The 121896-nt window shown below is 40.9% G+C and overlaps 10 protein-coding genes across 14 annotated transcripts; 4 read left to right on the top strand and 6 right to left on the bottom strand.

Moving 5' to 3' along the window:
• Nucleotides 1-15923: 15923 nt before the first annotated feature.
• LOC146381901 (cytohesin-3-like) lies at nt 15924-46278 on the top strand. Its single transcript, XM_084938088.1, has 13 exons — nt 15924-16302; nt 31425-31507; nt 31894-31958; nt 33455-33521; nt 33742-33860; nt 36007-36087; nt 36184-36296; nt 37534-37682; nt 37814-37925; nt 40739-40815; nt 42776-42847; nt 42997-43151; nt 44936-46278. The coding sequence occupies exons 1-13, from the start codon at nt 16284-16286 to the stop codon at nt 45006-45008; spliced, it is 1185 nt and encodes a 394-aa protein (XP_084794214.1). The 5' UTR covers nt 15924-16283; the 3' UTR covers nt 45009-46278.
• A 608-nt stretch (nt 46279-46886) lies between these two features.
• usp42 (ubiquitin specific peptidase 42) lies at nt 46887-56311 on the bottom strand. 2 transcript variants are annotated; one of them, XM_084938082.1, is made up of 18 exons: nt 56204-56311; nt 54717-54966; nt 53929-54135; nt 53716-53826; nt 53382-53481; nt 52333-52400; nt 52163-52233; nt 51989-52071; nt 51764-51875; nt 51507-51647; nt 51172-51272; nt 50823-50988; nt 50041-50724; nt 49854-49933; nt 48628-49692; nt 48073-48380; nt 47927-47980; nt 46887-47841 (listed from the first exon to the last, which is right to left on the bottom strand). In XM_084938082.1, exons 2-17 carry the CDS (start codon nt 54955-54957, stop codon nt 47931-47933), a joined length of 3588 nt encoding a protein of 1195 aa, XP_084794208.1. In that variant the 5' UTR covers nt 54958-54966; nt 56204-56311; the 3' UTR covers nt 46887-47841; nt 47927-47930. The 2 variants fall into 2 exon arrangements, with proteins under 2 accessions (XP_084794208.1, XP_084794209.1); XM_084938083.1 differs by lacking the exon at nt 56204-56311 and adding an exon at nt 55749-55988.
• Nucleotides 56312-56850: 539 nt separating this feature from the next.
• Nucleotides 56851-68204, bottom strand: eif2ak1 (eukaryotic translation initiation factor 2-alpha kinase 1). Of its 2 annotated transcripts, none has more exons than XM_084938086.1 (15): nt 67785-68204; nt 65703-65870; nt 65442-65578; nt 65249-65283; nt 65060-65159; nt 64831-64911; nt 64647-64740; nt 64501-64549; nt 61894-62275; nt 61331-61439; nt 61067-61173; nt 57872-57986; nt 57702-57781; nt 57294-57527; nt 56851-57134 (listed from the first exon to the last, which is right to left on the bottom strand). In XM_084938086.1, exons 1-15 carry the CDS (start codon nt 67951-67953, stop codon nt 57009-57011), a joined length of 1986 nt encoding a protein of 661 aa, XP_084794212.1. In that variant the 5' UTR covers nt 67954-68204; the 3' UTR covers nt 56851-57008. The 2 variants fall into 2 exon arrangements, with proteins under 2 accessions (XP_084794212.1, XP_084794211.1); XM_084938085.1 differs by having other exon boundaries at nt 65060-65162.
• LOC146381904 (ankyrin repeat domain-containing protein 61-like) lies at nt 57986-61073 on the top strand. The gene is made up of 5 exons (XM_084938087.1): nt 57986-58988; nt 59179-59273; nt 59448-59619; nt 59794-59994; nt 60335-61073. The coding sequence occupies exons 1-5, from the start codon at nt 58806-58808 to the stop codon at nt 60938-60940; spliced, it is 1257 nt and encodes a 418-aa protein (XP_084794213.1). The 5' UTR covers nt 57986-58805; the 3' UTR covers nt 60941-61073.
• A 301-nt stretch (nt 68205-68505) lies between the features above and the next one.
• pms2 (PMS1 homolog 2, mismatch repair system component) lies at nt 68506-74148 on the top strand. Its single transcript, XM_084938084.1, has 15 exons — nt 68506-68828; nt 68929-69068; nt 69180-69266; nt 69352-69454; nt 69540-69723; nt 70317-70484; nt 70631-70728; nt 70817-70916; nt 70998-71082; nt 71166-71318; nt 71812-72685; nt 72770-72937; nt 73032-73132; nt 73231-73400; nt 73773-74148. The coding sequence occupies exons 1-15, from the start codon at nt 68815-68817 to the stop codon at nt 73914-73916; spliced, it is 2589 nt and encodes an 862-aa protein (XP_084794210.1). The 5' UTR covers nt 68506-68814; the 3' UTR covers nt 73917-74148.
• A 569-nt stretch (nt 74149-74717) lies between these two features.
• Nucleotides 74718-80448, top strand: rsph10b (radial spoke head 10 homolog B). Its single transcript, XM_084938093.1, has 17 exons — nt 74718-74994; nt 75121-75196; nt 75365-75433; nt 75657-75830; nt 75905-75990; nt 76067-76187; nt 76288-76464; nt 76590-76686; nt 76781-76896; nt 76968-77157; nt 77247-77355; nt 77526-77605; nt 77934-78073; nt 78620-78724; nt 78820-78957; nt 79366-79441; nt 79909-80448. Exons 1-17 carry the CDS (start codon nt 74888-74890, stop codon nt 80151-80153), a joined length of 2106 nt encoding a protein of 701 aa, XP_084794219.1. The 5' UTR covers nt 74718-74887; the 3' UTR covers nt 80154-80448.
• A 14-nt stretch (nt 80449-80462) lies between these two features.
• On the bottom strand, nt 80463-86707 carry dlgap5 (discs, large (Drosophila) homolog-associated protein 5). Of its 3 annotated transcripts, none has more exons than XM_084938090.1 (19): nt 86599-86707; nt 85490-85737; nt 85226-85407; nt 84974-85048; nt 84820-84859; nt 84646-84723; nt 84431-84520; nt 84235-84315; nt 84077-84114; nt 83731-83981; nt 83193-83354; nt 83010-83098; nt 82703-82863; nt 82510-82611; nt 82061-82313; nt 81395-81972; nt 81113-81278; nt 80897-80940; nt 80463-80762 (listed from the first exon to the last, which is right to left on the bottom strand). In XM_084938090.1, the coding sequence occupies exons 2-19, from the start codon at nt 85725-85727 to the stop codon at nt 80652-80654; spliced, it is 2739 nt and encodes a 912-aa protein (XP_084794216.1). In that variant the 5' UTR covers nt 85728-85737; nt 86599-86707; the 3' UTR covers nt 80463-80651. The 3 variants fall into 3 exon arrangements, with proteins under 3 accessions (XP_084794216.1, XP_084794218.1, XP_084794217.1); XM_084938092.1 differs by lacking the exon at nt 86599-86707 and adding an exon at nt 86330-86441; XM_084938091.1 differs by lacking the exon at nt 80897-80940.
• Nucleotides 86708-88537: 1830 nt separating this feature from the next.
• ccz1 (CCZ1 vacuolar protein trafficking and biogenesis associated) lies at nt 88538-101925 on the bottom strand. The gene is made up of 17 exons (XM_084938094.1): nt 101603-101925; nt 100049-100124; nt 99415-99511; nt 99214-99311; nt 98852-98945; nt 98629-98709; nt 98493-98540; nt 96552-96635; nt 95747-95922; nt 95080-95161; nt 94512-94573; nt 92901-93012; nt 92535-92568; nt 92251-92368; nt 89837-89995; nt 89184-89311; nt 88538-89045 (listed from the first exon to the last, which is right to left on the bottom strand). The coding sequence occupies exons 2-17, from the start codon at nt 100060-100062 to the stop codon at nt 88990-88992; spliced, it is 1443 nt and encodes a 480-aa protein (XP_084794220.1). The 5' UTR covers nt 100063-100124; nt 101603-101925; the 3' UTR covers nt 88538-88989.
• Nucleotides 101926-103614: 1689 nt separating this feature from the next.
• On the bottom strand, nt 103615-106923 carry pvalb9 (parvalbumin 9). Its single transcript, XM_084938095.1, has 5 exons — nt 106660-106923; nt 105740-105807; nt 105105-105237; nt 104534-104643; nt 103615-103946 (listed from the first exon to the last, which is right to left on the bottom strand). Exons 2-5 carry the CDS (start codon nt 105798-105800, stop codon nt 103921-103923), a joined length of 330 nt encoding a protein of 109 aa, XP_084794221.1. The 5' UTR covers nt 105801-105807; nt 106660-106923; the 3' UTR covers nt 103615-103920.
• Nucleotides 106924-109065: 2142 nt separating this feature from the next.
• pvalb3 (parvalbumin 3) lies at nt 109066-111219 on the bottom strand. The gene is made up of 5 exons (XM_084938096.1): nt 111170-111219; nt 110619-110686; nt 110126-110258; nt 109585-109694; nt 109066-109493 (listed from the first exon to the last, which is right to left on the bottom strand). The coding sequence occupies exons 2-5, from the start codon at nt 110677-110679 to the stop codon at nt 109468-109470; spliced, it is 330 nt and encodes a 109-aa protein (XP_084794222.1). The 5' UTR covers nt 110680-110686; nt 111170-111219; the 3' UTR covers nt 109066-109467.
• Between the last annotated feature and the right edge of the window lie 10677 nt (nt 111220-121896).

Genomic DNA, 121896 nt, shown 5'->3' on the forward strand with positions numbered 1-121896 from the left:
CATTTTTTTAAAAACCTGTAAAGTTGCATTAAAGGTGAAAAGCTATTTTCTTGCATATCTACTGTATTCTTACTGCAAACATGTATTCCATTGTGCTGTGCAGCTTTACACTCTAATATCGTAATGGATTTGTCCCCTCATTATACCATTATTCTATTATGTTCCTGTTACAATCTCCTTACTTATGTCACACAGTTCCTGTACTTTTTGGACAATGAACATTGGCTCATTACAGGTGTCCTATTGCTAGCTAAACATTAACACAGTCACATAAACACTGGAAACAGCATCATGCATCCCTGACAATACAACATTTTAATAAACTTACCTGAAATAACCATCGTGAGACTTTAAAGTCATGATCATTTATAGCACCCAAGTGTATTCATAAAGAAAGGTACATTAAAATGCACACATTTCCTTTTTTCTCTCTCTCTTTTTTTACAGCAATGTTACTGTTGCAACTGGCATGACAGTTGAAGTAATTTTCTTATCTAGCTGAAAAGAAATGTAGCATTTCCCTGAAAGTTAAACTCTGTCTATATTTTATCATCTCATTTAGATTTTGCGGTTTTGCAACGAAAAGCCGATGTGGTTGACTTGTGCAATGAAGCAGATCACATAAAACCTAAGATTAAGACTGTAATCTGATCTCCGGTGCATTCACTGACAGCGGTAGGGATGTGTCATTACTTACACTATAGAATACAGTATCTGTTTTCTTCATGGTCAACTTTGGGTGATTTTTTTTTTTATACCTTTAACATCCGACCTTTAATAAAGATGTGAGGGTTTTATCATTGGGACTGTTTTGGCCTTGTCTTGCTGTAACACCTGAGTTTAGGGAGGTTTTAAAAACTATTCATGAACTTAGCCTCCAAGTCTTTTTTTATGCCATCAGTCCATATGCATCTTCCTTCAAACCGCTGCTCAGAGAGACATATCATCAGATCATTATGCTGTCTAATAAGCACCGAGATTTAATGACCCTTGTCATGGTGTTGCCATTTGCATAGGAATCATATTGACAGTCTGCAAGCAGTCATCACTCAAGTGCCTGAGTATAGCTTGCAATGGTGCATGTGGGGAATCACACAATGTGGGAAAATTCAGCATTTTAAATGAAGTAAAAGCTACATTCTCTGGATTTCCTCATTCCAGCTGAATTGAGCACATAAAGCAGACGGCTGATCCCAGCTGAGGATTTGCCATTTGTGCTGCTGCTGCTGCTGCTATCTCTCCTTCCCACATGATCAATGTAAGCCTATGCCACAGCGACAGGAGATAACCTACATAAATGATTCAGTAGCTCATGATGGACTTTCCAAAAATTTAGCTGCGACTGCAACTCTGATTAAGTCACTGCAAATGTTCATTTGGAGCTCATAGTTCGGTTTCATAACTTTACTTTTTTACAGCACAAGTCTATGAAGCAAATCCCCCCATGACAATGTGTTAGAAACAGAAATAAACTCTGCTTTATTCTTTGAAACCTTCCTCTAGGTGCTTCCCGAAGGCTTCCTCTAGCATATTCTCCACCTGGATGTTGAGCTTTAACAGAAGGATGCATGTTTTCCTTCAGTTTGGCTTCAGGCAGTGCTGTGCACCTTGTTTATTAGCCAGTGGCAGCAGATGGAAAGCTCCCTAAAAATAAGCAGCGCTTTTGAAGTAGTCCTCTTTCTGCACCATCAATGACAAGCAACATGTGCATGGTTTAGTCGTGAGATGAAAGGGGACTTCCATGCAAACTTCCATGCAAATGTCCAGTCCCATTTCTTTAAAAAAAAAAAAAACCCATCTTTTAACTATGCAATTACATTTTAACAATCAAATACAAGTCGGAGTTTTTTACAATCAAATGTCCTGGTGAGTCACATGTTGCAGGGGTGGATGTGATGGGAAGCTTGTGTCTGCTCAAAGAACAGAAAAACTGCAGAGCTTTGCTCCCAGCTGGAAAGACGTCCCACGTGTTTCCCTTTGTCCCCTCTCTCTCATTCGGTGTGTGCGCATTTCTCTTTCTCCGGTTTCTTTTCCGGCCTTCACCAGCTTTGCCTGCTTCAGTCTCTCCACCATTGTGAGACAGGAAGTGTGTCACATTACTTGTGTGTTGGGATTTGCAGGAATGTGTGGGGGAAGTTCATGATGGTTTTCACAGGATTGAGGAATTCTTAAGAAACTCAGCAGGTTCAAAGCCAAATGATACAAATGAAACAAAATATGTGTTTGAAGAAAATAAATTCTGTATCTGATGACAGACATTGATAAGCAGGGTCATTGCAGTGGTAGACCGAAACACAGGAGGTGATAAATCAAATGCAGTGCACTCATTAATTGCCTAATTACATTTAACATTTCATCACTTTCATTTGTAAATCTCACTTTCAGGGATCTAAAATCCCACTACTTACCTAACAGAGCTCAGTAATCAGCATTTTTCTATCTTAAAAATAGAAAAAGCGTGGAGCAACATTGCTCAACCTATGCCTCATTATATCAGTATGGGTCAGGAAGCAGCTTACAGCGTTGCTGACTTGTAATTTTCTTCTTCAGAGCAACAAAAAGTTCAGGGCATAAAAGTTTGTAAGCTAAAAGAAAAAAGTCAACAACTTCCTGGAGAAAAACTTTTGAGGGTGAATGTGGATTAGTCATGGGATTTTGTGTGTGTGTGTTTTATTGCCAGAGGTGCAGTTGTGGTCAGAAGTTTACATACACTCATTATGGACATGAATGTCATCGTTACTTGATTTCTTTGAACTGCTCTTTTTCCAGGGTGAAATGATTGTAAAGCATACATCTACTATAACTTTAAAAAACAAGAACTTGGTGGTTCTGAAGGTTCCACGATGTCTTTAACTTGACAAGGATGAGGCCTATTAACCTATTAACTAGTGATCATTATTGATTACAATTGATAGATTTATATATTAAGTACATTCCAGGGTCCTTAATCATCAGAAACGATCAAGCTATCAAGCTAGGCGGCTAATGTGTACATTTACACATGTAAATGTGGTAGTAATGTTAATAAAGTGTGAAATGGACACTGTGGACTGATGTGTTTATTACACCTTTTGCCGTGATATTGGGTTGAATGCTCAGAACAATGGGAAAATCCAAGGGACTCTAAGAGGAGTGAGGCCACAGACTTAGGATCATGACACTAGACGACTGTAAGTTGGACACAGTTGGATGTTCCAACAGGACAATGATCCCGAATACATATTAAAATGGTTTTGGAACGGATTAAGCAGACTAACATTAAGATTCTGGAATGGCCTTCCCAAAGGTTGGTGGTTTGTGGAATACACTGGAAATTTGTGGAATACACTGAAAAGATGAGTCTGTGCTGGGAAACCGGCCAGTTTAAATGAACTTTACAAATTCTGCTAAGATGAGTGATCAAACATCCAGTCAGAATTATGACAGAAGCTTGTTGATGACTGCCAAAACCTTGGACCAAATATTAGTAGGGGTGCATGTATATAGTTGAACCTTTATGTATAATGTTGATCATGTAGCTATATCTATTATTCATATACAGTCTATGGTTTAGTGGTACGTAGCATACTTCAGCATGGTGATCTGGTTAAATGAGCACATCTGAGAATGCCATCATACCCACCTTAGACTTGATCTCCTAGCATGCGTGCATGACCATCACACAAAGTTATAATATTAGCAACCAAACTACAAACCCCTGACAACATTACCAACAGTAAGAACATCCCCAAATGATTTCTCTATATTTCTTTTTTTTTGTGAAACAGTAACACATTTACAAAGTTATAATAAACTGATGTTTGAAGAGTTTAAATTGACGCGTCCACAAACATCACAAAAAGGACAACTCTTGCGTGCGTTCACCCAATGATGACCCTGCACATGATGTTTTAATGCAGATGACACAAGTTGCCTTACAGGATGTGTGTCCATGCAAAGCTTTTTTTTTTTCTTCTGGCTTCTAAAGAAATAAAAACAAAATGCATAACTACATTTTAATGAAGTCAAGTGTGATGACCGACAGGGGCCAACTTTATCAGTCAACAAAAATGAGAATGCTAGGCCAAGGAAAGACTGACTCTTACTTTTTCCGTCTCTTTCTATTTTAAATTCACTAGAAATTTGAGATGACTCACAAAGTATTTTTAGGCACACCTCTGGAAGACAAATGTTCCATTTCCAAGTATTCCAAATTATTCAAAACAAAGTGTACACCATAAACAGCAGATGTATGAAGTCTGTCAGGGTTCCTGGGTCGGTGACCCAGTGTTTTCAGTTTTGTTCATGTTCAGTTTATTTTGCCACTTCCATGTTCTCACTTCCTGCCTTTCCTGTGTCAGCTCGTCTCGTGTCATTAGCCAGATTATGTTCAGCTGTGTACTCACCGGTCTCTCATTATCATCCTCATCAGTCTATGTATTTAAGCCCTCTCTTCCCTTCAGCCCTTGTCGTGTCATTGATGTTGTCCTTTCCGTGTATTCCCTCGGTTCAGTCAGCCATTCAGTTGTCCAGCCAGTCAGTGTCCGTTCACCCTCTGTTCATCCACTCCTTGTAATAAACCTTCACCTACCTGCGAGTCCTGCGTTTGGGTTCCTTTTTCCTCGCCTCCACACAACCGTTGGTCGTGTCCAAATTCATGGGCTGCATCCTCCTGAGGCCGCATTTGTAGACCGATTACGTCACAGCGACGCGCCGAAGGCTGTCCAAATTCGTAGACTCCTCCGAATGCAGCCGACAAATGCGTCTTCCTTTTCCCCGAATTTGAAGGATGGGTCGGGTGTGTCCTTCGTGGCCTACCATATCCCAGAATTCATAGCGCGGCCCAGCCAAACTCCAGTTTCCAACAATGGCGGCCGCTACTAAGTTTTAAAATTACTCATACTAATCTTTCTGGGTCACAAAATAAACTTAACATATTTTCAGGCAAGAAAGTAATTGTGTAAACATCAAATATCTGCTTGGTTTATCAAGATATCGCATATTTGCAAAAGTTCTTCGACGTTTTCGGAGGCGTCTGCTACCCACCAGCTCGATAGCTAGCCGGGAGCTCGAGGGTTACTGATGCGGCCGAGAACGGCACAACTCCCGGCACATCATTTTCAGATCACCGCGGACTTTCGCTGCTCGGGTTAAACGTAATATATAAGTCACTTAGACAACCTAAAAATGTTATTGTTGGGCTTTTTTTAGTGTTTTGTTTGTTCGTGAGTAAATCGGTTTGGCTGAGATTAAAGTTATTAGATTAGATTAGATAAAATAAAACTTTATTAATCCCCTGGGTGGGTTCCTCCTTGGTTTTTACACAGCTGACTAAACGTCAAACAGAAAACTGATTAAACAGAAGTATGAGACAGTCGAGAATTTACGCCAGTGTCCCGTTATATTTTAGATAGCAAGGAGCAGACGGCTGAGTTTATTAAACTCCACCGAGACAGCAGTGACGCTAATCAGAAGGCTAGACCGTCCAATTTCACGGCCGTTTACTTCCGGCCTACCCGACCTTCTGAGGACCCGGCCCACGTAGACCGCGAAGGCCGGGTCCTCAGGAGGATGCAGCCCATGAATTTGGACACGACCAACGCCTGACAGAATGACACGAACCGTGCCACGAAGACACGATTGGAACCCAGCAAACTCGGACCTCTACGAGCGGCAGCAGGCAGCGCTTTCAAGTTGGGCGGAGGAGCTCAGGGGAAAACAGCGGCTCTTCGCAGAGAGAGAGCACGTCTTCGAGGGGACTCGCCTGGCTCTGGGCGGGCCTCGGAGACGCCGCGTTCCCCCACCTGCTGCCTCACCTGCACCGGAGCATTTGCCGCGGAGAGTGGACGTTTCACGCCGCGCTTCGGCCGCTCCCTCTCTCGCCGCTCCGCTCCTCGCTCACACACCCGCCGCCTCATTCGCCGGACCTCCACTATCGCCACGGCACAGCGGCTACGCCTCCCACCTCGGCTCAACGGAGGCTACCGCGCCAGGGGCTCTGCTGTTTACCCCGGCCGCTTCCTCTTCCCGGAGAAAGCGGCGCACACGCCGCCATAATATGGACCATTTTCAACAACTCCCGGTGGTGAGTTCCAGTGACTGTTTTTCGCACTCCTCGACTGATTCCTCACTCAAAACAAATAACGGACTCATCTCTGATTCGTGGGGAGTTTCCCTCCTAGAGGACGACGTAGACTGGGACGAATTTTTCTGCTCTGCTCCCCCAAAAACTGTTCAGTCAAAGACTGTAAATAGCAGTGGCAGGAGGACCAGAATAATCCCAGAGAAACCTGCTAGTATCACACACCCAGTCGTTATCTCCACTCCCGTCAGTCAGGCTACACCCACACCAGTGCCAGCTCCCAGGAGGAGGACAGCTGCGACCCAGTCTACCGCCACACCTGCTTCTGTTTCTCGGGTGGGGGTGACTGGTGTCCAGCCACCTCCCGTGCCTGTCCCAGCGCCCAGGCTGAGGGCAGCCAGAACCCAGCCTGACCTCCCTAGAGGCTTGGAAGAGCTAACCGGTCCACCTGCTACTTCACCCCTTCATCCACCTCCTGATCCAGCTTTTCACGCACTAGCTTTATCCCTGGTTAGGCTAGCTGAAGTGTCCCCTGCTCAGGCACCAGCTTTACTAGCCCAGGCTGTAGCCTTATCTCCCTGTCTAGCTCAGTCTGTAGCTCAGCCATCAGCCACACCAACCTCAGCTCCGTCGTCAGCCTCGCCTACCTCTATTCCTCCCTTAGCATCTCCACTCCAGCCAGTTCCCTCAACTGCTGTTCAACTTTCACTCCAGCCAGTTTCCTCACCTGCTGTTCAGCCTTCACTCCAGTCAGTTCACTCACCTGCTGTTCAGCCTGCCCTCCAGTCCCCTGTAGTCCAGTCTCCTGCCCTCCGGTCCCCTGTAGTCCAGTCTCCTCCTGCCCTCCGGTCCCCTGTAGTCCAGTCTCCTCCTGCCCTCCGGTCCCCTCCAGTTCAGTCTTCTGTCCTCCAGGCCCCTGTCCAGTCAGTCCAGTCAGCTCCTGTCCAGTCGGCAGTCCAGTCTGCTCCTGTCCAGTCTGCAGTCCAGTCGCCTCCTGTCTCCCAGTCACCCGTCCACCATCCTGTTCAGTTCCCGGACCTGCAGCCACAGCACCCAGAGCCAGCTGTGAGCTCTCCTGCTCCTCAGCCAGGGGTTTCCGCGCCCGCTGGCCCGGCCGCCCCTCAGCCAGGGGTTTCCGCGCCCGCTGGCCCGGCCGCTCTTCAGCCAGGGGTTTCCGCGCCCGCTGGCCCTGCCTGTCTCCAGCCAGAGGCGTCCGCGCCCGCTGGCCCTACAGCTGTGGCTCCGTCACCCTCGGCAGCCGCTGCCTCGCCTGGTCCAGCCTCAGACTCAGCCGCTGCCTCGCCTGGTCCAGCCTCAGACTAAGCCTCTGCTTCGCCTGGTCCAGCCTCAGACTCAGCCTCTGCTTCGCCTGGTCCAGCCTCAGCCTCTGCTTCGCCTGGTCCAGCCTCCGCCTCAGCTTCAGCTTCGCCTGGTCCAGCCTCAGCTTCAGCTTCTGTGTTGCCTGGTCCTGCGGCTGCCGTCGCCCCAGCCACGTTCTGGACGTCATCGCCGGCGTGGCCGCCGCCGGCTTCCTTGCGGCCGCCCACCGGACCGGCTCAGTGGTCGCCGCCGCCTTCCCCGCGGCCGCCCACCAGAACTGTCTCGTCTCGGCCATGGGCCGCGTGGACGCCCACCTGAACTGTCTCGTCTCGGCCACGGGCCGCGTGGCCGCCCACCTGAACTGTCTCGTCTCGGCCACGGGCCGCGTGGACGCCCACCTGAACTGTTTCGGTGTGGACTCCGTCCCTCCAGAACAGAACAGTCTCATCTCGACCGCCGCCGTCGTCCTCGCGGCCGCCCACCGGACCGGCTCAGTGGTCGCCGCCGCCTTCCTCGCCGCCGCCCACCGGACCTGCTCCGTGGCCGCCGCCGGCTTCCCCGCGGCCGCCCACCAGAACTGTCTCGTCTCGGCCACGGGCCGCGTGGACGCCCACCTGAACTGTCTCGTCTCGGCCACGGGCCGCGTGGACGCCCACCTGAACTGTTTCGGTGTGGACTCCGTCCCTCCAGAACAGAACAGTCTCATCTCGACCGCCGCCGTCGTCCTCGCGGCCGCCCACCGGACCGGCTCAGTGGTCGCCGCCGCCTTCCTCGCCGCCGCCCACCGGACCTGCTCCGTGGCCGCCGCCGGCTTCCCCGCGGCCGCCCACCAGAACTGTCTCGTCTCGGCCACGGGCCGCGTGGACGCCCACCTGAACTGTCTCGTCTCGGCCACGGGCCGCGTGGACGCCCACCTGAACTGTCTCGTCTCGGCCACGGGCCGCGTGGACGCCCACCTGAACTGTCTCGGTGTGGACTCTAAGCCCTCTCTTCCCTTCAGCTCTTGTCGTGTCATTGATGTTGTCCTTTCCGTGTATTCCCTCGGTTCAGTCAGCCATTCAGTTGTCCAGCCAGTCAGTGTCCGTTCACCCTCTGTTCATCCACTCCTTGTAATAAACCTTCACCTACCTGCGAGTCCTGCGTTTGGGTTCCTTCTTCCTCGCCTCCACACAACGCCTGACAAAGTCTAGCTTCAGTGATTTGAAGGAAGCTCTTGCTTGAGTCCACCCATTTGGTTTCAATGAAACTGGAAATGGAGCCTCTTCCTGTTCCAGTCCGGACATCTGCATGCAAGACAGGATGATTCCCAAACCTATGGCTGTCACCTCCCTGCATTCCTGCTTATTGTCACAGCCAGGAATGCTAGTTAAAGAGAAATATGACGAAACTGTCACATATCCAATTATTCAGTCCTCAAGTTTCTTCAAGAAGGTTTGTATGAAAACTCTAACATCTGACTACAAGCATGCCTCTGAGGGGGAGTGAGGAGGAATTCATGGGAAACATGCTACAAATTAATTACAGCTACCCACGCTGTGGACTCAGTATCTGTTTATTCCATGAGCTTTGCAGTGGGAAAACAAGGAAGGCCATTAAATTACTATTTTTAGGAAGATAAGTGTAGTTTGCTCAACAAGTAGGGTCTGTCTTTAATTTGAAGTGAGGAATGAGGAAATGAAGTAACTGTTCATTTTTTATTTTCTGGAAAGAGCATGATTAGTAACATACGATCAGATCATAAGATGGAAACCCATTCTTCAAATTGAAATAATGAGTATTTCAAGATACTTAACTCTGGGAATAAATGAATGTGTGCATATATGTTAAATGTTTGTATTTCTAGTAGATTAAACTTTGTGTCAAGAGTGTTGATATTATTCAGGTCAGATATCAAATATGTAGAGAGTGATTTAGCTTTAAGTTTGTATTAGAATGAAATGTTACCCCAGTCAGATTCATAGGTCCATTATATCATAAATAAATCTGCTGTGATTGGAAGTATGTGTACGTGTTTGTTCTACTTGGTAACAATGACGTCATTGCTGAGGCATGAAAAAATGAATGCAGGCATGATTTATGTCAGCCGTTTAGCCAGCAGAGGGATTTTCAAATCAGGAGAAGTTTACTGTAATTATGCCACAGAAGGGAAACTAAGCACGGGAGTTTTACTCGGCTTTCCAGTAACAGTTCTATTATAGCTCAAGGTTTGACTGAACAAAAGACTTGCATTTATCAGACTCCTGGTATACTAAAGGTGTGGCATTCTACAAGTTCATTTTTCTTCTTGCAGTACAAAAAAGCATCTGAACAAAAGACTGAAAATAAATCATGTTCCTTACATCACTCTTGTGATGTTCCAAACTGCAAACTTTTCAAGTGAATGAAACCTTTGTAGCATTATGGTGCTTTTACTTCAGGCCTGGATGTTTCCTCCACACGTCTTCATGAAACAAACCCACAAAGCAAGCAGGAATTACTGAAGTAAAGTAGAACTACTGAAAATATAAGCTGAAAGTAGCTTATCAGGTTTTAATGTTTACTATAATTTAACTTTTATTACTTGCCTAAGTCTTGAGCTGCCCCTCATTTCATTATATTTTGGTAGGAAAGTGGAGAAAAGGTCCAGCGATTTATTAAAATGTGCAAAACATATGGAAATGCTGCATACAAGGCAAAAACAGCCCCAATGAGCCTGAAAGTCAATATTTGGTGTGGCCACCTTTATTCTTAAGCATAGCCTGAACTCTCTTTGGCAATTGCCTTATAGTTTCTTTAAGTTGCCTTTGGGAATACAATTAAAAAAAAAAAAAAAAAAAAAAAAAAAAAGCGTATTTGTGCATGTGCTTGCATACTAACGCAGAAACCGTTAGTGGTAAAAAAAAAAAGCCACTGCCTCCAAATAAGCTCCCATGTTATAGTCATAAACTGTATATATTGTGCCACCACTATGTTTATTTCCAAATTAAACACATGTCTTCACTCTCCCACTCTGCATGCTTTGTAGTTAATGAGAGTTTAAATCTTGCATGCTGCAAGCTTGTGCTCACATTCATGGATTATTATCCCAAATATTTCAGCCACCGTGGATATGGTTGCTGTTTGTGATTGAACCTTCACTTTGAAAGAGGTCAGATTTCATAATGCTGCGAGGGTGGAGGAGGACAGGCCCATCACATCACTTCCTGCTCTGTAGCTTTTTTCCATTGTGCCCCTGTAGTTCTGCACAATGTGTCCTCAGCAACAACTCCCTTCCTGAGCACTTTCATATGCTTTTTATGTTCTTTGCAGTTGGACTGCTGGCGTGGCTTTGCTGGAAAATCCTCAGTGAGTCAGACTCCTTTGGCGGTGAGCCCTCAAAGGTGTCGTCATGCGTGCATCACCAACATTGAGGCAGGTATATAGGTCGAGTGCAAAAAGCACCTTTAAAACAGATATTTAGACTTTGCTCACAAGTTAACCACTGATCTTGTAATTGATGCAAATAAATACATCGGGAAAACATCTGGCCAAATCAATAATGCTAAATAAAATGATATGATATGATGTAATCACCTTATTATGAACTATAATGTGAACTAACTAGTTTTAAGGGATAAAACAACAATCCATGATCCATAATCCAACACCTCTGACATGTTTCTTATTGGTTTATCTTCACATCATTGATTAATGAGGTTAATCTCCAACTGAGCTTTTTTTGTGGTCATAAATAGTCTCAATAGTCTCCACATAGTGTATAATTCATATGCTGCATCCTCGCTTGGATAATGTCTTCATTTTGAATGACACAAACAGTTTTTCTGGGTAGTCATGTGAATCTAACACTGCTCAAGTCATCACTGCATCAACAACACTGGAGTTACATGACTGTTCAGAGAAACTGTTAATAAATGATCCATTTAACTGTACATCAAACTGATAACAAAGATGTACATGTTTAATAAAATCAGGCATTTACATTAGGAAGGGCAACAATTAGTATTTCCATTAAGTTCTTTAGCTAATATGGTAAAACGGGGGACTTATTTATAATCAGCAGCCAGTTATGTGCGTTAAATCCATGTGGAATTAAATGAACTGTAAGTCATTATTTTTTAATTTGTAAAGCAACTCATAGTGAAACGCATAATAAAAAATACAAGATTAAATAAATCCAAATATCCACTATATATATATATATATATATATATATATATATATATATGTGATAGGGGTGCAACGACACACAAAATTCACGGTTCGGTTCGATACTTTGGTGTCACGGTTCGATATTTTTTTGATACAAAAAAATGTTCATGCCTTTTTAATTTGTCATTTATTAAAATTATAAATATATATTTTAACTCAAAAGTACAGTTTTTAAATTTAATGTTGCTGAAACAACAAAATAATAACAAAAAAAATCTATCTGATCGAGAAATCACTCATCTTTGGAAAAGAGAATTTATTACAGAGAAATGGCTCTTTCCAAAATAAAAGCTATACTATACGCTTCTTCTGAGGTATACTCTCAGCAGCATATTAAACATATCAGGTCCCCGTAAGGAGAATCATGTGCTAACGGCTGTCTAAATGACTCGGGTAAAGTTTGTAGCATGCGTGCTTGTTGTTTTTGTCTGCTTCCACTTGTCTTTGCACTAGGATGATGTCGGTGTAAATGTGCAGTCATATTCGTTGTGTTCCCACTGGTGCTGTCAGCGTTAATCTGGTTAAAATGACATTAACGCCATAACGCGGCAAATCTCCGTTAACGAGTTACCGCGGATCGCCCGTGCGTGGGGCTGGACGGCATCAACATGTTAACAAGCTAACTGCGCTAACACACTAGTTTCCACCAATTAAGCATTGCGTGGCACATCCAACATACTGTTTTACTTTTGCCCATGACGCGCTTACCATCAGGGTCATGCTTCACATGAAAACCAAGATAGTTGCCAGATCTGAATGAGGGTGGGGGAGGTTCAATTTCGGGTAGCGTTGAGGCAGTTGCCATGTTGCAACGAGCTTAGCTTCTGTCTTGCTAGCTTGCGCTGCTCAAGCGCTCAACACAGACAGCATCGTCAGAAGAAAAGTTGATAAAATAAATAAAAGAAATTGTATTGTTCGATACATATGCGTATGGATCCGAAAGCACTGTATCGAATGGTTCAATGTCGATATATATATCATCTGAAATGTCAAGATTTCGTGTTTCATCTTCAAAATATTTTTTTTTTTGCTTCACATTTTTTTCATTTGCTTTAGTGAGTGTGAGATTTGCAGTGTGAATTTGTCAAGGTTTTACTTTAACAGGTCTCTGCAAAGGAAGTTTTTCCTTCCCACTGTCTCCAAAAGGCTTGTTCATAGGGGGTCATATGATTATGGGTTCTTTGTTTTTATTATTGTAGGATCTTTACCTTACAATGTAAAGCACGTTGAGGCAGCTGTTGTTGTACGGAGCACCGCAGGGGACATGGGAGAAAAAAAAATTAAGACGGACTTTTGCGAGATCTCGCAAAACAAACTCGGGATCTCGCAAAACTTTTGCGAGCTCTCGCAAAACAAACTCGGGATCTCGCAAAACTTTTGCGAGCTCTCGCAAAACAAACTCGGGATCTCGCGAAACTTTTGCGAGATCTCGCAAAAGTCCGTCTTAATTTTTTTTTCTCCCATGTCCCCTCCGGGGCTCCGTACCCCGCAGGTGACATGGGAGAAAAAAAAAATTAAGACGGACTTTTGCGAGATCTCGCAAAACTAACTCGGGATCTCGCAAAACAAACTCAGGATCTCGCAAAACTTTTGCGAGCTCTCGCAAAACAAACTCAGGATCTCGCAAAACTACTTACTTACGACGATTTTATTGCACTATATAATTTTCCAATCAGTGTTCAGGAATTCTCAATGGTGCTTGGTGCCATACCCTCAGGGACTTTAATGTTATATAAAAACACTGACAGCTCAATCTCTACCTCAGTCACTCTCCCTGATCCAGCTGAGTCACCAATAGGAAAAATCTGCTTTTCACAGGAACTTGGTAACAGCAATAAGAGAATACGTAGTTTATTCCAAGAAGATATCGTCTCTTTCCCATATATAATATCTTATTGGAACCGATTTGTTCCAGATATCAAGTGGAAGACAGTCTGGATGGTCCCCCATAAATATTTGATTGTAAATAAGGTGAAAGAAGTCTCATTTAAAATTCTACATAAATGTTATCCAGCCAGTCACTACATGGTAAAATTTAAAAGGGACATAAATACTAATTGTACTTTCTGTGGGGATCATCCAGAAACTGTGACACATCTCTTTTGGTACTGTTCTTTTACACAGAGATTCTGGAAGGAATTTAGCAGGTTTGTTATTGTCCATATTTTAAGGGAGTTTTCTTTACGATGGGAAAATGTTTTGTTCTGTTTCTTTAAGTTCCCCAAGAAGTATGATAAATGTTTTTTATGATAAATTTGTTAATACTTTTAGCTAAATTTTTTATCCATAAGTGTAAGTTTACTAACAAAACACCATATTTCTGTCATTATTTTAAGGATGTGGAAATGTACATACAATCAATATCAGACTCCACCAACAAAAAGGCTCTCAAAACAATATATGTATGTGAATTTTTGCGTGTATTCTTATAATTGTTACCTTTTTCTTTTACCCTTGGCTTTTTGTGTTCATGTTCTGTTGTTTTGTATACTTCATCTGTTCGTATGTTGTATACTCATTGTTTGTTAAATAAAGTTTAAAAAAAAAAAAAAAAACTTTTGCGAGATCTCGCAAAACTAACTCGGGAGCTCGCAAAAGTTTTGCGAGATCCCGAGTTAGTTTTGCGAGATCTCGCAAAAGTTTTTTTTTTTTTTTTTTAAACTTTATTTAACAGATGAAGTATACAAAACAACAGAACATGAACACAAAAAGCCAAGGGTAAAAGAAAAAGGTAACAATTATAAGAATACACGCAAAAATTCACATACATATATTGTTTTGAGAGCCTTTTTGTTGGTGGAGTCTGATATTGATTGTATGTACATTTCCACATCCTTAAAGGGATGTAGTTGTCCCTCTTTACTAACCAGCTGAGCCACCAATAGGATCCCATTTTGGATCCAAGTTTCCAGGAAAAGTGATTTATTTTTATATAAAATATCTCTGTTGTTCCAGATAAGGTATTTGTGAGGTGAGAAGTTGTGTTTATAAATGAGGGTCCACGCTAAGAGGACCTGCTTATGGAAGGATGAAAGCTTTACAGGGAGTTTCTCAACATTGTAATTACAATTTAAAATAAAATTAAAGCCACCAAAACAAGAGAAAATATGATATGGTATAAAGTTCCAGATAGAGGTAGGGTTTTTAAGAAAATGTTTAGCCCAATTAATTTTGAAAGTGTTATTTAAAGTAGAAAAGTCTAAGACGTTAAGCCCACCTGATTCGTACTTATTCATCACAACAGTTTTTCTAATATAATGCGTACGGTTTTTCCGTATAAAATTAAAGAGCATACGGTCAATATCTTTACTAATTTTCTTATCCAGATGTAAGGAGAGAGCAGCATATGTTAATCGGGATATCCCTTCAGCTTTAGTAATTAACACTCTACCTTTCAAAGACAAGTCCCTTTGCAGCCACTGGTTGAACTTTTTTAGGGTTTTCTGTATAATTGGAGTGAAGTTTGAAGAGCATCTTGATTTTTGGTCTTTGGATATTAACAGTCCCAAGTATGTGACTTCTTGTTTAACAGAGATATTACAGATAGTATTTGCAGGGCAGTCTTTAATTGCTAGTAACTCACACTTTTTAAGATTTAGGCATAAACCAGAGGCCTCAGAGAAATCACTAATCACAGTAAGGGCTGGTGGGATTTGGTTTGCATTCTTCAAGAAGAGTGTGGTGTCATCGGCTAACTGGCTGATGACGAGCTCCTTATCAGCTATGGTGATTCCTTGTACAACACTGTTTGAAATATTAGTTGCAAGAATTTGTGTACAACGTAAAAATAAATATGGTGAAATAGGACATCCTTGGCGAATACCACGTTTCAGGTCAAATCTCGGGGTGGAGCCGTTAATCATTTTAATAGAACTATTGCCATTTGTGTATAAGGTTTTGACAGCTTTACAGAAAAACTTGCCAAAGCCAAATTTTTCCAAACAGTGGAAAATAAATTGATGTTCAATTGTATCAAAAGCCTTATAAAAATCCAGGAAGAGAATGAAGCTATTGTCAGGTACCAGGAGATCTCGCAAAAGTCCGTCTTAATTTTTTTTTCTCCTATGTCCCCTCCGGGGCTCCGTATTACGGATGAAAGAAATTGCAAGAATAATAGTAATCTACATTAAAAAAAATCACATGTGCAGGGATTTTGTTTTTTCTTTCTTATTTGAGTGAGTAATTTCACTTTAAATATCACAATGCTTTACAATTATTTTGTATGATTTAAATACCCCACATCACTCATTTTACTTTGTTTGGTTAATCAGTAAGCGCCGGTTACATTGTGTGTGTGTAGTGTAATGTATCGTTGGTGTGGGGGGTGTTATTTTTGGGGGGCGGGCCTTGATGACGTCGCTCTTGCAGTGTCGCTGGTGTGAACGCAGACGGAGCAGCTGAGGATGGAGCAGAGGGACAAGAAAGCGGCTGCCTCACATCTCATCGTCTCACCTCACTCGTGCAATTAAGGAGCTTCTTTTAATATACACCGAGGCTTCTTCCTCACCTCCCTCCCTTCTTCTCCCTTTTTTTCTTTTTTGTTTTCTGTTAATTTCGCCGCTGACATCTGCTCACCGGTCCACTCCTCCATCTGTCAACACACCGCCGGCGTCGCCTATGTGTCAGTGGACGGAAAGAAAATCCCGGTAAAGACAGATAAACAGAATTTCCCGCGAGGTTTCACACCTTCTGCTGGAAGTGCCAGGTCGCTGGTATGGACGAAGACAATCACGGTGAGGCTGTTTTCCTTTCTCCCACACTGGTTTTCTCTCCCTCTCAGTCTGCGCGCAGGGGAGGGGGACACGGAGAGGACGGTATGGATGGATGTGTGCGAAGACGCAAGGATGCGCGAAGACATGAGGTTGTCTTGTTTAGACATTCCCAGTCTTCCACGGTCGGCCGCCGTGTACCCTGATAATGCATACCTGCTGATAAAAGAGCGTTTTTCAGATATAGGGCAGCCCTGTAATGATTTGCATGCCCTCATTCATCGCAGGTGAGATCCTGATCTTGGCAGAAATCAGGAAAGGAGGGTGGAAAAAAGCTACACAAAGCAAAATTTTCCCTGCATGCTCCTTTTCCATCTGTTTGATGTCTCTCTGCTTTGCTTTGAAGTATCTCTCACTATCTCTTGGCGCCATGTGAAGCCTGTAAACTGGTGGAAATTGATAAGATATCTGACAGGCACCCTTCCATATGGAGGATAGTGCATTTTCTTGTTAAATGTTCTTCTTTCATGAGCAGTTCTGTGTTTAAAAATTAGGTTTTTTTTTTAGGATAGTGACATCCATTGCACATTTGATTAAAGTCTATCTGAAGTTGTACTGCTAGATCTTGTAGAAAAATGAAATACTGTAATACTCATTATTGAATTAGATGCAAGATTTACATTTTTGATCTTGATGTAGGTGGAAATTAAGCATGAGGAGCTCACTAGTGATGTCCAGTGTGCGCTGACTGTCCAGAGACTGTCCTGACTTGGGTATTAAAGCTAGTATAATGCAGTCCTGATGGTGGGTTTTGGTTTTAAAGCTGAATGAATTCAACCAGTTCAGGCGAGTGCAACATAACCCAGATTACCACACATGGTGGCTGCAGCTCTGAGTTGGTGGCGAGCGACACACATACGGGATGCTTCCGAGCAGATAATCCTAACCGTCTTCTGGCCTGAAGTCCTTGAATACAATGTAGTGTAAACAAATGGATATAGTCTGATAACAGTTTGGCGGTTAAACTGCGAGATTAGTAGAGGCAGGAGAGGCGTTCCTCTGAACTTCCACTTTTTCTTTTTTACCCTCATCGGTGTCATGCTTGAATTACCTGAATATGAGGAAAGCTTCATGCTCTGCCCTGAATTTGAATGAAAGTGATATAGATGACACCGATATTTCCAAATGTTCCAGTCAGTATGCCCTTTAGCTGATGTCCGTGTTCAATTTGATTTGAATTCCACTCGGGTAGCTTTGCATGATTCACGCTTAAAAATCATCTCCATTCTCTGTCTGAAACAGGCATTCTTTAGCGCATCTCCATTTAGGCTAGCTTCCTTCTTATTGGCTGCCCCTCTCAAACAATCAGAGCTGTTTGCCTGAGATCAACGTGTTAAGAGTTGAAAAGAAACACATGAACTGAACATTTACAGCAGTCTGAAAGCTGAGCTCTTGCTTTACAAGGACTACTTATACATACTCTGACTCCATTATTTGAAACTGTTTAATATGAGCATCCATCAGTGTAGGAATATTTATATAATAGACAAATAAGGGACTTTATTTTGGAGGATTTGTGTGAATATTAATGTTTGTATATTTGCTGCCAAAATCAGGCGTATTGATTTCTCACTCCACGCTCTCACTCTAGGGCTAGTTATCAACAAGAAGATCTAATGTGCCACAAAGGTAACTGTGCTGATTCATGATCCAAAGGGCAAGAAATATTCATATTTTAGCTTTACCAGAGGGAAAAACAGCCAGCTGTGAAAAGATCTCTCTTTTCACGTGTGTTTTAGGAGAAGAGTTTTAAATGTGTTATTTCAGAGGCTTGCAGACATGAATATTATTTTACAGTCATCCTATTTGGACTCTAACCCATGAGGAGTTAGTGTGGTTGTTCCATTTTCCCTTAAAATCATGCGCACTACAAGCCAGCTCCTCATATGAGGTCAATCATAGCGATACCGATTTCCCCCTCCCGAAAAAAAATCATGTGACAAGAAGAGAGAGCTCAAGAGCACAGAGGCACGCCGTGTGTGATTAAATCTGAAATATAGGACACCAGCTTGTTGAGATTACATGCAGCAGTGTGCGTAGCGGATTTTTCAAATAACTTTCCATACATGTTAAACTAATTGAGAGCTCTGGAGCACTTACTCACACTCTGGCTGCCTCCCATCGCTTAAAATTGTTCACATGCGCACCTTGATACGCTGATGCTAAGCGAAAGGCATTTGGCGCCTGAATCTGTCTGCCAGTCACTTAACGGGCAGCTGCACAAAGGCAGTAATGTCAAAGACTCAGAGGTGTGTTCTGCTACATTTTTATGTCAGATCACTGAAAAAACTTTGTGATGTCAGTGCCGTGGTGATTTTGCAGACCATTAGCTCAATGCATGATGATCTGCCTTGTTGCAAACTGTGCTTTGTAGCTCTCTTATCTTGCATTCTAACATATGTGCACATTATGGGACCGTGTTCCCACGCCTGCGCGTCCAGCCTGCACGCAAACTGCACAACATATGTTCAAAGTTAAGGGCATCATTTGTTCTGCACCGTTGAGCCAATCTGAGAACAACAGAGGCCCAACAGATGACATCATATTTTATAGGATTAAGCAACAGTACACAAAGAGCTAATGCTCCCTCAACCCTCCTCCTCTGTAACTCTAAACAGTGTATGGGAACATGCAGCTGGGCCCAAAATGACAAGGCGATACTGAGGTTTCTGATATGAGAGGCCTTTTTTTTTTGGTAGATTACAGGTGTGCACCAAAATCGGTATAATCAATGCTTTCTGCTGACACTGATTATCAGGTGATCAGGCGATGATGTATACTGTTAGCCGGCTTTGCTTGTAATCATGAACCAATCAGGGAAAAAATTACCATCCGCCTCTGCAGCTCTCTTTAGCTAAATGACCCATTAAGAATATGCTTTGGGCGTGACTAACTGATCGCACCTGTTGACAGTCTGCAAATAAAATCAGCGTATGATGTGAAAAGACTTTACTTTTTTGCGTTTAAATCCAGTTGCTGCCCACGACTCGTTGAAAGGTTTTTACTATGCTTGGTGTTGTTCACTCTCTAGTCGCAACTTGCGGCCGTCTAGCTAAACAAAAGCCGCTAAAATGACTGCGTGCTGCGGTAAGCGACCACATAAACACTAAACCACTAAACACAGTGGAGCATTTAGTTATTTATTTCAGGAGCAGGTGGAGACCAAAACAGAGGGAAAAGGAGAGCAAACTTTGGATTTACCATTCATCTCTTAAACACATGCCGATTGTCACATTTAAGGAATCTTATACATTCAGTACAAAAATAAAAACAAACAGATGTAGGCTGTCCAATGACCTCACAGTTATTTCACATTGTTAAGCTTTCCTTCCATGCTGCGGCCTCCGTGGTGCTATCAGTATAACAGCTGGAGGACACATCATACATAAAAGAGTCCATAATGGGCACATTCATTTATGGAATCCCAAACATTTCCTTTGGCAGGTGTGAATGAGTTTTGTTTTGTGTTACTTCACAGTGGTGCCAGTGTGATTTGCTCCTCATTTCATGCTGCATTTCTGTTGGATGGTTAAGAGACTTAGATCGTAGCTCCAGTCCTGCAACCCTCCATTTTTTCCACTGTCAAGCATGTTACAGTGGCTAGATTTCAATCCATGTCAACAACCATGCAGTAAGCAACTCATTGCAAGGGGAAAAGTCATGCTTGTGTTTGCAACTTGTTGCTCTGCCTCAAAGTGTGTGATCTGCAGGGGCGGGGTTATTGAAATTCGCAGACAGAATCAAGAACTTGTAGAGCACCTACTACTGTGCAGTGTGTGGAGTTGTCCCATCCTGCAAGTAGAACCTATATTTCTTAACTACAGTTATCCCCACGCTGAACGAAACTATAAACGGTGCCACTGTGCATTGTTTGTGGTACTCAGCTGCAGCATGGGATTCATTAGTGCATGTTTACTGCACTCACTAATCAGAGTTGGCGCTTCTCTGCTCAGCTTGCATGCCACAGAGCAGACAGGGCCTGGCTTCAGATTGGATGAAATCAGCAACAGGCTTCAAAATGTTTTTATTACTCATGTGTCTATTTTTAGAATCATTGTATAGCTGAATGGAGAAGTGGAAAGAACACAGACGCAGGAGCTGGCTAGGAAGCAGTTCGCTGAATGACTGGATTGAGGCCATGGATTTTTACTCTTGGATTTTAAAAAACTATTTTTTTTAGTATTTCCTTTCCTTCGTAGGAGCTCTGTGATGCTTCAGTCAAGGATTATTGCGAGCTGAGCTTTTTGTGCAAACTTGGGAGTATTAAAATGATGAAGTGAATAGAAATTTCCAACACCTTTAAAGCCTGAATGAAGCTCTTTGTGGCAAAATCGGTGCAGACGCCCAAAATGTGCAAAACTGTTTGTTTTTGTTGAGCCCCGTCAGGCTTTTCTGTCCATGTTTCCTGTTTAACTGTCACGATAACCCGAGTGAGTCAATCAGCACTCTTCTCTCTATCTGACCGTGGGAAAAGTTAAATGGGAAAGGCCTTTCCTTCCATTCTCCTGCTGTCTTTGGACTGTGAGTGTGTTCTGAAATAACATCTCATATCTGAATGTAAAGACCTGTTAATGGTACACACCACAATGGCAGTTACTGTGTCTCCTAAAAGCACATCCAGGCTTTCTGATCAGTCTTCTCTTGCAGTGAAAAAGCTTTATTAAAAAAAAAAAAAAAATGCCTTTCTTCTTTGCGTTTCTGTGCAATCAACTCTCAATGGACATCAGACTGGATGCAATTATTTCATATCATATTCACCCCGGCAGGCGTGAAACTCAAGATAAGATGGCTTTTGAGTCTACACAGAGCTTAAGCTCTGAGGGAGATTAGTTGGTAAGAAGGGGAAGTTGGTGTGATTGGGGTATGGTCTTTGTTGTGGCTGTAGGGCGAGTGAGTGGGAGGACATCAAACGGATACTTGAGGCGAGCTGTGGCTGCTCTGTAAGTATCCATCACCCTGGGAGGCTGAAAGTAAATGGTGCTGGTGCTGAATGGGTGGATACATGTTTACTAGTGGCGACAGCATGAATAGTGTTGTTTTTGCTTTGTGAGTCTGTCTGTCTCTCTCTCTGTGGCATTATGGTTGAAAATGTGGTCTGGGAGACACCTACTCTAGACGGACCTACCCCAAAGATGGTTTAGAGTACTTTAACCTGGGTTTATGTGTCGGTCTGTGCAAAGATTTTGCCACAAGCTCTGCAAGATGCAGTCAATACTTAGCATGTCACATTAGACATAACATTGCTGTCTGATGATAGCTGTGGTCTGAACTGCTGTAAAAGCACAATATTACAGAGTGAATGATTTTATACTACTGCACTCAATCTATGTCTAACGCAGCATGCAGAATAGGGCAACAGGGCTACCAGCTTTAATACTTGTGCTGGTGTACCTGCATTGCTTTGCATGTTTGCTGCCAAAATACTCATTGGTGGTGGAGTTTCTCTCTTCAAGTTGGTGTGTTCTCTTCCAGTCGACTCAAAACAAGAGGAAAAGCCGAAGTAGCTGAAAACGCAATCAGTCATTGCAGTCGATGCAACGTGTAGATAAATCCCCAAAAGTTGATTCTGTTCATCTGGACGTAGCGTTTTCAGTGGGAGAAACATTTCATCACTCATCCAAGTGACTTCTTCAGACTCAGCTGACTGCAGGTTTCTTATAAACAGTACATTTGCATAATGACTGAAACCAGCACCACTGAAGAAACAATGGGCTGTGAGGTCAGTTTCTTGATCATTAACATGCAAATTCTCATGACCATTGATCAACAACCACTGATCAGAGCTCATTGATCAAAGATCCCTGATCAATGGCCATGAGTACCATTCACTGGGGAATGGCATGCAATCACAGCATGTACCCTTAGGCCCCCTCCACGATTCAAAGATGCTTTCCCTTTCCATGTAAATGGCCTCCTTGACTCCACGCTCAAACCCTGCTCCTCCCCATCCAGTGTGTGTACATCCTCATCCTTGAAAGAGTGTCCACTGGCCTGTAGGTGTAAATAGACTGAGGAGTCCTGGCCTGATGAGGTGGGTCTTCTGAGACTGAAGAAGTCACTTGGATTGGTAACGGAACGTTTCTCCCACTGAAAACGCTGCGTCCAGATGAACAGAATCAACTTTTGGGGATTTACTTACTTGGATGATTGAGCATGCGTGTAGGTACATTTCCATAAGTTAAGGCAGAGGGTTTGACAAGTGTTCATGATTACAGAGTCCTTGCAGTTAAACATAAATCATACTTAAGAGCAGACAGTGTTTTGTTTTGTTTTTTAACATGAAGAAATCTCCTCGACGACCCCGGTGAAAGCCTTAGTGTAGCTGCCATTGTGGCCCTAACCAGTGGTTGAAAACACCAAACATGATGTCACATCCACTGGTGCAAGCCACGCTTTGATTGTTTCAGCTGGTCATATGCCTGTTGTTTTGTTTTTTTTCTGGGGGGGGCTTTCTGTCTTTTGTAACATCACATGGGCGATACAGCCAGATCATGTTGGTTTCATCAGAGCAGAAGCTCAGAGGGAGATGTCACGACTGCTTGAAAAGATGAGACTTCCTGGAAAGATGGGCTCTTGAGGGGAAAGAGAAGACAAAAAAAAGAGGAGCACAGAGAGACCACAAAGAACAAACGGGACAAAATAGAAACAACAAGAACAAGAAGTTCCCAAAGTTGATGACTTGCAGTTGTGTTGTCAGGTGCTAAGTATAGTCCAACTAAGCCGAAACCATTTGTTTCAGCTTTGCATATTTTTCTGTGATAAAAAACAAAATAACTTCTGTTTTGGACTGAATGAAGATACAGCAACATCCAGTAATATATTTTGATGATAATTAGATTTCCCGTATCCAACATGTAGTTGAGCAATACTGTATATAATAAGTGTAAAATCTGCAGATTATTGTGTTACATAAAAAAACAAATGCCAGTCATCTGAATAGATGGGGATTTTGAAAAGCACTCATTCGCTTTCTTACCAAGTGTTATGTGAGAAGACTAATATTAATGCTGCTGAAGCCAGAAGAGGGTGAGTTTAAATTAGCTTAACATTTATCCAAATATAATTAAAAAATAAAGAAAAATCCATAGAGCATAGAGCTCCATATAATTCACCCTTCCAAACGCCATACAGCACCCGAGTAGTCTGAAATGACTGTCTGCAGTGGTTTAGGCAAATGCGTCTATTTTGTGTCTTCACAAGCAATTGCCAAAAAAAAAAGTGCTAAAATGAACTCTTAAAATCTCGCTGGTTGACCCAGTAGGCAGGCTGTGTTATTTAAAGGCTTAGGGGGAGATTTGGAAAGAACATAAATTCATTTTGACTGCCAAGATTATGGGTTTTGTGGTGCAACATTAGAAGATTAAACATACAGTTGCATTACACCACATGTAAGTAGACAAACACACAAAGACAGTGCTGGCGCGTGATGCGCAAGGATTGAGTCGGGGCTCGTAACAAACTGCATTATTTAAGTGTTGGGAGAGATGACTACATATGGACCTGATTAGAAGAGAGACTGTGGAGGCTTTGCAACATGTTCCCATCTCCATGGTAGTAGGTGTGTGTTTTCGTGTGTGTGTGTGTGTGTGTGTGTGTGTGAGAGAGAGAGAAACAAGACATTGCAACTGTTTGTCAGTGAGGCAATGTTTCTGCTGTTGTAAATAGGGGGATGCTTTGCCTGGAATTATTGCTCCGAGCTTTGAAAGGAGGAATCTCTTTAAGTGCGAGACGGAGAGCAGATGGGAGACAAAAGGCTCGGCAAATTAAATGAGCGTGTTTCACTGTGGGGACCAACACAGAGAGACAGCAGCAGAGATCTGGGCCTACAGTGTCTGAGTAATTTCAGCTGAAGGGGAACGCTGCGTCCAGTTTAGGAGAATGAAGAAAACTGGGTCCAGCCGATCATACAGGCCTGAAAGGAGGGAGGGAGTAGTGGGGGTGGCTGTGAGACTTGCATGTTTTTCTTGGCTTCTGGCTGGATAGAAATGGAGGACGCCAAACCCTTTCTCACCTCAGCACAAATACGTGGGTTACTTTTCAACCACTACTACATATCTTAGGTCAGTCTCACTGTCGGCACTTATGTCAGGCCATATATTAAAGGAACATTTCATCCCAAGAATGAACTGCATGTGTTTTTCCTCTGTTATGTACTACAACTGAACAGTAGGCTTATTATTAACTACTTGGCTGACATGTATTGTTATAGTGCTTACTAAAAATACAGCACAGCTGAGGGGAAAGGTCATAAATGTTTACTTTGTGCATAAGAATTCTCTAAAACCAGCAAACAATCCATTCTTGGTTTTTCTTTCAGAGGGGATGAATTACAAAAAAACCCTGAAGAAAATCTTTTTTACCACAGGGCTGATCACTCGATTGTGAGTGGATTAAAAACTGTCTATTATTATGATACATTAGCAGTTAGTACATTATCTGAATGATCTGTGAGTGTTAGTTTTCTTGCAGACTCCAAAGCTGTGTTCTCTAATCACCCATTAACAGCATGGCTGTCACGTAATGGGAAGATGCAATTGCGATATGATATCGCGGAGGTTTATATCGTGGTTTTGTATCAGTTACAAAATTGTTACGCCCCTAATCTTTGAACATCTTGATACAAACCCTAGCCTTTGCATGAGTCTGTCTGCACAGCGATATCACTGCTGCTTCAGTTCAATTTTATTTATATGCTGCCAAATCGCAACAGCAGTTGCCTTAAGATGCTTTGTACAAAAGTGGTTGCACTTTTATACAAAGAAAAACATTGTGCATTAAAATACCCACTGTAAGGTTTGTTTACTGAGCTTTTTATGTATGTGTTTAAGAGAAGGCAAACATTTCTACAGTTTGTTCATTTATTCTACGATCAAGATGCATAAATGACTGCACAGGCCAGAGGGAAAATATAGAAATGTCATTTTTCTTGGGGTGAAATGTCCCTTTAAATACATACTGCTGGTTAGGTTTTCAGGGTAGAGGTTCATAGAGGTGTACCTCTATGATTTGCACTTCTGCCATTGAACCTATTATTGGCTGATATTAGCTATTTCCTGATATATCAGTATCTGCATTTATAACATCCAACAGATGAAAAGTTCAAAAAGTAAAAACGAGACCGGAGAAACACCCTTCAACCATGTCGAGCTCGATGTTGCACAGCTTGTCCAAAAGAGGGCGCTCTGCAAAGTCGACAAATACAACCACCAGCTGATCCGAGCAGCGTCGGTGGAGAGCATAAATGAGGAAGGGTATCTGTTAATGTTTTGTATGTCTGAAAATCAGCCAATATGTAGGAATATCAGATTTTTAAATAACCTGCGTAATGTCAGTATTGGCATCGATATCTGTATCGACTTTTAAAATCCTATATTAGTGAGGCTCAACATCAGACTCTCCTAAATCCATGGAAATGAATCATTCCCTCTTTGGAGAAAACTTTTGAAGTTTAATAAAATATCCGGGCACTTTCTCCTTTCATTTCCTGCACCGTTTTCTCGATCAAGTATATATTTTCACGTCTGTGTTCAACTAGACTTGGATAAGAACTGAAATTTTGTTTTTGTTTTAAATGGAAAGTATTTGATCTGCCAGGTGGCCATCTGGATATTTGGATATTTTGAGGTGATCTGTGTATAATAACTATAGTGAACTTGGGAGTCAATACCAAGAGAGAGCAATTACCTTGACGTTGTGGGTGGCTTCTAAAGTGTTGTTCTGGTCTCATTGTGAACATGATCAGGGTGGTCCACCAGACTCGGTGTTTTTGCAGGCAGCGACACAACCATCACAGGAACATCCCAGATCTCAGAGCGGGCTGAAGGCCAGCGCAGAGCTCCTGTTTAACAGAAGTCTTTGCCCATCATCCAGCTCCGGTTCTCTGCCGCTGCCTGCGTGTAGTCTGCATCACTCGAGATATCAGAAGTTTGCTCTTGTTCAGTGATGCGTGCAAAATAATAGGCACCAAATTTGGATTTCAAAATTGCTCCCTGGCTAGATATCTATCACAATATTGGAGGCGAGCATGCACATATCAGATAAAGCGTTGTATTCTGCTGCTTGTCTGTCAGCTGACACCCACAGGAAGCAAAGGAAATGATCAGCCACATACATGTCGCTTTTCAAAATGTGTTGTCATATCAGTGTTGTCCATCTTTGCCTGCTGAAACTGGAACCGCATCCAAATGAGGTTTGACCATGTAGGGCTCGAATTTTACACGTATAAAAGCGACGATGCTGGTGGAGACGAAGGATTTTGTTGGTACTGTTCTGTGTAGCGCTTATTCTGTTTTGTGTAACATTTGATAACAGTTGTGCTGGTTGTTAAGTTTGGTAAGAATTTACAGGCTGTTCAGCCATTTATCAAACATAATCCTCAAAGTGTCAACACCAATTTCTACAGTCATCGGTGCACACCAACTTCTTCTACTCCAAGGCTAGCGCTGATACGCCTATCGCTCAGAGAAGAATACTGCAGCAAGTACCTGTACCCACGGCGCAGATGCAAATGTTGATTGGATTGGATTTTAATGCATCAATAGAAATATTATTTTTCATTCGCTGTGAGCACAGCATATATGCTAAGATCCTTTTTATCATGCAGCAAAGACAGTGACTGTGCAGGGTCAGACGGGTACAACTTTCCACATCAAACTTTGGCACTATCATGAGTACTGGGTACTTGTAGTGTACTGGGTGTAGCCATACTTCTCAGTGAGAACTTGACTTTATGAGCTCGGAAAAACATTAATCTGTCTATAACCTGGAGCATCCAGGACTGGAGAGTTCCAGTGTGTGAAACTGATGCTGTTTGAACTGCACTCATCCTCTCAGCTCCAACAAAAATGCCTTCTCTGGCCAATCAAATCATCCGATCATAGTTACTTTAGCCACTGGCATAAGGCTGTGGAAGCATCACATCGAATATTGACATAGTGCTGATGCCGAACAGATGTGCAATATAACCAGGACATCATGTGCAGACCACCTCCTATGCAACCACACACTCAAACAAATGCACTCACAGCAGGAGGTCCCCAGCCCCCAAACTGCAGATTAACAGAGCAATCAGTGTAAAGGCTCTTCAGCCGCTCGAGCCCCAGATTTTGATGGTGACCCCCAGAGGTAGTTAAAACTGGAGGCCATGTTAGCCACCCAGGAACGTCTCTTCATTGTGTACCACTTTGCTTCAATACGGCATACGTTTGTGACCTTTGACCTTCTGTATCAAACCCTTGTTCACCTCACAGCATCACTTGTACCGACGTGGTTCTGCAGATAGCTACACCTGGTGATCTGCTGCAGCGCAAACTATCACGTTACTTTATCCAGCATCACTGAGCCAGGCAGCGGCTAGCAGCTGGGAACATCTGTGTATATGCTGCCATATATCACACTGTATGAGTGTACAGGGCTTGTAAAGAGTGTGTGTAGGATTAGTGCCAGCTGGCTTTGGTGTGCATGTAATCATATGTATTTTCATCTACATATCCGATGGTATGTATGATCTGGGCTATAATATAATATAAAGCATGCCTTTGTCCACTGTTTGAGGGATTGAGGACAGCAGAGCACGGATTAGGGTCTGGATCCAAAGGAAGTTTCCTTCCTGGTCTTTCCTCCTTCCTCTCATGTGACACATAGAGCTTCAGAGCCAACTGGGATAAAAAGGATGCCTTTTTTTCTCAAAGCTCATCCACTTTAAAATACATTATAGCGTTTAAAGTCAGTTTAAAGGCAGTGAATCTAGACAAATCCCCTCTCAGTCACACGAGTCAGTGACAACTGGGACCACAGCCAGTTTCAAGTGAGCTCCATGTGCTGCAAGTACCTCGCTGCTTTTCCTGCACGAATGGTCTGAACACAGGATTCAGAGACTCATTTCTCAAAGCCTGGGAATTCTTTTCCCCTTTCTTCTGTCGACTCCCAAAAAATAACTTGAATATAATAAATATATATATATATATATATATATACACACACACACACACATCGATGGTTTGCAGACGATTTCCTGCATGGTTTTAGTGGGTGTTTGGGGGACTTTTGTTGCTTTTGGGTGTGAAGAGCAGCAGGGGATTTACGCTTAAAAGTAGATTTTGGGGAGATTTAGTTTTTTAAGGCAGGAAATTGCTAGAACCCTTTAGTTTTGCCGCACACATGTTGGAGTGTTAACCTTTGGAATCACTCACTCGATGCCGTGTATTTCTAATGTCGCCTATTGGGGATTTCTTCTAGAGGTCACGAAGTTAAAGTGTGTCTAGCTTTTTTTTGTTTTCTTAGACACAAATTGAAGCCAGCGTGCCATTAACTTTTGTATGATTTGACCCTCTCAAGATCTGCTGTTTACTTAGAGGCAGTGACTCACACCGTAATTGATTTTAGTAGATTATCATTCAAGTATGGCTGCGTTTGGCTTGGTGGCGACCAGTTTGCTAAAGACACTAAAGTCATTTCCTGAGTAAGTCATAGAAGGTCACGGGGCGGGTGTGTTAATAATCTAATTGGTGGACCACCTCTGAAGAAAGGTCATACACTGCTAAGCAAGAGCGTCCAGTAGACCAGAAGCACTAATAGCAGGGACTTTATGGCTTTCTCTGTTATCATGTGGTTTGAAAAGCTTGTAGATCCAGCAAGACTAGCCTCGATTGAAGGATCGTGATAACGCTATGCCACTAATGGTGCTTGGCTTTCATTAAAGGGAGCATCCTCTTCTCATTCAATTTGTAACGAATCAAGATTGTAATCATGCACGTTGTTGTTGCAGCCGTGGGATATCTCTATTAGCTAATGCACAGCCATAGGCTAATGGAAAACATGGAGCTGTGTGCCTCCTGCATAAAATCGTCCTCTGGGACAATTATTCAAAAGGCATAAAATAAGCCCAATGATTGGGAAAACCTTTTTATTTTTTTTTATTTTTTTGCTTTATAGATTATTTCCTGTTTTAATAATTAGTCATCTGGTACAAACCGTGTCAGATGCCGGAATACGATTTGATTGTTTAGCCTGAGAAAGCTGGTGCCAGGAAATGTTTTATCCACCTGTTTAGCTGTTAGCATTCACCATGATTACCATTTAGTTTTCTAAGAAAAACACATTCGACTGATGCTTTAGCCTATGTCTTAACATATTTGATATATATTGGCATTAACACTTACAATACAATATCCAGTATTTGCTAATAATACTTCGTTTTTAAAAAAACTTAATGATAGAAAGTGTTTAGGTTTCCATCACATCCCACAGTCCTCTTTTGGATTGAGATCTGGTGACTGTGGAGGCCATTTGAGTACCGTGAACTCATCGTCATGTTCAAGAAACCAGTTTAAGATGATTTGACCTTTGTGACAGGGCGCATGGTGGCCCACTGTGGCCATAAAGGAATGGACACCATCAACAGCGTTGACGATGTGGCATTTAAACAATACTCATTTTGGTTCGAGGAGGCAGTAAATGATCCCCCACACCATCACACCACCGCCAGCAAGCCTAAACTTCTTCAGATCAGATTCCAGTTTTCTGTTGTTCAATTTTGTGAATTGAAGCTTCATTTTTCCCATTTTTAGCTGACAGGAGGGCCACCCAGGTTGTATTCTGTTGATGTCTGTTTTTTCTGGTTTTGGCACTGGTATCACCCCCAATAAACGTGGAAAATTTTTATACCATATTCATATCTGTCCATTAAATACAAAGCTATAGTTTAGCATAAGATAACGCTTAGAAACAACTCGACTGTGCTGATATAGGCATAGATTGAGATTTCATAAAGCGGAGGACACAGGGAGCACATCCTTCCAACTAATTAGATGCCTCCAACCCTTCTTGAACTTTTAACCAGTAAAATTCACAAACAGACTTTGATGTATGCAGGCGAAATCTTTCAAAAACACTTAAATAAAACATTAAAAAGTCATGTGAAAGAGCCTTGAAACTGGGAAACTTGGGAGTTTCCCAAGTAATTGTCTTCAAAGCCACATTCATTCATGGTCACAATAGAATTGCAAGTAGTGTAAGTGATGTCAGGTAGCCGAAGGTGAGCAACGCTAATTAATTAACAACTTTATTTTCGTTGTGCTTTCATGTTCCCATCTGCTGTCTATTAAAATCATGGCCCTGGGGAGAAAATCCCCCACCCCATCTTTACCTGACCCTCATCACGCTGCTTCAGAATTACATAACCGGGTTAGAAAGTACCTTTTGTGTCACTGCTAAATGCGAATACCATCGACAACAATACTTGGCCGCCCTGAATGCAATTCTTCTGCAAGCTGTCAAATTAAAGGGGGCTTGAGTACTTCCTCTTGAGCCCAGTGACCCTGTTTTATTTTTAATTGGCGCAGAATCCCGACTGTGAGGGGGAAATAACAAGTGGTGGGTTTTTCTTGGTTTTTTGGGGGGGTGGGTTGTTTTTTTCCCTTTAGCAACATGTGAAGCTGCACATGATTTTTAGATGTGCCACTTTCCTGTTGAGAGATTTACGCTTTCTGCTTTTTGGTTGGCTTAATGAAGCAGGATTTCACAGACTCACTGTGCTCGGGAAGATGTAGAAAATTGAGAAGTAAAGCGTGCGCTGGATGGAAGAGGGATAAAGTTAGAGGGAAAAACAAGAGTGAAGCACTGGAAAAGAAAGCAAATCATCTTTTTCTCTTGCATGTTTTGGGTTTTTTTTCTTACTCAGAGTGGTAAAACACACACAGCTGGAGGGGGTTGGGGTCATGGGCTGTGTTAAATTACCAAATTCACATGAAAGAAACATAATCTGGATTGGTTTTATTAATAGAATTTTCCCCCCGAGCCAAATGGAGAAGGAAGGAGGGAAGGGGCTAAACACTTTCAAGTGGAATAATTAAGACCCTTTGCCTTCTCTTTTTGTCTTTATAAATTAACATGCAGGCTCTTGATATCTGCTGTTCCAGCTGTCCAAGGTCCCACTTTACTGTGTTAGGAGAATAAGCCTTAAAACTGCTTTTACATCTTTGCAGTGAACTGCTAGATTTGATTTAGCAGTCCTGTTTTGCTCCTTTTAGTTGACTTGTTTTCTCTTAAGGTAATGTCTTCTGTGTTTTCTCCATCGTGCTTTTCAGTCCCTGAGGATCTGTCCGTGGAGGAGAGGGATGAGCTGTCGAACATCAGGCGGAGGAAGAGAGAGCTGCTCGATGACATAGAGGTGTGTGCTTGAATATATACAGTATATTAACTGGATAGACTTAGCTTCATCTCATTAGCTAAGTTGATTAACTACAACCGTTGTATATTGATTGAAAATCATTTTATTGCCAAATTAAGGACAGTGCTGAATGTATTTGTTGTAATTGCTTAACTGTATTCCCAATCGTTTTCCGTTGTCTATACGCTGCTGCGGCACTGTGGGCATTTGCATGCTGTATGTAATGCAAATGGGCCTATCTTTGCACACGCAGTTTCCTCATAAGAAAAAAGTTAGTTTTCCACTGCGTACACTTCTTTCTTAGTCCCGTCTCATCCCTTTGCTTTGTCCTGCTTAAGCATAAAGAAAACCAACTGGGGTTTGTATTTTGTCTGTGTTTCTCACAGAGGTTGAAGTTTGAGATAGCAGAGGTGATGACGGAGATCGAGCAACTGACATGCGTCGGAGAAAGGTAAGTCAAAAAAGTGGAGATGCTTTGTTAAACAGAGATATTGCTATAGTCTTTTTTTACCTTATTATCTTGTTTCATGTGGACAGGCATGTCTAAGTGTGGAAACAGGTTAATTGTTTTTAGTGTGGATTTAATGGCAGCAGTGTGTCTCAAAGTTACTCCCTATTTGTTGTGAGGCTTTCATCGAGCCCTTCTCACTATGGCAGCGATCTATGGGGATAAATACCAAACCTTTTTCTGGGTTACATTTTTAAAAAAAGAACAAATCTTGTATAGAGTTGACAGAAACACCCTTAAAATAACACAAACATATACAATATTGATTTTAGAGTGTTCCATGACAGGTGATGGTCTACAGCAATAAATAGCAGCAACATTTGATTAGATTTTGCCTCATAAAAGCTATCTCTGTGACTGTGGCTCATTGCCTCTGTCTGAGTTGCGTTTAGGATTTGCATGCAAGTTTTGATGACAGACCAGCATTATGTGACATAACTACACCTGGCTGTATGAATTATCATACCTATTGTATATTAGAATGGGGATTAAAAAGCTTTTATTGTCATGAAATGTATGATGAAACAAGCGTACAGCCATTTACACAGTAGACATAAGAAAAGTACTTCACATTAAAACTAATAAATAAATAAGATGTGTTTAAAATATGGTGAGGAAGTCAATGTGCTAACAACAAGCGGTCATCCTATGGAGTAACATGAACATGCAAATATTTAAGAACTGCACAATGATTTAAGCAATAATAGACAATATTCTAATATCATTGCACTTAGCTGTGATATTGTAAAGGAAGGAAATTATCGCAGAATGAGGAAGAGGAGGAGGTGGTGGTGGCTAGGTGATTATGGCACTTATGAAGATGCTCTTTCCGAGTCTGTGTGCCCTGTAGCACCTGCAGAGGGGCAACGGTGTTGAACAGGTGAGAGCCAGGGTGTGAGGGGGTCCTTTAAAAGCTGGAGGTGAGTAAGCCCTGCAGGGAGGGCGGAGAGCAGCCTTCTGAGCTGTGTCGAAGCTGTCTCCTCTGTGCGTCGGTGCAGCTCCTGGACCATACCGTGATACAGAGTGTCAGCACGCTCTCTGTGGAGGAGTGTTAAAAGGTCACCAGCAGCTTTTGGTTGTTGTTCCTGAGCACTCTCAAGATGTGACGCTGCCCCTTTACTATGTTTTTAAAAAAGGAATGTTAGCAGCACAGAAGTCACTGCGCTGTTTCCACATGAAGTGAGTGAAAAGTCCACGTTAGGAGGCAGCTCATTTATTGTCTGGGGCCAGCTTTGCCATCACTCAGTGTTTGGTTTAGGAAACAAAGCCACTGCCTCAGGGTGGATCAAGGAGACCATGTGTAGCCCTACACGTGTAAGAAAACTTACCAGAGTGTTGATACAGTGAGTTTATTGTCATGCTAGATGGTGAAAATCATTCATGTTTGGAGTTCTTTTTAGTAAATAAATAAAGTCTCTATATTTATTTTTGTGTTCCAGTAAAACTTCCCAGAGAAACAAACAGATCGCTATGGGCAGGAAGAAATTCAACATGGATCCTAAAAAGGTACTCCGCTGTGTTATTTCTGCGGTTTACAGTTTTGTCAAAGCTCTGAAGCTCTTAGCAAAACCCACCACAGCCTTTAAAGTGTCAGTAGCCTTGAAGCGAGTGTGCCGGACTGAAACGCAATCTCTTCACAGCGGTGAAATCTTGTCATGATCTATCATCCCACCATGATTTGAGATGAACAGTCATCCTGCTTTCTCCTCCTCCTCTTCCTCTCCAGGGAATACAGTTCCTGCTGGAGAACGACCTTCTCCAGCACACTCCAGAAGACATCGCTCAGTTCCTCTACAAAGGCGAGGGCCTCAACAAGACCGTCATCGGGGACTACTTAGGCGAGCGGTAAGACAAAGCGTCTATCAGGCCTAGAGAGAAAGTCCTCCTTACAGGAGATTTACACCCCCTCTGTGATTAAAGAAGGAAATTATGGACTGGATTTACTGATTAAAGAGGGGGAACATGATTGACCCCTTTCTAACATAAATCTTTGAGGCAGCGTAGGCGTGTTGGTCTATAAGTCCGCCCAGTGGGACTTATAGCTGGTAATAAAACCATCATCCAGCTTTTTATATCTCAGGTCAGACTGCAGGATAATAAAGAAAGAGACAAGTTGTGACAATGCTGTAACGCAGTAGCTGAAAGACTAGTGAGATGGATGGTGCTATTTTAACCGTATAGAAACACAGGAAGTCCACACCAAGACATGGAAGCTGCTAGAAAACGAACAACAAAGATTCAAAACTGTCCACTAATGAACCCTGTTATTTATTACTGAGCCAGAGATGGGGGGGGGTTTACCTCCATTTTTTTATATACAGTCTGTAGAAAAAAGGCATTAAAGAGTTTTATTCTGTCATTGATATAAAATCTAAAATGCAAATATCGCAAGAAAAATCTGAATCTCAAACATTTCTATGCTCAGCAATGCTCAGCTGCCTGCAACCAAGACCTAACAACAAGCATATGCCCCCAAGGAGCCAATATAAAATACAGGAAATCACATAGCACCGAGCGCAGACTCTGTCAGGTGATGGTGTATCTGCAGGTGGTGAATAAATCCTCAGCTATTTTGACTGGCTGCATTCCTCTGATGCTGTCCCAGCTGGATTTGGTGCTTTGTTTAAACTGCCATTTGAACAAGCTTAATTAAAAGTAGGCTCTTTTATTGCCAGTGTTCAAGCTTATAAATGGATTCTTTTTATTTTCTGTGAGCGCAGAATGTTTAATTGGCGACAGAGCATTTTAAAATAGCTTCAAATAGACTATCTGCTCCACCGCCTGACCCTTTGCCCTTTAGTCCATGCAGGAAATTGCATCAACAACGCGCTGCATTGGCTTACACGAGTAAAGGTGCTGCTTGTGCATCAGCAGACAGATGTAGTCTGACAATAGTGAATCAATGAAACACACGCTGAAAGACAGGGGGGCTGGGGGGGGGGCTCTGAAGACTCCTTCTATTACTAACAGGCTTTATTCATGGAGGATCATCAAAGAGCCTATCTACCCACTGGAAATCACACTAAGCACAGGATGGGGGTTTGCACTCAGTAATTATCACTAATTAAGCTTATGCAAGGACCAGGAACCTATCATTACATGCTGAGCAGAGGGGGGGAGGAAGAGAAGGAAAATAGAGACAGAGATGGTGGAAAAGGAAAACAACTAGGAGACGAATTAGTACTATTATTATTATTGCACACTGAGGCACGAATAAATGTAACCTTGCATGTAACTCTCACGGGACAGGAGTCCATTTATTTGGCTGTAGATGACAGCCGAGCGTGCACTGTAATCACAAACGAGACCGAAAACTACAAATAAGCAAGAAGAAGTCATTCTGAGAGTAATTCAAAGAGTGTTTGTTGTAGGTTTCTTATAAGCCAGCGCTTTCAACCCTTCTACAATTTCTTTCCACAAAAAACAAAAAGCTAAGTCTTTAAAATTCCTGGTTTGGTTTCAACAATATACACAATACAGAGACTACACAGGGGTCAGGTTCATGGAGCCCGGTGTACAACAAATATGATCAGAGAAGCCGTGACCGCAGTCTGAGAGCAGCTGCCGACTTTTTCCTCTGAAAACCCTCCAATGGCCAAACAAAACTCTGACAAAGAGGAGCCTGTATGGGTTTGGTCCTTTTTAGCTGTTTTTCATCAGTCAAACGCACCGTTTACCCCCGTCCTCCCCTCTGCGGTGGAGAGAAACGCACTATTATCCAGCTGTTTCAATTGCTTCCAGACCCTCACAGCGTCTGATATGAGCTGGGGCACAAATATGAAGGGAATGCAACAAAAAAAGGAGTTTGGATTGTGAAACGCCTTCATGGATTAATATGATTTCCCCAACCTGTCTAGGTTTACATAGTTTTCAGGGTTTTTATCGCCATTAAACGTTTTGTATTTTCAAAGAAAATGATTAGCTGTTGAATGATACTGTAAACCTGACTTTTACCTTCTTTGTTTTTTGGGGGTTTTATTGCTTTCTCCAGGGACGACTTCAACATCAAGGTGCTTCAGGCTTTTGTGGAGCTGCACGAATTTGCAGACCTAAACCTCGTCCAAGCACTACGGTCAGGGGAGCGATTAACTCAAATATCGAGCAGGAGGGGGGATAATAATTTCAACAGTTAACTGCATTGTGCGAACCCTACGCCTCATTATTGCAGGCAGTTCCTGTGGAGTTTCCGCCTGCCCGGCGAGGCGCAGAAGATCGACCGTATGATGGAGGCCTTTGCTTCGCGGTACTGTCAGTGCAACCCTGGAGTTTTCCAGTCGACAGGTCAGAGGCACAACATGTTGCTGTGGTGTAAACCAGTGATTCCCATGTATTCAAGACTTTTCAAATCAAATCTTTCAGATTAATAAACTGTTCTTTTGGCATCATTTTTTTTTTTTTTTTTACCCCAGTGGTAAATGAAAGGAAAATGTGAAATCCAACACACAGAAATCATCTAATCTAATGTGCCTGCAGATATACTGCCTGAGTGATGGCCTGTTTTTATTAATGCATTTCAACCATTAAGCCATAAGAGTTGCTGTAACTAAAGCTCAACAAGGATTAACCAGATTAAAGCAAGTTACATTGGAGCTTATGAGTATACAACCAATGCATTATTCAGGGAGGCTCAACCTGTCTTGAGTGATACATAGTGTTGTGGTAAACAAAGCCAGCAGCTACATCTGTCAATAAATAATGTAAAAGATTTCACAGGAACCTTTTGTGTGCTATACCATGGCTATACCATGTGGTCCCATTTTAGCATTTGAGCCAATCCAAATGCTGAAAAGTAAAAGTGCTTGGTGATTAAGCTACATGCTTAAAAGCCTCTTTTTTGATACATGAAGTTTTTGTATCATTTACATACTGGACATTCCTGTGGTAGACATTTCCCCAGCCTGTAACAGAATCTGATGACAGGCAGGCGGGCATTTTTATTATGTGTGTGTGTGTGTGTGTGACAGTCGGTACGTGTGTGGGTGCACCGGCTCCTGTTCATTGCCGTAAACTGCGTATCAAGACTGGGAAAAACACAACACGACCTCAGGTTTTTAAAAATTCCCACGAGCAAGCGAAACCTGGGTTTCGTCCAGCTCGACAACATGGCATTCGCCTCGCTTCAGCACCTTTTTCCCTGTGGTGAGTTTGGTACAGAGGTCCTCGTTTGCAAAGTAGCAGGCAGACAATAGACGGCGCGGGACAGCCAGAGCCAAAGTGTGTCAGTGAGAGGAGACAGACAGACGGGAATGAATGATTCATTTACAGGCAGCCACTGGCCTGTGTGAGTCTGCGAGACCGTAAACGCTTCGTTCCTCTGCAGACACACACGCGCCTCTCTCCCTCTTGTGCACACACTTTTTAATAAATTGTAATATTCTTTTTTTATGTAACCAAAATTGATTAAAATCATTAACAGTGATAATTGTATATTAACAGCAGGGATAAATGTGCTCACTGTGCCTGGACATGGGCTTTTTCTAATCCATCGCATCGCGCCCTTTCCATTTCTCTGTCTCAGACACCTGCTATGTGCTGTCGTTCGCCATCATCATGCTGAACACCAGCCTGCATAACCCTAACGTCAGAGACAAGCCCCCCGTGGAGCGCTTTATCTCCATGAACAGGGGGATCAATGAAGGGGGAGATCTGCCAGAGGAGCTTCTCAGGGTGAGGATTTGTCTGTACCAAGTGTGTGGCGCGATGATTTAAATGTGCGGTTGCCCTGCTGCACGCACTCCATACAAATGAGACATTTAATTTACTAGCTTCCCCTGAACCACCACTCTCTCTCTATGCAGAATCTTTACGACAGCATCAAAAACGAGCCCTTCAAAATCCCAGAGGACGACGGGAACGATCTGACGCACACCTTCTTCAACCCCGACAGGGAAGGCTGGCTCTTAAAGCTCGGTATGTATGGGGCGCCTCGGAGGTGCAAAATGAACCTTCACCATGGTGGTTCATGTTGGTCATGTTGGTTGCAATTGTGTGCTGTATTTTTGTTAATAGATTAACATAAATTTGTGACAGACATCACATAGTGAGGTGCCACAAAAAACTACAAAAATGGTGCCTATGACCAACGAATGACGTTTGCCTGTTACCGCTGTCGCATGCGAGCATGCAAGAATAAATGTTAAGCACCTAGGGTAGACTGACTCGATTAAATATTTCACCAGATTCACTCCAGAATAATTAAAACCTTGGAGAAGCAAAATAATAGCAAATGTAGAGGGCTGGGGTTGATCGTGCTGAAGGTGGAAGCATGGCTGAGAGGATCGATGAGAGGTGGGTAAGCAAGGAGTGGAGAGTCGAGCAGGGAGAGCTGCTGTGGCTGATGGTGCGAGACAGATTTGCGGGCAGCATGAGCTTCAAACACAGGGGAGGTTGTCAGGCAAGTGAGATCACAAGGAAACAAAGAGCTAGGCAAAACTAAGTTGGCCTTGGCAAAAGGTTTCAAAGGAAATTTGTGGTGCACCTGCAGCATGTCTGTTTTTGTCTTTATCCATCAGCTTGTGACCTCTCCTCTTTGTTGTGTCTACTATTCTCTTCTCCTTTTATAGTAATCTCTGCATTTTCTCTCTTCATCTTCCTGCCATGGTGTTTTTTATCTCTTTTTTTCCTCCCATGTTTTGGTTCCTCCCTCCCTCTCTCTGACCTCTGTTTCACTCTTCGTTCTGCTATTCCATTTTGCTCTGTGATTTTTACTCAGTTTTTCTAAGATTTTTTGCCTTTTTCCATACCAAAAAAAGCTGTATAAGCTGGCCCAATATCAGCTGTAGCATTAGCTTCAAAACCTGCACACAACCATTAGAATCCTTTCTGCAACTTCACTGAAAGGAAACATAAAATTATATAACAGCCATGAAAATATCAGCAAGTCACCCAAAAGGTTAGGCCAAATTACTCGTCAATAGAACGTCAATTCTTTGTAGATGCCAGGAATCATCGTGATTCATACCGATTAGCTGAACGGGTCATCTCATGCTCTCTACCACTTCCCTGCACGTCACACATCTCCTGCTCCTCCTGCCAGAACACGCAGTCGTGCTCGGGCTTTAGTGAATGTGGCTGCTTGTGTCTGCACTGTGGGAATGTATACCTACGGTTGCGTGGCTGGTCATGCAGCGAAACATCAGAGAGCCTTTCCCTTTCTTCATTGTCCTCCATTTGTTCCTGCCCTGCAGGCTTTATTACCTCCCGCTCATTCAGGGATTTCTCTGTCCTCTAGCAAATGAGCTGCACTCACTAGACTGTTTTAAATCTTTTGAATTCTTACAGCAGTATATTGGACTCTAATCTAATCACAGCTACATCGACCTCAAATGTTTAAGGAGTTTTAAGGAGCAACGAAGCTCCTTAAAACTCTTGATTTATGTTGTGCTGGTAGTCCCAGGCACAAATAAGGTGAATTAAACAGGGAGGTGTAAATTTAACTGATTGACTTGCCTGAGAGCAGCACAGAGGGTGGTGGTTAGAACTGTTACCTCACAGCTAGAAGGTCTAGGCCATCTGGCCGAGGCCTTTCTGTGTGGAGTTTGTATGTTCTCCCTGTGTGTGTGTGTGTGTGTGTGTGTGTGTGTGTGTGTATGTCTTTGGACATGCAAGTGGGTTAGGTTAATACTAAATTTCCTATTGTTGTCAATGTGTGCAAACAGTTGTCTGTCTCTCTGTGTTAGCTCTGCGACAGGCTGGCGATCTGACCAGGTTGTACCTGCCTCGTGCCCTATGGCAGCTGGGATTGGCTCCAGCCCATCCATTCATCCACCAACTCAAACTCTTATAGTTTAATCATAGCAACAAAATTTCATAAAAACTACATTTATTTGAGCTTTCTGTAAACAAAACAAACTGATGATGGCTCTATATATTAAGTGTACATGTGGTTCCCTGGACTGCAGCAGAGTAAAACTTCTATTTCGTTAACTAGTCCAATAAATCATACTGGGTGTTAGGATGATAATCTGAGTCACATAAGCATTACGTTATTGATTACATCAGTGACAGCTGCTTTGTGCACGTTTCATCCAGTCAGCAAACAAGTTATTATGAAGATTATATGTTGACATAAGTCCCATTAAGTTTTTATTTTTTATTTTTTGATTACATAGATAAATTGTTTATCATGTTGTTGATGGGGTAATTATCAGGAAATCCAATAATCCCAATAATCCATTTTTTTATTCAATGACAGAGCTAGATGGACAGATTGTGGGGAATTCCTTATATTTTGCATTAATGCATTAAAATGTCGCCCTATGACAGCTGGGATAGGCTCCAGCGCTCCCCCGCGACCCTGAAAAGGACAAGCGGGAGCAGATGGATGGATGGATGGATGCATGCATTAAAATGTTTCCAAGAGTGTCACTGCAACAATCACAGGCCATTATTTATTTTTTTCTGTTGCTTTCTATTTAAAAAGTGTCAGGCTTTTCTCAAATCGGGTCAGGGCGCTGCTTCTCTTAGCTGTCGCATGTATGCGTTTGTATGTGTCTGTGATTCCTCCTGGAGGAGAAACACCTTCATTCCCCTTCAGACCATTGCCCTTGCAGGCATCGGTCTCAAGGGATTGAGGGATAAGGGTCTGATTCGGTCTTATAATGCTGGGAAATGTTGATTAGAACCAGATGTGGAACGTGGAACAAAGCAGGTTAGCTTCCACATACACAAACAGATTCACCTCTTCAGTTTACCCTCATACACTGTTTGTTTCTCCCTCGCAGGCGGCCGAGTGAAGACGTGGAAGAGGAGGTGGTTTATTCTGACTGACAACTGCCTCTATTACTTTGAATACACAACAGTAAGTAGGCAATTTGGTGTGTGCACGTGTGTGTGTGTCAGGACAGAATTTGACCATTTCATGGTGCACAATGGTGAAGGTGTGCTTTGCCAGTTCTTAAAACTTAAAACCTCTAGTGACCGTGAAAACGTGTGCACAAGTGGCAAATTTATGCAATTTACATGTAAAAACGACATATGTTCACACACCGACCTTGATCACACAGTTTCTATATTTAAATCCACAGAAAATGAAACAGTACTTTTTATTTGAAATATTATAATTAGTCATCATGTAGATGTTACGAGCCTTGGTACCTTAGGTAGTTTATCGGTTAAGTTTAATCAATATTAAACCAGTTGTCCAGGTGGAGTTTGGGAACAAACATGCAGACATACATATAATCAATCATCATGATGCTGGTGTTAAAATAATCTATGCTAAGATAATCAGCTAATTGCACTGCAGACATGACTTGGTTTTCAATATCGGGTTATATTATATTTAGAGTAAATATAATCTCTAAAATGTCAGACTGTTCCTTTAAGAATGCATCTGTAATAAATTTTCACATTATTTTAAAATATTTAACCCAGGACTGTTTAGTACAGTTTTGTGAATAGATATAGTAGAGACGGATTAAACAAAGGGGCATCAGATTAGTCTATCACACACACATGCGCGCACACATATTGGCACTGGTCTGTGCCTTCCAGCTTTGCTATTTAACAGATGCAGCCCCCTTGACCTAAATGAACCTCACTCCAGCAATTAACATGAGACATCATAGGAAACATCTGCAAAGTCTGCAACACACATCTGGCCCTGCTAAGCTATAAGCCAAGTGTCTCCCTCAAGCCCACGACCATGAATCCCTCAGCACATACAAACGCCTTCTTTGGTGGGGGGCATACGCAGAGCCAGCTGCGAGCAGCTCTCCCAGGGCATTTCCTCCCCCCACGCTTTGCCACCTTATTAGAAGGAAGATGACAAGCAGGACATGGGGCTGTTCCTCAAGAGCTCTCCCAACACACACACACACACACACACACATACACATCTGGCCCCGCAGACACAATGGGGGGATGGAGAGAGTCGGGTTACATCTCCTTTGGGTGACCAGGATGAATAAAAACCTTCAAAGTGCTTTAATCGAACCTTGATTTTTACTTAGATGCATTCAGACTTAACATAAAGGTAAAAATGGCACCTAAATAGCAAATGTGTTGCATCAAAAACTCTGGGAAATTTTTGTGACACACATATTTTTGAGGTCTTGTTATTTGAAACTGCCTTTAGTAAAACTCCACGCTAGAAAACAAAAAGTACTAAATGTCTTCAATATTACCAGTGATGATAAAAGTGTGAAGGTTGTTTGCAATGACATTTTTACAAATTCTTGTTTTTTTTTTAGAATGAATCATGTTCTGTTCCACCAACAAACAAGACATCCAGCATAGCCTGTATATGAAAGATGGATAATTAAAAAAAAATAAAAATCACATTTTGGTTTTTGTCATTTTTGGGAGGATCTGGCTCAGAAACACTCGTCCAGAAGCATCTTGCCCTGCTTTATCATCTATTTTACCATAATGGTTCCATAATTTATAGAATAACATCATATTATATCAATCATACCTGAAACATGCAACTGAGACCATAAACTCACCGGAACGGTGTTTATTGAATTCATAAATCAGGTTAGCAAATAGTTAGTTTCTGTCCAGACTACTTTTTAAAAATTGGAGGCTACATCCATCTTTTATATACAGTCTGTGACTGGGTCATGGCAGCCATGCTAGCTGCTACAGCATAAGGCTAAAGGTGTCACAGGTGATGTGACAATGATCCAGGCGGATCTTTTGTCACTGTGACTTCATTTGCGCATAGATATGATTATTGTCTTCATTTTATGTGGTGGTAAAATGATGTGCATGCAAATGAATAAGTGATACTGAGGACTGTTTTTCTGTCTCTTCAGGATAAAGAGCCTCGTGGGATTATACCTCTGGAAAATCTTAGTATCAGAGAAGTGGATGAGCCGAGAAAACCTGTAAGAAACACCTCCTGTCCCTGCGAATAAATCCTCCTCTCATTTAACTTTAAATACCTTTGCACTGCCAAAAAAAAGCAAAACACACAAACAATGTGTTCTCGGATTCTTTCATCATGTAAATCAACAGTTTCATGATTTTTCTTTAGAACTGCTTTGAGCTCTACAACCCCAACCATAAAGGTCAGGTAATCAAGGCCTGCAAAACGGAGGCGGATGGACGCGTCGTCGAGGGAAACCACGTAGTGTACAGGATATCTGCCCCCACCCCGGAGGAGAAAGAAGAGTGGATCAAATCCATCAAGTAAGAGACGCTGCGTTAGTGTGGATCCATTTACACTGAGAGGGCACTTAGCCAACGCCTGCCTGCTCCCATGTGGGACTTTCTCATGTCTGACCTTGACTGTGAGAAGCCCACACACACACGCGCGCACACACATACACGGAGCTGCGAGCTTAATCATAACTATGCTTGAGGCTTGAGTACACACACACACACATGCAGGCTGGTGACTAACTGTGACTCATTTTCTCACACTTCCATGCAGATAACACTCGGAGGTGATGTCTGCTCTGCTGGATAAGCACACTTGCCTTTGATTAGCACGCAACAAGAAAAGGGGGGGACACACACACACACCTGCTCAGACTCGGTGCACTGCTGTACACTTAAAAACATAATGACAGTTTTAATGCATTCCCATCCAAACACTTCCTTGTTAACCACAGAGGGGAGTGGAGGTGCTGCTGCAAATTGGACCCACTGGGTAACTTTCGAGCATGCTGGTTATGATCGGCTCTGCTTCAGTGTGATCAATATCAGGCGAAAAACTGTACTGCTGAATCTTCCCCCGTGCCCTGATGAGATTTAAAAACCCTTGGTGTGGAGAGATGTTTGATGAAAGTGGGGAAGGTTTAAGGGTGAGTTACTGGAATCTTATTTTGGTGAGCATTGCCTGGGGTATGGTTAAAGAGACTGAAAACTTTTTCTTGGTTTGGAAAATTTCACATCGAGGGGGGGGGACTGCTGGCTTGTCGTGGCTGCACATCATGAAGTCTCCTCCTGTCACTTTGGCAGTGGAATGATTACACATTAGACTCAGCGGTGCAGAGCTGTGCTGCCGCAACCACACTCCGGGGCGGCAGACTGTCCTGTGGTCAGCAGATTTCACACAAACACACACACACACACACACACTGTCCACCCTGATTCAACCTGCAAGGCTGGAAACTACTGTTGTAGAAACTGTTCTGCACTTGCACACGTCAGCCGTCATGGTGGTGGGAAAGCGGCTAATTACTCAGCGTTATTCCCATCAGCAATCTGTGACTCCGCTATAGAAGTTCAAGTTAAATACGCCGTGGTTGACGAGCAGCTGCGTTAATGAAAAACTTGAAGTTGTAATTTTTACAATTTTATGGCAGCTCCGTATCACATGTGCGAGGTGAAAGATGCTCATTGTGACAAACCCACACATGATTCGCACTTAATCCACAGTTCCTCTTTGCTTCGTGAAGTGTTGGAGCTTTTTTTTTAGCTCGCGTTGACTTTACAGCCCGCAGCTCATTTTGGTTCAGTCTCTCACCTTCACAGCACAGCAGTGCTTAATGCACGCAAAGTTAGCAACTACCTCACTGAAATATTGGACAAGAAAAAATGCACATCAACTTAAAAACTCATGAGCTTGCAGCATGTCTGCTCCATCCTAAAATTCTGTTACTCAATATTTGACTTCCACTGAACTAAGATACACAATTATCAGTCGCACAGATTTCTAGCTCAGCGAGTGTGTGAAGAACAGCATTCAGAGGTGTAAGTGCCAGATTTTGGTGCTGATGAACTTGTAGATGGGTGATTTATTTCAACTATACAGACAAAACAGGATGGATAGGATAGAGATATCCAGTTCAAGGTGACGGGAGGGGCTGTAGCCTGCCACAGCTGTCATGGGGTGAGAAGCAGGGTACATCCCGGAAAAACCATCAGCCTGTCGAGGGCTGACACAGACAGACTAGATAGAAGCAGTTTTGCTGATATTAAAAATAGGTGTTGTCGTTGTTAAATCTGTTCCTTCCTGTCCTCCACAGAGCAAGCATCAGCAGGGATCCTTTCTACGACATGCTGGCCACCAGGAAGAGGAGGATAGCCAACAAGAAATGATGATGACTCACCCTCACTTACGTCAAGTGTCAGCAGCATTTCTGTCATCAGAGGAATCCTTGTGTGTATGTGTGTGTGTTTAAGTCTCAAAGGCGTCCGATTCATATGTTCTCCGTCAGCCCTGCGGGACATGCAGTAAAACATATGGGACTAAAGTGGATCATCCCTACTTCTGCCTGAAGATTTGTCTGCACCTCAGTTCTTGGCTGTTGGGAATTAAAGATTCAAATTCAGTCTGCTACAGGCAAAAAATATAATAAAAAAAGAAGGTAAATTCTCACCACACTAGACGACGATGGAGAACAGCATGAGGACTTCATGTAACTGGAGATAGCCATAGCTGTAATCATTAGTCTTTTCATCATGCCCTAATGTGAGACTACCCCCTGCTGGACACATAAGGTGCTGCAACACATTGGGAGGATTTGAAAGCTGAATGTTCAGCTCCCAGCCACTCAGACCAACTTGTCTGGTCTCAGCGTTTTATTACCTTCACCTCCTTCGACAACTGCCAACAATATTTTGTAGATAATTCGCAACTACAGAAAGCCTCAAGCTCATCAGTCAGCTGGTCTGATTGATGTAGCCTTTAAGTGACTGTACCTGTATATGCAAACATACTCAACATGGGCTTGTACACGTCCATTTACGATATTTCCTTTTTAAAGGCAAACCAAGTCGTGTAACGAAGCCTGCCAGCAGTAACGCATCATATTAACTCACATAGTGAAGATCCACCTCTGCGATCGTTTCTTTTGTATTTATTTTCTCATCTTTTCACAAAAAAAGCAGCCCTCCCCCCCGACTCACATTATGCATGTATAGTATATAATTTACATACTGTTTTGTTTTTTCTGTATTGTGTTCACGTAGTGTGGAAATCATAATGGCTGTAGCCTTTACCCGTTCATTTTTTTTTTTCATTTTTAGTTTGACAGCTAACAAGTTTACAATAGTGGAAGAGGGTCATTGTGCAGCTTCCCCTCACACTGTTATTACTGAGGTTCAGATAGTATATGTAATATGAAAGAGAATTAGGACAAACCCTTTCAAAATAAGATACTGGAATTTGCTGGAATACGTGTGAATGCTCTAACTGGAATCTTGAGGACCGTTTTCCCCAGACAGATCAAACCGCCCCACAAAGCCAAAACTTTCCTCACGGGTGCAGCTTTCAGCTCTAAGCACGGTTTGGCGTTTGTGCGGGAAAACGGCTCTCGAATACTTTGATGTACACTTTGAATAAAAAATACATGCTGATAAGAAAACAGCTTTTTGCGTGCATGTGAATTCAGCGAGCAGTGCTCGACTCACCAAACTTACCAGGTCTTTGGTTATTTCAAACATGGATACAGTGCTGTGAGAAAATTAGGAGTGAGCTGAGCCCAAACAGCTAGAAAAGTGTATGTAACAAAAACCTGAATACATAGGAGTGTCGTTAGTGGATCTACATTATAATTTAACCGTAGTGGAAGGTTTGTTCAACAAGAGTCTCATACAGTCTAGTCTATATCATACAAAAGCACACAGGGGCTTTAAAAAGCAAAATCCCTGCAACTCATCTCAATCAGCATTTTTTCCCATTCATTTCAATGCAGCTTGTAAACAAAGTCCAAGACCAAGAACAAATTACAATTTCTGACATTAACAAATGTATTTTAAGGCGTTTACCTTATACAATGTATAAATTCGTACATGCTAAACTTAAAGGTATAACAGCAGTTTTTCTTCCAACTTTTGTCTAGAGTTGAAAAGGAAAAAAAACAAGAACAAAAAAACAACCCAAATCATATTCATCACTGAATTTGTCCAGACAATATGCTCAAAATTAGTTCTTCTAAAAACACAAAACAGAAATCTGAGAATCCTGATACAGGATTTGTTTTTTTTTTTTGTTTTTTACATATAAAAGTAACTGATATTACAGTTCAAAATTAAATTCACAGTATTTTTTGACGCTAGACGACAAACCGTATCTTTAAAAAAAAAAAAAAAAAAAAAAAAAAAAAAGGAAAAAGTGGTCCACCACCATGACAGCAATAGCGTGGTGCTTCTTTTTGTTTTTCAAATGTTTTTTTAAAAAAAAGGGAGAGAGCGGCATGACAAAACTAATTTCAAAAAACAAAAAAAAACCCTCTGCATCTGGTGAAGAAAGTTAAAATTACAGAGTGAATCTTAGGCTTCACAAATGGGAACGAAGATGAAAATGAAAGCTGGGAAATGTTCTCAAGTCTTTCCAGGGTTAACATGGAGGTATCAGTCAGCAAAGCTCTGTTCCCACCACTGCACTCATCACCCCCCACCCCACCCTCCCTCCCTCCCCTTGCACAAATAACTCCATTAGTTTCACGGCTCCCAGTGGGATCAAAGAAAGAAATAAAGTAAAACATTGCAGCTGTGTAGATATGGTGACATCTTAAACTTCCGATGCCTTTCAGTCCTCTCGGGCATCACGTCATTCCCTTTGTTTCGTTCCTCTTCGAAGCAGGTGGATATCTGTGATTGATGTTAACACGTTTTTTTTCAAGTCCTGAGTTCCACTGAGCAGCAGTTGAGATGTTTAAGCTCCAGGCTTTGTGTTCATACAAGTATATATTAATATTCTTCATCATAAATGTTCAACAGGTTTCTTTTTAACCTATAGCTAGGAGAAATTACGGCAAATAAATAAGCCCATTTGAGAAAACAAAAGAAAAAAAAAAAAAAAGAAAGGGGGATAGTTTAAATTTTAAAACACTTAAGGTAAAAATACAATATTATTCCTAATGAAGAAGCACCACGTCAAAAAAGTTGATGTCATTCCTCTGCTGTTGTTAAAATTCGGTTGATGGATCTGAAATGACAAAGATGAGGTCTTAGTGAAGAGAAAGTATTAGTAGCTACATCAACGCTGACCATTTAAAAAGACATCCACTCACAGAGTCAGTGTTTCAGGTCACTGGGAAATCCACTGCCGCTGATTTGGCTGTAACCTACAAAACAGGGTTTGATGCTTTAAAATTGGACTAGCTCGTCAGCACCATTTAATTCAGCATTCCTGTGATTTTGGAGACTAAATGAATACCTGGTTGTCCATTGAGATGGCCGTAACTTGAACCGTTTGCCGGTGTGGTATGATTGGAAGGTAGTAGATGGCCACCGCTGCCGTCAGCGTAGTCTGTGCAGCGACGTTTTTCCGGTGGAAAGCCATTGTCATGTTCAAAGTCTCTGTCAGAGTGGTGTCGCTTGCGGCTCTCCCTTTCCTCGCTGCTTCTGTTTCTGTGGCTCCGAGCTGCGTCTGGGCTGTGCAGTTCGGGATCGCTGTCCCGATGTCTCTTCTTTTTCTTTTTCTTCTTCATTTCCGCAGCTCTGTCTGAATCTCCGTCAGAACTTCTACGGGATGACAGAACCAATCACATTGTTTAACAAAACCAAGAGCTCAAGCTTTACGGCCAGCCTAAGACAGAAAAAGTGACCCATTATCAATAAAATGATGAAAATTCTTTCAGTTTTTAAGAAAATAATAATACTGATAGTGAGCTTTAACCCCATATTATTTTCAAAAAAAAATCTAGCTTAAAAACAAACACATTTCCTTCTGTTTTCATTAAAGGATCGAGAGAAAGATGGCAATACTCACCCACTCTCACGGTGTCTGTCTTTATCCTTTGATTTCTTCTTTTTCTTACTCTTTTTGTGTTTTTTAGTGTGGCGGGCCTCAGAGCTGTCGTCCCTGTCTTTGCGATTTTGATCCTCTTTGTCTGGAGAGGAAAGGCGAGCCCGTGGCGGGGAGCCCTTGAACTTGTTTGTTTCTGGTGCTGTAGAAGGTGAGAAATTTCCTTCCTTTGAGGAGTAATTTTCTCTCTCTTTGCCATTACTCTTATCCTTCATTGCCCAGGAGTCTTTACTATCCTGCAGCCACCTCCGACTGCCACGAGACTCCTCTCGGTGGGAGTAACCATATCCCCTTCGCTCATGGTCAATGTCCTCTCTTGACCGGTAGCGGTAGTAATGGTAATGGTTAGAGCACCTGTCGCGATCACGCTCCCGAGGGTGCTGGAAGGTTCGCTCCCGGTGACGATCGGCCTCCCATTCCCTGTAGTAACGTCCAGAAAGGGGGAAACGATCCCTGTACTGGCGGTGGTGACCGTCTTTGTAGTCCCGTCTGTACCGGTGACGATCGTCGTCGCTTTCTCGTTCGTGACTCCTATCCCTGTAGTGTCTTTCTCTATCTCTGCCAGAGCTAGAGTACAGTCTTTCCCTGTCTCGGGAAGATCGTCTTTCATTGCAACTAGAACTAGGCTTGGACTGATACTGCTCCTTAGTATCCTTACGTCCTTCAGTCCCTGTTGTTGCACATTTATCTTGTGGTAGATCCTTGGCTTCATCCTTGCTTACGCTAACTTTCTGTGGAGCTGCAGAAGCCCCACTGGTGCTTTGAGAGCAGCCCGGCTGAGGGGGTAAGGCTGCAGGGTTGCCATCTTGCCCAGAAGAAGAAAGAGCGGAAGCAGATTCTTTAGCTGCAACAGAAGGGGTAGTTGTAGCAGTAGCTGAGGGTGAAGCGCTAACGGCGGAGGATTCTGTACAGTGAGGCAGGGGTTCAGATGGAGTTTTAGCCCTTGTGACAGGAGTGGAGAAATCCTGGCTTTCATTAGCAGCAGGATGAATGCTCTGAGAAGAACTGGCCTGGGATGAGGCATCTTTGCTGGAAAAATAAAATACAAAAGCAATATGAGCAATGCTTTGTCACACTGGCAAAGAGGAAAGTCTGCACAGTTTTAAGATCACTCCTCTAAACTTAAAAATTTAAATGCATAAAATGGACAGCAGAGCAATAAGTTTTTTTTAGTTCAGTGTTAGGCTTACTTTGGTTGGCTATGGTCACTGCCTATTCCATTAGCAACAGGAGCCGTAGACGTCAAACTGCCATGATTACTGCCAGAGATCTGATGTGCCCAAAATAAATTAAAGAAATATTAATAATATGTCCCTTTAAGAAAAACAAACAAAAACCCAAACAGACAAGCATTATAAAAATAAAGACAAGATTTACCTTGTCAGGGCCGCTGTGTCCATTCACTTTGTGATGACCATTGTGGTGCCCATTTTGGCTGGATTTGAAGTCTCCATACGTTTGTCCATTTAATCCATTGCCGTGATGGTGCACTCCTGACTCCCCATTGGCGGTTTTGGGAGAATTATCAAAGACATTTCCTGTGTCTTTATTTTCATTAGGATGAGACTTGGATGAACTGCCGTTATCCAGAGTGCCACAGTTCTCTTGGTCTGATTCCTCTGAAGACTCTTGGCTGTACGGCACCAGGAAGGACGCCCCGTTTCCTACAGGGTTGTGATCCCCATTACTGAAAGGCATGCCGCTGACTTGGTTTAGTGGACGCGGAATAAAACGAACGTCTGGTTGGACGTCTGAGGTAGACTGTGAGGAGGACAAAGAGCTGGAGGAGGAGGAGCTGCTGGCGGAGGACGGCTGGCAGTAAGAGGAGGAAGAAGCAGATGGGCGGTTCGGTTTGCTTAGCCCAATTGAAAATGAAAGCTTCTGTCGTTTGTCGCTGTCTGGAATCATTGTGGGCCGGCTTACTGAGTGGGAGATGGAAGCAGAGGAAGCAGAAGAAGCCAGTCCATGGTTTGGTTTCCCCACCGCACTGCCGCTGGTGCTGGGCTTGGAGCTTGTGGGATAGTCCCTCAGAGATCCATTCCCATTAACATGAAGAGAACTCTGAAGGAACAAGAAGTCACAACAACAGGTTTTTAGAAGAGAAACACTGGGTTTAACAAAAACAACAACATTATCAGTACCCTCAGGTGAGGAAGTACCTTGTTCATGTGTGGTGGCAGCTGGGGACCTATGAAGCCAACACTGTTGTGATGCATGGTGGCGATGGTGCGTGGGATCACCACCGGCCGGGGAGATGACTGACCAGATATGCCAGCGTTATGGTTCAAGTGGCTGTAGTCCCCAGTTTTTTTCACATCTGTACACCTGATGACATGGAAAAAAGAATATTAACCATGACAAAGCATCAACATTATAACATTAGGTTATAATAATACGTTTTCTACAAGAAAAGTGGGAATAAACATGTCTACATTATTAAATAATGATGGGAAAAGTTCTACTGAAGGAATAAGCCTAGAATGTTTAAAAATACCGATGTTTACTCACTTGATGTAGAAGAGGACATAGGCCTGCTGGTTGAGGACGGCTCTAATGTCACTGACTGACACGGACGAGTCATTCATCTGAAACCACTGCCCATTGCTGGCCTGTGAGACAGAATGAGAGAGATGTGACACAGCAGATTCAGTTTCTGAATTGAATTTGAGCTAAAAAGAAGAATCTTATGGTTATATAGGGGTCTTTTTTTTTTCTCTTTCAATGCATACAAAGTATTTTTCTCTGTTTGCATTCAGTTTTCTGCTGAAATGTGTTGTTTATGGTGTGTGTTTGTTTGTACTAAGAAACAGCAGCATTCAAACAGATTCGGGCACAGCCAGTACCTTAATATAGCAGAAATAGTGTCCAGCATGACAACTGAATCCAGAGTGAACCAGCACAGCATACAGCCTGTAGAGCTGGGGCTCCCCGTGGGACTGAGACATGAAGGGCCGCAGATCCAGATGCTCCAAATACTTCACATCCTGATGACCACCAAACAAAAAATTTCAAACATTACATGCAAATATCCTGTTTTATAATAAAACAAAGCATATGTCAGGTATCTTTATGACTTAAGCAGACACTATTGGCCATTTACCTTTGTGATTTTGCCTCCACTGAAGTTTGCAAAGCGTTTGAGTGAGATAGTGAGCACATTGGCGCTGCGATGGATTGTGAATCTTTTTGAGGCCGTTACCATTTTTTTGCACCTGAAGGAAACAAACATTCAGCTTGTTGACCAAAAAAAAAAAAAAAAAAAAAAAAAAAAATCATCACACCTAAACACTAAAACTCATCATGGTCTGGCATCTCTTTGACTTACTTGGTGCATTTGTAAGCATTTTCGCCATCCAGCTGTTCTGGCTTGACAAACTGCTCCAGAGCTTTGGAGACATTTGGAGCAGTCTATATGAACAGAGAGAGAGAGGAAAAACCTCACACTCCATAATGCAGAGAATACATAATAGCAACGTCACTTTGAATGTTGTCCAATTACCTTAATTTCCAGAGTGATATCCAGAAAAGGGTCAAATGTATCTGAGACAGCGTTGCAGTTTAAACATTTAACTGAAACAGAAATCAGTGCTATGAGTATCACACAAGCTGTAAGACATAAAAAGACAAATAAAAGAAAAATAAATCAAACCTTAAAAAACAGTGACTTACCTCTGGATCTTAGGTACCCGCCAAACACTTGATGGATGAAAGAGGTTGCCTGCGTTTGCCTGTCCAATCTATAATAAAAAGATAAAGCACAAAAGTTAACTAATAAGGACAGTGCAACAATTAACTGACTGACCATTTATTTTTTTAGCATTTTGGAACCAGACGATCACTTTACAGTATTCAAGTAGCAGAAAAGACAATAGGAGGAATTGGAGCACGATTAATTACTTAAGAGGCCATCTGCTGCTACACGGGAAGAATTGATTTGATGAGAATTGACACTTTAGGTTCTTAAAAAAATAAATGAATTAATAAATTATTTTTAGGAGTCTAACAAGAAGCACAACACTCAGCCCAGTGCATCTGTTAAACGTGTAGTTTTGGTTAAATGTGCACATAGACTTTGAAGCTCTATAGTAACACATAGAAAAACCTGGATTTTCTGAATTTTGCTGCTGCAATAATAGCACTAATGCCATTAGGGTGAATAAGAGATGACCTGAGGGGTTGAGTGCTCCTGCTCACACTGCTTACCCTGTTGCCTCAGAAGAAATCTATACTAGACACTAAGTCTGGCAGCTCTCCCCCATAATCCCAGACACCTGTTTTACTACACGTTTAAGCCGCTTCTGATCTTTTCAAGCCCTGTTACCAAAACAAGCTACCATACCCAGTGTAAGAATACTTTCTGTGTTGGAGCAGTCAAGTTCATTAAAAAACTTGATATAATAATGAGGTATTATATCAAGTGGCTTGCCTAGTATGTAAACTGAGGTGTCAGTCAGGCAAGAGACTGAGGAATCTGCATTTCTGAAAAATACTCTCAGCAATTGAAGCATTAATAGTTAAAAGGAACTAGTATAAACTGCACTTCCTGAAAAACAGGATAAAGGATTTATTTCATATTCTCCTACTGTCACGGTGTTACCTCTACGTAGCTAATTATGGATCTTACTACATAATAAAGTGCAAACACTGTCAAGCCCAAGTAAAAATATTTTTGTGTGTTTAATTTATTTAGAATGCATGCAATGTAAAATGACACTCACTTGGTTCCAGGTAAGCAGGACTTTTGCATAGCATCCACTGTGCACCGCAGGAATTCATGAGCATCTTCCTGGCTTCCATAGCGGAAGTGCTTTGCAATCCCTGTGTGAGGGGAACGAGGAAAAACAGAACCAAAAAACAAAGCAGGAGGTGAATTATTGTAAAGGATACCACAGTTAAATGTAAGTTTACACTTATTTAAAAACAGAATTCAAAATCCCTCCAGATTATTTCCCTCCAAAATTACAAAAGGTAAACAGTCACACAGCGCCTCCTATCATTAAAATATAGGTAAACACTTTGCACAGAGCACAGCATCAACAGTCATCCACTTACTCTTAAGCTCATTGAGTACACCAATGGGCTTAATGACATTCCCAGAGTTGGCAAAAACCTGAATGATGTGGTTTTGCATGGTACACATCATACAGAACCCTGGCTCATGACCTGCAGCAGAGACAGAGACAAAATACTGAGTGAGTAAGGAGTGATACAATGTGAGAATCAGCGCAGGACTGCGTAACACCACTGTTGGTGAAATAAACTTACATGTTTTGGAGTGCTCCCGCGTCAGCATGTAGTTTGCTAAAGGAGGGGTGTAGCTGAGACACTGCAGGGCTGAGTTGAGGAAGCAGGTGTTCCCCATGTTCTGGAGGCCTGCACCAATGCGGTGAACCTGGGCCCACTTTAGGCTGAGCCGATCTGGTGAGAACAGCACCTTCTGGGGCAAGTCAATTCCATCGCTACTGCTCATCACTGACACACAGAGCCACAATTATTACTAAAAATCTGTTTCAATACATTTTAAAAAGGACAATTTAATGCTACCTTACTTATACAACCACACACTGGCACATGGCAAAGTCATGTCAGGACATCACAGTAATAGCTACAACTATTAACAGTTATATAATGTGATTCTGGCCACTGTGAACAACTCCTAAACAGGCTCAGGAAGAGAGACAGGACAGTTTGCCTTCTCCTTTGTTTCTGCTAAACAAGTTGGGCTGCCGGTCTTTATATAAAAACAGCAATTGCATCACGAGCTGAAGTGACTGATCATGCAAAGCTGGATGCATTACATAACTGGATGAATGAACGGAGAAGGGAAGCAGCAACACAACACCCACAAAAGCAGTTGTCAAACTTGTGTGAAAGCAGAAGCAAAAGATTAGCTGTATGTTACTAAAACCAATTCTGACAAATATGGGTAAATAATGGCTAAAAAGTGTGGTTCCATATTTGCTAAAACAGGTTGGAAAACTATTCTGTCTGTCAATAAAAATCTTCAAACAGCTTAAAAAGACATTTTGAAAAAAACCAGGCTTTGCTCTGACCTTGGTCCTTGGGCCGGTCCACAGAGGAGGGTGTACTGTTGTACACAGCAGCTCCAGGAGTGGGGGCCAGGCAGCCTACTGGAGCCTTGAGCCTTGGAGAGTCAGTGGGTACAGTGGGGCCCACTGCCCAGCTGCTGGAACAACTGCCGTCCATTCCCACGTCTCCACTGGTGAAGGAGGATCGGTTACATCCGGCTGACTCGTGGTCAGACTTTTCTGAAGATCCGTCAACTATGGTCATTGTTCATAGCTGCATTAGGAACAAAGACACATACCTTTATGAACTGAAAACAAAACAAAAAAAAAAAAAAAGTCGTTGCTAGGTTTGAATTTTCTCATTGTTATTTTGGAAAAAGGGAAAGGGAAAGAAAACTTAAATACTACATCAATCCTACACTGGTTAGGTAGCAGTACAGTGAGTTTGGACAACAACTAAATACAAAAGCCACATTAACAGATTATACCCAATTTCGCTGTGCAAGAAACTGCACAATGACAATAAAAAGCTCTAAGTCTCTTATAGCTTATAGTTAAATAACGCTATATTAAACACTGCCCTCATACCATCGCCTAAACTTTCAGTAAACAAGTATCAGAAATTGTGTTAGATTGGATGATTTGTTTACATTCAAAAACAGACTAGCATAAGTGAGGGCCAAATATTTGTTTTTGACCCTTTGCTTTTATTTGAATCATCTTGTCAGATTCCTTTTAAATAAACACCAGGAGACAAGAGTAACTTTCGACATCTAATTTAACTCTGTCCAACTAACAAACTTAAAATATCGACAAAAATTAGTGTTTAGAAAACTTAAGAGGGGAAATGCCAGATAACCCACACGACCGAGGAAATTTCCAAGTCGGAAGCACGTTTACAACAGAAGCAGCTGTTCCCTCCCACCTGCTCTTACAGAGTGGCTCACATTGGCTAAATGACGGCTGCTAGGCCTTTAACACGCAGCGTCGCAAAACCTCAAGAAAACACACAAAAAACCCTGATCATATCAGACGGAGAGCAAGTTGAGAGCTTACCAGTCTTGTCGAATTCCGAGATGGAATGACGCGCACTTAAAGAAGATGCAAAAACCATAGAAACGCCGAATGCAACGTAGCTATCGAACTGTGCTAGCATTTTGTGCGGCTAGCTAGCTTGCCTACTTGCTAGCTAGCACAAGACTATGGACGCTGGCTGACATGGCGCAGAGAAGCGTAGTTACGGACCAGCAAGCTGACGGGTAGTTTCCTGGCTGTGCGGGGACATTTATTTTATTTAAAAATGTGTGCCTGGGCAACGGGGCGTCTAGCTAGAGGAGAAAGGAGGGGCTCGACGCCGGCGCTTGTGTATGATCACTGCGCTGCTCTCTCCGACACGACATAGAGAACCGGTGTAAGCTTACTACAACAAATCTCAGCGGCTCACGCCTACCAAAATATTACGGGCGCACAGTTAAAGTGGCACTTGATCGTAAAGGCAATACAACACTCACCTGTAACCTGTTATGATCGCGTTAGTAGAGGTTGTAAATCCATTCCTTATTTCTAGCGGGTGTCCGGCGGTGAACAATGACGTAGCTAATTGCCCCACGGGTACATCCGGGTACCTGGGATGAAGCAAGGCCTCTGATAGGTTCCTAAAATCGTCAAACGTTCCTAGTGAATATCCGGCGCATGTACATACCTCTAAACTTTGTGTACATGGTGTACCACCCCACAGTATGAGCTCTATAGCTATATCGTGATTATAGAAGTGATCCAGATTTAATTATTTTACTAAAACAAAACAAATGTAGAAATGCTATTTTCCCTATATTATTGGGTGCTCCCAGCATTTTAACGTTTGAAAGCTATTGAAACATAACAGAGCGCACCCCCTGTATCTCATTTTAAACAAATCTCAAACATATATGCAGGAAATATAGAAACCCCTCATCATGTAAATACAATAAGTGCCTATGTTTTCAGAAAAAAGAAAGAATGACAGGACTTATTGTGTCAAACAGTAAAGACTGCACCTTGAACTCTCAGGATAAACTATTCTGCTGCTCAGTTCTGCTTAAACATCGACTTGTCAAACTCATAATATAAATCATAGATTTTAAAGAAATACCTCAAATGATTTTAAGTGACACGGTGCTTTGCAGAAACTCTGCCGAATATATTAGAAATAATTTTTATTAAACTGCTGAATGAAGAAAAGTATTTGCAATCCACATGCATGAGACACACTTAAATATTCAAACATACAAACACACTAATTTGCACTAAGCTAGCAACTTTTTTTTTTTCAAAGGCTCAGGTGTTTTCCAGCTCGGAGAAATTAACTGTGAGTTGTGAAGTCTGGAGCTGAGTGATCCGTCTCCTCAGCTGCATGATCTCTTCTTCCTGCTCTTCAACCCTCCTCTGCAAACCGTGGATCACCTGAGGGTGAGGAATATTCTTAAAACTGGATTGGAATTATTATGAAAACAAAAACCTCAACTTCAAACAGTAAAACATAATCCACTCTTTACATGAGTAACTTTTATTTACTTTGTTTCCTTAAGTAAAGAAAGAAATAGTCTTTTAATTACACCATACCTTGTCTTTACTGCAGAAGAGTTCACTCTGTAGAAGCTGGCTGGCTGTGGGACGAACACTGGGTTCTTTATCTGTGAGATTCATGATGTATTTTGTCAGAACTGGCCATCTGTGGCAGAACGAGTCAGGGATTTTCCCTTCCCTCAGGTCCCCAAGCGTCCGGACCCGCTCCATTTCGGTACCAAAAGGCTGGAATAGCTCGAGAGCCAGCACTCCGATGCTGTACATGTCAGACTGAGTGAGCAGCAAACGAAGATTCATGTTCAGCACAGTTGTTAAAAGACAACAGAAAAAAATAATTAATTCTAATAAAATGTTACCATTTCTAATCATAAACTGCTAACACTTCAGAATGATTTTTACATGAAAAGAAAACATGAATTATTAATAAGTAAGGCGGTCCATTACCTTTGAATTATAATTGGAGCCCTTCAGTTGTTCTGGTGCAGCATACACAAATGTGCCAACACCTGAAGTATGGCTGCAATCTTGAAAACACCAGCAATGTCATTAAATATCAAACGCTGCCATCTACTGGTGGTTCTGAAACATGCCATGTTATGTGGGTAAACTCTTACCGCTGTAAGGAGAAGTGTTGCTTTTGAGTCCATCCGCTATGATGTCCCTGCAGGCCAAACCAAAGTCCCCAATCCGAACATGACAATCATGGCCGTGAAGAAAAATGTTCCTTGGCTGTGGGGAGAAAAAAAAGGTTATAATTAAGTTCCATATGTCACTAAGGACACAGATTCTTTTATGTGAAATCTGCAATACAATAAAGACAAAAACTAAACATTCTTATGATTTGAGAGAATCTAACTTTACATAAAATGTGCAATATTTTTTCTTAAATTTTTTTCCACATAAAGGCTCTGATGGGAAAATACATTGAATAATAAATCCAGTCTGTCCCAGGGAACAAAAAGAATATATAAATAAGCAATTAAATGCAATAGAAAGCATATTTTTAATAATGGGACTATTTATACTGTATTTTGTTTTTTCCATTACTTTTCAATTGTATTCATTTTTTATTTACGTTATTTGTAGTGACTTCACCTACATTTTCTCCCCATTTATTTCCCTGAACTTACTGATTTATGAGATTGCTAGACAACTGGGGCACTTGCTCAGTCTAGCTAAAGATAACTTAAAATGGAAAAATAAAATGAGAAAGTAAAAATATGAAAATAAAATTGAAGGTAACCAAACATGGTCAATTGTTGTTCAATTTCATCCCCCCACAGTCATCAAGATTTAACTTTAAGTACAGGTAAATAAAAGGTAACTATGTGATGCAAACACAGTTAGTTGCAGGAACGGATGCAGCAAGCCCCCAAAATTGGCCCCGAGTGCAGCAACAAGTTATCAGTTCAGACAGGAAGGCTGCACATCAAAGTTAGAAAAACACCAACCACAGAAAACAGAAGTAGCTTTCGACTTCCCTTCCGCAAAGTATTGCTTCCTGATGTCTTTCTATGAAAAACATCAGTGAATTTGCAGCACCTGACCATGCTGGAGGAGCACAAGGAGTGTTTGGATAAGAGAGGTAGCATTAGCAAAATTCACAGCAATGAATATTACACAGCAGTCATGGAAGAGGACTTGCAACGCATTGAAGACTTGATTGAGAAACATGGGAGCAATTTCCTCATTGAGCCACAAGGCAAAGTATATAAAGAAGCCTTCTGCAAGGTAAATGCAACAATGCTACCATCTTATAAAATACTGCAAGGATCTTTATATGCTTGCAAGAAAGTCTCACTTCACAGAAACAAAGAAAGAAAACAACTTTGATAGCAAATAAATGTCAACTGTTTATAGGCAAACAAGAAACTTAAATTTATGATTATTCCATTTCTTCTTCACTCGTTTTTCCCGGTAGGGCTTTGCTATTCTTCCCCTTCACCTGGCTGCCTCTTACAGAAAAATCCAAAGCATGCAGAGTCTTCTGTCTGCAGGAGCAGACACTGAATTGAGGTATGGATGTAAGCACTAAAACCTGACATCTAACTCAGGTAGAATCACCTAATACTTCCTGAAGCATTTGATCATCATACAATTATTTTATAGGGGGTTGAGAACAAGAAAAATAATGTACTTTCTGTTAAAAGTCTTCTGTTCTCCATGTCTTCACCTTTACCTCTGTCACAGAGATATGCTTGGTCGAACCCCGCTGCACTTGGTGATAATTGGTTGGCCAAGCATCCTGAATACGTCCCAAAAACCAGATTCCAAGTTCCAGACTAAAGTGATTGGTGTGTGTACAAAGGCAGAGGCCTGTTTAAGGCTCCTCTGTGACCATGGTGTAAACATCAATGCTAAGGTGAGTTTTCCATGTAGGCAAATAGATGTCTAGCTGCTTCTTACAATCTCCTAACTTTGATGTTCAACATGCAAAAGGGCTACCAACAACGTCAAAGTCAGCATACTGTAATAAGTCTGTGGAAGTAAATTCTGCTTTAAGATAAATACTGGTTAAATTGTGGTTCATCTGTAGGTGGAGAGAAAAGGCCACCAGACAGCTCTTCACATATCAGTACGCTACAGAGCACTATCTGCTGTCCAAATGCTGGCGTGCTATGGTGCTGATGTTAATGCTGTGGATGGCAGTGGGATGGCACCTCTGCATATGGCTGCTGGGATACTGCATAAGAATATTATTGCCAGTCTGCTCAGGCATGGCGCAAATGTTAACATGGTTTGTATTGTTTGAGAATTTGATATTCAGTATTATGTTTGTTTGTTTGTTTGTTTTTAATCAACTGTGCTTTATGGATAATAAGACATAGGAAAAGTGAATTATAACTGTCAACACCAACTTATCATTAATTAAATATTTACTTACAATCTTAATTACATACTCACTCAATTATATATGCTGTGGTTATAAAAAGCCCCTTCCCATCCAAAAGCATGGATCAAGTTTGTAAAGATGCACAATGGCAGCATGTGATTCAGTTTTCCTTTAACCTTTCTGCTCTCAACACTGTTAAAATATCTTGTGTCCTTCAACAAGTCTGTATTATTCTTTTTAATAGGGAGTGCAGCACACTGGGAACACCCCTCTACACCTCGCTGCTGTGGCAATGGCTACAAAGACCACTAAAACCCCAGAAGACGCCATTAGCAGCATCACTGAGCTGCTTGAACAAGGCGCGGAGCCCAATGCAGTGAACAACGCTGGCATGACACCTTTACACGAGGCATGTAGCATGGGAAATGAGGAGCTCGTAGACCTGCTGCTGAGCTACGGAGCTAGCATCTATAAGCTAAGCGAAGCAGGGGAGAACTGTCTGTACCTTTTCCTGAACAACATGCCTAATGTGAGAAATGTTTCTCTGCTAGTGAAGCTCCTCAGCCTGACCTCACCGCTTACTGTCTACAACCAAAAAGGCCACCTGCCCTTAACCTTGACAAAACCATGTTTCTTTAAACAGAGAGACTACCTTATGAACCTAACTCGACAGCCAAGGAGACTTCAGGATATTTGTAAGAGTGACATTTATCTAACACACGTCAGAGGCAAGAGAGAAGAAATGAGGAAAATCCTTCCTGACAAGCTGTACGAATTTATCTTCAACCATTGGGAGAATGTACACAACATCTCCTTTGTGACAGACAGTGAACAGGAATATGTAAAATAATAATTTCATATTACTCCAACCTGACACCAGTTCAAACTCCACCTGACTTTAAACGTTTGCATCAAACCGCTGACTAACCTTAAAATAACAGAGGAGTGGATGAAAGAAAGAAAAGAGAAATCATACCTTCAGGTCCCTGTGCATGATTCCATTGGAGTGAATGTACTCCACACCTTCAAGTATGTGTCTTAGCAGTCTGAGCGTGTGTTCAGTATCAACACAGGCATAAGGACCTGAAAACAGAAAATACATCTATTTATTCCCCTCCCCCAAAAAGATTTTCTATCTCAGAATACCCCTAAAAATATTATCTGCATATATTATAAGCAACATGAAGCTCTGGGCTGTAAGTAATCTGAAATAAACATGGATGTATAACTGAGCAATTACATCTTGAGATTTGTTCCTCTTTGGGCTTGGCGTTCCTCTCAGAGATCCAGTCTTTTAGGGAGCGCTCACATAGTTGCATCTGGATATAAAGCATCAGGTGGAAGTGCACCTGCAGATATGCCATAACAGAAAAGTTACATCCTCTGCTTTTCTTTTTTTTGCAATAAAGAAAAAGAAAAAACTCCTATTGCTCATTTCCACCTTCATGTCTATTATTTATTATAATTTATGGGCTTTACTAGCGTTGCTTTGCAAGCCTATATAAAATTATCTTAAACTAGGTATACCCTTTCAGTTTATTCTCTGATTGGAATGCACTGTTCGAGAGCAGTGTGCTGGAGATGATCATATTACTGATATTCAATCTCACTGACATCCGTGTGAAAACTGTGAAAAATTATAAAAATAAAATAATTATAAATATTATAATTTAGATCAGTCTGAAGCCTGAACTTATGACTCCTACATACACTTACCTCAGTATCTGAAATTAGTTTAATTAGCTTTTTTAAATCCAAGAAAGTTTGGTTTTTTTTTTTTTTTTTTTTTTTTAAATCACCTACCTCTTTAGAAGGCCTCGTTGGACGCTTCTCAGTCCACTGATGACACTCCTTGTCAATGCAGGAGTTGTTGTTTAGTTCCATGCTACTCCTACTGGACTCCTCATCCAAAACTGCTGAAGCGTCCCAACCCATGGCAGTACACTTGGAGGCCTTAATGGGACCTTGCTGTCCCAGAAAAACGCAAGGGACATAGTTCTCTGGGATGCGACGCATCGTCTTGGGACACACCACCTGTCCCTCCTGGGTGGGAACTAAGGCTTTTATAGGCTGCGTGTCTCTCTGAGGTACTTTGGCACTTGAAGCAGTCTCTGCGGGTGTTTGACTGTGGCTCTGAAAAACTATAGAGGAACTGCTGCTGTTCTTCTCCCCACTTTCATCAAGGCTGTAAATGAAAGAGTCGAGACAGACTTGGTGCAAGTTCACAAACTAATTACTAGTGCTGCCTGTACATGCCTCGAGATATCTAGTCATTCACTAGTCACACAGACTTTATGCCAAGACCTGCAATAAATAGCCCACCTTTAATGGTATTTCTACACATAATCAAGAATAATGTTACTTGTGCTCTGAATTGAAGTCAGCAATTCATCCAAAGTGTTCCACTTCAAGGTAATTTTACAAAATCAGGAGAAAATTATTAGTTTTGTCAAAATTTTCCCAAATGCTTTTAAACACAACAAGTCAGAAACCTAGTACATAAAGAAATCAACATAGGGTTTCTAGGATAAACATACATAATGTATGTGTTCCCAAGAAAACCATTTACAAAAATCCAGATTTCTTTCAGAAAAAAAAGAAAAAGAAAACAACATTATCAGACTCCTGAAAAACTGACCTTTTTATTGAGCAATAGCACAAACCATTGCTGTGCAATGATGTAACTCTGTAATACTCAAAGCTTGTAAAATCAAGTTAAATCTAAGGGTTATCTTCTAATTTACACAGTTAAAACTTCAGCAAGAGTTTTAGCTGTCACATGAGAAAGCATTATGCCAAAGACAAATAAAATCAGTTTAGACTTGAGAAAAGAATTGTTGATGCTTACCAATAAGGAGATGGATATACAAAATTATCACAGCATTTTCAAGCGTCAAGAACTGGAGTGAAAAGCATCACCAAGAAATATAAGGAGAGTCACACAGTAAAGAACGAGCCTGGTAGAGGTAGAAAGTGAAAGATCTCAAAGACTGTGGAAAGAAAACTAGAGGGAGACGTGTCTAAAGACCCCAAAACAACTGCCAAGACACCAATGAATGACTTAGCCACGTCGGGAATGGTAGACTTGAAGAAGTAATCCAATAGAGCCATACACAGGAATGGACTGTGAGGTTGCAGCCCAAGAAAAACTCAACTTCTGCATTAGAGACACCTTCAAGTCAGACTGAAGTATGCTAAGGACAACCTCAGAGATGCTGATTATGTTTCAAGAAAGAAGGGAGAGGCACACATTATAAAGAACACAATCCCCACAGAGAGAGACACCATGGTGGGACAATTTCTCTGTTTAACAACACTTGTGAAATAATGAAAAAAATGACATTTTCCCAGGGAGTTTAATAATGCCGTTCATAATTTGTATAGCCTATACTTGTAAAACATTTACATAGGCCACAAATGGAGTTATTTACTCGCACACAAAACAATGCTACTGAACTGCTTCAAATATCTGGTTTGTAATCCAGTCTTTTCTTCTGTTACCTATGCTACTATGTAACACATTGGCAAGATGCCTACTTGGTAGCTACTTTAAGCACCTGAGTCAACGTTCCAACAACAGGAGGAAAGTGTGACAGTAATATGGTTAACATTATGTTTGCTTCTCTCCCATATGCCTTTGTTCACACTAACTAAATTTTAGTCAAGCAATATTCCCAATAAATCTGTTCTCATTTATACAGGTAGATTTTTCTGTTTCTGTTCAGACAACATAACAAAAATGAAACAGTCAAACAAACTCGGCTCACTGAGACAAATTTAAACCAGAAGCCATGTTCCAAATCATGTGCCAATTTGCTGCTCATAACTAAAACCCTTAATATAACAGTAATGTGGTCTGAAAAAAGAACTATTAATATAATCAGCTAAAGATTACATAAGTGCTGTTTTTTTGTTTTGTTAGGTTTTTAAAAAACTGTATAAAAGAGGACATTAGAAGCAAGAGGAAACCTTTCTGCTTATTTTAAATTGTTGTCTTTTTAGTAAACACTGACAAAAAGTTACTTTTGGCTAGTCCCTAAAGGGTTACAATGGGTAGCTCAGCATCTAATTTAGCACACCCGCCCATGGCATTTGTGTCTCCTCCCAGGATAAAACCAGGAATCCTTTGTTGTTAGGAAAACTTTAAACCGTTATACTGTGGAAATATCGTGCCAACTGACCAGTCGGAACACATTAGGGATTCAGGAAGGGAGCAAACAAACAGCATTGCACACATAAGGTGAGAAGTAATGCTGTATCTGTGTACCATCTGAAGATTAACGCCTGCAAATCTATTCTAGCACACCCTCAAAACAAAAATTTGAGCCCATAAATGAGAATAATAGTAACACTGTAATTATCAACAACCTAATAAATCACAAAAAAACAGATAATAATCACACTGCCTACCTGTCCTGTTGTCCAGCAGATTCTAGTGCAGGCAAGTTTGACTCAGGATCTGCAACAAAGACAGTTTACACACAAAGTCTCCATCAGCGGTCCCATCATGCATTTCTTCCAAGCAAACATGTGCAGGACAGAGTTGAAATACTCACATGCTGCAGGCTGGACATGTTCCATCCACGCGGTGTGATAGCCCACAACATTTACATGCTGCAAGCTGGACAACATTTTGACCTCCCTAAGGACCTACAGCAAGCAAAACAAGTTAAAGCAGGTACTTCATATCTCTATTTAAGTTACATAAGTGTTCTAATGAGCACAACTCAGAAGGCTTACCTTCATACAGTCTTCCTTTGAAACTTTTTTGATGAGAATTTTCTTCATTGCATAATACTGTCCATCCAATTTGTTCATAACCTATCGACGATAACACAATGATTTAACTCAAATCCAGTTTTAGAATAGAATAGACCTTTCTTGTCATTGTACATGTACAATGAAATTGTGAGGAAAAATGAAAAGTTTAGAAGAGTTTCTTAAAGAATGTCGCAAAAATTATATATACCTTAAATACGTTTCCGTATGATCCTTTCCCAAGTCTACAGATTTCTTCAAACTCACTGAGATACCGTGATGTCTGCGCTTGAAACAGTCCCTCCTTAGGTCTGCTTAAGGCACAAACAGGCTTCCTTAAAAATGCACTGAAATATGCTTTTGAACACATGCATCAGAAAAAAATCCAAATACAATTTACCTTAGAGAAGGATTGTGTGCGTTTGTTCCGAGGCCCTGCAAACCAAGGCGAGGATAATCACAATGATCACTCTTTGAAACAGCAGGCGGCAAAGAAGGTTTATCAAAGTACAGAATTTGCTCAAAAATGTTGATTAAAACTAACATACTGACTCCAAGCACGCAGTGTAGGTGCTGGCAACAGATCCACTTACCTGAGGGTAGAGTGAGGAGCTGGCAGCATTAAGCAGCTCAGTGAAGGCCCGGTTATGCTGGAGTCTGACGGTGCTGAATTCATCACTTATTGCCAGAGGTGAAAGGAGATTCATGGCAGCTAAACGCTGACCTATGACTGTGAGAGGAGCAATAAAATACTTAAACCTATGCGACACGTGAACCAAATGCTAAACATGAACTGTATTTGGATTTCTCTTCTAACTAAATGTCAGTTCTTAATATAGGATCTCGATGGCTACCTTTAAACAGCATGCGTGAGCGAGCTGGATTGCTCTCGTAAACAAAGCACAGGTGCTCGAGCAAAGACCCGAGGAGAAGGTGGTTGGGGATGGCTGAGGCAAACTCTTGGATTGACGGGTAATGCCTACCAGCCATCAACACTTCACGGTTATCGTCTGTGTCTGAAGCTAAACATAGGACAAAAGAAAGAAAGAAAAACACTGAAAATGAGATCAAATAAGCACTTGTGAAAGCAGCTGACTGTTCTGTAAAGTTCACAGTAGATTTCTGACACTTACCTTCTTCAATAACTTTTGCTATCATTTCTACAATGTTTCTTTCTCCTATATCCATTCTTCTGTGTGAAAATCCTTTTGGTGCAATATTAAGGCCTCAGAGCTACACTAATGATCCAACTTCAAGAAAAAATTTGCTCATCTTGTTTATGCATAAGGGGGTGTGCACAACAGTAACGCTTATCTGCCATATCCAGTGGACACAGGCCCTCCTCCACCTATTGCACAAAATGACTGAGCTTAGGAGAAGATGTGCATGTAGGGGTCTTTGCATGGTCTCCGTCGTCACTCTCATTTTATAATATTGCAGAATTCGTAAACAGGGAGGGCCTGACATGTGAAGCAAACATTAACCAGGTGTATTTTACATCCTGTAAAGGAAGGAGGTCAGGCTAGACCTGCCTCTTTGTGACTCACTTTATTTGAAGGCTCTATGGAGTAAATTCACATGTAAAGACTATTATTTCTCTCTGTGACACTAAGAACTAAAGGGATAGGCCATGCATAAATAGGTATGGTTGCTTTAATTCAGTCATGCATTTCAGCCGCACATACCTCAAAACCCAAAACATAAATGAGACCTCAAATACACAAATATATACGAGTGTATTTCAAAGGGTTTGGAGCCTTTCTGGTGGGGGGACAAGCACCCCTAATTTTCATCACCAAATTCTCTAAATAGCATCACAGACCTTAGCTGATGTAGGCTAGAGCGCTAAAGATTATTAGCTTTCCATAAGTCTACTGCCATATCGCTTTATGCCAGCCAAGGAGCCGGTGTAGTTTATTTTATTCCCATTCTGCTCGAATTGGGCTTCATTATTTGTTTACAGTACAACAGCACTCCAGAGCAAGCCACAAGGATGTTAGCTATCAACGGGCAGTGGAAGCCTATATTCAATTAGAATACTATCATAAAATTATGTAAATCCTGCTTTTATTGTTGTTGTTGTTGTACATTCTGTTTCACTGTCACATTTACATTTTGGTGACAGCACAAAGCCTGAGAGAGGAGGATAGAGAGGGTGAGAAGGAGAGAGTGCAGGATGAAGACAGCAAAAGTAGAGAAAGCTTACATGCAGTCAAAATCAGCAAAAGTTATAAAGCTAAGGTAGCTTCTTCTTTTGGCCACATTCACTGAAGTTTATTTCAAATCCTAAATCTAATACAATCACTGAGGTAAATGGTAGCATTTAACAGAATTCATTTCACTCTATGGCAGGACAGCTGCCACTATACTTAAGTATAAGTGGATCTGGGTACCAGCTATCCACAATAAAGGGAGCGTTTGTATTATTTTTTTAATGTCTGTACTAATTCATGCTACTTTGATTGCTTCAAGTAAAAGGAAACTCAAACAATGGATACTACAATACGTCATCCAACTAATGAGATTGCTTTTTAAGTTAACATTTTAATGCATACCCAGCTCAAATGGGTTTTGCAAAGGTGAAAAGATTGAATATGCTTGCAAGCACCATATTCAATTAATACTTATTGGAGGGTACTGTGCACGATATCATGACTGGAGGCTGAGGCTGAAGACTAAAGCTGATCCTTAAAATTGTTCATGCAGTTAAAATAAACGGTCTCTCAGAGGATGGCTTGTCACACGGACTCTAACTTCTTAGCTACGCCCCTGCTATATTACATAAGTAAAAATGCAGGTGTGGACTTTCGACAACTCCAAAACTCACATTTCACTCAATCAATGTGGACAACCGTCACGGACGTTTGGTTGACACCGGTGTAAACAAAACCTTTGAGTTTAGCAGTTGTAAAACACAGCAACGAAAATCTGCTTACTGTCAAACTGGACTTCGTCGTCCTCTTCAGTCGCCAAGTTTAGCAGGCTAACGATACTGTCTGCCTCCTGCCTCCGGCTGGGTTTACGGTTATGCCGAAGCAAAAGGCCGCTGCTGCCAGAACATTCCTCCGACTGCACGAGTCCGTTGTCGGACGGTGAGCTGTACATTTTAGTACGGGAAATAACGATGACATGACAAAATAAAACGCTTAATTCACCACGCTGCCCGATAAAAAATAAAAATAAAAAAGCTGTCCCATGTCTGCAATGAGATGAGTCAAACTCTACGTTAAATCCCAGTTTGTGAAAATGTACAACGGCAGAAAAGTCCGAAAAGCTGTATGAAAAATGCCATAAGGTTCACCATGTTAATGGACAGCCATGTTTTGCGTTCCCCAGCCTTACAGGGACCGTCTGACAATATGCGTATAAAGCCAAAAGGTTAACTTATTTATTCTATTTAATCTATGTTTTTCTAAAAAATAAATACATAAAATAAAATAAAAAAAACTTAAAGTAAAATTAACATAAGCGCATTTGAAAAATATGAAACTAAAAAGTCAAGACAATGAGGTTGTCCCTGTATTTAAAAATTCGTCTTTTCGTTTTTAAAAACTGGATAATTGCACATTCGCCCTGACACGTCACGGAGTCGGTTTGGTGATGAAATAATACTAAGCTTTAGGCAACAGCTTTGAATATACTTGCTCTAACAGTGCCATTTATTTTACTTTTTCGCTACTATTGTATTTATTTTGAGGCTGTGTTCTTACACACTCATTATATTACTGTTTTGCTGCTTTTAAAAAGAAGCTGCGCTGTTCTGCGCACACGTGACGCTCGCGAGCAATCTGCGCAGTTCGCGCGGGACTTGCTTTAGGTTTGTGTTTACAGCATGGTGTCGGGTAGTGGATGTACTGGCAAGCAGTGCCAATGATACTATTTGACAGAAGGGACGGCAGGGACTAACTATTCGGTGTTTTACAGAAAAAACAAATTTAAACTCTCAAGTCACTCCACTCTTCGAAGATGTCTGATGCATGGTAAGCTAGCGAGAGCATTTGTTCATATGGATATGTTTGTGTTTTTTAAACTTTTGTTACTTTGTACACTGGAATTCAACATTGCTTTTCTTTGCTGCAGCTCTGAACCTGCCGGGGCCATCAGAGCTATTGATAAGCACTCGGTGCATCAGATTTGCTCAGGACAGGTGGTGCTGACTTTGGCCACTGCTGTCAAAGAGTTGGTGGAGAATAGCATTGATGCAGGAGCCACCAACATTGGTAATTAAATATTTACCCAAAGTATTTTTCGATAGAGTCCCCTGTTTGCCTAATAATGCTGTTGTGCATTGTTAGATATAGTTTAATGTATCACATGTTTGCATGCTGCAGATGTCAAGCTGAAGGAGAGTGGAGCTGAACAAGTGGAGGTGGCAGACAATGGCAGAGGTGTTGAGGAGGCCAACTTTGAAGGACTGAGTAAGTGTCACCCTTGTATCTGTGTAATTAGACAATATCTGCCTGTGCTTGTTTGTTAAGAAGAAATCATCTGTGTGTTCCACAGCACTGAAGCATCACACATCAAAGCTGAGGGATTTCTCTGACCTCATCCACGTGGAAACATTTGGCTTCAGAGGTGAAGCCCTGAGCTCTTTATGTGCTCTGAGGTAAAGTATTTCAAGTTCTGCGGTAATTTTAGATATAAAACTAAATTATTTGCCAGCTAAAATTTGCTCTTGCTCCTTATCGTAGTGACTTAAGTGTCATTACCTGCCACGAGTCCAGCCAGGTGGGCACAAAGTTGGTTTTTGACCACAAAGGCCACCTAGTGCAGAAGACCCCTCATCCTCGGCAACAGGGCACCACGGTCAGCCTGCAGCAGCTCTTTTCCACCCTGCCTGTTCGACACAAGGAGTTTCAACGCAATATTAAGAAGGTCAGGCATTCAGTCATCTCTTTCATTGTCTTTCTTCACATACTGAGTTTTCCAAAAGTGGGCTTCAGGTGCCCCCTCTGTGAATCGCCACCTTATCGCGGTGGAGGGGTTTGTGCGTTCCGGTGATCCCAGGAGTTATGTTGTCAGGGGCAGTTTGTCCCTGGTAGGGTCTCCCAAGGCAAATTGGTCCTGGGTGAGGAGCCAGACAAAGAGCGATTCTAACAACCCCTATGAAGTCCAAAAAAAATCAAGGGTTAAAAACTCAGGGTTACCAGGGTTCCACCCGTGAGCCAGTCCCAGTGCGGTGAGCGGTGATCAGGGACAAGATCCTGGTGTGTTGATCCGTGGCTTTCAAAACTAGCTTGTGGTATGTGGTAGGTCACATCTCTCAGAGATGGGCTGGTTCGCCTCAACATACAACTCGGGCTCCAGAGCCAGTTTCCTGGGCTTTGTTCTACTCTGGAGTTGTCCTAGATGAGAGGCGGCGGCAGGAGTGGGTATTTTCTATGCCAAGTTTAACTTTAAAGTAACAAATTAGATCAACAATGTCAACAGACCTTAATAACGGCTATTATCTTGTTCTGTGTTTTTAGGAGTATGCCAAAATGATACATGTGCTGCAGTCCTACTGTATCATTTCTACAGGAGTGCGCATTACTTGCTCCAACCAAAATGGGCAGGGAAAGCGCAGCACAGTCCTCAGCACTACTGGCAGCCAAAGTATGAGAGACAACATTGGAGCCATATTTGGACCAAAGCAGGTTAATATGCTGTTGCTAATAACAACAAAGCCACTGGCCTGATACTTCATAAAAGAGGCTTGTCAAAAAGCGGTTCATGTGCTTGCTAAATGTTTTATTTCATATTTATTTTTTCTGTGATTATGTGCTGGCTGTACATCTTGCAGCTGCAGAGTCTTCTACCTTTCCAGCAAGTTTCTCCCACTGAAAATGTTATTGAAGAATATGGACTCAAGGGTGCAGATCTACCCAAACAGCTTTTCTCGTGAGTGTTTTATAGGAAGACCTTTTTGCACAATTCTTGTTATTATTTTCTTTTTTGTAATTATTATTATTTTGTTTGCTTTTGACAGGATCACAGGTTTTGTGTCTCAAGGTGACCACGGTGTTGGGAGAAGCACCACAGACAGGCAGTTCTTTTTCATTAACAATCGGCCTTGTGACCCCCTGAAGGTAATTCCTGCTGAGTGGCTTTATGAGGAGGTGTCAGAATTCATCATTCCTGCCTGACCTCTGGTTATTCCCACCCTGCAGGTGACCAAACTTGTAAACGAAGTGTATCACATGTACAACAGACATCAGTATCCATTTGTTGCCTTGAACGTAGCTGTCGCTTCAGGTGAGAAAATGGGGATTAATCAAGCTGATGTAATTTATGGAACCCGCTTGATTTCCCTGAGTGCATGTGCGTTGTGTTTTCAGAGTGTGTGGATGTGAATGTAACCCCGGACAAGCGACAGATTTTCCTTCAGGAGGAGAAACTCCTGTTGGCTATTCTGAAGACCTCTCTCATCGCCATGTATGAGGGTGGAGTCAATAAGATCAGCCTGAACTATACACCTGCACCCAGCACCAGTAAGAATACACCTTTACATGTAGACCCTCATATCTTTACATTAATAATACGGTAAAATAGCAACACTGAGAGGTTTTTAGGAATATTTGTCCTTGCGCTCACTGGTTAGTAATGTAAGGGAAGGAGGAAATAGCACCATGGTTATGAGTTAATTAAGTGTGGGAGCATGAGAGCTACATAGTATTTATCTTCTAATAATGCATGGCCACGTGTAGAATCTTTTTACAAAATCTGTTTACTTTATGGGAGAAGTCCATAAAGTATTACAAAGTATTATCAAATGAAGCATGGATTCATATATTATTTTCAGAAATGTCCTACCAAGACAATAATGTACAGTTACTTCATGGGATATCATAGGCATATGGACCCTGCCAGGTTTAATCAAATCAGCACATTTTGTGTTCAGTATTTAATTATCCCTTTTCCAATGAATGGTATTTTTATTAGCTGTTCTTAAAAGTTTCATTTTGTTTCTGTGCTTCTTCATAGATGCAACATCAACATCTGAACCTTGCCGAACTGTCTTGTCTAACGAGAACAAGGCAGAACGTGAGGAGGACACCGAATCTGTTATTCTGAGCCCAAAGTCATCCCTGAATCTGGCCGGCCTAAAAGCTGCTTTTTCAAGTCATTACAGTTCCAATTCTGGGAAGTCGAGTAAGGAAAAAGCTTCCAGCAGTGGCACAACACAGAAAACACTGCAGTCTTTTTTTAAGGATCCTGTAAAAACTTCTTCCTGCAACTCAAGTTTAAAATCTCCATTAAAATACACAAGACAGCTGGATAAATGCTCGTCGGCAGGGAAGTCGGTGCTAGATGGGTTTAGGTACCGAGTGATGTCCTGCGAGGACACTGATTCTCAAAAAGACAGTGCTGGGTCCAGTTGTAACACAGCTGAAGCAAAACCCGATATTCAGTGTTCTGACCTCGAGTCCAGTCCTCCAAAAGTGGACAGAACGAGTGTTAATAATGAAACTTTTAAAGAGACATCAGGCAACATTCACACTGTTCCCAAAGATCCAGAGTTGGAGACTGAAGCATGCACTCCTTATGAGGACTCTGCTGTCAGCCCAGAGGCCAAGAGGGCCAGGAAAGACGATCCACATTTTCCTTCAGAAGAAGAATCCAGCACTTTGTCAAACGCTGGTGAGAAACCTCCCTTGACAGTGGATGCTCCAGTCTGCCTGCAGAGGAGGACTGTGCATCTTCAGTTCTCTTTAGCAGAGCTTGCAAAGAAGATGAGGAGGTTACAGGACCAGCAGAAACAAAGGGCCGGGGAAGAGCTGCTGTACAGACGCTTCAGAGCCAAGATCAATCCAGGAGAAAACCAGAGTGCAGAAGAAGAGCTCAAGAAGGAGATCAGGTAGATTTTAGAGGTATGGACTTAACTGTCGGTGTGTAATTTTCAAACAAATAATTAAAAGAAAAATGTTTTTAATCCCTTCAGTAAAGAAATGTTTAAAGAAATGGAGATCATCGGTCAGTTTAACCTGGGCTTCATTATCACAAAACTCAAGTCGGACCTTTTCATGATTGACCAGCATGCCACAGATGAGAAGTACAACTTTGAGATGCTACAGCAGCACACCGTACTCCAAGGGCAGAAGCTCATTGTGTAAGAGTGTAAATCACTGGGTGAAACCATGTTCGGAATGTTTCCAATGGCAATCAGAGTATGTTTTTATTTATTTATTTTTTTCCGTTTGCAGCCCACAAAAACTTCACCTCACTGCAGTCAGTGAGAACGTACTCATAGAGAACATCGAGATTTTCAGGAACAATGGCTTTGAATTTCTGATTGATGAGGACGGTAATACAATTTGCACCAGGGATTAAAAGTGATCTGATTGTTTTGACAGTTACAAATATGAAGCTTATATTTGTTGTTTATTTTTTGGGGGACTGCAGCTCAGGTGATGGAGAGAGTGAAGTTGGTCTCACTGCCCACCAGTAAAAACTGGACATTCGGTCCATCAGACATCGAAGAACTGATCTTCATGCTGAGCGACAGTCCAGGGGTTACGTGTCGACCATCCAGAGTCAGGCAGATGTTCGCCTCCAGAGCTTGTCGGAAATCTGTGAGTTTATATCACTGTGATGTTGTTTTTAAGTGCTCGCTCAAGTTTTGACTGGATAGTCATAGACTGCAGCATTGACTGTATATAAAGGATGGATGTGGCCACTTATTGGTTTCTAAAGTCCACTTTTGAAGCCTCGATTTCTAGATTGTTTTGCCCATCGTGATATTACGTTTTTTTGGACTCAGAAATGATATTCATCTTTGAGGAAGCTTGATTTGGAAAGCTACATACATAAACTATATGGTATGATACACCCTGTTAGTAATGCTGGTAATTTGTAGTTATCTAAGATCTTTTAAAAATGTCATTATAGGGAAATTGCATAACATTATTTTAAAAATGCTTTCTGATACATTTTCTGCTCATCAGGTGATGATCGGCACTGCTCTGAGTGTTAATGAGATGAAGAAGCTCGTGGTTCACATGGGGGAGATCGAGCATCCATGGAACTGTCCTCACGGCAGGCCAACCATGAGGCACCTCGCTAACCTGGACATCATCTCACAATACTGAGTCTGCAAAGGAAGGAACTGTTGGAGTAACTGATTTAAGATAACTCAAATGTGTCCTTACTCCAGATTACTTCTGTCAAACCACTCTTACGGTATATTGTAGAGTTAAATGGTTTGTTATTGATTTAATGTCATGTTTAGTTGTGTTTAGATTTTTAAAATGTATATTACATATTATATTTTTTTATTTTAACATACACTACACAGAACAATAAAAAAAGATACTGGAAAAATATATGTATTCTGTCTCTGTTACTTTAAATCATTTATTTACAGCTTTGCATTGTGTTGTGTTGACTGAATGGGTCTGCTACTGGAGTGAGGTCAACCTAGATTCACACCTGAGTGGTAAAATTACTGAGACCTTATTCTGGGTTTCAAGGTAAATGCGGAAAAGCAAACGATCTGTAAATATCGTCACTTTAGGACCACAAGATTTGGGATCGTTTTATCAGCCACTGGATTTGTAAACGTTATACACATCACACTATCTGAATTTCCAGTAGCAAATGCCGATTTAAGATTAGCAGAAGTAATTTAACAATGGAAATAATGTATTTTCCTTTACCTTGAAATTCATAATGAGTGTTTAATGACACTTGAAAGTGTCCGACTGCTGTATCTGGAAAATATGTTTCATTATTTACTTATTTGCGCTCACAAAATGCCTTTTATTAATGTTATCGTAAATACTAGATCAGTTGCGCATTCAAAGCCCACCAGGTCATGGTGTGACCAAGGATTAGCCATGCAAACGCAAATGAAGGCTTTCTTTCAGGCTTCCGTAGTTGTAAGCGTTCGTTGCCATGGTTAAGTTCCTATTCCCAGCTTGTGCAGTACTTGAGACAAGATGAGAAATAGAAAAGAGGCTAAGGAAAATGTTTGATTGGGGAAAATAATAATAAAAAGGGAAAACGATAACAGTTGGGTATGACATCAAAAACGGAGGAGGGTAGACGATCTTAAAAGTCGATGACGATGAGCCAAATCAAGCTCCAGAATCATCCTGACAGTGACGAGCAGCCCGAAGACGATGGCAACTATGAACTTCCCCCACTTGTTATCTTAACTGAACAGAGGTAAATTGTTACTCACGACATTAGTTATGTGAATAATTGTTTTTAGAGAACGTATAAGTTACTCAGGGTCATGAGTAACCTGTGTACAATCAGAGCTGGATGTGAGGTTTGGTGTCTCTCTGACAGATATGAAGGGGAAACCTGTGAAGGGCAGTTTCATGGACAAGGTGTAGCTTATTTTGAAGGAGGCCATGTGTACAAGGTACAGCTTTACAAATGAATTTCAAATACAAATAATGACCTAATTTCATAAATCAATTAAATCAATTGAGGATTATATTATATTTTGAAATGTGTTTATATCCTTCCAAAAAAAAATGCATCAAACAAATAAAAAAAAAATGTATGTTTGAATTGTATTTTTGTGAAGGGCATGTTTTCCAAAGGACTTATGGATGGATTCGGCATATTCACACGGGCAGCTGGACTAAAATATGAGGTAGCATACAGAAATTATGCATTAAATTAACTAACTGTACAGTATCCTTTCTTAAGCAGGGTTTTTGAAAAGTCAATGTATATGTAACATTTCTAAAAACAGTCATCCTTTATATACACACTCATAAAAATACAGGTCAGTAAGGTGTAATGAAATATAATGTGGAGGCAAAGTCTTTGATAAAGGAATGCAGGAAAAATACTGAACTGAATTTATCTAATAGGGAGAGTTTGTACGCAATATTCCCATGGGCCAGGGCACTTATACATGGCCAGATGGCAGCACCTATAAGGGGGAGGTTTACAACGGTATACCACATGGGACAGGAACCTACAAATGTACCCAAAACAGCTTGTTTTACAGCGGGCAGTGGCATCAGGGCAAGAGACATGGAAAGGTATGATTTACCATTGATTTTGTCATTTTTTAGGAATTTGGTTGTCTCTTTTTAATTGGTCTCGTTTGTGCTAGGCTACGGCGTATTATAACGAGGAAAAAAACTCTTGGTACAAAGGAGATTGGGTGAGGAACAACAGAGAAGGATGTGGACTGAGATGGTATGCATCAAGTGAATATATCTCCTCATCTGGTGTTGTATTTGAATTACCCTGCAATAACATCTGTTCCTGATAGCTACCCTTCTGGGAACATTTACTCTGGTGAGTGGAAGACCAACCAGAGGCATGGAAAGGGCACGATGCGGTGGCTGAATCTGGGACAGAAGTATGTTGGGGCATGGCAGGATGGAGTGCAGGTATGAAAGAAACCCTAGTTTAATTATATATGAAATTATAAAGCTTAAAAAAATTTAACTGTCTTGAATCAGATTTATGTTTTGGTTGCTCCTGCGGCAGCATGGCCAAGGCACACATGTCTGGAATTTAACACGAAAAGATGGATCCCAGTATTCCCAGAGCAATCGATACACAGGGGAGTTTGCTCAGGGTCAGAGGCATGGATGGGGAACCTTTTACTACGCTGGTGGTGCGATCTATGAAGGAGAATGGAAGAACAATAAAAAGCACGGGCAGGTGTGTTTCACTGTCAGCTGGAAAAAGTTTAGAGAAATCCACAGTATGCTTTCTTATTGATGTATTAAAAGTGCAGAATGAATCAACTCTGATTGTAAAATTCAGAAAAATGTCACCTTTGTCAGGGAAAATTCACACTGAGTGACGGGCATGCATTCGAGGGACACTTTGTGGATGACCAAATTATCACACCCAACCTGAGAGCACATAGTGCTCCTCTCGGTAAGGAGCAACAGTATTCAAGAGTATGTTCAAAATAGTAAAGGAGGAAATAAGCAATCCTGCAGTCTTGAAATCCTTCTGAAATTTGTCATAGGTGCGTTCCCGCTGTCACATAGTAACTCATCTTTACTGGGACCAGACATGGCTCTGAACATTAACTGTCTCCTGGACATGATCCCGGAAAGAAAACGTGACACAGAGCGCAAACAGGTCAGTCCTCAGCCCAGCGTCCTCATTTACAGCCGTGTTCCCACCCTGAAACTGTGCATCATGTGTAACAGGTGGAGTTTGTGGTGCTGAGGCAAGAAAGAGAGCTGAGGTCAATTTGTAGTTTCTACAGCAGGCTTGGTTATGCCCGCTCCCCGGAGAACACCCTCCTGCTGTCCCGTCTTCAGTTCTGGCGCCTGCTCAAAGACTGTAACATTCATCATCACGGCATAACTCTGACACAGATAGACCGTCTTATCAGAGGTGAAAGGGACTGCTCCACAGCAGACACTGAATGATCCTCTGAGAGTATTTATAGGTTATTTTAACCGCTTTCACTCTGTGTGTTTCAGAGGATGTTGATCCAGCAGAGATACACTCGCCTTTCACGCCTGTGCTGCTTCGCAAGCTCATCAGCTATCTTGTCATTGTGGCCCACCACATCCACAGTAAAGACATGGTGTAAGGGAACTTGTTCCTACCTTTATCAGAAGATATCACAATGAAACTGCCTGGGGTGTCCCTTAATAAACTTAATAAAATCAGTTTGTTTATACTCAAGAAAACTTTGTTTAATCGGGATTAATCGTGATCAATTATCTGTAATAATTCATTTTTTTCTCTATTTACAGGTCACCAAAGTACCTTCTGGCTGCCTGTTTTTCCAAACTGATGACAGATGACATTCTTCCAAATGCTAAGAATGTAAAAGGTGCTTACACATGCTACAGACCCAATTGTATGTGATTCATTTAAATTGTATTTCACTAGCTGGTGAACTTCAGAGACAATCCATTCATCAGCGGTACTGCTAGGTAACAGCAAACGACACTGTAATCAGAACTGAAAGAGGAAATCGGTGAAAGAAAAGTTCAGTTACTACTAATGTTTTGGTTTAGTAGTTTGTTGGTTCCTCACTTGGGTTTCTTCACAGGTTTTGATACTCCTGTAGAAACCTGATGTTGTAGTGTTTAACACTCTTGCTTAACTCTATAGTATGTAGTACTAACTGTTCATTAACAATAGCTGCGTCTGTCCAGGCTTTCTGTTTAGGCAGCCAGACGTTGGAGTGGTGGCTACGAACTATATGAAGAGGTGCTGGGAAGTCTTTCAGCTTTTCTGCACAGCCACCAGGGATGAACAGACCATGACCTGCCATCACCTGCTGTGGATGTTCAAGGTGCAACAAACTGTAACACTTTTCTTTGCTGGTATAAATAGTACATTACATTTTTGCTGCCTGTTTCATCAGTGCAACCAAAAAGCTTCTCAGTATTAAATGATTACTGCTGCTCTATTCCCTCTTTCCCTTCACTCCCAGCTAGTCACGGCAGGTGGCTCTTCCTCCTGGTTCTGCTGGAGGTTTCTTCCTTCCTGTTAAATGGGAATTTTCCCTTCCCACTTTAACCAAGTGCTTGTTGTTAGGCGTTATCTGATTGTTTGGGTTAACCCTGTATTATTGCAACGTCTTTCCCTTATATTATAAAGCACACAGAAACAACTGTTGTTGTAATTTGGCACTATATAAATAAAACTGAATTAAAGTTTTATGTCCCAGATTTGACATTAATACAATACTTTACATTTTTTTTAAGTGGATTTATGGTCAAACAAATCTGATTTAAATGTCTTTATCAACAACAACAGCAGATAGGATGAATGACATGCCTATTTATCATGAAAACAATTAATTAAAGTTAAAACCTCCTGTTGTAACCACTTGCAGGATCTCCATTTGTTGGACCATAAGCTGACCACAAGGAGGTTATTGGAGATCATCAATACAGAAAGCCACAACCCCGACAACCTTTCCGCCAGTGTTGATCTGGAGGTCTGTTTACATCAGTAAACTCATTCAGCTGTTTTTTGGTGCAATATTCCTCTTTTTGAATCATGAGAGCTGTTGTTCTGTTCTTTCCATTGCAGATTACGTTCCTCGAGTTTTTTGAGGTGCTTCTGGGCTGCGCAGAAGTTACATGTGAGCAGGTTTCTGAAACACTGAAGGAGGACCATTGGGTTTCTGGGTCCAACACTGAAACCAGGAAGGATTCGCCTGAGGTGGAGGTCAGTGAAGAGATGACACAGACAAAAAACAGCCCCTTCCAGTTGGTCAGATCCTGTCTCAACGCTTTCATAATCTCTGTATCTGCTAACCTTATAATGTCTTGTCACATGTAAAATATTTAGTTGTTCAAACATATTAAGGACCAAACATATTTTTGGAAGCTGTGACATAATTAGATATTTCAAAATTAATGAGCTCCTGTATTTTTTCCCCTATTCATTTACTTTCAGTGTTACTCATTTTTCCTTCTGGCAGTTTTACTAGCCGATACAGGCCGGTATTGGTTGACAAAACAACCAACACTATATGCACAAAAAGATGACTGGGGCTGCATCTGGAATATGCCACAAAACTGGCAGTAACTTTGCTAAAATCTTTAATAAGATGAAATCCCATCTTTATTGCAGACTGGGATTTCCAGAGCTCAGGATGGAAGTCAGTGGGATGTCAAGACGGAAGCCAACGAGATACCCGAGCCTGCAGGTTTGGTTTATCGTTTCAGTGTATGCATGCCTGTGTGTGTGTGCATAGATAGGACTTCAGTCCTTCTAGAAGCAGGTCTTATCTTGCCTGGGCAGGTTTTTTTTTTTTGGAAGAACTTAAACCAATAACCTTTCATTTCAGTGGTGACTGGGATGTAAACCGAGTCCATGACTTTGCCTTGAAAATGCTTAAATGGTTTGCAGACTGACTACCTAAAAAGGCTTAAATTCTTTTCCCTTGATGTTATCCTTCTGTCATCATTACAGATTCAAAGTTTCCTAGACCCAAAGTTTTACATAAGAATGGTTCAGAAAATGAAGGGACATTTATTGTATTCAATGTAAGCTAGACATGCCCAGTAAATACACACTTCACAAATCACATGATATTTAGAACTGGTTTGTACTTTCAAATTCTCAGAATGATTGTGTCAGAACAAAAATGCCTAACATGTTTATTTCCTTTAGAGTACACAGACGATCCTGGAGGTGAAATCATGTGCAGACCAGCAGAAAACACTAAAGGCCGCAAATTGGAACTTAAGATGAAGACTGTCGATGAATTCTTCAACCACTTTTTCTTCCCAGCATCTGACTATTACCAGCTAGTCACAAGAAACATAATGGAAGAAAAGAACCACCCAGAATCTCAGATTGCTCTAGATAAGATGAGACAAAAGCCAAATAATGCTGTCAGAACAACATGCAGCTAACATGTCCTTAGTTTTGTTGGTTCAGTTTAGAGCATTATGAAGTGAAAATATTAATACAATGACCTCACACACATTGTACTCCATTATTAAGGAGACATGCAAGTAAAGGGCTGGTTTCATGAAAAATCTTCAAATTTTCCAAGTTGCCACTTTGCAACAAAGATTTTGTGACTGCATCTCTTCGCAGATGAAATGCCCCCCCCCCCAAAAAATTGATGAATACAAGATAAAACAAACTGTTCTGTTTGTGTATCCTGTTTTAACAAATAAAAGCAGTCAGTAATAACAGCGTTGAGCATTTTGTTCATTTGTGATTGGATACAGATACAGAGTTCTTTATTGGTTGTAACCAAAACTTTAATTAGAACTTTGTGTGAGAAAACTTTTCTACTCATCTAAGAACGTCAAAAATCTTTTTTTTTTAATATAAAAAACAGTGTAAAAAGTTGCTAAAACAAGTCAAAAATAAACACTTCTTTACTTTCTTCAGTCTCTTTACTAAATGTTAGGAGGGGTGAAGACCATGAGGTCACTCGGACAGACTGACTGGCGTATCTTGTCCTTCAGGTCTGGGGTGAAGAGAAGCAAGGCAGACTCTGCTGTCTGTACCTAAAGAATAAAGGAAAAAAAAAAATCAAAAAGAAAAATCACAACGACAATTTTGGACAAAACATTAGGCAATATATATACTTAACCACTCCATAAAACCCTAGTGTTCAGAAGAAAAGTGGAAAAACTTTGACCTGTCGTGAGTGAGGAGTTAACACCGAAGACACCGCTGGCAGTGCTGTCGTGACAGAAGTGAGCAAAATAATGAATAAAACGGTGAAAATGTGTAGTTTTTAAAATGTGGTGACAAAAAACCAAAACAAAACAAAAAACAAAACGCTTCAACATAAAAATCTCTCTCATCATCTCTCATTAGTTAGTGTTGCCAAGTTATAAAACATTAGTCTTACCAGACTCTTTCTCAGTAAGAAAGTTCGTAGGTTGTCTTCTAGGACTCTCCATCGCTACATCCACTGCCATGGGTGACAGCGTCTCTGTCGCAACTGTGCCCCTTGGTGACAGGCTGCATCTGTCTGAGGGCTGGAGGTATCTCTCAAAATCCAGTCCAGAAATTTCCTAAAATTACAAGAGAATAATATATTCATTACATGGCTAGAAAACAACCCCCCCCCCCCAAAAAAAAAAAAATAGTTCTGAGGCACAACACAGAATTGGGGGGAAATTTATTTTACCTCAACGACTGTGCTGTCTGGTGTGTGATACAGAGTCTCCACGAGGCCCTGCACAGCAGATGAAGAGACGGAAGGTTGGCCAGGAGTTGCACAGGGCGACAGTGTAAAGCTCGGGGCTGATGAGGGCTCAGGAGCTGGGGGCATGGCAGGTTGTTTGCACGGAGAGCCTGGAACTGCTGGACTGACAGGGTTATCAACAGTTACATCCTCGGCTGGCTCGAGGATTGCTGGAAGGAGTTGTGGAACAGAGGGAATGTCTGTGGAGACTTTTTCTGACACTTGTGCAGGGCATCCGTCAGGTTGGGTGTCATCTGAAATCACTTCCTTGACAGGTGAGAAATCCATAGAGATGTTCACAATGTCCATTCTGCTCTGGGTCGCCTGAGGAGTGCCGCACTGAGACTTTGGTTCTGGGGTTTGTCTGAGAGTGAGGCGGAGGTGTGCGGGTGCGTGAACATGTTGCACAGGTGTCTGAGCCAACGCAAGGGAGCGCCGGGTGACCCTTCTAGGTGAGAGATATGTGGAGCAGGGAGAGACCCCAGGCAGCACAGCAGCATTTAAATGGCTGGATCTCCTAACTGAACAAAGAAAAAAACCCAACATGTGCAATATGATTAGACCAAATCCAGAGTCATCCAAAGTCCAAACTTTTGGCATGCAAGTCACCTGATTGTTTAGCTGGGCTCTCCACCTGGAAGAAGCCTCCATCAAAGACCACTGTGTCCTGCTTTTGAGCCCCTGCCTGTGGGTGTGGATTCTGAGAGCTCAAGACGAGACAGTCTTCAGTGTTAGCAGCACCGGCTGCCTTCTCTGCCTCAGCTGCCTGCTTTTTGGCTTTCATGGCTGCTTTTGCGGCAGCCAGACGAGCCTTAGCTGCTGCATTAGTTCCTGCAGGCTTGGCAGATGCTGCTGGCTGTTTCTGTTAAAAAGACGGGACAAGCAGTTTTCTTAAACACAGAGGCCTTCATATGCAAATGACTACAGAAACAACAACCATAAAACTCAATGATTAGTTGGGTGATGTGTTAATATAGTCAGTTTTATGATGGCACAGCTGTGTGTTGACAAAAGTAAAGCAGTGTTATTGAACCAAAGCTTAAATTAGGAATCTTTACCTTCACTACTTTCTTCTGTCGTGGTGGAGGCTTGTGCTCCTCCACCCAGCCTCGCTCCTCTGCTTCTTTCAGAGCGTCAAACTTCTTGTTGACATCCTCGACCTGGAATGGGGAAAGAGTGCAAAACAGATGTTAGGCCACTTCTCCTTGTTTGCGTGTTAATGTGTGTGTTGCACTTCTCTTGAGGCATCACCTGGTAATAAACCATGTCCCAGAACCCCTGCAGGTCAGTGCAGGTGGTGATCTTCTCCCCTCGGCGTAGCTCACAGTCGTCCACCAGACCGCTGAATTGGTTGAAGCGTTCTTTCATCAACAGCCGTGCTTGGCCAACAGCTGTGCGCATGCGATCTCTCACTGAACACGATGAGGAAGAAGATAACAAAATTACTATTAGTCAGAGAAATCCACCATTTTCCTCATATGAAAACAACCACTATCTACAGAACCAAAATTAAATATTCAAGATTTTAATAATCAATTGGTGTAGAAGATAAACTCACTTTCTTCTGGGATGGACTCATCCTCCACTTTAGACTCCCAGTGGAGAGACAAGCTCGTCAGTCTCTCTGTCTCATTGGCCATTTCTGATCTGAAGAATTTAAAAGAAAATGTTAAAAAAAAAAAAAAAAAAACAAAACAAAACAGGTGTTCTTTTTTGAAAGACTAAACAATATGAAAAGTACCTGAAATATGGTACGTCGTGCTTGGTTTCCACTGATCCACCTGGACTTGGAGGGGCAACTGTGGGAGAGGTATGAGGAGGAGAGCGCAGAGGAGATTTAGGTGGACACGATTCGCTCTGCTTATCACTGAATACGGGGGCTGGTGGAAGGTTGAAGCTGGAGCTGGATGGAAAGAACAGCACTGCTTTTAGATTGACTGAAATTTTAAAGCCTACATATTTTCTTTAAAAAGGGCCCAAAAAAGAAAAATCTGCAACATCATAACAAACAGAAATATCAGTGCTAAAATATAACATTGCTTCCTCCTGTGATATAGATCAATACTCTGGTATAGTATTCCTATTATTAAACTTGCAGACACCCTAAACAGAATACTATAATATACTACTGCCTGACTCGTCACAGTAATGCTGAGTAACAACAGCAGTAAACACATCTATTAATTGGTGTTTTGCAATACTGTGGCCAGCATCAGTGTTTCAGTACATATTTAGCAAAAGGAAAACTTGAGCAGATGAAACAGAAAAAAGAAGCAGACCTTGGTGTAAGGAAGGAGTCTGCTGAACGAGGTGTGAGAGGCTCAAACTTGAAGGATGACAAGCCAGTCGGAGCCTGGAAGAAAAAACCTTCTGGAGCAAATGAGGATGTAGATGGGACGAGATCAGCAGAAACAGGCTTGGCTGGAGATTGATCCACCACCATGTCTTCTTCCTCAGCACATGGTGTCGGGCTGGGAGGACTAGGTCTTTTCTCAATGTCCTGCATCTCAGGCTCTGTCAGCTCAGGTTCCTGCACACGACAGGAGCAGCAAAGCAATTAAACTCCAAGTTACTTAAACGTTTATCACAAGTTTAGTTTGTCGTGTGTTTCACTGAACTGCTCACCTCTGAGACAGCATGATGGATAGTGTCATTGACTGCTTCTGTGTTTCATAAAGAAGGACAACATAAATGGTGAGAGAAATTCCAACAACTGTTCACAATGCAAAGTGAGGCAGACACATTTGGAACAAATTTTGTTTTGGTTTTTTGGTTCATGATACCTTTACAGTTCCTTTGTGCACCAGACAGGGGAGCCACAGGATTAAGATTTGCTCGGCTCCTTGTGGTTCTTGCATCGGACACTGGTGAGAGACATTAAACACAAACAAATATCCATTTATGTTTTAAACCTCAACGCCATTTCTTAACTTCCCTTCCCAGTTTCGATATGAAATGAGCTTCCAAACCAGACAATACCTGCAGTCTTGTCCTTAGGTTTGCCGTTTACCACAGCAACTGGAGGTCTGTTGGCAGATCTGGTTGACAAAGCTCGTACGGCAGGTGCTTCTATGGTAGAATGGGATAATACAGACACAAATTAAGAGCTAAACACAGGAATGCAGTACTGCAAAACAAAAAAGCACAATGGCTGGTTTCAAGGGCAGTTTTTTTTTTTTTTTAATTATTTGTACCTTTGGTCTTGGTTGTAGTTGATGGAGGCTTGGCAGAAGCTACCCGGGTCCTTGTTGATCTTTCCACAGCAGGTTGTCCTACAGAAAGAGAAGAAGGTCATTACTAAAACTGCTTCTAATCTAATGCTGCATTTAAAAATAAAAAGTCAGTTAAGGGGCATTCAGTTAATTTACCCTTCTTCACTCCAGTATTTGGATCTTGTATCTTCAGAGACTGCAGAAATTGAGGCAATAGAAAAACAAATGAACAAAGTATTAGTTTTTTGTTTTAAATAGTTAAATACAAAACTTGTGAAAACAATGGCGCATGTGTGGAAGAAAACAGTACCTTCTCCACTTGCTGCTGCTGTTTCATTGAACGAGTGACTCTAATACTTTGGGATGGAGCCGTGTTCGCCTTTTTCTGAAAACATAACCAAAAATAAATAAATTCCACTGAGACCAAAAAAAAAATATCCTCTGATATCACGTGGTCATCACAGTTATGAAAGAACCAACAAAAAGATAGGGAAGTAGTGTGATTCACAGACATGTTTTATAATAAATTATCTCAAGTGTTTTTTGATAAGTCCCTTCTTACCTCTTGGATTTTTGTTGAGGCATCTGGGACAGCAGGTAGTGAGGTAATGGTTCCCGTTGGATGATACAGACCAATCTTAAACACCCCTTTACGTTCCCTTTCCCTCTTCTCTTTCTCCTTCTCAAGAGCCTTCCGCTCCTTCCAGCGCTCGAGCTGTTTCAGCCTATCTTCCACTGCTTTTGCTGTGGAGGAACAAGCATGGGAAAGGGCACAAATCAGCTAGAGCTAGAGCAGTGCATTTTTTTTTAAAAACTGAAGCCATACCTTTAGCAGGTTTTTCATTGTTTTTCGTCTTCTCTTGTATGGTTGACATATTGGCCACTGCAATAGAGGCATCCAGGGAGGACATTTCCAGCTCTGGGAGTTTATCCAGCTGCCTCCGGGTGTTCACGGTACGTTCTCGATTCTCCTTCTGGGAATGAGATCTTCTCCGAGACATTTTTACCCTAAGCATCGACACACTGGTGTCCCGCTGCCGCAGGTGAGCAAATCGTGACTCCATAATCAGGTATCTGGATTTTTCAAGAAGAGAAAGATAATGTTTTGAAAGGTACTGGATATTACAGACATTAGGATACATTTGTCATATTAGATAAAAATGAGAGGGATCAAAAACTGAATGGCAAACATTTTCGTTTTTTGTGTTGTAATCAGCTATAAGAATAGAAATTAGACAAAGTTTTTAAACGTATTAGTGTCATTATTCATGTGGTTGCAATTTTAAAACCACACACAAAATAATTAAAATAAATAAAGCAAGAGCTGTCAGGAAAAAAAGAAAAGAAAAAACACTTCTTAGTATGTGGTATAGGCTAGGCACTATAAATGGTAACACGGCAAAAACTGCTTCATTTTGGCCTGTTTAGCTACAAGCTTGTAGACGTAACCACCAACAGATCAAAAATATTGACGCTGTTTTTCCCCTCCCGCTTTTCTTATTCTCTGGAAATTCTTACAAACAATTGCGTTAAAGCAACGACAGGAATGGCGTCTCGATGGCTTAATTTTTTCCTTGGTTGTTTCTCTGCAACCAAACGTCAACGTCAGTGTTACCGGATTGAAGTATGATTTGAAGGAGACGTGAAACTTACACCAACTACATACCTGAGTAAAAGCAAAGTATAATACGGCAAAAGGCGGAGAAAATAAACGTGAGCCAGCACAGTGTTTTGTTCTACTGCTACTAAAAAGTGTAGTGAGTAGAAATAGATACTTTCAAAGGCGAACCAGGAACACGAGCTAATTATTCAACCAATGCTAGTTTTGTAACCCACTCCACCGCGACTGTTGACCGAAGGACTCGCGCAGAGTTCAACGTTCCGTTAACAAATATATCTAAGTGAACAACTTTTATGATTAAAAACCAAAATTACCTTTTTTCTTTTTCCAAAGAGGTACAATTTTTTTCTTTTCTTTTTTGTCTACTTACTAAAACCTGACAGCGCAACGTACACGCTCAGTGCAGAAACATAACAATCATGGCGGGTGAGTTTTTAAAATTTGTCCAAGTTTACGCTGATTGGCTGCAAGTCGTACGTGAGCCCTGATTGGTTAGTTTCTTTTCTTCTTCTTCTGATTATTTTGTTGCTGTTGTAACAACTTTCCATTGTGTGCTGAAATTAGTCCAGAAAAGTGGAGAAAAAATTGTATAAAAACGTTTGATTGGAATAATTTTTTATTTTTATTTTTTTAAAAATGGTCAAACCCTGTATAATTACACAATATGCATGTGTCTGATAAAATCAGGCATTTACAGTAGGAAGGGTAATAATTAGTATTAATATTAAGTTGTTTAGCTGATATAGTTAAACACGGGAATTATTTATAATCAGCAATCAGCTATGTGGGTTAAATCCATGTGGAATGAAATGAACTGTAAGTCATTATTTGTTACTTTGCAAAGCAACTTAAAATAAAAATACACATGCATCCACAGAAAACTAATGAAATGATTGTACAATGTGATGCAAATAAAAGTGTTCATCATAAAGAAGTTTAATACATTTCTCAATTAGACAGAAGATTTAAAAAGTGATATTTTGAAGCCAAATAAATTATAATATCTCTCTGTTTTTTTTCTCCTCTTCCCCCTGCAGGTGGTTTTTATCCTTCAAGCTTGGGCCCTGGGAGCTTCAGGGTCCTGCGCAGTAGCTGTTTCTAGGACTGCACTCTTCTGGACAGAGATCTTGATGTTGTTCCTAGGATCTGCTGGAGTCAGTCGCCTAGCTTGGGGGCAGGGGGCCACTGCACCAAGTGCTATACACACTCCATTTACTCCTTTGTGTACCTTATGCAGACTTCAGTGTCCACATCACTCTTGTGTAACTTGCCTGAATTGACCAGAATTGACTCTGAGACCAGCGACAAAGTCATAACTCAAACAAGGAGAGCATAAACAGGTGAGAAAATTTCCAACAGCATATATAAATGTACACACTTTTTTTTTGTCTCCACGTGAAACTCTGTGTAGTGTAGTTCAACAACCAAATGAAGTAACATCAACACAAATACATTTTTGAGTCATGATCATTTTTGTTTTATGGTGGATTTAAGTCCTAAAATAGTAACAACACTTGTGTTTTAAAGGTCATTAAAAAACCTAACTAAATATTACATTTCTAACCTCTCTGTCAACAAAACTCGCAACTGTGTTTTTAAGAGATAATATGTCATCGCATTTTCTGTCCTTTTCCCCCGCAGGACAAAGGATGGAGTACAAGTTAGGATGTAGTTCAGACAAAACCAAAAGAAAAAGCTGTTCAAGCCTAATTCATGAGATTCTTTGTAAGATTTTGCTAACTACATTTCCTGTAAAACAACCAAAAAAACATATAACAAGCTTAATATGTCATAGGTGCCAAGAATTCAGTGCTCTCTCAGTTATTTACCAAGAACCATGGAACAGTAGATTTCTATGATCTCTGGCATGTTTCAAGTGCTCCAGGAGTTCATCACAAGTTAATATTTGTGTTATTCTAGCCCATCCTCATCCTTTTTATTTTTAAAGTAACTGGAATTAATTATTTTGAACAGATGTCTTTGTTATAAAATGTAAAAAAACAAAACAACAAAGCAAAACAAAGAAAACAGGCCACAAAAACCTAAGTAATGCTACCATCTACTCACTTACCTTCAATTAATTTGCACTGAACAGTTATCAAAGAGGTGACCCACACCTTATTATTCTTTACATTTTAATGAGTTTTCCTGACTTCAGTGACTCATGATCAGAATGATGTTGTGGAGTTTCCAAAACCTTTACTCGCTTTTGTGTCTAAAGCCAAAGAGACTTAAAATATTCAGTACACTGCAGAAAATTGGTTCTTAATTTATTTGAAGTTAGGGCAGTTGTTTACAAACCACAAATCTTTTGACATGGCATCGGAAAACAATCACGGAATCATCAAATAAAGCCGGAGTATGAGCATGTCAGTTTTTAAATATATTTGAAAAAGTGTCATATGTTCATTATAAAAGTGTATGAACACATTTTAATGTGAAAGAAAATTGTTTAAAATCGCTCAAGTATGTACAAAGAAAATGAAAGAAAGCAAATTACACATACAGTCAAAACCTGGATTTTTTGCCTTTTTTTTTTTTACACTTAATTACAGAAGAAAAATTACAATTTTTCAAGGTTAAATAAAAAAAAAACAAAACGGTGTGAGGAATCTTTTCATTGTTATTGTTAATTTCACGATGCAATTATTGCATTACGCTGATGCTGTCAAGATACCCTGCAACAGTTTTTAGTGTCTTCACCATTAATCCAAGAAAAATATGTTGTTGAACTGTGTCGCACAAAGCCGCTTAACTTCCTCTGTAGTAAAAAAAGAAAAAGAAAAAGGAAAAAAAAGACACGGGTCAACTTAAGGAGAAGAGGAGATTACTGAGACGGATCGTGTACTTTTGGTAAGAATGACATACATTTACTTTATGCCAAATAGGGGAGACATACCGTTTACTTCGATCAGATTGGCGTTCTTCTGATTCAGGATCACGTACAGTTCTCTCTGGTCTGACTTTTTGCCGACTACCCAGTAGTCTGTCATAGCTTTTACGATGATTTCCTCATCTTCGTCAACCCTGAAAGACAGAAAGAACTATATGTTTCAAACGAAGGTGTTCACCACATTCACAGTAGGCTCTTTGTTGCTTGAGAGATCGTGTAATGTACCAGAGAACATTTTAACCTACTCAAAACCCCCCAACTTATTACACTGCAGGATTGCAGTGTAATAAGTTGCTTCAAAGACGGAAACAATGTGGATATGCAAAGATCCCAGGAGTGTCGTAATAAAACTGAAAATTACACGGCTGTGCTGAAACGCTGGGAAAATGAGTTTGTACTTGTACACATCTTCTTTGTTTGATTCTAAAATACACAACTAAAGATGGTCTAATGCTGCTGTGATCTCTCTTCTTCTTCTTCTTCTTCATTTTTATATAAACCAAAACTAATCAATTCTTTATCCTCTCCGGTCACCATTAGGAACACCAGCAGTACCACCTATCTTATCTGTGAACTGTCATTAGAGAACTCTCGAAGAAATGCCTGATGGCACTTAGTAAATATAGCTTAGGTTTCACTAAAGTGTCCTCTGATTTTACCTGGCAAAGTCACAATTGATATCTCCCAGGATCTTCATGAGGTCAGGATGGACAGAGGTGAGGCAAACACTGGCGGTCTTCCTCATGTGGATAGTGCTCTTCTCTGCCAGGTTCATGTGGTTGAAGTAAATGAACTTAAACTGGGGCTCCTTTTCTGGCCTGAAAGTAACAGAAGTAAGCAAAAGTTAAGCAACTTATAAAAAGTGCCGATAAAATGTTAGTATTACAAATTATCCTTTATACCCGATAGTTTAGAGAACCTGGGATTTATGACTTTAAGGTGCCAGCACAGCTTTTCAAAATCTGCATGAAATGTGTGTTACCTTGATATCCAGTAAGATCGGTTAGAGTAAGAGACAAACAAAGTTAAAGAGGCTGGGCCAGTCTCTAAAACCATACTGTTACCAAATGAAGCATTAAACCAAGGTATCATTTTACTTAGCCCTGCTTCATTTGTTACCCACGCTGTGCCAAGTTAATGAGCTGGAGTTTACTTAACAAAAGTGCCTAAACTGCATCTATGGACATGTGTGTGAATGTATTCAAATAGGTGATTTTTATACATGATGTGTGTAATTATTTACCATTGGACGAGGCCAAACCAGGACACAGACCTGAAAGCTAGCTGATAAATTTGCAGTGGCATTATTTATTGAGTGGATTCTTCACTAGGGTGATTAAAAAGGAGCCCATCAAACTGCCTCGGTCAGGTTTGGATTACCTGCCAGGCCGTGTCTGAAGCTAACTGCTGGGATTAAAGGAGCGTTGACCAGGATGCCAGTCCTTAAAGCTGTACTGCTTGAGTTACCCCTAAGTAGTGACACGATGCTACCCAGTGATATTAAGAGTCTCATCTATCACTGCCAGCCAGGCAGAGCTAATGCTACAGGCCAATGACAAGCAAAGTGGGAAGTGTAATCACCAAGCACACAAATCAATCAACTTTTTAGTTATAGCAGACTGACTGACAGAAACATGAATGTCATTGATACTTACAAATATGACGCACAAATGACATTAAGGTACGTTATTCTGAAAAGAGACCTGAGACTGCTCTTTTCTAGCCTCATTTTCTAATTTTGGAGTTCAGATTGCCTTTAAATATCCTCCCAGTCTTCCTGATATTGTACAAAGGCACGAGTAGAAAAAAACCTATTTAATTTGATTTATTTTGAATACAGTAATGTGCAAAAGTCTTGGGCCACCCTTCAAGTGCTTCAGTTTGCTTGGAAATAGGAAACAGGTGGAGCGACTTGTTGAAACAAGTGCAAATATACTGGAAATACAGTAATATGAGCTCTAATGAGCTTAATGATCCATACTTGGTATGACCACCTCTATTCCTTAACATAGCCTGAACCCTCAGAGGTAAATTTCTAATAATTTCTTTACGTAATCTTCAGGAATAGTTCTCCAGGCTGCTGATAGTGACTGACAGTATTCGTCTCGTGTTTTTCTACCCAGGTATGCTTTGGCCTTGGGTCTGGGATCACTATCATGCTGAAAAATGACACTGGAGCCAATCAAATACTTTCTAGATGGTATTTTTTTGGTGGACCAAACCTGCTGATACTTTTCTGTATTCCATCAATTTTGGCAAGATCCCCACTGGCTGCAATGAAGCCCAAACCATGATAAAGCCTCCACCAAGCAGACACTTAGGGTTATACTGTTCACCTGACTCCTCAGTACATACTGATGAAAAGTTGAACCAAACATTTCAAATGTGGATTCATCACTCTAGTTAGTCGCCACTGATTTTCACTCCAGTTCTTTAAAAATGACTTCTTGACATCCACTTGTAAAGTTTCTCCACATTTCTTCATAACACTGCACAAAATCAAACTACTTGGTGCAAAAATACAATTTCATGCATGTCAAACTGTGTTCTCTTTGCCATTTTTGAAGATTTAACTAAGGAATTGGGAAAACGTTGATGTGTTTTTGTGGCAGGCTGCTAGTAACAAAGTATCTAAAGATGCAGTTTTATATGTTATAATATTACAAGAAAGTCTGGCTGCTTGGAAGCAAAATATAATAAATAAATAAGGGGTGGCTCAAGATTTTTGCACAATACTGTAAGCACACAAATAGTCCTTCAATGTTGTAAACATATAATATTAAACTCTTGAGCTACAAACAATAAGATATATGTCTAGTTTCTAAACCCTGGGTTTGTGTTGCAATCTTTATACATAATTTTAAAATAAAATGAATAAATATCTGCTGCAGGTATGGCATCTTGTCCGTATCACTTTTTATATCAACAATATTTGTAATTTGCCCAGAGGTGCATCATTATGCCCTGTATTCTCTGTAAAATGAAGCTGAGGTAAGCGTAGCAGCACCACATAGAGATTAGATCAGGAACACGCCAAGCTAAAAGCTAGGAAAGAGGAGAAATTTCAACAAACCCTGATATCCTGCGGTTGATTGTGAACTGTTCACAAATATCAGAAGCCAGCAAAGTAAGCTGAGGGCCCACCAAGCTGTCCAACTGCTCACAGAACTCCCTCGTCAGCTCCACAGAGGCTATTAGGAAACAGAGGAGTGAACTGTCAGCTGTTACTGGACATAAGGTGAGGAAAATGTAATAATTACATTTTATAAGAGCAGCAAAAACATCAAAATGCCGAACTGAAAAAAGCAAAATGAAAGTGAACTTTCATCATTAAACCGGGAGGGCACACACACTTACCACTGATCATAAAACAAGCTGCTGCGCTCATTGCCTGGAAAAAAGCAGATCACTGCAGGTTAAAATCAAGGTCACACAGGCCAGGATATACTTCATCATTTTAAAATTCAGCGCACTAATCCCTGAAGTCCACATTGTTTGATAGAGCAGTGGAATATATTTTATCCCAAATCTACTGTTCATAAACAGAAAAAAAAGGTTAAATCCCCCCCAGTCACAGATTACAAGAATCCTCCTAAAAAATGAATAACAACTGCCCACTCATTTTTAATGCATTAGAAAAAAAAAAAAAGAATCAAAACTGAATAAATCAAGAGAAATCAAACAAGCCTGTCATGCCAGAGTGTTGCATTTAACCTACTGTACCTTGTAAACAATCAGATGCAGCTCCTCGTAGCCGTCCTCTGCAGAGACGAATATTTTTGGAAATCGGAATTTGGCCTCCGGATCTTTCAGATTTGTAGGTCCTGTCAAAAACCTGAAAAAGACAGACGCAGTGTGCCTGGGTTCATATTCACAGACCAGGTATCAAAATCAAAACAGATGATCTAATTACTCAAAACCAAATGACTGAAAATCAGAAAGCTCAATTGGTGCCCAAAACACACCAAAAAACAAAAGCACACGATGCTATTGACTCTTTACCCCTTGAAACCAGGAGTAACCCTGAGCTGAACGGTTTCTATCATATTTCAGGCCTGTTTATAGAACAACATGACTGGATGTGAGAGGGTGGTCTCTGCCAATGCAGCTTCCCTTCCCTTGCAGCTTCCAGCAAAAACCTGGAAACTATTTTAATGGTTATCAAACCACATCTTTATTAAAATATACTGATATAAACTGGTCATTAAGGGTACAGGGGAGGTCATCAAATGTCATCTTTATGGGGGAAAGAGTTAAGAAATGAACCTGAAGAATGATGGGAATGAAAATATTAAGATATGCGTGATGCTGGGAGCACATGAGGTTTCCAAAACAGGAAAAGCTCATCCTTTGGGAAGCAGTTAAGGTATTATTTCTAATCACATTAGATTTCTATGAATCTATCTACTATCTCAACATCTGTTGGATGGATGGCCCTGAAATTGCGTAGATGTATTTGTAATCTCCGGAAGACGAAGTATTTATTTGTTTTGACTGATGTGTTATGAATCATCACAGTTCAAGTTTCTCCGTAATAATCACCAGTTGTAGTAAAGTAGCATATTAGCCTAAAGCCAATAATGGATGGCACCAAATCTAATCAGGAATTTACCACACAAATATGAGCTTAATGTCCTCAGGAGCAAAAACCGTTTATGCCTCTTTTGTTCACAACAGAACAATGAATTCACTGTTATATAGTTACACAGGAATTTAGAGAAACCACTTAAAATTATGTGTAACAATTTAATGTTTCCAATTAAATGCACGTCTATCATGTAGTGTTGTCCAACAGACTCTGCAATCCTATGCAACTTCCATTATTGCAACACCTTGTCTTGATTTAAAAAAATTTTCTCAGCATTTTTCAAGAAATGCTGTGTCGTCTGTCCCGTGTAATTTCAGCAAGAGTCACACTCGGACCACTGTAGCAACTTTACATCATCGTGAGACACAAGTTATTTAAGCAGCATGCAGACATAAGCTTTGGCAGGGAGGCAACACCTGAGCAAACTTTCTCCTGTTACACATGGACACGGAAACAAAATAGAAAGTTGAAACCTCTCGAGGCTGGAGTGATACTCCACCCCTTGGCTAACACTATGGTGTGTTAGCCAAGGGAGTTACCTCGTTATCTAATTTGCTTGTCAGTGGGTCGAAATCACACATGGTGTCACACACACATGCATCTGTATCTTATCATTCATATGTGCATCCAGAACATGCCTTTTGACGCATCTCGGATGCCTTGGCCCACGAATGACATTACTCTAGTAACCGCACCACTGCAGGGGGTTGGATTAAAAGAGATGGGCGCAGGGATCATAGACTTACCTCCCATAGTGCAACAAATTTCCAGCAACTTCTGGTCTCATCGGGGAGTCCCTGCCAGCCAACTGAAACAAGCAAATACAAGAGAGTAAAATTATGGATTGTTTAGCCAATTATTTAAGTAGATCTATTATGCTTTCCTTATTTTAGGTCATATTTTCTGTCAGAAAATAATCATTATATTACTAAAGTGTCAGATATTTATATTAAACAAAGCCAAAGTTTCAGATAATGGGGTCAACGTTTGTGCAAATGATCCCAGTGAGCCAAACTGCTCTAAATGCTACAGTAGCTTTGTATGTTTTAATGACGGTGGATCCTTCTATGGAAACTAACAAAACCATGGACACAGACCTGTTTTACAAATTATATAAAAAGCTTAGCATTAGCTGTACAGATTTATCAAGACAAGTTAGCCATGTTGTCATATGATATACACTATGCAATATCGTGAAGCAGTGACCCTCTTCTGTACAGTCATGACACTTCCTTTGACCATTCCTCGATTTGCCCTTAAAATAATCTAGTGGGCTGGAGTTCTGCAGAAGTCCACTTTTTTCACTCCACCTACCTCTGGTTCTGAGTGTCTGGGGAAAAGCGAGGTGGTCAGATATTTGTACAGGATCCTCATGTCATCTTGTTCCAGCCCGCTCCTGTAAACACGACCACGATGCCAAAAATGACACCTTGCAAACTTCACATTGCACTAATGGAAAAAAAACAAAACTAAAGGCATGGATTAATTTTTATCAGGTGTGCTGTCAAATGTGTTATGGATCACTGGATAGATAATAAGACAAAATGCCTTACTATTTGCTGTTCAGCAGTGGCTATAAATGGGATTCAATGAGTGCTGTGCAGCAGATGCAGCTGCTTAATTTGCACAGTAATTAAATATTTCTTCCTGTTTGTCCATCTTCAGTTCACAGTGAACGATTATGCTGCTCTCAAGTAATTTCATTAGCGATCATGTAATTCCCCCTGTGCTTACACACCGAGTCGGTGGCCGACAGCACAATTAAAAACAAGTGACATGTCAGGGAGCGCATAAACCACAAAGAGGATTAACTGCTGTGTTTAGAACCACCACTGTTTACCCAGCATGCCATTATTCGTGTGCTGATGCCAGCACTGGGATTTTACCTTAATACACCGGATGGCTCAGTCAAATTTGACAGACGGTGGGTTTGATGGACAAACATACAGTTTAAAGCACAGCATCAACAAGTGTTGTATACCAGATAAGTTGGTCATTATACAGGAAGGCTGTGTATTTGATCAGACTGAGGCTCTCCTCCACTCTGTTGACAAAAGACTGGATCTTCAGGTAGGTCATCTTGTCCAATGGGAAGAAGCTGATGCCTCCGAATACATCGAGCAGGTCGCAGGACTGCAAGTGGAGAGTCTGCAGATACTGGAAACCCCAGCGTGATAACACACGGACACACACAGACACAGGAGACGCAAAAAAGAAAGGGTTTAGTTTACCTGCCCACAAGTGCTTGCTTACAGTTCAATACAGAAAAGAGGATATAAGAAACTCTTTGACTTGTACCGCATTGACATTCAACCTCTGACAAGCACACCACAGCCTCTCTCTTTCTCCCCGTCTTTAGATTTCATGGTGGACAGGGAAGCCCGTGTTAATGGATGAAGGGTATTCCCTAATTAGAAATTAATTTTTAAAGCAGCTCCTTAAACGCAATGTTCCGGCTAGTTGACAGAAGTGTGACGTGAAGACAAATAATGGGGGCAAGACAACGATTATGACGTCAACCATGACTGCAAACACCTTACAGCTTTCCAAGAGTAACGGGAGTATTCACAAATAAACAGTGTCCCTATGACAACTGTCATCAGTGAGGGAAACCCTTGTGATAACAAGGACAGTCAGGCTCGAATGAGTTCTGTTAAAAACACACATGCCGGCATTCTAAGGGAATCATCCTGTCAAAGCAAGGTCAATATACATGCATGCATGATCTGAACTCAAAACATATCCGCCTAGCAACAAAAATGTTATGGCTTGTGAGTATTTATTACCCTGTAGAAGAATTTCTCAAGTTTCTGCATGAGCAGCTCCACTCCGCCAGCTTGCATTGCTCTGGAAAAGGTGCCATTGAAGAGCTACAGCATGAGGAAAATGAGCATTGTTAAAACATGACTTATTTTGGCATCATACAGGCATAAATTGGTAATGCGTGACACTCAAGAGCAATGATTCAACATTCCCCCCAGCAATGTAATCCTTTCATTACGTATTTCAAGCAAGATTCCCTCAACATAATGCACAGACCTGACTTCATGAGAAGTGTTACAACCGGAAAAGACCAGCACTAAATTTAAATGAAACAACAGTATTTTACTGACTCCATGTTGCCTTCTTTTTAATTTCTTCCTGTGTTTTCAGCTGATTACAACTTTTACATTTTGTCTGTCATTTTTCTCTTATAGATTAACCTTAAAATAGTAATAATAGGAACTTAAAATACTATTTATTTCAGGAATAATTTCGGGAATTAAGAACACATCTAATAAATGAACAAAAAAAAATCCCCTGCAACACTTCAGAGTACCTCTGGGGGTGCAGAGTTAAGGAACACTACTCTAGGGTGTCATTACATGGCTTTGAGCGAATAAGGTCTTTTTATTAGAATAAGCCTCCAATGCAGTAAAATACTATTTTAACACAAATGTGATAAAAGCAATGACATTTATTTTAATTACTTTACTAAACTTTAAGTCAAAGATTTCTTCATCCAGCAGATAAATGTATCACTACACATAGCAGCAGGAACCCTTTGACATTTTCTATATTTCTTAACAAGTCAAACAAATATATATTGTACTATTTCATGTCATTTCAAGAGCCGTGAAATGTGTATTTGTGAGGGGGAAATGTTTGTGAACCTCTAGCATTAGTAATTTAATATTAATTACATATTTATTTAAATTATTTTAAGATTTAATAGAGTAGTCATTTGACTACAGATAGATACTGAACCCCAAGTCGTGCTCCACAATGCGTTGCTCAGAGTATGAATGTGTGTGAATGAGGCACGTTGTATAAAGCGCTTTGAGAAAGATAAGAATAGATAAGTGATATATAACAACTATTTTACTATTTACGAATCACCATTCTGAAGATGGTAAGTTAGCACACACTCTAGGACGCTTTCAAATTTGCTAAGTAGCTCATCGGCAGAAGAACAATGAATGATGTTTATGTCAAAACATCACCACAGCTCATCTGCACTCTGTTCAAAGTCATGCTGACAAGCGAGAATGTTTAATGACTAAATAATTTCAAAAAGGACGTTTTGATGTGAATGATAAACATTTTGTTCTGAAGAAGAGAAAAAGAAGAGACTTAAGATGGAATGCATTAAAAAAAAGTGCATTCCAGTATAAAAACCTTTTCCTCATCTGTAAAACATGATGGTGGCTGTGTCATGGTTTGGGTCTGTGTTGCTAAATAACAACTTATCACACTGGTGGTTTAAGCAAAGAATAGTGGAAGAGAAAAAAAGGGTTTTAGTAAAATCAAACTGATTCTAAAGAAATTAACTTAAACGTGTTCTGGGCATCGCAATGAAGCAAAGCGCCTTATTATTAATGAAAATATTTTATTTAATTTGTTAAATTGGGCTCCAATTTTCTTCTTTTTCGATTTGTTTTGAAATCTGATGGTCTCCATCTATGCAATAATGTTTTTCACAGATTTCTTCAGCTGCATCTGCTTTTAGTTATAATCACATTCCTTGTGAAATCTTGAGTATAAACAAACGTCTTATGTAATATACTTATTTTGCATAAAACAAGATGGCAAGATTTTTGTACCGAACACAAAATGAAAGCCTGGAGTAACTCTATGATGTGGTGGAAAACTAGAATACTTGATTGATTCTTAGCTCAGTATTAAGTGATTTTTGTGTTGTAAATGTTAAAAAGTATGGCAAATTCTAAAACCGCACTCAAACTCACCTTATACATGCTGTAGCACTGCCTTACCACTGCACCATAAACTGTATCCTACAAAAGGCAAGAGGGAAGCTAAGTACAACTGGCAATACTCAGAGATAAACAATGAAGACATACACGAATACTTTTCAGTACTCACAAGCATTTCCTCTTCCTGATATTCTACTGTAGGAGGTTTGCCATCTTTGTTTGGTTTCTCAATCATTGGATTTCGAACCACCTGAGGATGGATTTTTTTTAATAAAACAGCACAAAGGAGCATTAAAGAGTTAAGAGCAGAATGATATTTAAAATGAAGGAGACAAACTCTGGACAAAGACTAAATACTGGGAAGGTGATGTACACATAAGCTTGCAAGATACCATGACCATCCAGAAATTTTCCTCGGGCTCAAAGAAAAACTGCCGGTTCTTCTGTGTGTGCAGGGATTTAGCTGGTTTTGTTGGACAGAACGTCCTGGAACAAAGGGGATGTGACAGTGAAGAAGGGCGACACACCCAAACAACACGCACGGCTCTTAAATTTCTGTCTGTATTTGCACTAGATATTTATCAGTGTGCATCTGACCACTTATTGCAACATTTCCCTTTTCTATTGTGCTTCAGGCTTCCTTTTGCTTCATCACAGCTACAAACGCTTAAATTTATGCTCAAAGTACAAATAAATAGACTGCAAATACAGCCATGATACTGCTGCAGTAATATTCACACCATAATACTGATACCTGGTGAATTGCACAATGGCCTCACAAAGGCCGACATTTCGGATCTTCTCGTTCTTCTCAACATCACTGGGGTGGTAAAACAGAATCTTTTTCTCTTCCTAAAACAAAAATATTTGCATTAGGTATGCTTTTTTGATCTAAAAGCTAAAAAAGGAATTCAGCGGTTTGCATAAGAACTCTTTATCAGGGAGTCTCACTCACCTCTCCTTCTCGAGGTCCAAACGTGGGGTTGTAAATGAAAAAACTGAGTAAAGATGGTGTGTACTGTTTCTCTTGCATTCCTGAGGCCATTTTGGGGCTGTGGCACACAAAGAGAAAGGTGACATACCTCTAGACTCCATCCAAGTTGCTCTTATGTAATACTTGGACTTAGACCTTTTATTGTCATTGTGCAGTTTTTTGCACAGCGAAATTGGGTAGCAAGACCACAAAGGTGCAAAAGTAAAGAAAATAAAAAAGAAAATAATATACAAAGAAGAAAAAGCAGTATATTTCATATATATATATATATACACACACACACACACACGTGTGTGTATGTGTGTGTATGCAACTTCTTATCTGGTGCGCGTCTTTTATTTTGACAACGAATGTGCACCTGCGGACCACTTATGTGCACCCCTGACTATACATGGTGTATGTAGAAACATTGAAACAGAAGCAGTGTGGGGGTGTATACAAGGGCAGTAATATAATATAATAAATAAATAAGGGTGGAGGGGCTATGATCATTTAGGATGGGAATGGTAATTTCACAGAGACCAAAACATTGCATAGGGGCCAAAATACTGCATGGAAAAAGGGAAGACCAAAATATTACGTCACCTAAACTTACCTGATCATCAGCATTAGTGTAACTTGTGTCTGCCTTTCCTTTGCTCCAGTGGCCGTTTGGTTAGCATGCCGTGTTCCTACAAAACAAAGACAACAACATCCAGTTATATAGTGACAAAAATCCATTGGTAATAATACACTACTGGTAAGGTACACATTTTAAAAGGCGCTGGAAACATTCCTAAGAAATTCTGGCCAATACTAACATGACAGCATCACACAGTTGCTGCAGATTTGTTGGCTACAAATACATAGTGGGAATCTCTCACTCCATTAGTTCTCTATTTCACTGAGATCTTAAGATTGCGCTTACTGTACTTAAATGGCCTCCACAGAGTATTTTCTGTTACCCTGCTGGAAGAAGCCATTAGAAGATGGCTACACTGTTGTCATAAAGTAATGAACATGGTCAGCAAGAATGCTACAGTGGACTGTAGTGTTTAAGCAATGGTCAAGGGACAAAGAGCGTGCCAAGACAATATTCCCCACACCATTACACCATCAATAGCAACCTGAACTGTTGATACAAAGCATGTTGTTTACACCAAAATCTAAGCCTACCGTCTGAATGATGCACGAGAAATCAAAATTTAGGCGAGCATGTGTGAACTGCAGCTTCAATTTCCTGTTCTTAGTTGACAGTAGTGGTACCCGGTGTGGTCTTCTGCTGCTGTAGCCCCCAATTCAAGCTTTGGTGTGTCATGCCTTCAAAAATGCTCTTCTGCATACCTTGGTTGTAAACTAGTGGTTATTTGTATAAGTTTGCCTTTCTATCACCTAGAAACAGTCCCCTCTGCCATCAACAAGTCATTTTAATTCCAAAATTGGATGCTCACTGGATATTTTCGCTTTCCCTGGAAACCCTAGATGGTGGAGCAGCAGTTTCTGAAATGCTCAGACCAGCTTGTCTGGCATCAACAACGATGCTGCGTTCAAAGCCACTTAAAATCATCTTTCTTTTCTATTCTAATTTTCAGTTTGAACTTCAGCAGGTCGTCTTGATCATGTCTACGTGTCTAAATGCACTGAACTGCTGCCATGTGATTGCTTATTAGATATTTGCATTTAAAAGTTAGCAGCCATGTTGCTGTGTATAATAATAAAACGGTGTACCAGTTTTTGACCATTTTGGTTAAGGCACTAGGTCACGCAAGGTAAAATTTTAGCAGTCCACTTCATTTACTGGAGATAAAGGTGATATAGTTCAGACGCTTACACCTCTACATTTAACGGGTGTGTTTGTTTTCTACTCGTTTTACATTTTGTCATTATTGTCTTGTACACATACGGTACTGCAAATGAAATGCTACTACTGTACTTTAGCCGGCAGAGAGAAATACTTGGATATTTTTATACAATATGTGTTATAATAAACTACAAAACAAAACAAACACATAAGGAAATTTATATGATTGTGTACTACTATTGACAAACATCCAGTCAGCGACCAGCCGGAGTCACTCAGAGCAGCTAGCTTGTTAGCTTGGCTCTGCTAGCTGTAGGCTTGTGTTGGCTGTCGGAGGAACCGTCAGTGAACCGTGACAGTAACACTCACCTTACAGAAGATAAACACAACACGTCCATGTACTCGCTGATACAGACAGTGAAAATTAAAAGAACAAATGCGTAAATGGTGTTAATGGGAAGCGAAGCCGCTTGCATTCTACTTCACATCCTTAACTTCCTGCTTTTAGTTACGAGGTGCCACAAGCTCAGTCGCTCGGGTCAAACCGCTTTCAAACAAAGTTTCCTACTCTCCAAATGGGGGGTTCAAATGATCTGTTGGGTGCTCCAGTTTAACTGACCACAACACGTTTTGCTGAGTAAGCATACTGCTGTGCAATTGACTATGTGCACGAGACAATGCTAACTTCCTGGTTTGAGACCGGATGTGGGGTTGTGCATTTCCGGTAGCTTTACTTTGCGGTCAATCGCTACTGCGAAGATATCCTCCAAAATCATGTCCAAAACTCGAAAACGGAAAGATTGCGTTAAGTTACAAAGAGCAGAAGGTGGGAACACTCACCGCTGTTGTGTCATAAAAAAATCTAATGATCAATTTTGACGTTTAAAGCGTTTCGATCGATCAGTTGTTTACATCACTCAACACAAGCAGAACTGCATTACTGCATGCAGAAGACACATCGTCCACATTCAGAAGCACATCTCTGTATAATGACTGGTCTTATGATTTAAACAGGCAAATGTTCAGCATTCAAACTACAGGTGAAGAATAGTCAAACCAGATGTTTCCCCTGTTATGTCGATATCAGCTAGTCAAGTACACACCTACACAGCATGTTAACAAACCGTGAAAAAAGCCACACAAAAAATGAATGATTGCTGGTAACGGTTTCTATACATTTACGAAGGGTATGTTGTGACTTACCTTCAAAATTACAGTGGTCCCTCGCTATAACGCGGTTCACCTTTCACCTCGCTGTTTCGCGGATTTTTTAGTGCAAGTTTGCATGCTTTTTTTTTACGTCACATTGTGTCCTGCGTCCTGATCGCTGCAGACGATCTCCTCCGTGACGTCTCTCCTATACAGTACAGAATCGCTGCATCGATTGCTAGCAGTGTGACTCTGAAGTGCAGTACTGTATGTCCACGAAACGTTTTGCACCGTCAAAAAATTAAATTGGCTACTTGATTTCACCTATCGCTGGTTATTTTTAGAACATAACACCAGCGATAAACGAGGGACAGCTGAGAAATATAACATTTGAATCCCTTTTCTCTTTTGCTGAGGCGCGGGGGAAAATATCGACAAGTCGATGAACATCATATATTGGGTAAATGCCCAAGACATCTATAGAAATGTAAATCGCCGCTTGATTCATTCATTTGCTTAACTTGTTTTGGACCGTAAACCAGGCGCGAATAGGACACCGGAAACAAAGCTCCCCACAGGAGTTTCCGCACCGGAAGTAGCATATGCTAACGTGCACATAGTCAATAATATTACAGAATTAAAATTTTTAAATACACAATAGCAAGATACAAAGTTTGTCTTTTTCGCTTTAAAGTGTTTTTTTTCTTAATTTGCACCCTTTATTTCTTATCTTTATATAAATTAAAATCTTTAAAACATACATTTCTTAATTACGGACATTTCAGGTTATAAATGATGAATAGTACAGTTGATACTAAGGAATTAGTGCCACCAAAACATGCCTGCACCCAGACTGTTTTTCTTTTGATTCTCCAGTAAAGCTGTAATCTTGTGTGTATTTGTTTTTGATTTAGTCTGGCATTTATATGTTGTGTTTCGGGTCTTACCGACCACAATGTGCTTTACACTACAAGTCGTGTCCAAATATTTACATATATCCATTTTATTCTATAAATTTAAGCTTCTTTATCTTCCTTTTTTCTACACCTACAGCCAAATAATCTATCAGGCATGTCTTCTGGACTTTGAGCAACACATGGAGAGGCCTTTTCTGTAACAAAGGCTGACATTTGACAGGGAAATTTAGACCCACAAACGTCTTGATATGATGCACCAGTGCTAAGCCCTGCTTTATGTATAACTTTATCATCAAAACATACTAAACACCATAATATGAGTTTGTTTAATATATACACAGTCAGTTCACAAGTGTGTGTGTGTTTCCACATGTTTATTTACCACATTCATTGTTAGGGGAGGAATGCTACAGACGAGAAACCACAGACCAATATAGTGAAAAGACACATTAAGTTGTGATGCCTTTAAAATAAAAAAAGGCCTTTTTAAAGCAATTTGTGCACACAGACATCAATAGAAAACATATTTAATCCCTGGAAGTGGAATTTGGGATCAGAAGACTCCAGATGTGGGAAAGTGACCAAAGGGCCTGAATGCTTGAACTTTTTTCATCTGAAAACTCAGGATAGGACCATGGATTGGAATTCTGGGGAAAAGAATAAACAAATAAAGGAATACTCAGAATTAATCATAGCTCTGCATGTGCCACGTGACAAAAATCAAGAAAACAAGCAAATTTAAACCTTGTGTCAATTCCCTCCAGGATTAGGGAAGAGCTGGTAAATAAACAATAAACACAGACTAAAGCTGTCCATTTTGGATTGCCTAAATCCTTCATCCTATTATCTAAGACAACTTTTTTGTTTGCAAATGGATAATAGGTCACACTGGGGCAAATGATCCAGCATGATGATGACCTTAATATCAACATGTGTGGTTCACACATGGCATAATGGTTAAATAAGGATCAGAAAATACACCAATGAAACATTCCCAGGATTTCAACATTATAGAAAAACAATACCTTCTCTCACCTCATAGATGTATAGTGCATTTAAGGTTTTCTGATGGTAACACCCCCCACACACACACACACTAAATCTCATATATCACCCAGTTCGTCTCTTTTGGCACAGCCTGTGTTGGTTCATTTCCACCAGCTGAGTCTTAATCCAACTAATAAGATCATTTCTGCCCACATGCTGATTTTTGTGTGAGAAACCAGATACCAACCCTCTACTCCAATTTTGCCATCGCTGTCATCATCAGCTGCTGAGATGAAGCTCTTGGTTTCTGCATCAGTCAGTGTCCGTGCACTGGGGATAAACCGCTGCAGAAAAAACCTAGACGCACACACAATGATGATTTTTATCCATGACTGATATTTATGGATGACAATATACGGCATGTTTTAAAAAACCTAAAATAATAAGAACATGGAGAAAGACACCACTTCCTAAACTGGACTGCACAAGTCAAACCTCTTGTCAAAAAAAGGATGAATTGTGTAACAGAAATGAAATGAAAACACCACTCACAGTGGATTACTGCGAGACAGCTTAACATTCATCACAGTAATAGAGTGCTACTGTGTGATTTAATGTACCAAGCCTCCTTCTTTCTTTTTTTCTTTCTATCAGAAAAATAATACGAGATAAATTCACATTAAATATGAAGCCACGCCGCACTGGGTCAGTTAGTTGACGGAGTAAATCCAGGTAAAGGAACAAAAGTGCATATTGAAAAGAAAAGACTAAGATTCAGCGCCTCTGGGAGAGCAGACACCCCGTATCCTTTTACGCACTTGAGCTCAGAGTGCTCGATGTAGCCGCTGTTGTCCTCGTCGAGGATCTGGAACACATCTTTGACCTCCTTGGGTGTCTTTGAGGACAGGCCGCACAGCTTAAAGAACTTCTTGTAGCAGAAAGTGTCCGGAGCTGAAAGCATACAAATGTTGGAAAAAAAGAGAATCAAATACAGAAACAGAACTGACCCGTGAGGTTGGGAGGTGATGTGGAGATTAAAACGGCATGTGTCTGCAGCGACGGAGGGAGGGATTTTCCTCTTTTTTTCTTTTCTTTTCTTTTCTTTTCTTTTCTTTTTTTTAACTTTTAAAGCCAGCAGCTATGCCCCCACAAAAAAACAACCCCCCCCCCAAAAAACCCCAGAAAAGATTATTAAAACCCCTCTTTTTAAAATTCCGATTTAAAGCGGGTGCGACTTTAGTAGCGAGGACACTGTACAATATTGAAAAGCTGTGGAGAAGATTATGCACCTTTCTGCAAAAACAAAAACAAAACAAAAAAACTCGACTACAGCAACCGTTTATTCGGCATTTAATGTATTTTATTTTGCATATAAGTCATACAACCGTCATAATTGATCATGTTTAGTTACTAGGGCAATGTGTGGTCCAGTGTGCATAAGTTGACATCCTACCTTCACAGTCCTTAATGGCATTTTGGATGTCGTCAGGTGAAAGAATGGATGTGAGTGACATGTTGGTCCTGCAAAATAGAAGAAAAGTCTTAAAGAAACACACGTAGGTCTGTATTTTTCTTTTTTCTAATTATCTTCACCTACATTTGGCTGTGTGATATCCTCTCAGCCCACTTTTGTATCACACTGGATTACCTTTTTTAATATCTGTAGTAGTATCTAGGTTAATATCATCATCCCATAAGACCTCAGGTTATGAGTTTTTGATGAGTGGGTTTTATGTGTTTTATGTACAATCTCTATTTTACCAAAAACCTCCAAACATATTTTCTGTCTTATCGTTGATGCCAGGTTAATTGTGCTTTTTGATTGGATCTCCCCTGCGAGCTTGTTAATCGGCTTTTTTTTTTTTTTTTTTTTGCCTTGTTTGAAGTCCTTAATTGGCTCTGTGCAAAAATAATTGGCACTTAGGGACTTTACAAGAAAAAGAAAATCAACAGAGGGAGGGAAGGAGTAAAATTTGTGATACTTAAACTTCCATTGCAGAACGAATAAAAAAGAGAACTAGGAAAAGTTAAAACACCCTCTCCTGAGCGCTCGACAGCTTGCTGTCTTTAAACAAAAAATAAACGTAGATAAAAAATGATCTGCAAGTTTTTATCAGGTTGTTTTAGGGGAATCTGTTAAAAGCATGAGCAGAAACAGCCCGAACCTGTATTTTGGTCAAAAATCTCACCTTTCTGTCAGGTTTGGAGGAATTAAGCAGTGCTAGACGAATCTAAAACTTTCGTCACGTCCCTGAAAAAGTAACCCAAATAGTCTAAAGGCTGTGCCACTGCACCAACAGACCACGCCAGACAGATACCACACCTGCCCACACCTGTACTGAGAGTTTACCTGTGCAGCTGTGGGCTACTCACCGCAGTTGCCTCGGTCCGGGTCCAAAAGCAGCAGCAGCAGCAGCAGCAGCAGCAGCAGATAAGACTCTTTGGTGGCTGCCGACAGCTGGCTCTGCCTTATATACGACGAGTGCGATGCTTGAGTTTCCAATCTGTCCGAGGATCAAATTCTCCCGCAGCCAGCCGCCTCCGTCTCGTGTTCCTCACCCGCTCACCTGTCCAATTAACCTTTACGGTTTATATCCGCTGCACATTCTCCTACTCGCTCTCCCTTTCCCCCATTACTCATATGGCAGCGTGTGGTTCGTCCAATCAACTTTCTCCCCCTGTGTTACACTGCTCTCCCTCTCTCCCCCCTCCCTTACATTTTCCCCATCCCATCTCTTCTCTTCTCTCTCTCTCTCTCTCTCCCTGCAGGTGCATTTGAAACCTTATAAGTATCCAATAATCAGTCTGGCATCATTTCTTTGTTTTGTTTTGTTTTGTTTTTTAATGAAAAGTCTCTTTGATTTGGATGACTCAAGCAGGTCGTAATTTATCAGAAATACTCCATTACGCATGCTCTGATAGTAAAAATTCAGAAGTCAAAACCTCAGTGTTTGTTGCAAGTGAGCCATCAACCTGCCTAACAAGTTAACATGAAGATTACAAGTTTCTTTAGTGAGAATTTAGATATATCCATATCATTTGTTACTGTCAGAGGTTTTGAAGCTCTCACTCATGCACCTGTGCTAAAAGGTGAGAGGCTGGGTGGGGCCTGTGCTGAAGAGCCTGCTGGCAGCCTGCCACTCTAAACTGATGAATTTGTTTCCTGCAAAGGGGAAGCCTTTCAAACCATCTGACGCAGCAGCGTCTCTGGTGAATCCAGTCAGCACTAATGGCTTTAGGAGAGGGGGGGTGGGTGCTTTCTGTAACTAGAACCAGGGGGAATAAATCTAATTATTTTTTTCAAACTTTCAACTGCTGCAAATCTCTGACTTAACACTTTGCAAGTAACAGCATTTTCATCAGTCTCACCTACTTGTTACACAAAAACATGAACTGTTTACCCCAAGAGTAACTCCTACACACCACCTCTTTATCTCCAAGCCTCGAAGTTTGCAACTTTAACCATCAAGCAGCTGAAAGCCCTCTTTGTATTTATTTATTTAAAATGGCGACACCTTGTGGTTGCTTACTATTATTGCGATTATCAATCAAGTTTTGCTGTTGTTGTTGTTGTTGTTGTTGTTGGTTTTTTTTTTTTCCCCCACTTTGGAAGGGAGGTGGAATTTAAGCATTACCAGATACTGTAAGAGATAATAGCTGGATTATGTAGAGCAGGAGTCAGGTGTGTGTCAGCGTATTTGTGGATCTAGATTAAGAGGTTATGTAAGTCTCACACCAGCACAGCTGGACATACTTGTAATGCATTAATAGTGCAAAAGTCAATTAAAAAAAATGCATTTAAGCAACCAAAACAGGACCTTACACCTCACACAAATAAAAAACTGAGCGCATTATAGTGGAAAACTTTGCATATACAGTATGTGCACTCAACTGGTCTGCTGCAACAGGCTTATTTGGTCTGATATAACTACTGGCACTTAATAAATAATAGATAATTTTGAGTAAAATAAAAAATTATTAATTAATTAATTTAAATAATGACTCATTAAGGAAAATATAGTATAAACTGAATGCATACAAATCAAGTACATTTCATTTGAACAGAGTCCATTAAATTCATAGGTTTACATTGTACTTGTAATAAAACTACATGTAAAATCTACACGTAATCAAATGATTTAAAGTCAGTTTGCACATAGATATTTTTGAAGTGTTTTAGGTGGGTTGATTTCTGAATAGTGCATGTCATAGCACTTCCATGAATTGTTCACAGAAGATACATGCTGTTGCAGATGTGCTTTAAAACTGCATTCTTCTGGATGTACAAGAGAAAATGCCCCTTCTTTTATGGTCTTAGTAACCGATTCAATAAAAGAACTAGAGGTTACAATCCCTCTTAACCCATCCATCACCTATTCAACGTTTGGCTCCAAAATCTGAGACGGTGATGCAAATTTCTGAACTCGTGACTTCAATACAGGACTTTACAAACCCATGGGGGTGACATCATGGTGGCTATGATCATCATTTATACAGAGTCAATTACCTGTCTGTGTGACATTCGCCTACTAGTTTAGCATTTTAGTTAAAAGTTTAGCATAGATTTATTTTTCTTAAAATAGGCACATCTGAGCCAGATTACCTAAAGATTACCTAAAGAGCCAATTCACAGGCAATGGGGGAATTGATAGGTGGGTGGATGTTACATGTAGAAGTTTTCTCATGCATTTAAAAGAATGTTTTTGAATTTCTTTTTTAAAAAAGAAGCTATCATTGATTTACTACTTCACAGCTCAATAGCAAAGAACAGGGTCAGACTTGTCTTACTGAAAAAAGAACCTTTATTGTTTTCTCATCGTCCGTCCGTTTGCCCTAAAAGTGCATCATCACTGATCTCACAGAAAGCAGAAGTCACAGTAAAACGACGACAGAAGTGAGAGAGAGAGAGAGAAAGACACGAGTCAACCACGCTATACACTTAGTTGGTTACATTCATCGTGGACAGCATTGGGGTCTGCACTGCCAGAGAAAGAAAGAGAGGGAGCAGTTTGTCCATGGTCAGGGGTGAAAGGTTGAGTGTATAAAAGTGGTGTGGAGAACTGAAGAGAGACAGAGTGAGAGAGAGTGAATGGGAAGAGGAGAAGAAGAGAGGAAAAGGATGTCTTGATTCAAGTTGTTCCTTTAGAGTTGTGAAGTCAGTCAGTTGGTCAGTTCATTCATTTAAGACTTGACCATGGCAGCGAACTCTGCAGAGGGAGAAAGAAAGGAAAAAGGTTATTGTTTTGCTTTTGTTGGATGGCCTTTACATTGTTCTTCTGGAGGTAAAGATTTCCTCACCATCAACTCCGATCTTGCCATCGCCATCAGAGTCACCGGCCTTAAGAAATGTCTTTGTCTCAGCATCAGTCAGAGCTCTGGCACTGGCAGAGAAGTTCTGCAGGAACAGCCTGGAGAGGGTAATCAGAGACAAATGATGAGACAAAAGAGAAGCCTCTCTTTGAACAGTTGTTTTCTGGGATCACAGTGAATATTTTGTGCTAAACCGATCATCTATTCAAAAAGCATATTAAATATCTCTAACTGAATCCTTCTTGTTCTATTGGATGCTGAGGTTTCTGGGCTTTGTCATGAAAAAAATGTAAGCAGGCTACAATTCCTATGCTTTGTCCTCTGTTCTACGTCACCCTACAGCGAGAGGCACTGAAGGAGAGAACTGGTATTGAGTTGCAGTCTAGGAGAACACCCAGTAGCCCGAGCTTCTCAGATGCTTTTGGGCCTCTGACATCATTCTGAATTCACTGTGAGCCAGAGAAAGATGATCCCAGTGCTACAAGAGCTTTGAGGAGCTTGTGGGTGAAATTTAAGAGAGGGTGCCTACTTCAGCTCATCCTCCTCAATGAAGCCACTCTTGTCCTGGTCAATGATGGCAAAGGCCTTCTTGATGTCATCGGCGGACTTGGCTGCCAGGCCGACCTTAGCAAAGAACTCCTTGTGCTTGAAGGAGTCGGCAGCTGTGGAAAGATGGACAGAGGGGGGTTATAGCACAAACACAGGCTGTGGTGTGTTTTGCAGAGGCTGTAGTTTCTGCATGTAAGGCCTGGCATTTGGTTGTATCCACTTTCCCTTCCTGACCATCACTCAGCTTCTTTTCTAACGTGCAGGTCAGCTTTTCTTACAGTAGATGCACTGGTGCATGCTTTTTGCTGAGACATACAGCCATTTAAAACTCTCTTTACTACTGGCAGACACCTGAGATTTTTTTTATTTTTTTTAGAATATTTTGCAACTGGATGCAAAGTTTTTGCAGTCACAGTTTGGCTGTTGTCTAGGCTTTCCCTAGGTTAAAATGCTATGAGTTTCATCATGTTTACCTTGGCAAGCTGCAAGGGCTGCAGTGATGTCAGCTTCGGTCAGGACTCCGGCGAATGCCATTTTTTAACTGAGGGAGGAGAGAAGAGGATAAGTCATCGGTTAGTCAGTCAGGCTGTGGGGAAATCTGACACGATGAAGCAGCTTTACTCTCAATCTAAGGCCACCTTTTAACTTCCCTCAGTGCACTTTGTAGTGCACTTTGTAGTGCACTGCTCAGAGTTACAGGGCTTCATGCAATACTCATTATGCCATGCAGTATAATTCACAGTCCCTCTCTGTGAGTCTTCCAAGCCACAAAAGGTAGTCCAATTTCTCCAAAATAAAGCCTTCCAAAAGGCAAAAGATTAAATCTCCTTTGCATCTGTAGTTGAATTTTTTTTCTCTTTCTCCATTTCGTTCCTCTGTTAGTCCAAAGCTGAAATCTGGCCTTGTGATGTTCAAAATCTGGACATGATTTATATCCCATTGCATGAAGAAGTAGAAGCCCTGTAACTCTCTGAGTCAGGAAGTGGACTTGCCTACAGGTCTGCAACTCTTCAGTGAAACTCACCTTAGGGTCTGGCTAAGACTAGAGTGGATTCGCTCAGATGAATCTGGTGACTGCAGTAAAGCCCCCAGCGACTCTCACCAGCTTATATACCTTGTCTCACCCGAAATATGATGCATAGGCTATGTAACAGACACTGTGTGCAAAGCAGTCAGTCAAAAAATGTGTCCAGTAGACAGAGCTGTTCTATTTATATGAACATAAATGAAGATGCTTAAATGGTAGGCTAAGCGTAGGCCTATGTGAAAGTGCTTAATATTGCATAAGGCTAATAATATATGTTGCTGATTTGGTTGAAACATACTCTGCAGCCTGTTAAAGTGTGCAGAACACCTCAGAGTGAAAGCTGGGGTAAACTTTTATATTATCTTTGACAGCCAGAAAGACTTATTCCAAGTCAACTGTGCTTAATACTGTTATTATTATTTTTTTGTTTTTGCTTTGTGTTTATGTAATTTCACTTGTTGTGCTTTAATGAATATCGTTTCAAACGCTGTCTTTAATCATGTTTAAATGATAAATGTATTAATGTGAAAAAGCGTTGTGTTAATGATGAACTCTTTAAATGACCTTAAATAGCTATCTTCGCCAGCTTTGGTTCTAAATAACCTCCAGAAGAGTTCCTTTAATAAAGCAATGTTTTTTTGTTGTTGTTGTTTTTTTGTAACCCCCACCAAACACTCAGTACATTTTGCTAATATTATCTCTGTGCTTTTAAACCATCATCGCCGATTACGGTTTGGTTGAAACGGCGCTTGTGCGTAACTGGCGTGCGTAAAACGTCTGCGATGACTTTGCTGACGTTCCAATGTCGGAACAGGCTGATTGGTCTGATTGATCACTGCAGGTAGGGACGTTGTAGTCGAAAACCTACGTAAGTTAAAACACCACGTTCAAAATGTAAACGTTCATTTCTTTATTTTTCTTTGGATTTTTAGGCCACAACAGGGGAATGCATTTAACACTTTTGCCTATTCCAGCTGTTCTTAGCTTCACATAATGGCAGCATTGAGAACACTAGGCTGATCAGCTAATATACTAATATATTATGGAGAAAAACATTGTCCTGCTTATCTATTCCCTTGATAAAAACAATTATGTGTCTATGATTCTACATCAAAATCTACATCAAACTTATGAACTACGGTTTCTATGAGTCTTTATGATTTCTATCTTCCTAATTCGTATGTATGCACATTGTGCCCCATTTTTGAAGTTTCATTCCTTTTTATTGCCGTGAATGCGTAGAGGGGACTTGTATATAATAGCAATACTGAACTAAAACAATGTTATGATAATTTTCCACGCCAAACTGTGAGTTATAGTCTTATGAATAGGAGGAAGACGTTTATATGAAGTGGGGAGCTCCAGGGATTAATTGAAACGGTTTAATTTAATAGTACATCACCACTATCATCATGTACCTACAGCCACCGGCTCTCATGCCAGAACTTATTTCTAGACCTCTTACATCCATTCAAACCATTTCTCCATATGGCGATGAAACTATTTGTGGTGCTATTTGGGGACACGCTGAAAGCTGATACCCTCGGTATCATCGCACCCATTATCATCATCATCCTTTTAACTAATCCAGTTTGGCACCGGATAGTTGCATAATGACACCGAGTTCTCACGTACTATCAAAACAAATGACAATTAAACGGGGATAGTCCTGGGGACTTTCCTTATCATGTTTGCTTTTTTTAGGGTAGCCAGGTGTTATGCAGTAATTCTACATCAGGTGGCAGTATTGAGATGATGAGGAGTTTTATTGAAATACCAGCAGAATTTAATTGTGTGTACAAATCATAACAGAATCTATATTAAACATATTTCATTTCAAGCTCTGGACACGTAATACGTTGTTAGTTTAGCTGCTGCTACAGTTCTCCATAAGTCTTTCACAGAAATGGTTTCAGGCATAGGTTGTCCAAGAAGCCACATATTGTACTTAAAATGTGCTTCACTGAGCTTTTTCTTTACTTCTTAAAAGCTCTGTAAAACTAATCTTTGGCATTTAACATCTGCTATGGTCAAATGAGGTCTCTCACCTCAAACGACTCAGCCATAGATACTGTAACTATTTCTGCCCTTCTTCAATATCAGGCTTAAATTACAAATATCTCACAGCAGGAATGAAACCCATCAAGCAAGGCCATGAACGCCTGTAATCTGAAGCAGCAACAAATGATCCTAGGACGTCTTCTGAAATGTACATTTCAGAAAATCATGTGAAACGGGTTTAGGCCACAGCAGATATTTTGCCTTCTGTGTGCAGAAGAGTGCACGTATTGAATCAATATCTCCCCCTGAGAGCAGAAGGTCGCTCTTTGGTGCTGCAGCAGAAATAGAAGTGACCCTTGTTTCCTGTCGCTCTGTCCTCTGCCAGGCAGGTGAGTGACTCGCCGTCTGGGAGAAAGTTGCAAATAAATGTGCATCATTGACAGAACTGTAAATGCGTCGGATCAGAAATTTAATCCCGTCGCAGAGTTTCTCTGCTGGGTCATGCAGGTACTCCGAAGCTCTGCCAGACACCCAGTCACCCAAACCTCACAGCCACTTTCCTGTTTGCCAGATATCAGTTGCATGAGCCAACTGTGCCCTGCTTGTGCACCCCTGGTGCAATTTGCACCAATAAGCATTTTTTAGTCTGTAGTGTTTGAAGTAAGATAAAAAAAAAAAAAAGAAGAAGAAGAAGAAGAAAGAAAATTGGACTAGTATTGATCCAACCTATCTGGCCCTGCGTCTTACTACTGCAGTGAAACAGTTTGGTGGAAATGTAATACAAAAATTTTTTCACTATGAACAAAGGTTTAGTGAAATTTTCTATCTCTAACTTTTTAAAAGTGCAATTTTATTCATTTTTTCATTATTTTATTTTCTGTAGTCATGTGTCTGTGATTACACTTATCCACAAAACACTGGTATATCTTACTTCCATTATCCACGATTAATGAGTAATTTACTAACAGCTTATGAACATTTTTCTGTTACTTACAAATAAATGCAGGACTTTTAGTGGTAAAGCACCATTTTACACGACCATTTATACTCTTAACAATCTGAATTCCTTTTGGTGATGTCACGGCCAGGAGGATCAGCGTCCAGCTGATCTGAGGTTTTTTTCTGTCTTTCTCTCCAACTTCCACTCTCTCTCTCTCCTCTCCTCTATCGCCGGGGTGGAGCTCATTGTGGGTTCACGCCCTCGGCCCACGCCCTCGGTGAGAGAAAATACCTGAGCCTAATCAGGGCGGTCAGCATTTAAGCTAGGAGGTGACTGCTGTTCTTCGCTGGATTGTTGTCTGCCAGGTGTTAGTGAAAGTCAAGTCTACAGCTAAGCTAAGCTCAAGTGTTTAGAAGTGAACTGTGTAACTAATCCTCGTCTCCCCGTCTACAGACCTCCTGGATTCCCTCCCCGTGTGATTCTTTGTGTCAAGTGTGGAAGAGTGAACCTGTGGCTGTGAATGTGGAGAGTTGGAGAACGCGTGACTACCCCCTTGGATTTCCCTGGAGCCCCGTCCCTCACTTAATTGTATATAGCACTGCCCTGCACTTCCCATAAATACACAATGTGGATTCTGCAAATAGATTATTGTTTACAGCTGATTCTGGAGTCCTGCGCTTGAGCCCTCACCATCGAACCGTAACAAGTTAGCTTTTTTGTCCAGCATTCATCTATAAAGACAATAAGAAAAAACCAAATAGATGTGATATGCTTGGGAAACTGTTTTCTAACTGAAGCTGGTTGCATGCTGGCTGAATATCTTTTCTTGTAACGTTAAACTTTAAGTGAAAATTAAACTGCACGATCCCCACCTTAATTGTTAATATTCTCCATAGATACTAAAGACCCGGTGTAGGAATGAATGCATGCAGTCGATCTGTTAAAATAAGGAGTTATATTAACCCAGAGCCTTGTGCTGCATTAGCTGTACGAGAATGTAAAATGTAAAGGCAGAAGAAACCATTTCTTCTAATGGCTCATCTGTAGTCTTGATGATTTTTTTTTTTTGCATCTATAGCAAATCAATCAATCACCTCTTTAAAATGATTTCAAAGAACACGGGATAAATACTGAACACACGGAATCTAAATGTAAACATATTCACACCAATTACTGCGCATGGAGTGTTAAACTGGGGCGACTTCATTTGCTGACTGGAAAATTGCACATGCGGTTAAGTGGAGAGTCAAAAGTCTCCTGTGTACTCCTCCCCAACCTACCAACACCCTTGGCTAGCCTGGATGTGACCCAGTGCTCAATATAACATCAAAACAGTAGGTTTTACTGTAACTACTCATCTGTGTCTCTCACTGGCTAGTAAAAGTCACACCATGAAGAAACATATTCTAGCAGGGACACAAAGCAGAGAAGCGAGATCTAACTTGGGGTTTACTGTAGGAAAAGGATCATCCTCATGCAGTAAATCATTCAGATCTTGTGCAGACTTGACCAGAACTCTCAAAAATAAAAATATTAGATGAAGACACCAGCTACATTTTAGCTTTGCAAAGTAAAAGACAGTGTAAGGATGACAGATCACTGTCAAGAGACCATGTTATAGCTGGTGACTGCCACTGATACCAGCACCAGCTGGTTTAGTGACAGTAAAATCACTGTTAGTTATGATTAATGTTGCTTTCTCTGAGCAGTGCACCACATAGTAGCTTTTAGACCATTTCCATTTGATTTGATATTTATCTGGGATTCAAAATGACAACAAACATAATCAGGAAAAGATTTTTCTTTGCAATCACTGCTCATTGTTTGTAATGATGAGAGCCCTTTATTATTTTCATAAACAAAGAAACCACAAAAAGAAAAAAAAGTGTGAAAATGATTTTTGTTTTTTCAGAATAAGACCTGACCACAAGGCTGGCGAATAAATATAATTGTACAATATAAATTAGAATTGAATTATATAATAAACATGTGATGACTAAAGACCTATTTTTAAAGCTGTTCCTATGTTTTCTATAGGAGTGCTTGTCTTCATTTCAATAAGGAGGGATCATTTATGATGGAACTGAACATGATTTATTAATATACAGAATTCAGTTTGAGGTACTTGGTGGTTAGACTCCGATGGTGCGTCACAGAACGAAATCCCAGCAGTTATAGGGATTATGGTAGGACCCCCTGAAGTCTAGATGCTGGTGGTGGAGATGAAGATGAAGGCTTGAATGGAGGCTGAAAGATGAGCGAGAGGTGATGATGGGGAGGAGGTGGGTTGCATGAAGGCATCTGCAAGGGACAATGACTAATGTCCAGTGAGATTTAAAGTACACAGAATCACAGCTGATTGGCCCGAAGAAGGCTGGCAAAAAGCTGATTGGACGAGACTAGTGATGTCACAATCAGCTTTACACCGTGGGAAAGCGGATGTGATGTCAAGCTTAGAATAGGCAGCAACACCTGGGAAGCAGACAGATGTGTGACTATGGCATCAAATCAAATACACATGCCTGAAAAAGCACAAAAACAAAAATGTGAACTCTATATCTTTGGTTAGTTGTGCTCAGACACACTGACCTTCCCAGCCGATCTCACCGTCACCATCCAAGTCTCCCTCCAGGAGGAAAGCTCTGGTGTCTGCTGGGGTCAGAGGTCTTGCTCCTTCACAGAAGTTCTCCAAGAAGAGCCTGACTGAGAGCAGTGGAGTGACAAGTGAACATCAAACACAGAAACAAGAGCCGAAACGAACAACACACTAAAATTGTCTTGGCAAAAGGTGATTTTACATATCAGATCAGAATGCTTTCTGTGCATGTGACTCAACTGTAACTCACCCTGTTCTATGTAGCCACTTTTGTCCTGGTCCAAAAAGCTTAAAGACACACTCAAGCTCTCTTTTATAACTGTTTTGATAAAATTCTTTACACCAAAGGAATCTGATCAGATCAACTCAGATGAAATGATGATACCCACCAGGTGACAGCAGGCCTTTTTGTCCTATGGCAAACAGAAAGTATTCACACCCTACTACTTACACTACTATTTACTCAAGTTCACAAGTGCTCATTGAAGACGTGAGAGAAGTGATGTCTGGTGCAAAATTTGAACACTGATGGTCAAAAAGAAACAGCTGGTGACAGTGAACAAGCTTCAACCCACCCTAAATGTCAGAAACCACCAATTTCTGTCTGTCCACTGTCACCTGCACCTGACCCCATCAGCCATCACTGTGTGGCTGTGAGCCATCATACAGCTGTGTTTTCTTTCTCCAGGGGTCACTGTGGAAAAAAGAAAGACTTAAACAGACCCCAAGCAGGTAGAGAGTCTGTGTAAACAAAACAGCAGTCAGTGAGGTTATATTCGGTGCATCTGGAGGGAATCTGGCCGGCCTGCATTTCCTCTTCACTCGTGTTTCCAGCCACAGCCAAAGTTGCTGCCTGCTTGTGGTTGTCCCTGGCAGGGCTTCCGCATGCTGTAAACATCCTGTTATTATGGAGTCTGTCACTTTCAGGCTCTGCTCCATGGAGCTGTCTCCGCTCACAGCCACACTGTTTCCAGCAATACTACATTTAGCATTTAGAAAATGAGGAACATACAATAGACATTCACACTAGACTTACAGTTAATATAAATGCATTTAGTTTTGTATGGATCGCTGTGCCTTTTCTCACAAGCTTGGAGAAGTATGCCCCAAAAAGTGAGACATAGTTGGATGATTGAGCATACATTGGAGAAGTATGATATGTGTTTCAGAAATACTAGCATATATACTGACACGTCGCATGAACGTTTTCTTACTGTGTTCAGAGAATGAAGAGAAGCGCACGTCTTAAAGTAAGATTTTTTCCCCCTCCATTATATTCACACAGTATTACTCTGGCAAAACACTCAAACTGCAAACATTTGCCCAGGCAGCTCACACTCTCTGCAGTATTTGCTTTTAAGGGAATAGTAATGCATTTTGTATGCATAATAATTTAGTTTTCTTTGTTTGTTTTAAACTGACTATAAGAAGTTTGCAGTACAGGCTTTTGTTATTTGCCCTGTTTAAAAAATAATAATTTTAATTTAATTCTTTAATATACTTTAATACACTTGAGATAATTTTGAGTACTATTATTTTTTAGATACGATGCATTAAAGGTGTAATTGTATTAATATGCAGATTGCAACATAGTTATAACTACGTTATGAATACTTAAAAGTAGGTACACTAGGTTTTACAAAGAAATAAAAAATAATTATACTGTAAGCATTTTTAAAAACGGCTTAATTTCCTGGTAATTGGTAAAAGCATCTTAATTTTCTCTGCATGTGGCGTATTATGAAGTGTCTTAACCTTGCCTAACTTCCAGGTATTATACAAGAAAGCAGAAGCAAATGATATGTAACTTATTTGTGTATATGCAATTTTTATAAGTAAATTAAGTAATCTTAAGAAAAGATGAATTAAATAATACACTATTCATTGTGTGCATCCGCAGAATAAATATTAAATAACAATGTAAAACATTATGATATAAAAAGGCAGGTTGCTCCATAACACATCCTGAAAAGTACAGTGTACTTACAATATAAGATTATTGTTCTTCTGCTAAATGACACTCTACTTGAAATTAATTACACTGTACTTTAAACTTCTTTCCAAATAGTTTCTTTAAGGCAGATGTGAAATCGTAAAGTAAAGTCAGAGGTAAATTGTGACAACGTGATTTTTATGCAAACAAAGGAAGTAGAATTTTAAGCATAGTTTTCAAAATAAAATGCTTTTAAAAAAAGTTTGACCTTATTCGACCTTGAAGAGATCAGAGGTCCAAAGTAATGTGATATTTAGAATCCCATAATATTATTTTCTATATGTCTATATGTTGTCAGCACAAACAATGGCTATAATTTTACCTTTAAACAAACACTGTGTGGCATTATTATCACTTTGACTTTCAGCTCAATCTATTGACATTGAATGAGAGGTCACACGTCAAATGTGTCACGATATTTAAATCTTTATATGATACTTTCTATATGCTGACAATGCACACTACACTTACAAGAATCATAGTTTCTAAGTTATAAGGCTTTCTGTCAATTTGACATACCATAGTTTGACCTCGAAGACTTTGGTGGATGTAAGGCAAATGTTATTGGACTGCTAAGCTGTTACCATGTGTTACAGACAGAATGACGCACACATAGACTCGTAAACATTACCAAAAACATGGCAGAGGTAATAACTGCAGTAATGCGGTACGTTTGTGCTTCTAAATATGTATTTTTTTTTTCTTTTCAGGCTGCAGATTTCACTTATATTTGTGGATGCAGAGATGAAGCAGACTCACTGACGGAGGTGTTTCTGTGCCCACTCTAGGATTTCTTTATTGTTCTTAATTATTTCCAGCTAAATGTTTTCTTTTTCCCTTTATCACTTTAATATGTCGCTCAAATGATTTGAATTGTTGCATTTAAAGCAGCCTGACTTCTCTGCACCTTTAATATCCAGCTTTTTACAGAGCGTGAAACGTATTCAGTTTTTTTCACTCGAACTGTAAAAGCATAGCTACGTTAGTAAATGTTTTTACTTTTGAAGATTATTACTAAAACTTCCCATTTTGGACAATGTGTTCATTTTTTTGTTACACTGTAAATCAGTCAGTGGGACTCTGTGGAAAACCATGTGCAGATAAATTCCCACACTTGCAGGTGGCTTGGCAGATTGCAGTGATTACATACAGGAAATGGAGGCTGGATAGATGGCAAAGTCTTCGACTTTTGTTCTAACACTGAGCCTCACCACACAGCGTTGCTCTGTGCTACATTTGATCGTCTGCTGTGATTGTTGCTGACTTTTTCCTGCTTGTTAAAGCTTTTATGATTTTTAAGAAACAGCGTTTGTTTGGAGGGATTAGTCCAGCGCTACAGTTACTGCGTCACACCGGCCCTACGAGGGAGCACGTGTGGGCCCAAGGCCTGACCAGAGTGACGAGGGCTTGGCTTCCTCAGGATGGACTACATTGAGGCTTGCAGTAACCAGAGGGGCAGTGGAATGACAAAAACATCCTCTGCGCCCCCACACGTACCTGCCCCCCTTGTCCTTGTCCCTTTCCATGCTCGGAGACTTGTTTTCAGGAAGACCAGACTTCCTGTGTGATGGAGCAATGGATGAGAGGAGGAAGAGGGGGATGGGATAGACAGGAAAAGACAGACAGAGCGAGATAGATAGGGATGAGGCATCAGTCCAAAACACATCGTGATTTGGGGCATTTTGTCTCTTTTTTCTTTTCCTGACAGACGGGCAGCTGTAAGGGAGTCCAAGCAACAAGAGAAGAGAAAATTACAATGCAGATCTTTTGCTACGTTTCATGCTTTTACCTTTTGTCTACTGCACCTGCAAAAAGTCTTGTCTCATGTAAGGCAGCTTAGCAGGGAGTGGTCTGATGAGCTACAAGGATTTATTCAAGGCAATCAGTTCTCACGGGTACTAACAAGTTCGTTTTTTGGACTTGGATTTGAACATTGTGCACTCACAAATCAAAAAAGCAATATTTGCCTTTCTCCCCCTTTCTCCCTTCAAAAATGAGAAACACTGAATAATGGGACAACCAACAAAAGGACTGGAAACAAGAAGAGGTAAAGCTCCCATTAACAGAAGGTAGGTTGCACTTCACCTTTGATAGGCAGAAAAACAGCATTTTCTCTCTCTGTATCTGCATCTAATTTATTAGCATAAACAACCACGGAGATTTGGCATTATGATTTAAATGAAAATCTAAAACTATACAAATATGAAACTTTTTAAATGGGCATCATCTCACCATCATCATGACAGTTGTATTCAGTTTTATAGCTTTGTAAATTTGTATCCTTGGGTGCAGTCAGCTGACATGTAATGCTCATGATTTTCTGTTTTTTCTCTTTATCTCTCTCAATATTTTCTTCTCACTTTCACTTTATCAGCATCCCCGACTCTCAGTTTTGTCTCATCATTGGCTTTTTCTGTGAATCTTGCTCATAAAGTCTCAGTACGAGTGATTTAATGACTGCGGCATGGGTGGATGAGTGGGCTTTTGATTGATTTGTAGGGCAGGTGGTTCAAACCTGGGCTCCTTCGACATGCATGCACAAGTATCCCTGAGTAAAAAGCTTAAATGAAGATGGGTGGTTTATGGGAGCCTCTGGTGCCACTGGCTGTGAAAGTGGAGTCCATATAACATATAATGCTTTTCCTGAACAAATCTGCAATAGTTAGCTAATTGCATTTACCAGGCGAACCCTGCCACTAAGACTCAGGACCAACACCAGCTGTTTATTTACAGCTTTAGCCATAAGGTGTCTACCATACACTTGAATATGTAAATATCCTTTATGTTAAACATGTGCCATCACCTTGAAAATTGTAACACTTGCTTTTTATCAGACATGGACTGTAATAAAATGTACTGCAGTTCTGGATTTTACAATTTTTCACAATTTTTTGTTATAGAGCAAGAATTTTTTTTCCTCACCCCCCATTTTTAGTGTCTCATGATGACATACTACAAACAGCTTTATGCAAAGTTTGCAAATCTGTGACAATAAGCAGTAATTTTGAAATCTGCGGACGTTTGCACTTTCTGCACCACCGAAAAGTGCACAGGTTTACCCAAAGCAGACTATTTCCACAGTTTTTCTTTCCCAACAACAGACTTATTTCCATCATGGTCTTGGCTTATCCAGGTGCATGCGTTAGATGATGGATTTTTATGATGACTTTGCAGGAAGGCTCTCCACAGTGCAG

This window comes from Perissodus microlepis, chromosome 8 (assembly GCF_051167445.1).
Source record: "Perissodus microlepis isolate ML-2025 ecotype Zambia chromosome 8, ASM5116744v1, whole genome shotgun sequence".
Classification (NCBI taxonomy): domain Eukaryota; kingdom Metazoa; phylum Chordata; class Actinopteri; order Cichliformes; family Cichlidae; genus Perissodus; species Perissodus microlepis.

Excerpts from the sequence above, each read along its gene's own strand:
- pvalb9 (XM_084938095.1), bottom strand. The coding sequence starts at position 105,800 with ATGTCACTCACATCCATTCTTTCACCTGACGACATCCAAAATGCCATT. Across the intron at positions 105,238-105,739 it reads TGCCATTAAGGACTGTGAAG|CTCCGGACACTTTCTGCTAC; the intron begins GTAGGATGTCAA and ends GTATGCTTTCAG. Across the intron at positions 104,644-105,104 it reads ATCGAGCACTCTGAGCTCAA|GTTTTTTCTGCAGCGGTTTA; the intron begins GTGCGTAAAAGG and ends GTGTGCGTCTAG.
- usp42 (XM_084938082.1), bottom strand. The coding sequence starts at position 54,957 with ATGACCATAGTTGACGGATCTTCAGAAAAGTCTGACCACGAGTCAGCC. Across the intron at positions 52,401-53,381 it reads TCCTGCTTACCTGGAACCAA|ATTGGACAGGCAAACGCAGG; the intron begins GTGAGTGTCATT and ends TTTTTATTATAG. Across the intron at positions 47,981-48,072 it reads CCATCTCAATGGACAACCAG|GTTACAGCCAAATCAGCGGC; the intron begins GTATTCATTTAG and ends CCTGTTTTGTAG.
- pms2 (XM_084938084.1), top strand. Across the intron at positions 70,729-70,816 it reads CTACCCAAACAGCTTTTCTC|GATCACAGGTTTTGTGTCTC; the intron begins GTGAGTGTTTTA and ends TGCTTTTGACAG. Across the intron at positions 71,083-71,165 it reads GAACGTAGCTGTCGCTTCAG|AGTGTGTGGATGTGAATGTA; the intron begins GTGAGAAAATGG and ends TTGTGTTTTCAG.
- eif2ak1 (XM_084938085.1), bottom strand. The coding sequence starts at position 67,953 with ATGTACAGCTCACCGTCCGACAACGGACTCGTGCAGTCGGAGGAATGT. Across the intron at positions 57,528-57,701 it reads GCTCCAATTATAATTCAAAG|TCTGACATGTACAGCATCGG; the intron begins GTAATGGACCGC and ends CTGCTCACTCAG. Across the intron at positions 57,135-57,293 it reads TCTTCTGCAGTAAAGACAAG|GTGATCCACGGTTTGCAGAG; the intron begins GTATGGTGTAAT and ends CCTCACCCTCAG.
- LOC146381901 (XM_084938088.1), top strand. Across the intron at positions 36,088-36,183 it reads AACCTCGTCCAAGCACTACG|GCAGTTCCTGTGGAGTTTCC; the intron begins GTCAGGGGAGCG and ends TCATTATTGCAG. Across the intron at positions 43,152-44,935 it reads GAGTGGATCAAATCCATCAA|AGCAAGCATCAGCAGGGATC; the intron begins GTAAGAGACGCT and ends TGTCCTCCACAG.
- LOC146381904 (XM_084938087.1), top strand. The coding sequence starts at position 58,806 with ATGCTGGAGGAGCACAAGGAGTGTTTGGATAAGAGAGGTAGCATTAGC. Across the intron at positions 58,989-59,178 it reads ATAAAGAAGCCTTCTGCAAG|GGCTTTGCTATTCTTCCCCT; the intron begins GTAAATGCAACA and ends TTTTCCCGGTAG. Across the intron at positions 59,274-59,447 it reads GGAGCAGACACTGAATTGAG|AGATATGCTTGGTCGAACCC; the intron begins GTATGGATGTAA and ends CCTCTGTCACAG.
- pvalb3 (XM_084938096.1), bottom strand. The coding sequence starts at position 110,679 with ATGGCATTCGCCGGAGTCCTGACCGAAGCTGACATCACTGCAGCCCTT. Across the intron at positions 110,259-110,618 it reads AGCCCTTGCAGCTTGCCAAG|CTGCCGACTCCTTCAAGCAC; the intron begins GTAAACATGATG and ends ATCTTTCCACAG. Across the intron at positions 109,494-109,584 it reads TGGCAAGATCGGAGTTGATG|AGTTCGCTGCCATGGTCAAG; the intron begins GTGAGGAAATCT and ends CTCCCTCTGCAG.
- dlgap5 (XM_084938090.1), bottom strand. The coding sequence starts at position 85,727 with ATGGAGTCACGATTTGCTCACCTGCGGCAGCGGGACACCAGTGTGTCG. Across the intron at positions 82,864-83,009 it reads TGAGTCCATCCCAGAAGAAA|TGAGAGATCGCATGCGCACA; the intron begins GTGAGTTTATCT and ends CATCGTGTTCAG. Across the intron at positions 80,941-81,112 it reads TCTTACTGAGAAAGAGTCTG|CACTGCCAGCGGTGTCTTCG; the intron begins GTAAGACTAATG and ends CTGTCACGACAG.
- ccz1 (XM_084938094.1), bottom strand. Across the intron at positions 98,541-98,628 it reads ATCAGGAAGAGGAAATGCTT|GATACAGTTTATGGTGCAGT; the intron begins GTGAGTACTGAA and ends TGCCTTTTGTAG. Across the intron at positions 89,996-92,250 it reads ATCAACCGCAGGATATCAGG|GCCAGAAAAGGAGCCCCAGT; the intron begins GTTTGTTGAAAT and ends TGTTACTTTCAG.
- rsph10b (XM_084938093.1), top strand. The coding sequence starts at position 74,888 with ATGACGATGAGCCAAATCAAGCTCCAGAATCATCCTGACAGTGACGAG. Across the intron at positions 76,897-76,967 it reads GTGACACAGAGCGCAAACAG|GTGGAGTTTGTGGTGCTGAG; the intron begins GTCAGTCCTCAG and ends CATGTGTAACAG. Across the intron at positions 77,606-77,933 it reads AAATGCTAAGAATGTAAAAG|GCTTTCTGTTTAGGCAGCCA; the intron begins GTGCTTACACAT and ends GCGTCTGTCCAG.